General features: G+C 34.8%; 6 protein-coding genes across 8 annotated transcripts; 4 read left to right on the top strand and 2 right to left on the bottom strand.

Annotated features, from left to right (window-relative positions):
- Positions 1-53,785: 53,785 nt before the first annotated feature.
- On the top strand, positions 53,786-62,967 carry LOC123534654 (sodium/glucose cotransporter 4-like). Its single transcript, XM_053518823.1, has 15 exons — positions 53,786-53,952; positions 54,336-54,407; positions 54,828-54,932; positions 55,271-55,330; positions 55,672-55,776; positions 55,967-56,072; positions 56,418-56,498; positions 56,756-56,961; positions 58,095-58,230; positions 58,434-58,541; positions 59,820-59,969; positions 60,159-60,328; positions 60,610-60,825; positions 61,053-61,152; positions 61,404-62,967. Exons 1-15 carry the CDS (start codon positions 53,869-53,871, stop codon positions 61,643-61,645), a joined length of 1,941 nt encoding a protein of 646 aa, XP_053374798.1. The 5' UTR covers positions 53,786-53,868; the 3' UTR covers positions 61,646-62,967.
- A 4,258-nt stretch (positions 62,968-67,225) lies between these two features.
- On the top strand, positions 67,226-88,144 carry LOC123533735 (acidic mammalian chitinase-like). Its single transcript, XM_053520442.1, has 10 exons — positions 67,226-67,530; positions 70,032-70,115; positions 70,657-70,825; positions 71,337-71,589; positions 71,826-71,966; positions 74,537-74,785; positions 75,370-75,489; positions 77,582-77,810; positions 80,414-80,621; positions 85,681-88,144. The coding sequence occupies exons 2-9, from the start codon at positions 70,058-70,060 to the stop codon at positions 80,584-80,586; spliced, it is 1,392 nt and encodes a 463-aa protein (XP_053376417.1). The 5' UTR covers positions 67,226-67,530; positions 70,032-70,057; the 3' UTR covers positions 80,587-80,621; positions 85,681-88,144.
- A 14,083-nt stretch (positions 88,145-102,227) lies between these two features.
- Positions 102,228-102,686, bottom strand: LOC128547500 (zinc finger protein 189-like). The gene has a single exon (XM_053520441.1). The coding sequence runs from the start codon at positions 102,684-102,686 to the stop codon at positions 102,228-102,230; it is 459 nt and encodes a 152-aa protein (XP_053376416.1).
- A 5,829-nt stretch (positions 102,687-108,515) lies between these two features.
- LOC123533539 (uncharacterized) lies at positions 108,516-111,817 on the top strand. The gene is made up of 2 exons (XM_045315196.2): positions 108,516-109,047; positions 109,800-111,817. Exons 1-2 carry the CDS (start codon positions 108,710-108,712, stop codon positions 111,334-111,336), a joined length of 1,875 nt encoding a protein of 624 aa, XP_045171131.2. The 5' UTR covers positions 108,516-108,709; the 3' UTR covers positions 111,337-111,817.
- A 3,744-nt stretch (positions 111,818-115,561) lies between these two features.
- Positions 115,562-141,647, bottom strand: LOC123534012 (uncharacterized). 3 transcript variants are annotated; one of them, XM_053519261.1, is made up of 7 exons: positions 141,248-141,647; positions 140,859-141,052; positions 139,146-139,206; positions 137,869-138,026; positions 136,461-136,698; positions 135,856-135,926; positions 115,562-115,885 (listed from the first exon to the last, which is right to left on the bottom strand). In XM_053519261.1, exons 1-7 carry the CDS (start codon positions 141,264-141,266, stop codon positions 115,658-115,660), a joined length of 969 nt encoding a protein of 322 aa, XP_053375236.1. In that variant the 5' UTR covers positions 141,267-141,647; the 3' UTR covers positions 115,562-115,657. The 3 variants fall into 3 exon arrangements, with proteins under 3 accessions (XP_053375236.1, XP_045171978.1, XP_045171979.1); XM_045316043.2 differs by lacking the exon at positions 115,562-115,885 and adding an exon at positions 134,908-135,530 and having other exon boundaries at positions 141,248-141,641; XM_045316044.2 differs by lacking the exon at positions 115,562-115,885 and adding an exon at positions 134,908-135,530 and having other exon boundaries at positions 141,169-141,639.
- Positions 120,231-132,856, top strand: LOC123534013 (uncharacterized). Its single transcript, XM_045316045.2, has 8 exons — positions 120,231-120,347; positions 122,680-122,726; positions 124,195-124,236; positions 125,308-125,387; positions 126,588-126,650; positions 127,493-127,619; positions 129,530-129,688; positions 130,064-132,856. Exons 2-8 carry the CDS (start codon positions 122,702-122,704, stop codon positions 130,480-130,482), a joined length of 915 nt encoding a protein of 304 aa, XP_045171980.2. The 5' UTR covers positions 120,231-120,347; positions 122,680-122,701; the 3' UTR covers positions 130,483-132,856.
- Positions 141,648-144,179: the final 2,532 nt, after the last annotated feature.

Here is a 144,179-nt window from a genome sequence, read left to right as displayed (position 1 = left end):
TCTTCTAAGTGCATTTTCCAGAAGTCTGCTACCGTTTTGAGACATACAGTTTTCAAAGACGGAATCTATATAGATGCAAGCAAATTTGTAGCTGCTTAGAACTGGCCTATACCTGAACATTCAAAGCAAGTACGAAATTTCTCGGCCTCACGTCATATTATCACAGCGTCCTTTACAAAAGCTTTGTGAGAAAAGGGCAACATATTTGGAAAGGAGAGTGTCAAAATGTATTTGATGCACTTAAACCGGCATCAATTACACCACCGGTATTGGCGTTTCCTAGGCAATGCTAGGGTAGACTCTAAATTCATCCTTGGCACGGACGCAAGCGATAAAGCAGATAGCGCTATCATATCGCAAGTACAAGATGAACGGAGAAGAATGTGCCATTGCATACATGAGCAGCAGTATTGTATCACAAGAAACTTGATGTAGTTGCAGCATTAAAGAATTTTCATCCTTACATGTACAGTCAAGAAGTTATACTTAGAACTGATAATTCAGCTGTAAGTCAACTGTTCAAACCGCGCGTTGGCTGGAAGACCAGAAATATATCATTCATTTCAGTCAAGATATTCCAACATCTGTTCTTCTTGGATTTGCTAATATGTTAGATAAGTTGCGTCAGGTTTTCTATTGGCAAGGTATTGCTGACAGTGTAAAGCAATATTGAAAAGTATGTAACACTTGCACAGCAAGCATTTTTTTTGTCGAGAACACTAAATCTCTAGTAGCCTAAATAATTGCTCTATTTTGCTGTACATATCCGCAAGATTAAGCAAAAATCATTATGGAAACCTTCAAAGCGTGCATTGGAAATCAGATAATCAATTCTAGGGAGACATAAATTTCATTAATGTTAGAAAAGGGATGAATCTGAAAGAAAATAATGGAGTGGTTCAATCATTGGAAGAAAATCATTTGTGTTTTAAAAGTCAGACATTTTAAGGAGCTGTGCAAATTTATCATGAAAAAAATATTATATTTCAAATGTAATTGTGGAATTATCTGTAACAGATAAATGTTATGTATTAAGAGAATATTCTGGAGAAAACAAGTACCAGTTATAGATTCTACATATAGTTCGGTGTTAATTTCATACTGTGAGCAATACAAGTGATATTTTAGAGTGGTATTTTTAAAAATAAATTGAAATACAGATTGTATTTATTAAAGCGGAATTATTACCAAAGAATTATACAAGAGTGCTACTAAAAGTTATTATTTTAATTATGATAGAAACCAGAAAGAAAGACGTTTACAATAGTATGTATAGTACGTGTATTTTAAACAATATCCAACATTGCCTACTGCAATGAGAAATCTTTTTATAAAAGTCGCGGTCTTTTCCCACTGGACTGAGTAATTTTTCATTTATACTGATGAATTAATTGTAGCGGGTATACTATTATGTCCTTATGCTTACATATTTGCCAGCGAAATGATGATATAATCAGACATTAAAATTTTTAAATTAAATAACGGCTGATGATTACGCGTCGTGCTTATAGCTCTAGTCATAGCCTGTTACGTTCGGTCCAATACTAAACTAATTTAGCTTCTATTTTCACTTTCACATTTAAAGGCGTTATATAGCCTTTTTATGTAGATCAGCCGTAAAAAGTATTTATTTATTCATAATAATTATTATTGCAATAAACATTCAATTGACATATCCTCTTTAAACCTCCACATTGCTTCTGTCCTCTTTACGTTTTGAGGGGTTTCTTCTAAATTACCCATAAAATGGATAGTGTTTTTTTTTCAAGTAAATATCATGGTGTGAATTTCAAACATACATTTTTGAAATTATTACTAAATCCTTTAAATTTGTTGACTTCGTCCTTGTTCAATTTTCCCCTTCGGATTCCTCCCCAACCCCGACCCAATTTCGCCCCTTACCATTTCCTTCCTCTTTAATCAATATTTAGCTTATATTAATATGTACTTGTTGGATGTTTGAAGCAATCCGTCTGAAATATTTTTCCATTACAGCTTCTTTTTGTTGTTGGCCTACTATGTAAATGCGTGGCCCTGGGGCTGTGTTTTTGGTGCTCTGTGCTTCCGAGAAATCTACCCTTACCTATTATTATTTAATGTAAGTAAAAAAAATTATTTGAAAAAAAAAAACGCTTTAGATCATGGGCAGTTAACTTACTTATTATTATATTCAATATATTTGAACGGATACAATTATATATGTTACGCGCATATAGCCAATCTGCGCATTTGGTAAATCGCGCAGCGCAAATAACCAATTTGTTATCTGCGCAACGATTTGTAAATCGGGCAACCTTATATAGGCTGAACACCACTAAATCCAGCTGTTCTTTATTTCATATAAAATTCACTCACTTCATAACGGTGTTTCGACATTTTCTAGCATATCAGATTTTCAGAGACTTATATTCCCATAAAGAACTAGATCGCTACTTTAGAAAAAACAAAAAGAAAAGGGGGTGTTAACTTTTATATAAGAAAACTACAGTTCGTTAAATACAACCCGCTGAATTTACTACTTTCCGCTTCTTTCAATTTCTCTTTTCGTGACATTAAATTCTTACGCCGCCATTTTTATCTAGCATGCGATAGGAACATGCCGATTTCATTACAATGCAAAGTGATACATACTGAAACGCGGTAGGGTAAAAGTAAGCACGTTGCTGCCGAGGAAATGCACTAGGAAAGGAAAAAAGATTAGTACTATTTATATTTGGACTACTTGTGACTAGACCTGCGGAGGCTTACATTCTATTTGGTAGTGATCAGCCTATATATTTCTTATATGCGCAGAGTAACTGTCTTGCGCGTTTGGTAAATGAGTCTGCGCTTTTAACATATGGATGATATCTCCCGATAAAAGTAAATAGCATTAGAGGGTTAGACTTGTAGGCCTACATAAAACTGTTTAATTTAAAACTGACGGTGATCAGGCACGCGTAAAGGTGTGAATTGACTGTGCTTAATTTGTAAAGAACAAGAAAAACATTTTTTAAAGTAAATGAGCGTATTTATGCGGTAATTTCAAAAATTTCTGTTGACGACGGTATTAAGTCATTTGTCATAGGTGTTAAAAAACTTTAAAATGATACAAAATATCTAAAGTATATTTAATAACACAAGTTGTTGTTTTTTTTTATAACTTTTAAATGCAGTAGCCTGTGCGGGATGTCGATCCAGCGCTAATATCAGATCCTGAAATGACACCGATATTTCAAATATATATTGATCATTTCTTACAGATCGTATTGATATTTTTAAATGTTTTGTAGTACAAAAGAGTAATTTTCGTCAGAACGTGAACGAAGTTTTGTTGCTGCGCAAGATGTGTCCTGCGCTAATAGAAAATCTGGAAATTACTCTGATAATATGAATAACTGCCATAAACCATGCTAACTTTTACATTGTTTAACAATTACAGACTGATATTGCAAATCTTGGTTTAAAAAATGTGTCATAAATTTATTTCAACATCAGTAAATTCATGAGGTCGGTCACCAGGTTTCAATATCTGCAATATGATACAATATGCAATAAAAGTCAAACATGCGTGAAGATGTGATTTCCTTCTGAAAGCCGCATCGTCCTGTCTATTCTTTTTATAACTAAAGTATTTTTACTTCATTCGATCACACGCAGTTATTTTATACCGGATATAGATCATAAAGGAGACTTACATAAAAGACTGAATTGCCACATACCATAATTCACCATATCGCTTTTTTCATCATATTGAAAAAGCGCAATTCTTTTTTACCAACGTGAGCATATCTCTTGACATGGCCAAGATTAAAAATAAAACAAAAATAAGCAGAATTAAAAGACGATTCTTACAGATCTTTTATACTTATATAATTGTTTAATGTTTTGTAGTGAAACAGATAGAATAACTAATAAGTTTCGTCAAAATGTGAACAAAATTTTACATTTTGTAGGTGCGCAAGATGTGTGTCCTGCGTTAATAGAACTCTAAAAATTACTCCAATAACTTGAATATCTTTTATAATCCATTTTAACTTTTACTTCGTTTTTCGATTACAGTCTAAAAATGTAGCTTTTGAAAATCTGAATATAATGTTTCATCCGTAGCCTGCGCGGGATGTTGTTCCTGCGCTAATAGCAAATTCTGAACTGACGTTCTGAACTGACGCCGATATTTCAAACATATTTCATTTCTAAATGATACTATTTATGTAACTTCATAAAGATTGTTTTCGGAGTAGAAAAAAATAGAAAGAAGCGTGATTTCCGTCATAACGAGAACGAAATATTACATTTGTTATCTGCGCAAGATGTGTTTGCCCTGCGCTAATAAAAAATCTGGAAATAATCCTGATAACTTGGATATCTTTCAAAAACCATGCTAACTTTATCATTGTTTTGTGATTACCGGCTGAAATTGTAGCTTTTGCCAAATGAATATTTTGTTACAACTGTATCCTGCGCGGGATATCGGCCCTGCGCTAATACAAAATCTGGAAATAATCCTGATACTAGTAACTTGGATATCTTTCATAAACCATGCTAACTTTAACATTGTTTTGTGATTACAGGCTGAAATTGTAGCTTTTGCCAAATGAATATTTTGCCACATCTGTATCCTGCGCGGGATGTCGGTCCTGCGCTAATAGCAAATCCTGAAAATTAATGACGTAGATATTTCAAACATATTTCAATTCTAAAATATACTATTTATGTAACTTCTTAAAAAAATGTTTTCAGAGTAGAAAAAAAGGATTATATCACACATGTAAATATCGATTTCGTATTGTGCACATTTCTAAAGTTGTTTGGTAACTTGAATGCAACGCAAATACATTACATTGAATTATTATCGATTATCAATCTGTTATTATAATAACATGGTAGTTAGTATTGAATAAATCGTGCTTTTTATGGAGGTACAAAGTAAAGATGGCAGTTTTATACGGACAGGTTTTTACACGGATGTGTGTTTCGTTGATGATAATCTTTGCATTACATGAAACGTTGGATATTAATTTTGTTATCAATACATGTAAACTATATAATACATCCCTGTTTCTGCTGATCGTTCATATCACTATTTCTTACAAGTTTCTACAACCTGCAGGACATTACACCAGGCGTTGCGTATTATGGATTATACTGTACATTTTCATCATTTTCTGTTCGTTCTTACTAACACGGCTTATAGGAGAAAACACTTCACACGTGTGTGTTGCCTATTTCGCGTTTGTTTATGTATTTTCAAGTTTTTGGAATAATGACTATGACAGCTTCAGTAATAATAGCGAAAACCTTTCTTGGATGAGAACTGGACTGTTTCAGTATATTACCGAAAGAGAATTTAATTTCTTAGATAGTTTTATAAAGTTTTCTTCTCTTTTCCTATTGCTGATAAAAGTATACCTTAGTTTCACGGGTCGTGACATGTATGTCTTTGCAGTAATTCTGAATGTACTTTTGGTGTTATTTGTGTCGAAGTACAACATCCACTACTCTATAATGTTACATAAATTCTACAACGACCTTTTAGAACGTTATGGTAGAAATGTAAATCTGGAGGATATTACACACTATTATAACTTATTAAAAATGTTTCACCGAGCGGAACAAAATGTATACAGAATTCTGACAATGTCCTGTTTGCTGTATATATTTGGTATTTATATGGAAATTCTAAATGAACGGGATACAGGTCGTCGGACTGACAATCTAATCATACAATCACAAGCAAAAGATGAAGGAGAATCAACGTTATACAATATGAATATATGTAGAAATATTATCATTCCACTTTTAAATTACCGAGCGATTTTTCATTGTGCGAAATATCAAACAAAACTGTTTGTTTCCTTAAGTCTGTTACATTATCAACAGATATATAAACGGTTCTATGGATTATATAAATTTGCCATTTATTTAATGATAGTCACGTTTAATAGTCTTGTGTTTCTATATGTTACAATTTCTTTATGTAGTTACTTATTTTATTGCTTGGGGGCACATTTAAGCGCTATAAATGTACACGTTAGTCTAAACGGGTATGATAATGTGACTAAAGAAAATTCTTTCATCTTTGAGAGAAATATTGGCGAAGATGCTGTATTTGTTTGTGAATTTAGAAATCAACGAGAACTTGCTGACTCAGCACTCTATACCAGTTTCGTATGGTATCACAATGATATAAAGATCGACGAAAATAAAGGAGGAATTAAGACTATAACACGCTATGTGATGAAAGGTATGCCTTATACTCAAGTATCTATTCTTAAAATAGCAACGATCGACTCTAGTGACTTTGGCTATTATAAATGTGTAGTTGATATGGTTAAAGAGGAATCATTTTTTCTTAGGGATAATGCAGACTTGTTGCTAGCTAAACGTTCGGTGCATTATATAGCATATACAAAGACATATAGTCTTATTCGCAAGACATTTCGAACTGAAGCATTTTACATACCACGTGGAACTATTCTTATATACAAATCTCTATATTATGTAACTTTTGCCGAAGAAAATGAATTGGCCGTAAAATACACAGTAAACGGAGTAGATATACATGCTTTATGTGTTTGGAAAAGTATGTCATGTAATATGGTAGCTCTTCTTAATTATCAATTTCTTAACATTGATACTAAAACTCGTTTGAAAATAGAATTTATTGAATATGGGCCGCTAAAAAGGTTAATGTTATTGAAAATACAGACATGTATGTGTGGCAATATGTATGGAAAACATGAAATTACCGTTTTTAGAGAGATTTTCAATACGACGTCAAAGAAACAAGAAATGACAGAGATAACATTTCCGAAAAAAATTTACTTTTACCCGACAGAAAATGACACCGCTATAAACGAAGATCTGTTCGGTAGTGATTTGAAATATGATTTACTCTCACTATTATTAAAGGAAACGGACTATTTCAAATTCCCTTCGTTGTTTGGATATCAGATTACAATGAATGCTTTTGTTTTTACTAATTATATTCTAACTCCTGTGCTATTTATAATCATATATGCAGTACTTAAAACAACACACTTCATACTGTATATGTATTGCCGATGTACAATTATCCCATTTAGAAACATGGTTTTATTTGGAACATGGACAACACCAATTCCAAGCATCCAGTCGCCAACATTTGCTGGAATAGAAGCTCGTAATGATATTGTGTATGATGTGTTTATTTCCTACTGTGACAATAATTACGAATTTGTAGAATCCACCATACTGCCTTTCATTGAAACGGAATGTAGGCTGAAAGCCTGTTTCCCAGACAGGGATCTATCCCATGAGGCTGGGTTCTCGATACTTCACTTATATGCAAGGGCCACAGAGCAAAGCCGTAAATATATTGTTATTTTAACACGTGACTATGTTGAAGATTCTGAGTGTAATGACCTTCAGTTAACAAGATGTATTTTGCCATTATTACGTGACTCAAGGCGTAAAAAGAAACATTTGATTGTTTTAAGACTCAACAAATCTGTTGAGATTCCTGTGCAGATAAAGTGGGATCCTGATATCAGCATCGTTGATTGGTTACCAGCAAACGATTCATCTTGTGTAAAGTTAAAATTGAAAAAAATGTTATATTCGGAATGTTAAGTAATAAGTTTTCTATTTGACTGGTGCTAATAGTGTACGAAATATTTTAGTGCTGTAGCATCTGCATAATTTGGAGGGTTTGGTTGGTGCCCGAAGAGACTCTGCAGGTGCTTTAAGACGGAACTTTACATAATATGTGTATGTATAGGGCGGCTTGACACATAAAGTATGTGCTCTTCACCACTGTACCTATGAGTCGTGCAACATCAAGTTGTAATAATGAAATGAATGAACTAGCACGCAGAAAAGTGCCATTCAAATATTCCACATGAAAATGCAAACACAACTAGCCGTGTCCAACTGTATAAGAACATTTTGGTTAATTCCGACTAGATACTGAAATAGTTTAATACAATAATTTAGCACAACCATTCTAAAGCATCAAATACCACCACAATCCGATAATGTTACAATATGCAATTAATTCAGAATTAACAGTTCTATCAATTCAGTATTCAATATAATATTCAAAATTTATAAAATTATAAAGGTGGGGGTTTACCTACAGCGATCTGCATATATTTAAAGTATTGAAATTAATATTTAAAGTAGCAGTCCTAAGGCAGTGAGTTTCATATATTTTTAAAGTATTAATTGAATAGGAAACAAAAATAAAGCAAAATAAGGTGTCATGCATCCTTAGCCAGCACTACAGACCTATCTTTCGGTTCAGCCTGTGCTGGAAAATAGACCCAAGAATATATGACATTATACATTCCTTGTGAAAATGTAGTGGTGCCTTAAACATGTTTTACTCAGCTGAAACACTCGGCACTCTAATGTCACACATTCAAAATGCAGTCAGCACAACAGACATTTCTGACTAAGGAGAAGACACAAACAAAGGATAATGGAATATTTAATAAAGTAAAGATTCTATTTATATTGTTTAGTTTTTTAGTGAAGAATGTGCTCATCTTTAATTTAAATTCCCAGTTGTATGGGCAATAAAAGTTGAAATTATCATCTATATTTTTTAGTTTCTCTTAACAATAAGACAGGGGGGAGTGTTGGTCTATAAAATTTAGTTTCATTAAGTGCAGACTGTGCAGTTTTTTAAAAAAGGTTCCCAGTTGTATGTGCAATAAAGTTGAAATTATTATCTTAATTTTTTAGTTCTCTTGAAATTAAACAGGGTGGAGTATTGGTCTATAAAATTTAGTTTTTCATGAAAATAAAACAGGGGGAGTGTTGTTTTATAAAATTTAGTTTATCTTAGTTCAGACTGTGATATTATTTAATTTTAGTACCAGTTTTATAGGTAATAACAGTTGAAATTAATATCTATATTTTTTAGTTTCTGTAGAAAATAAGACAGGGGGGAGCGTTGTTGATTAAATCGTAACGTATAAAACAATACATAAATAATAGTCCATCTATCTTTTAAAATATTTTAGCCATGTGCACAGACACTATGAAAACTTAAACACCAGTCTGCTGTACTAAACACATGTCCGAGAAACGAATGTAACCCATGTAGCCTGTTGTATTCTTGAATCTTACAATATTTACATAAATATTTCATCCCGGCCCTAATTAAATAGTTAAAAAATGAAATGACACATACCTCTGAACAGTTTCCAAAGACATTTTTACTTCTAAGTTTCTATATCATCACATTCAGTCCATTTCTATAATGTATCCTTTCTTGGCGGATTATATCCGAACATGACTACACTACGGCGCAGTGTTCACAGGGGCATCATGTACATTTCTCAGTCTAAATAGACATTTCTAAAGAAAATTTGACTATAACAATTAGAGCAAATAGCAATGAAATTATAATAATACCATTCAATTCATAATACTTTACATAAACTTGGATCATTTCTATCGTCTGCTACATGACTTGCACGCACACTGTCTTACGGTAATGTCTGGGAGGCATGTGGTTCTAAGACGGTGCCCAACTGTTTTTCAATGCAGTTATAAGTTATCACTTGACTGGCTTCATGGATTGTTTGTTTACACTCCCGTATTTGATAATACCATGTATTTTCACTCTAAATACATTAACTGAAAATATTTGATTAGATACTAACTTCGGATGCTTGTCAGATTGTAGTGGCTTGGTAATCGACGGATTTTTTCTAACGTTCCGGAGTTAATCAGGTGTTTGTAGGTTATGTCTTTATTTCCACGGGATGTCTATGTGTGGTTTTGGTGCGTTTCGATTCCTCTCTGCTTGGTTTCATTCATTTGGAGACAGGGTCGTGGGTGCTTACATCCAGTAATGACGCACACTGTGTATAACTGAGAATGGGAGCATGCGGACATGTTTATATTTTTAGGTATATGGAAGTTTATTACAACGTACGGTTATTTCCGGCAACTGTTCACTGTTGGATTCTGATTAGATGGTACATGTATGCCTTAGTTCTTAATATATTAACAAAATTTTTTGATTAGTTACTGACTTTTGACGTTTGTCTGATTTTTTAGGGGGCCTGCTACGTTTTATGTGTAGTTGTTACGGGTGGTGGCATAGCATTTTGATTGGATGGCTTTTTGGCCGGGGTCTGGGCTAATGGATGATCTAGAGGCGTTTGGTCGGTGAGATTGTTTTAATATTAGAGATTCTGTTCGGGATTCGGTCGAAAATTTGATACGAGCTCAAAATTCGAAATTTAATTTACATGGTTCTATGACGGTGCCCTGGAGGTTTCACTCTGTGTGTTAAGGTAAGTATCTCGCATTGTCACTCTGTGTGTTAAGGTAAGTATCTCGCATTGTCACAGTTTGGTGAGGATTATTGTTGTTGTCTGGGGGTTAGAATATGGCTTGGTGTGACTTCGGATTTCGGGTGTGGTACCGCCGCCTGAGTTTTTTTGTGGGTCCAGTAGGACAGTCGGTTGTTTGGTGAAATTTTGAGCAAAATTACGAGGTAATTTTCCTCGACTATATATAGCGACTTTCAAAGATAATACGTCATATGCGGAACGTGAATCAATCTTAGTTGATTACACAGACTAATGATACCTATTCAAATTTTAATCAAATTTGTCATTAGGCATGGATCGGGTCAAGGACATAACAAGAATGCTTCTTAGTAGTAAGGTGCACCATTCTTATAATCACATGGATATAAGGATGGATAGATTGCTTGTAGACTCAGAAGATGTTTTTTGGATGGCAAACATCAGCCGTTTTGATCTGAAACAAATGCAAGTAACAAATAACACATATAAAATAATTTTGGGAACAGAAGGCAGATTAGATGATCATCACAATTACTACAAATACTTTTGTCTTATCATCTACGATATTCAAAGTGATTGCACGGTTAGGCTGACAGCCACCTTCAATAAGGATCTAGCTAGGTTCTTACACAAAATGAATAATGATTTAAGACAAATGGTTTACAAAAATCTCCATAATCACTTTTTCATGGAAGATATTAACTTTGAAGAAGACATGTGAACAGTTTTGCTTGGGATTTTCTTCGGATTCGGGCCGGATAGGCAAGGAGCGTTGCCCGCGCGTAAAGGCCTTAACTTGCCATTAATTCTTCGCAAGGGAATTTATCTGGTAGTGTTTCCGGGGAGTTCATCGGGCTACTGTTTGTGCATGTCAGGATGTGTTGATACATAACATTCGGAATTAACCAAACTGTTTTTATACAGTTGGGCACGGCTGGTTGTGTTTGCATTGTCATGTGGAATATTTGAATGGCACTTTTCTGCGTGCCAGTTCATTCATTTCATTTTTACAACTTGATGTTGCACGATTCATAGGTACAGTGGTGAAGAGCACATACTTTATGTGTCAAGCCGCCCTATACATAAACATACAATAAGTTTTCTATTTGACTGGTGCTAATAGTGTACGAAATATTTTAGTGCTGTAGCATCTGCATAATTTGGAGGGTTTGGTTGGTGCCCGAAGAGACTCTGCAGGTGCTTTAAGACGGAACTTTACATAATCATAACACGTTTTAAAAGTTAAACATCTCTACCATGTTGATCAAATCCATCAAATGTAGAAATTAAATGCATGGGGTAGGCAACTGTGTCTGATGACGAAAACGGCATTTCTTTCTAAACATTTAATTAATTATGCTTTTTAGGGCCTGAGCCGATCATTTATATGGTGTTTCAGCTTAACACGATAATAATGTTTAGTTGCTGAGCTACTGATGATATGAAATATCATTTGTTCACTTGAAAAAGGCGTACAAGGTGTATACTTCAGCATTATTATATTAAAGAGTTTACATTTGATAAATTGAGAAACAAGATTCCAGTAGTGTTGTTAATGCTAACATTTCCAAAAAGGTGGTTTGTATTTTCTGTTGTATCAGAACAAATTGAACACTCGTTTGACACAGATAGAATGTATTTGTACTTGTCTGTTGATTCAAATAAATATACTTTATTTCGAAAATTCTTTACTGTAAATGAATGCTAAATTACCATTTTTCCAGTTGATAATACTTTGCAAACATAATTCCTATTGGTTCTGATATTTATCCATCTCCGTTTGAACTTTCCAGGCTTTTGATCAATCTGGAATTTTGTTATTATTTTACAAACTGTTTTACCACTTGTATTACTTAATACACCACAGACGTTTAATTTAAATTTCTTAAATTTTCTTGAGTACGATATTATAGAAATTTTGATACTATTTTTAATAGTACAGATATTGTTTATATTGATTTCATACTGATTTGTTAGCTTTGTCAATGTTTTGAATTTCATTTTATGTGTTATAAATCTGACGTTTTTATTTTGTTTATGTTTATCCGTGTTGCTATGTATTATGTATGTACTTTCAACTCAGCTTTTCGCTACATCTGATTGTCTCTTTCGTTTATAGCATGTGGCAATCAAACTGGCCAAATGTTTTAGACAAAGCAGGTTCTTAGAATTTTTTTTGAAAGATAATTATTCATAAAATGAAATAAAATTATAAAACGATATACTGTAGAATTTGGTAAATAAGCGTATACGCTTAAAATAATTTTAGTGACACTTTTGTGCGCCTATTTTTGATATGCGCTTATACTGTACTTAAGCCCAAAACTATGCCCTTATATTTGAATTGCGCTTATAGACAAACCGTATGCCGAATGTGCGGTACTGATTCCAATATCTTTTGTAAAAGCCAACAATTTCTAATTTCTTTTCCCTAAACTGAAACTGAAACCCAGAATAAGGTTTGCGTTTACGAGGTGTTTTATCCATCATTTTTCACAGATTTATACAAGTATGACAAACTGTAATGTCAACGCAAACACTCTGATATTCAAATTCACTGCAAACATGATTTAATATTGTGAACGATAAACGTTTTACCAAACAATATAATAGATGCTAAAATCTTTTAACACCCATCGGCTATTCAGCAGGTAAAAACACATGTCACCTACATTCATAATTAACAACTATTTGTATCTCAGTTTCATACTAGTAACGCTGTTGCATTTGTTGTTTGTTTACGATTAATCGGATATGCGCTTACTTTCGAGACAAAATGACGGTAAGAAAATGGCATGCGCTTATTATTCCATACAAAATAACAGTAAGACCGTATGCGCTTACTTTTCATACGCGCTTATATACAAATATGCGCTTATTTACAAGATTCTGCAGTATCTTACCTTCATCCTAATACCTTCATCCTAACACCAATTTCATGAGCAAATTCGGGGTCCAAAATTTTGTCAAAAACTACTATTTTTACATACTTGCTCCCAGAGAACTGTGACCGTTTCTCATTGATTATGTCGGTATACAACAAAGTCTGTTAGTGCATATTCGTTCGGGGTCAACTGCACCCCCCCCCCCCCCACAAAAAAAAAGAATAACAGAATCCCAAATTTTGATCAAGAAATACTTTTTTATAATGTCATTTTTTACACTCTGTGTAGTGTAATTTTGTTCACAAGTTGAAATTACCTTTCAAACGGCTTAATGGCGTTGAAAAGTGCATGTGAAAAGCCACAATATGATATTTTTCTTTGGCTCATATAATATTTAGTGTGACGCTGTCCAGTAGTTCAGTTTTACCTTTCAAAAGGCCTAGTATTGTTGTAAGAAGCTAAAACATGATATCTCATCTTTGTCTTTTTACTAATGATAAGGAGTGTCGCATGTGCGTTTAAAAATGTAGAACATGAATGATTTTTCATTGAAGAAGTGAGAGGGGACTGGTCAGTAATATAATAAAGAAAGTAAGTGCTTACTAATCTAGGTCCATCGTTTATCAATCTTCTTTTTACACATGCCGAGAAGAATTGTTGCATTATAATCTGAGGGTAGTATCGAACAGCTCTAGCCCTGCGGAAACTATTTTCTCTCGCTGTCGCATCTCATTGATCAACTGTGAAGTGTCCTAGTTCCCTCACTGAACGGTTATTTTTTACCGATAGTAAGTCATTAAAATAGCATATTTTTATCTAATGACTAAACCTTACATCATATCATTGGAGTGAAGGGCAATTCAAAATGTCAGTATAGAAACAACTTGCTGGAGTTACTTCAGAATATGAATACATTGAAATATTGTATGTTTACAACTTATATTTGAGCAGTATATTTCTTTGATATAAATGATTTTCAATTTAATTTCTCTTCGGCAAAATATGACCTTTTTCTATCGATCCGTCGTAAAAATCCCATTCATTCTCGCACGTAATTACTTCGGTACTGAACATTCCGTTGTCAATAGTATTATAACATGCTTGGTTGAAGTGATTTTCAATAAACGGACAAAATTATGTGCACTAAAAATAAACAGTTTATCAAACACGTAGATATCGATATTGTATATACTAGGATCTTAAGTAGTTTAACAACTTGAATACAACGCAAATACACAATAATGAATTGTTTTGGCTATATTCAATCTGTTAGAATAGAATGGTATAGTCTAGTCCAGATTTCAATAAATGTGAGAGGTACAGGCATTTTGTTAGTATTTTGTCCCATATACCTTTTCAGTATAATTTGGGTATGCTGAATTCAGAAATATATGTTGGCCATCTGAGAAATGAGTTTTTATAGGTCAAAATGGCGGAAAACAAAATGGCCGCTAAATTATGATATTTCTAATAGAAACAGGTAACATCATCACAATTATCCAGACATACGTGTTTTTTTTCATCAAAGTGATGTGTAACATAGTAACAAATGAAATAAACAACACTTTTTTCAAAGATAAATACAGTCAAACCTGTCTATAAAGACCACCTTTGGGAGAGCAAAAATGTGGTCTTTATTGGGAGGTAGTCTTTATTCACAGGTTAAAATACAATGTAAATGATAAAATGGGAAATAAAACATGTGGTCTTTAGAGCCAGGTGGTCTCTGTTCAAAGATGGTCTTTAACACAGGTTTGACTGTAACTTTATTCCAAATGTATGCTACGTTAAGAGAAAAAAGCTTTAAAAAACTCTAACTTGACTATTTTTATATTAATTAATTCAAGTTGGTTATATTTGCAAAGCTATTGTTGAATGCAGTGCACTAATTTTATATTTTGAATCAGTTTACAGTTTAACTGTTTATCATATAATTATTTCAAAATTATATGGACGGATATAGTTGAACCTCAAGCTATGCGTTCAAAGTCCTATTTCATAAGTTAATTTACTGCCTCGAGTTCATACAGCTGGTAGTGCTTTTATCGCATTGACATATATCTGTGCATAAAAGCCCAATCTTTTTATATCTACATCTGAGGGTGCTACATCTAGATGTACACTTGCAAGCAATGAACTCCATACAAGCTTGAGGAATCGGATCACGGGTAAGAAGAACTGGCTTAAGTAGACATCTGCCACCTTCCATCCCATGTCAGTAGGTGCAGGCAGATCTGGATTGGGAACAACTGCTTGGTTCCATACCAGAGCTTGATGATGAGCTCTTTTTATGTGAAATAAGCATGTATCACTGGTTGGGGACATGTGTTCAGGACTTGTAAACCTGCCAAACATAACATTTCGAGCACTGTCAGTACTAACAGTATCTTGGCCATACATCTTGCAAATAAAGTATTCTTAGTTTTTCATTACTTCATCAGACAGTTGTCCATATCCGAGACCTTCTATCAGTTTTGCATTGCCTTAGATCTAAAGACCTTAAATGCAGATCTTTTAGAGATTCCACAGAAATACAATGTTATGTCACGGCAAGAGAGTGCATGGAAGGCAAGTAAATTTCTATGCAACTCTTCAGTTATTGATGATGTATCCAACACTGTGTTGACTTGAATGTATTTTCGTTTTTTTTTGCTGTTCCAGCCATTATCCATACTATTGTATTTATTTTCTGCAGATGGCACAGTAAGAGCAAAAAATTATTTGCAGGAAGTGCTAGAAAGTTACAGCAGATTTTTGTTAATGGTACTTTCAATTACTCTCCTCTGTTGATATGCCCTTGTGCCTTGTTTCCTGGTGTTTGATTTTATTGAGTGATGCCTATACTGGTCAAACACTTCATCTACCCTTTAATATTTTTCCTTTGTTTTATTTGGTCACTCATCCTTGACAAGTTCATCCAACAATATGGATTTTTTTGCACATTTTGAGAGTTCCTCTGGTTTCGGAAATGGAAACTGGAACTGGCAACTGTTCATGTTTTAGTATTTCCTCCATATTTACACCTCTGTCTGCCTTATATGCTGTCACTAAATGATGTAGTGTATTTCGATCTGCTCTTAATATTTTACCCTTTTCAATTGTTAACTTCGATGCTTTATCACTAATGTACAAAGAAGCAAATGTAGATGGATTGTACTTTTTGATTGTATCACGTAGCTGAACTTTTGATACATTATCACTGTTTTCAAACTGTAGTCTCTCTCTTACAAAACAATCAAGTTGTTCCTGGCCAAATTGCAAGGCAGACAGTAGAGACTTTTCTATGCTGTCAGTTGCAATGTCTTTAGTTGCTACATTCAACAAACTTTCACCTTGCAGATGATGTGGATCAGCCACATTATATCTTTGTAATACATTTAGAACTGCTTCTTCAGCTTGTTGGTTCACAGCTTGCCTGCTCTTTGATTTTCCTTATACACAAGTATGTCTTCATCATTGACTTTGTACATACACTTGGTAAGAAGGCTTATATGACACCTCAGGTTGTAAGATAAAGACCATCTAGTCAAAGCTGTAGGGGTTCTTGTTATACCAATTATTCCTCAACCTTTCTTCCCAGTTGAATTCAGCCATTCCTGACTTTGATCAGGATCCACTTGATTGAATTTTGAGTTTGACCTCTTAACAACAAAGTTGTCATTTCTGAACTCTTGCAAGACTTCTTGAGACAGAGACAGCTGATGTGCATCTGCCAGATAGACAGTTCTCCAAAGTGCATAATTCGTATGATCATACCTATGAATTTTCACTCACACTCAGTCTAGAATGTCCTTCAAGGCAAGAGAGAGCAAATCAGCCTTTAATTTAAGTGCTACATGTACCAATGACAAGAAGTCGTAACAGGAATTATATTTCGGTATTGTCAGCCGCTCATCACTATCGTCAGTAGTAGCATAATGGGCATCACTAAGCACTGACACAGCACATTCATTTGGAACAAGAAGTGGAAAACTTTCATCAGAAGATCTATGAAGTGGAGTTACAAACTGAAACTGGTTTCTCAACTTATGTTGTAGGGCTTCTTTGAATGATGATCTTCTAGAATTAAATGACACAGGAATTGTTGAAGAAGTATCTTCAATAAGTGTGCAGTATCTGTTCCAAATGTCTGAAAGTTGCAGTATTTGCGATTTCGTTGCAGCATACTCGAGTGCATGTATAAGAAAGATCATGGCAAGATCTATTTGTGCTGTCCGACTTGGTTTTGCGAATTCCGTATCTAAAAGAAATCTCATTGTGATGTCAAGTTTAGCATCCTTTAAAATAATATCACTGACTTGGAAGGTAGTTATGTTAAAGAGTTTTTCATGCTTTTTTGACAGAACATACACATTTCCCAGTTTATTGGTTTAACCTATCTCCTTGTAGGTGTATATAATAAGTTTGATGAGGATCCAGCTTTATCTGATGTTCGTCTGGAGGCTTGTTTTATATCAACACTTAGTTTTGACTGAAGAGTTTGTATTTGTTTTTTTGTGAACAAATTTAGAATAACTAATAATTTCTATGGCAAAGTATTTTGTCATTTCATCTATTTTTTCAATTCTTTTAATGGCTTCATTGTTAGAACAATCTCTGAATTTTTTTCTTGATTCAGCACACTGTTTTAGAGATATTATGCCTTGAGGCTGTTTAATTGCAAAGTCCTGCCCATTCTTACTGTGGAATATTTTAACATCTATGAAAAACAAAATGATATTGTATTACTTATTATTCACAATAAATAATAATATATAAAGCTAGCTTTAACAGATACTTTTAACTAAACGTATCACAGATTTTGAAAGTTAAAATAAATACAATTTCACCAAATATTAGAATTTAACGATGTATATAAAACAAAGCATTTCTAAAATATTATAGAAAAAAAATAGGTATAAATTTTTCCTACCTGCAAAATATCTTGCAAAAAGTCTTGATTCCATGAAGTATTCTTGACACCTCTAAAACCGTAAAGAGTGTGTCCTTGTGTCAGAATTAATGTAGATTAATTAACAGGTAAAGCATTCCAGAGTGTTTAGGTAAGGACTTTACAATAACATGATCAGACTCATACTGTTACTGTAACAGAGACCTGGATAGTTTATACTAATTAAGTTCAAATTAGTCATAATCTTAATCCCTGTCACACTTAATTTTCACCAATTATTATGCTGCTTAGGTATTAAAAAGTTTATTGTTCAATAAAATCTTACCAGGATTACATATGTACATGTTATTCTTTTCTCTTTTATAGACAATGTCATGTTAATTAAGTTTTAATTTCTCCATTATTTTTGTCTTAAATGATTATTTTCAAGACTGCAAAAACCATTTCATCAAAAATATTATTTTCTTTTTGACATCAAAATTCAAGCAGATGTTTTAATCTCATACTTATTCACATTTTTTTTTCTATTCTATGAATGACGTTGAATATTTCTTAAAAAAATAAAATTGTCTTCAAATTCCCCTTTTTGAACCCCTGAAGTACAAATATTTAACTTGTAAAATATTTTACTGATAAATATTAACTCAATTATACTAAAAATATGAAATAATATGTTCAAACATATCTAAAGATAAACATTTGTATCATAAAATAATATTAATGGAAATAAAAATCAAAAAAAGTGGTCATTTTTGCCCCTATTTTTAACCCTTTCAGAGGCATTTGCCAGATGGCCAACACATATTTTTGGATTCAGCATACACAAAATATGTTAAAAAAGTATGTTGGACCAAATACTAACAAAATGCTTGTAACTTCTTAAATAAGCATATATCTGCAAAATCGGACTAGACTAGTAGCTAGTACTGTGCAAATTGGACTTTTTTACGGAGGTATCTATATTCCGAAACAGAACCTGAGCCAGTAAAGATGGTAGTTCCGTACAAACAGGTTTTTACACGGATATGTATACCGCTGATGATAATCTTAGCATTTCAGGAAACGTTGGATATTAGTTTTATTACCAAAACATGCAAACTGTATAATATTTACCTGTTTCTACAGATCATAACTTGCACTGTTTGTCAGAATTTGCTACATCCTTTGGGATTTTACTTCTGTTGATAGCGAATATGGATTATTGTATATATTTTCATGTTCGTTAAAACTAACATTGTTCGTAAGAGTAGACAATGTACTAGTGTGTTTTACCTTTTTCACGTCTGTTTATATCTTTCCACGCTATTGGGGTTATGAATATGACAGCGAAGAGCTCTCGTCGACGAGAAATGGACTGTTGCAACATCATGTTACCGACAGACAATTGATTATATTATTTATTGTGTTTTGTGTTGCAACTGGTTTAATATTGAGGATAGCATTCATGGTTGTTGACTTGTATGCCTTTATACAAGTCTTGTATGCAGTTATATTTTTAAACATAATTGTGTGTCATTTCCTGATCTGCAAGTGTATGACGTTAAACAACGTACTTAATGTCAGATTCACTTATAACGGGTTAAATAACGTGTTAAAGATCTGTCGCACAGTATACAAGTGTCTGACAATGTCTTGCTTGCTTTATATATTTGGTATATATATGATTAATCTCATGCAATTAGGTGCAGATCGTCGGCATGAGAATCTAAGCATACAATCACATGTGAAGAATGAGGACGAATCGACAGTGTATAATATCAGTACATGTAGAATTATTATGAGTCCACTTTTAAATTACAGTGCGATATTTCATTGTGCAAAATATCAAACAGAACAGTTTGCTTCCTTATGTTTGTCAAGGTTTCAACAGATATATAAACGGTTCTATGGAATCTATAAATTTGCCGTTTATTTAATGATATTAACATTTAATAGTCTTTTGTTTCTATATGTTATTTATACTTTATGTAGTAATTTATCTTATAGCTTAGGGGCTCATTTAAGCGCTATAAATGTACATGTAAGTACAAACGGGTATGATAATGTGACAAAAGAAAATTCTTTCATCTTTGAGAGAAATATTGGCGAAGATGCTGTTTTCTTTTGTGAATTTAGTGGTCAACGAGGATATGCTGACCCAACATCCTACGTCAGTTTCGTCTGGTATCATAATGACACAGTAATCAACGAAAAGAAAAGAGGAATTAAATCTATAACAAGCCATGCAGTGAAAGATATGCTTGATACCCACATGTCTGTTCTTAAAATTGCGATGATCGAATTAAGTGATTTTGGTCATTATAAATGTGTTGTCGGTATAGTAAAAGAGGAACGGGTTTATTCTAGACGCACGGTCCTTTATACGTGTAAAGCATGTACTCAAACATTTAGCCTAATTCACAAAACGCTTCAAGCTGAAGTTTTGTACATACCTCGTGGAAAATTTCTCATCTACGGATCTTATCATTACACAACGTTTGCTAAGGAATATGAACTTACGGTGGAGTACACCGTAAACGGAGACGATATACATTCTTTATGTGTTTGGAAAAGTATGTCATGTAACATTGTAGCTCTTCTCAATTATCCTTATTTAATCTTTGATACTAAAACTCGCTTGAAAACAGAGTTTATTAAATATGGGCCGCTAGAAAGGTTAATGTTATTGGAAATACAGACATGTATGTGTGGCAGTATGTATGGGAAACATGAAATTACAGTATTTAGAGAGAGTTTCAATACGACTTCAAAGAAACAGAAAATGGCAGAAATAACAATTCCAAAAAAAGTTTACTTTTATCCAACAGAAAATGATTCTGTTATAAATGAAGACCTGTTCGGTAGTGGTTTGAAATATGATTTACTCTCATTATTATTAAAAGAAACGGATACAATAAAATTCCCTAAGCTGTTTGGATACCAGGTTATACTTAATGCTTTCGGTTTTACTAACTACGTCCTCACCACGGTGATATTTATAATCATGTACACAGTACTTAAAGCATCCAGCTCAATACTAAATGCGTACTGTCGTTGTGCAATCAACCCATTTAGGAACAGGCTTTTATTTGAAACATGGACATCACCAATTCCAAGCATCCAGTCGCCACCATTTGCAGGATTAGAGAATCGCAATGACATTGTGTACGATGTGTTTATTTCCTCCTGTGTCGAAAACTATGAATTTGTAAAATCCACCATACTGCCTTTCATTGAAAAAGAATGTCAGCTGAAAGTCTGTTTCCCAGATAGGGATCTTTCACATGAGACTGGATCGATATTTCACTTGTATGCAAGGGCCACAGAGCAAAGCCATAAATATGTTGTTATTTTAACACATGACTATGTTGAAGATTCTGACTGTAACGACCTTCAGTTAAGAGCATGCATTTTGCCATTACTACGTGACTCAAGGCGTAAAAAGAAACATTTGATTGTTTTAAGACTTAACAAATATATTGAAATTCCAGTACAGATTAAGTGGGACCCTGACATTAGCATCGTTGATTGGTTTCCAGCAAACGATTTGAATTGTGTAAAGTCAAAATTGAAAAAAATGTTACATTCGGAATGTTAAGTAGTAAGTTTTATATTTGACTGGTGCTAATATTTACTGTTATTTATGTTACTCGTACATAAACATCAGTTGTAAAAGTTAGAAAGGTTTTAGTGCTGTAGCATCTGAATAAACTAGGATATGTGGTTGGTGCCCGAGATCCCTTATCCCAAGAAATTCTTCAGGTGTTGTAATACGGAACGTTACAATATCATAAAATGTTATAAAGTGTTCTGTACCATTTTCATCAAATCCATCAAATGCAGAAATTAACTATTTGGGGTAAGCAACGTTGTCTGATGGCGATGGGGTCATTTCTATTTATAAACATTTCTTTAATTATGCGTTCTAGGGCCGTAGTCGATCATTTTTGTATTCATTGTGTGTTTGGTTTAGAGTCACACCGACACAACTTTCCTCATATGGCGACTTTTCCGGCTTTTTACGGTAATGGAAAACCCAAGGTACCCTTCCGAATATTGTAAATGACATTTGAAGCACAACACGGTCAATTGTTCCCCCAGGTACCCTTCCGAATATTGTAACTGACGTGCTTGGCACAACACTGTCACTTGTTCCAGCTTATTGCGATTATATTGCTTCATTGCTAAGCTACTGTCGAAATTTACATGTATACAATGTGTACAGAGTTTATGTTTAGCAAACATGATGATATAAGATATGATTTGTGTACTGGTTACAACGGCGTAATAAGTATGTACTTCTGTCTTAAAATATTATAGAGTTGTTTACCATTGATAAATTGAGAAACTTGGTTCCAGCAGTGTTGTTAATGCTGACGTTTTCAAAAAGGTGGTCTGTATTTGCTGTTAAGGTGTATACTTCTGTCTTATAATATTGCAAAGTTTACTATTTATAAATTGAGACTGGGTTCAAGCAGTAATGTTAGTGTTGCCTTTTCAAAAAAGGTGGTCTATATTTTCTGTTGAACAACACCAAATTGACAAACATTAGACATTTGACAGAATGTATTTGTACTTGTCTACTGATTGATATGGAATCCGATGTAATTTATTTTGAAGTTCTTTACTGTAAATGAATGGTAAATTAGTATTTTTTCCAGTTGACAGTATTTTGCAAACATAATTCCTATTCTGGTATTTATCCATCTCAGTTTCCAGGCGTTTATTAAATTTGGAATTTTGTTAGTATTTTATAAATTTTATTACCATTTGCATTACTTAATACACCACAGACGTTTTATTCTTCATTTCTTAAATTTTCTTAAGTAAGATGTTATGGAAGTTATGCTACTATTTTTAATAGTACATATGTTGTTTTATATTGATTTCATACTGATTTGTTAACTTTGAAAATGTTTTGAATTTCATTTTATGTGTTATAAATCTGACGTCTTTATTTTGCTTATGTTTATCCGTGTTATTATGTATTATGTATGTATTTTCCACTCAGTTTTACGCTACATCTGACTGTCTTTTTTGTTTATAACATGTGCCAATCAGACTGGTTAAATGTTTCAGACGAAACAAGCTCTTAGAATTTTATTTTAAAAGCAATCATTCATAAAATAAAATGATAAAACAAATTGTTTTCATTTAAATATTTATCCAGTCCCATTATAAACTTTTTTAATCAAGGATGTATTTTTACTGGGTTTAAGGACTCATCATACTTGGAATATTTTCTAATTTTTGTACTAAACAAAGGGTAGCAAAATCGTATTACAAATACAGTTAATCGTTAGACAAAACCTCATTTGGCTTTTGTTTGAAACAAAGAAACGTTTGTATGTGACCTGGAAAAAGCAACTGAAAGAATGGTGACATAGCGGTTACCATTTTCTCGTTTCAATGTTTGAGTTCAAGGTTAACTACATTATCTGAGAGCCATTTTATAAAAAGCAAATGAAAGATACAAAGTTTTAAATAGGCATTTGATCATCTTGACTTTTTCATTTTCTTGCTGAACGTACATGAACACAAACAATGCACTAATAAACACACAGGGGTAATAAACAGATACAAAATGACATGTAGAAGTAAAACCACAACAATAATCACCTAAACAAGCATACCTGAAAGAAATTAAACTTTATTTTTATTGAAATTAATAAACGACATTTGTCATTCTGAAGACTAATTTATTCATATATAGTTAAAGTTCCGCGAATGCAGGAGCCAACTTTCACTTATTGAAGTTAGTTCTGTACCTTTGATTAACCGAAAGTAACGGCATTACGTCATTTTTCCAGAAAACCTAGAATAAAACCTGAACTGCATACGGAAATGGAAATCTTCCTATGAAACTAATGGCAATCCACGAGGAATTTTATTAAACGGGCAATGTTATCATTTTTTATAAAATATGATACTAAAACGTTTTATACATTAAAAAAGTCCAGATAATGTCTTGAAAGCACCTTGAAATAATATCTCAAAAACAAGCACACGGACATATGCATTTTATTTCACCATATTATAAACAATGACTATTTACGACTTTACGAGAAGTTTTATTGAAATCTATATTCGCAAAAATGTAATCAAGATCGTGATTTTCCTGTAGTCTTCCATTATGAAAAATTGTATGAGGTTCCATATTTTCTACGGAAGAGCATTAGTGCCCGGTGCGTTTTATTTATTCAACTAAAAATTTCGAGTTAATAACACGAAATTTCGACTTCGTATCATGCCCTTTTATCCGCAAAATTTGAACGTCTGCCCATCTATCAAAGGCCAAAAATGTAATGGACGACTTTTGACCCTTCGGAGTGGAATCATTTATCTACACATCTATACACTGTACTTAACATATACCGACTTTAACATATAAACTATGGTCAAAACATATACTATGGTCAAAACAGTATTCTAAGTTTGAAGACTTCCCGGTCACCTTCTATAAACTCTCCTCAAAATCTAGATCTATCCAGGTACCCAGTCTTGGTCAGACTCATTCTTACACGTTCATGTAGGGTATGTCTATATTCCCTTGCCATATGGGCTCAAACTAGTTGAAAACCTTCCAGACTTAAACATGGTTTAAATAGTGATATTTTTTATGAGCAAACGCTGCCCGGTCATCTAAATCATATGACCCTGTAGGGTTACTAGATGGATACACAAGATACCTTATCTTGGCCAGGACCTACACATCAACGTAAACTATTGTAGTTAGTAACTCGAAATTTCGACTTAATAACTCGAAATTTTGACATAGTAATTCGAAACTTCGAGTTAGTAATTCGAAATTTCAACTTCATAACTCGAAATTTCGAAATACGTAACTCGAAATTTCGGCTTAGTAACTGAAATTTCGAGTTAATAAATAACATACACCTGGCACTAATGCTCTTCCGTAATTTGCAAATCAGTCCCGTAATTTTCAAATCAGTCTAGCAAGCCGAAATGTTCTAAGTATATTCTGTTTAATCAAGTTCAACATTGTAGAAAAAAAACGAAAAAAGAAGAAACGTGCAGAACTATCCCCAAATCATACATTTTCGGTTACTTCTGTGTAAATGATGATTTATTAATAGTTAGATGTATTAAGTATGTCTGACACTGGAAACCAGCAAAATATTGGAAACCTGTCAAACATACGCATATCTTCACTTTATTCATCCTGGGATGAGTTATCCCCTTTGCGAAATAGCGTGACAGTAACGGGTTATATTGCTGAAGGTATGTCATCACAATTGTATTGCACAGCTCCAACTGAATAATAAGTCATACATTTTGTGTACTTATAAAGTATGAGCGAGTTACTTAAATAAATGTTATTTATTTACTTACATTTTTTCGTATTTTGCGACTTTTTTTTCAAATCGGGTTATGGTATTAAGATAAATAAAATGATGTGATTGCATAATTCCATATCTGTATTATATTAACAATCGATTTTCTTTTTAAATGTGTGTAAACTATCAGATGTGTTGCCTTAGTAGTATTTTTAATTCCAATGCAGAGCTTCTGTTGATTGCGTTGAAAGTATGAAACGCAGGCCTAGACTAATTAAATTTGTTGAGCTGCCTGTGGCTACAGAATGCATTTCTTGCAAAGTTTGTTTACATCTGTGCTTGTTTAACAATGCAAGTTTAGTATCTTAATATTCAAGTTCAATTTCCAGACTAAAACGTTGATGAATACAGGCCTAACTACTAGACATGTATCCATCAACGTTTGAGTATCCATCAACGTTTGAGTCTAACTAATCAGTTTCATAAGTTTTAGATGACATGTAATTGATATAAATGACATTGTTTGCTAAGTAAAGTTGCATTTAAGTCGAAGAAAACACTTAATATTAATTACATTCACTAAAAAATGATTAAATCGTTAGATAACTGTTTAGATAAAAAGTATTGCATGTCCTTACGAGACTATGTGTCGTCAGCATATGATTCGAGATCTACAACAATAGCTTCACGCCGTTGTTCATTATTCTTTAAAATATGTGAAAGGACATCAAGGACTGAAATGTGTAAGAAGTATGTCTGTTGAGAGTATGAAAACGTTTGCACCTAAGGCTTAGGGTTTATAACATTATTGTTTTAATGAAAGTATATATGCCAATTTTAGGCATGTAGATGTTATATGGTAAGGTAAGCTAATGCTCTGTCATCTAGGACCATCCTCATGCAGATTGCATGAAAAAAATTGTGTCAAAATATTTCTTCAAAAAAGCACTTTTATATACTTAGATGATAATATATAAGAAACGCTCGTTTTTCGACACTATATTTCTCTGTGTTGTTCACCAGTTCAATGTTACCTATAACAAGGCTTAGTATCGTTTGAATGTTCCTGTAACAAACATGTAACAAGCTACAATATGATATCTTTCATTTGTGTTAATGCAAATAACATGGTCCAGGGATCCGCATGTGCATATACATGTAGAAACATCAAAATGAATGAAATTTCACTGAATAAAACTTTAAGTCAGTTATATCATAAATAAATAAAAGCCTGGTCATATGGGGCTATCCTAACTAGCTAATCCTAACGTCAATTGCAAGAAATAAATTGGGTCTCAAAATTTCGTCAAAAACCGCTATTTTTACATGCTTCCTAGAGAAATATGACTGTTTTGTAGGTGTATGTCGTTATACAGTAAACTCGGTTAGTGCTTGTTCATCGACTACCATCTTGAAGTCAATTTCAAGCAAAAACACAAAACCCCATACTGTTAAAATTTAATTAAGAACTACTATTTTACGTAAGTAATAATGTACACGGTCGTGTTTTTGCCACTATGTTTAGTGAAATGATGTCCACCAATGTTACCTTTCAAACAGCTTAATGGCGTTTGAATGTGTTTGTAACAGGCCACAATATGGTATATTTCTTTTGTGATTTTACCTAAGACAAGCTTCAGCAGACCTGTGTGTGTATTTAGACATGTAGAAACGGATGAACTTTCACTGAAGAGAACAGAGGGGTTCTGTTATTTGGTATCGTAAAGTGAGTAAATGCTTGTTCATGTGAGACAATTCTAGCGTCAGTTGCATGCAGATATTTTCGTTCCCGTAATTTGGACAGAAGCGTTTTTTTTTTCATGAATCCACACTGGTAGAAATGTTGCGATTTCTGTTAGAGTCGTCTCTTACCAGTTCAGTGTTGGTATATATCAAGGTATGATAGTGCTTTGTCATCGGGGACAAAAATATCGTCAAAGACACACAAAAGATCAGGATCCCCATATTTGGTTTAAAACCACTAATTTTACGTATATAATTATGTAAGAAACGGTTTGTTTTGATTTTATATTTATTGTAACTTTGTTTTCCGGTTCAATCCTACCTTCCAAAAAGGTTTAGTGTCGATGGAAAGTGCATATAAGAAGTTACAATATAATATTTCTTCTTAATGATAAGGCACAGGAAAGCCGCGTATGCATATAGAAATATAGAAACATGGATGAAATTTCACTGAAGAAAAAAAGGAGAGATTAAGTGCTTCGTCATATGGGACCATCCTACCGTTGATCAATTAGTCTTTTCTTTACGCACAGCGAGAATAATTCTCATTAGCATTATATTTTGATGGTAGCACCAAACACTTTTAACCCTGCATTATGCTTTGATGGTAGCATCAAATACTTCTAACCCCGCATTATGCATTCATGGTAGCATCAAACACTTATAACAATGCATTATTATTTGATGGTATCATCAAACACTTATAATCCTGCATCATGCTTTGATTGTAGCACCAAATACTTATAACCCTGCATTATGCTTTGATGGTAGCATCAAACACTTCTTACTCCGCATTATGTTTTGATGGTAGCATCAAACACTTCTAACCCCGGATTAATTTTTGATTGTAGAACCAAACATTTCTAACCTTGCATTATTCTTTGACGGTAGCATCAAAATTTCTAACCCCGCATTATGCTTAGATGGTACGCATTATGCTTAGATGGTAGCATCAAAATTTCTAACCCAGCAGTATGCTTTGATGGTAGCATCAAATACTTATAACCCTGCATTATGCGTTGATGGTAGCACCAAGTACTTCTAACCCTGAGGAAGCTCTTTTATCTGGCTGTTGGATAGGCCATACCCGTCTTGACTCATCTTGAAAATTATCCAACCTGGATGTTTACCATGTCAAGAAGCCTAGTTCCTTGGCAGAATGGCTATTTTTCATAAGTCAATTTTTAGGCCTTTAAAAAGACATTTATCTGATGGCCAAACTTTTCTTCCTATGTTCGGAGTCAGGGGCAATACAAAATGTTAATATTGTTAATGACTGATATTTCAGCAGGATATATATATCCTTACTATACCTGGTATTTGGGAACCTGATTCTATTTATTCCGTAAAGTGCCGTTATATATACCTGGTTTCTGGGAACTTTCTTTTGTTAGATATACTTGGGATTTGGGAATGATGATAGATCATCATATAAAAGAATGTTCCAACAACACAAACCAGGTCGTACTAGACTGTATATATATATATAAAATTAAATAAATAAAACTTCACATGTCTTTCCAACCCAACAGCATGTGAAGTCGCTTTAGTCGTTTTATTTACTTAATTTAATATCTTGTGCCGAGTCTTTTCATTACTTCTGTACTGAACGATCTTCTTTAAACATGTAAATATCGATTTCATTTGTGCACCGAGTTGTTCAGTAAAAGGCAAATACATGTACATTATATTGACTTATTGTCGCTAAAATCAATCTGTTATCATAAAATTGTAGTAAGTGCGTGTAATTTGAATTAATCGTACCTTATAAGGAAGTATACAAACAGCAATCGAGTCAATAAAGATGGCAGTTTTATACACACATATTTTTACACGGATATGTGTGACGCTAATGATAATCTTAGCATTTCTGGAAACGTTGGATACTGATTTTATTACCAAAATATGTAAATTATATAATACATACATGTTTCTGCAGATCGTTCATTTTACCATTTCTTATCATTTTCTACAACCTGCGGGACATTACATCAGACGTTGGTTAATATGGATTATACTGTACATTTTCATCATGTTCTGTTCGTTCATACTAACACGGCTTATAGGAGAAAACACTTTACATGTGTGTGTTGCCTATTTCGGGTTTGTTTATGTATTTCCAAGGTGTTGGAATAATGAATATGACAGCTTCAGTAATAAAAGCGAAAATCGGTCGTGGATGAGAACTGGACTATTTCAATATATTACCGAAGGACAATTTGTGTTGTTAGTTATTCTTAGTATTTTTGCATATGTTTTCATATTTGCGATGGAAGTATACTTTCATTTTACGGATCGTGACTCGGGTGTCTTAGAAGTAATGATTGTACTTATATTTTTAATGCTATTTTTGTTGAAGTACATCATCCACTATTGTATACTGTTAGAAACATTCTACAATGAACTCAGCGAACATAAAGGAATAAATGTAAATCTGGAGGACATTACACTCTATCATAACTTATTAAAAATGTTTCACCGAGCGGAACAAAAAGTGCACAAGTTTCTGTCAATGTCGTGTTTGCTTTATATATTTGGTATATATATGGAGAATCTCATGGAATTAGGTTCAGATCGTCGGCATGAGAATCTAGAACGGGATTCAGATTCTCTGCAAGAGAATCTAATCGTGCAATCACAAGTGAATAATGAAGAAAAAATGACAGTGTATAATTTAAATTTATGTAGAATGATTGTGATTCCATTTTTAAATTACAGAGCGATTTTTCATTGTACAAAAATACAAACAAAACTATTTGTTTCCTTATGTCTGTTTCATTATCAACAAGTATATACACGGCTCTATGGATTATATAAATTTGCCATTTATATAATGATATTAACATTTCATAGTCTTCTGTTTTTATATCTTACTTATTCTTTATGTAGTTATTTATTTTATAGCTTGGGTCATTTAAACGCTATAAATGCACATGTAAGTACAAACGGGTATACTAATGTGACTAAAGAAACTTTCTTCGTCTTTGAGAGAAATCTTGGCGAAGATGCTGAATTTGTTTGTGAATTTCGAAGTCAACGAGAGTTTATTGACTCATCACTGTATAACAGTTTCGCGTGGTATCATAATGATACAATAATCAACAAAAAGAAAGGAGGAATTACGACTATATATGTTATGAAAGGTCTGCCTTATATCCACAGATCTGTTCTAACAATTGCGATGATAGAATTTAGTGACTTTGGCTATTATAAATGTGTGCATGTAGAAGAAGAGGAATTGTTTTTTCCTAGGGGTCCAGTGCATTATATTGAAAATGTAAAGACATTTAGCCTTATTCACAAAACACTACAAGCTGAAGCATTTTACGTACCTCGTGGATCTTTTCTTATTTACAGATCTCTATATTATGTAACTTTTGCCGAAGAAAATGAATTGGCCGTGAAATACACAGTAAACGGAGACGATGTACATGCTTTATGTGTGTGGCAAAGTATGTCATGTAACATGGTAGCTCTTCTCAATTCTCGCTTACTTAAAATTGATAATACAACTCGCTTGAAAATAAAATCTATTAAATATGGGCTGCTAACAAGATTAATGTATTTGGAAATACAGGCATGTATGTGTGGCAGTATGTATGGGAAACATGAAATTACAGTATTTAGAGAGATTTTCAATACGACGTCAAAGAAACAAGAAATGACAGAGATAACTTTTCCGAGAAAAGTTTATTTTTACCCGACAGAAAATGACACCGCTATAAACGAAGATCTGTTCGGCAGTGGTTTGAAATATGATTTACTCTCAATAGTTTTAAAGGAAACGGACTTTTTTAAATTCCCTTCGTTATTTGGATATCAGATTACAATGAATGCTTTTGTTTTTACTAATTATATTCTAATCCTTGTGATATTTATAATCATATATGCAGTACTTAAAACAACAAACTGCATACTGTATATGTATTGCCGATGTACAATTCTCCCATTTAGAAACAGGCTTTTATTTGGAACATGGTCAACACCAATTCCAAACATTCTGTCGCCAACATTTGCTGGAATAGAGAATCGTAATGACATTGTGTATGATGTGTTTATTTCCTATTGTGACCAGAATTATGAATTTGTAATATCCACCATACTGCCATTCATTGAAACGGAATGTAAGCTGAAAGCCTATTTCTCAGATAGGGATCTTTCACATGAGGCTGGAATCTCGATACTTCACATATATGCAAAGGCCACGGAGCAAAGCCATAAATATATAGTTATTTTAACACATGACTATGTTGACGATTCTGAGTGTAATGACCTTCAGTTAACAAGATGTATTTTGCCATTATTACGTGACTCAAGGCGTAAAAAGAAACATTTGATTGTTTTAAGACTCAACAAATCTGTTGAGATTCCTGTGCAGATAAAGTGGGATCCTGATATCAGCATCGTTGATTGGTTACCAGCAAACGATTCATCTTGTGTAAAGTTAAAATTGAAAAAAATGTTATATTCGGAATGTTAAGTAATAAGTTTTCTATTTGACTGGTGCTAATATTTACTGTTATTTATGTTACTCGTAGGTAAGAAAACAATTGTAATAGTACGAAATATTTTAGTGCTGTAGCATCTGCATAATTTGGAGGGTTTGGTTGGTGCCCGAAGAGACTCTGCAGGTGCTTTAAGACGAAACTTTACATAATCATAACACGTTTTAAAAGTTAAACATCTCTACCATGTTGATCAAATCCATCAATTGTAGAAATTAAATGCATGGGGTAGGCAACTTTGTCTGATGACGGAAACGGCATTTCTTTCTAAACATTTAATTAATTATGCTTTTTAAGGCCTGAGCCGATCATTTATATAGTGTTTCAGCTTAACACGATAATAATGTTTAGTTGCTGAGCTACTGATGATATAAAATGTCATTTGTTCACTTGAAAAAGGCGTACAAGGTATATACTTCAGCATTATTATATTAAAGAGTTTACATTTGATAAATTGAGAAACAAGATTCCAGTAGTGTTGTTAATGCTAACATTTCCAAAAAGGTGGTTTGTATTTTCTGTTGTATCAGAACAAATTGAACACTCGTTTGACACAGATAGAATGTATCTGTACTTGTCTGTTGATTCATATGAATATACTTTATTTCGAAAATTCTTTACTGTAAATGAATGCTAAATTACCATTTTTCCAATTGATAGTACTTTGCAAACATAATTCCTATTGGTTCTGATATTTATCCATCTCCGTTTCCAGGCTTTTGATCAATCTGGAATTTTGTTATTATTTTACAAACTGTTTTACCACTTATATTACTTAATACAACACAGACGTTTAATTTCTTAAATTTTCTTGAGTACGATATTATCGAAGTTTTGATACTATTTTTAATAGTACAGATATTGTGTATATTGATTTCATAGTGATTTGTTAGCGATGTCAGTGTTTTGAATTTCATTTTATGTGTTATAAATCTGACGTTTTTATTTTGCTTATGTTTATCCGTGTTGCTATGTGTTATGTATGTACTTTCAGCTCAGCTTTTCGCTACATCTGATTGTTTCTTTCGTTTATAGCATGCGGCAATCAAACTGGCCAAATGTTTTAGACGAAACAGGTTCTTAGAATTTTATTTTGAAAAATAATTATTCATGAAATGAAATAAAATGATAAAACGATATACTGTAGAATTTGGTAAATAAGCGTATACGCTTATAATAATTTTAGTGACACTTTTGTGCGCCTATTTTTGATATGCGCTTATACTTAGGCCCAAAACCGTGCTCTCATATTTGAACTGCGCTTATAGACAAACCGTATGCCGTGTTATACTCCTCGCATGTGCGGTACTGATTCCGACATCTTTTGTAAAAGTCAACAATTTCTAATTTCCTTTCCCTAAACTGAAACTGAAACCCAGAATAAGATTTGCGTTTACGAGGTGTTTTATCCATCATTTTTCACAGATTTATACAGGTATCACAAACTGTAATGACAACGCAAACAATTTTTCTAGTATTCAAATTTACTGCAGACATGATTTAATATTGTGAACGATTAACGTTTTATCAAACAATAGACGTTACTAATATAGACGCTAAAATCTTTTAACACCCATAGGCTATTCAGCAGGTAAAAACATGTCACCTGCATTCATAATTAACAACTACTTGTATCTCAGTATAATACTAGACACGCTATTGCATTTGTTGTTTGTTTACGATTAATCGGATATGCGCTTACTGTCGAGACAAAATGACGGTAAGAAAATGACATGCGCTTATTATTCCATACAGAATAACTGTAAGGCCGTATGCGCTTACTTTTCATATGCGCTTATATACTAGTATGCGCTTATTTGCGATTCTACAATATCTTACTTTCATCCTAACATCAATTTCATGAACATATTCGGAGTCCAAAATGTCGTCAAAAACCACTTTTTTTACAAACTTGCTCCTAGAAAAATGTGTCCGTTTATTTATTTACTGTTTCTCTTTGATTATGTCGGTATACAACACAGTCTGTTAGTGCATATTCGTTCGGGGACAACTGCAAGCTAAAAAAAAAAAAAATAACAGAATCCTAAATTTTGATCAAGAAATACTTTTTCTATAATGTCATTTTTTACACTGTGTGTAGTGTAATTTTGTTCACAAGTTGAAAGTTACCTTTCAAACGGCTTTATGGCATTGAAAAGTGCATGTGAAAAGCCACAATACGATATTTTTCTTTTTGGTTTCATCAAAAACAAGGCCCATATAATATTTAGTGTGACGCTGTCCAGTAGTTCAGTTTTACCTTTCAAAAGGCCTAGTATTGTTGTAAGAAGCTAAAACATGATATCTCATCTTTGTCTTTCTACTGATGATAAGGAGTGTCGCATGTGCATTTAAAAATGTAGAAGCATGGATGAATTTTCATTCAAGAAATCAGAGGGGACTGGTCAGTAATATAATAAAGAAAGTAAGCGCTTACTAATCTGGGACCATCGATTATCAATCTTCTTTTTACACATGTCAAGAAGAATTGTTGCATTATAATTTGAGGATGGTATCGAACAGTTCTAGCCATACGAAAACTATTTTCTCTCGCTGTCGCATCTCATTGATCAATTGTGAAGTGTCCTAGTTCCCTCACTGAACGGTTATGTTTTACCGATAGTAATTTATTAAAACAGCATATTTTGATCTTATGACTAAACCTTACATAATATCATCGGAGTCAAGGGCAATTCAAAATGTCAATATAGAAACAACTTGCTGGAGTTACTTCGAAATATGAATACATTGAAATATTGTATGTTTACAACTTATATTTGAGCAGTATATTTCTTTGATATAAATGATTTTCAGTTTAATTTCTCTTCGGCAAAAATGACCTTTTTGTATCGATCCGTCGTAAAAATCCCATTCATTCACGCATATAATTACTTCGGTACTGAACATTGTCAATAGTATTATAACATGCGTAGTTGAAGTGATTTTCAATAAACGGACAAAATAATGTGCACTAAAAATAAACAGTTTATCAAACACGTAAATATCGATATTGTATATACTAGGATCTTAAGTAGTTTAACAACTTGAATACAACGCAAATACACAATAATGAATTGTTTTGGCTATATTCAATATGTTAGAATAAAATGGTAGCTAGTATTGAGCAAATCGTACTTTTTACGGAGGGATCTATACCTGAGTCAGTAAAGATGGCAGTTCGGTACAGAATGATTTTTACACGAATTTGTATGCCGCTGATGATAATCTTAGCATCTCAGGAAACGTTGGATATTAGTTATATTACCAAAGATAATAGGTAAGGGTAGATTTCTTGGAAGCACAGATCACCAAAAGCACAGCCCCAGAGCCACGCATTTACATAGTAGGCCCACAACAAAAGAAGCTGTAATGGAAAAATATTTCAGACGGGTTGCTTCAAACATCCAACAAGTACATATTAAATTATGCTAAATATTGATGGAGGGGAAGGAAACGGCAAGGGGCGAAATGGGGTCGGGGGTGGGGGAGGAATCCGAAGGGGAAAGTTGAACAAGGACGAATTTACAAGGGAATGCCATGTTCTTTAAAAACAGTCGCACTACAACGTAAGCCACAATAGCACAGACACTCATGTATCAAAGAAAAACACACAACTACGATCAACTAAATAACATAGAAAAACGAACAAGCAACACATAAGAAAACAGTAGGGTACCGTTATAGACTCACAAGCATACAAACGCACCCACACACGTAGGAAAAACAATCAAGTACCGTCTTGGGATTCGGCTGCCAAAACAAAGGGGAGCCACGAAAACTTACTAAAGGTAAAGGGGGAGGGGATTCAAAAAGTAGCGTAAATGCAAGGGAAAAGAGAGGGCAATAGGGGGAGTGGGGCGGAGGAAAAACGCTTACAACGAACAAGAAAACATATGCAACAGACAATACAAGACAGACAAAACAACCAGTTGAAAATAACGGCACCGCCTTGGAACGGTCAGTAACTTAAATAAAGGAAACTGGGGGTTTAAACGTGTTTAGGGCATGCCAACCTCGCACTTACCCTATTACCAACAAGTTAAACAACACAATGTAAATAAAATCCCCGCTGAGAAAGGCTCTAATATTAGTGCAAAAGTAACAGATAAATAAAGCAAAACATAAAATTAAGGTAAATTTAAGGTACAATTACACAAATGTACTCAACAACTTGTCTGAAGTCAGAGCAACAAGAGCCTAACTTTTAAGGGCACGACTAAGAAAACTGTAAGACAAAAATCAACTCCCTCCGTCCGTTGTATGTAGAAAATCATCATGGAATCCTACACTTTATTAGTCAACGCACCATCAAATAGGAAAGCGTAGCAATTAACTGTAGAGGGGTCAATCACTAAACATGCACTGTGCTTCACGATTTTCGCATCGTATCCTCTTTTGATAAACTTTTTAACCAATTTTACAAAAATTTGATTAAAATAAGGGGTATGTTTAATTTTCCGAATTTTATAAACTACATCTCCATAGTATTCCGGGTGTGTAAGTCCAAGTTTTAAAAGTGTTTTAAGGGTCGTATTGTATTTTTCTAACAGTTCAGACGATCTGTAGTAAAATTTACTAAAAGCTTTCTGTAGCTTATGATAATGGTAACCCTGTTGTAACAATTTCTTGGTGATATGAAGATTTCTGTCATTAACATCATCTATCTTTGAGCAAGCTCGTGCAAAACGAATAAGCTGTGAAATATACACACCGTATGATGTTGGAGAAGGACATCTCCATCAAGATGGGGAAAGTTGACAATTTCAAAATTAAAATCGTCCTTTTTATCGTATATTTTCTTTTCTAGATTATTATTCACAATTCTTAAATTTGAATCCAGAAATGACGCTTCTAAATCCAAAGTATTAGCCTTGTTAAGCTGTAACTCTTTAGGGTAAATATATTTCACCATTTCTGAAAAATATTGGTTGTCCATATTTAAAATATCATCAAGATACCTTGAGGTTCATTAAAAGCTTCAATAATTTCAAATTGTGTCTCAGTGGATAAACTAAGCATGAAATCTCGTTCATAACAGTATAAGAATAAATCAGCAATGAGGGGGGTGCAGTGGGTTCCCATCGAGATATCAATTACTTGTCTGTAAGTTTTGTTGCCAAATTTGATAAATATATTATCTAGCTTCACAAACCTGATCACAACTCCATAGGTTGTATCTCTTAAATGCACTGTTAGAAAAGAATGCTCTAGTTTCATTGCAAGCCAGATAATTAACGTTTTCTCTTGCAAATGTTTTCTCAGTTAAAGCTACAAGTTTGTCTTTAATAAGATTATTTGGTAAATTAGTATAAAGAGTAGAAAAATCTAAGTACTTATCTTCGAACATTTGAAGTGTTTGTTTTTTTAGCTTTTTGATAACATCTCCAGAGTTCTTGATGGACCAAAACAGATTAACACCCGAGTTCTCATAAACCTTGGAGCAATACTTCTGTACGTGATCTTTAATTGCAGTAAGACAAGAAGTCAAAAGTACAGAAATGTTTTTTTTTTGTAGTGCATAAGGTTGAATTTGCAATGAATCGAGCTTTATATGGAGTTTTGTGAAGTTTAGGGATCCAATAAAGAGCAGGGAGCTTCATTTGACTGTCGTCAATTGCGACATTAAAATTTATACAATGATCTGACTTTTTGCAATAGTTTCCTTATCTAGTTGTGATAACTGGTAAGTTTTTGTATGTTTCAGTTCATGTAAACAATATAATGCATACATAGTTTTTAAACAAACATACCTGTTTCTGCCGATCATTAATTGCACTATTTGTCATAATTTTCTACAATCTGTGGGATTTTTCTTCAGACGATGGCCAATGTTTATTATTAGATATATTTCCATCATTTTATGTTCGTTAATACTAAGATTGATGGAAGGAGGAAACAATGTACTAGTGTGTTTTACCTTTTTCACGTTTGTTTATATCTTTCCATGCTTTTAGGGCAATGAATATGACAGCGAAGAGCTTTCGTCGACGAGAAGTGGACTGTTGCAATATGTTACCGAAAGACAATTTATGTTATTATGTACTGTCTTTTGCGTTGCATCTGGTTTAATATTGATGATAGAATTCATGGTTGGTGACTTGTATGACTTTAAAGTCATGTTTGCGGTTACATTTCCGTCTTTAATTGTGTGGAATTACCTGAACTGCTATTGTATTGCATTCTTCAACGAACTTAAGGAACGTCATGAAATTACTGAAACTGAGAAAGATGACGTGTTAAAGATCCTTAAAAAAACTATATATGTTTCTGTCAATGTCGTGTTTGCTTTATATATTTGGCATGAGAATGTAATCATACAACCACAAGTGAAAAATGAGGGCGAATCGACAGTGTATAATATGAATATATGTAGAATAATTATCAGTCCACTTTTAAACTATAGAGCGACTTTCCATTGTATAAAATATCGAGCGAAACTGTTTCCCTATTTCTGCTACATTATCAACAGCTATTTAAACGGTTCTATGGATTACATAAATTTGCCATTTATCTGTTAATAGTAACATTTAATAGACTTGTGTTTCTATATATTACAGTTTCTTTCTTTCTTTATTTATTTTATAGCTTAGGGGTTCATTTAAGCGCTATAAATGTACATGGGTATGATAATATGACTAAAGAAAATTCATTAATCTTTGAGAGAACTATTGGCGAAGATGCTGTATTTATTTTTGAATTCATAAATCAACGAGAACTTGCCGACTCAGCACTCCATACCAATTTCGTGTGGTATTATAATGCTATAATAATCAACGAAAAGAAAAGAAGAATTAAGCCATAGGGTTTATTCAGATTTTCGGAGAGCTAGACGCCTGGTCTAACATATAGCTTATAATAAGAATTTTAGCCTAATTTACAAAACACTACAAGGTGAAACTTTTTACATACCTCGTGGAAATATTCTTATTTACAGATCTCTATATTACATTGTATGTCACTTTTGCCGAAGAAAATGAAAATGTGAAATACACAGTGAACAGAGGCGACATACATTATTTATATGTGGGGGACAGGTATGTCATGTAACACGATAGCTCTTCTCAATTATCAATTTCTTAACATTGATAATACAACTCCCTTAAAAATAAAATCTATTGAATATGGGTCGCTAACAAGATTAATGATACTGGAAATACAGACATGTATGTGTGACAGTATGTATGGGGTACATGTACATGCAATTACAGTCTTTAAGGAGAGATTCAATACGTCAAAGAAACAGTAAACCTCGGAGATAACATTTTCAAAAAAAACAACTTTTATCCAAATCTGTTCAGCAGAGGTTTGAAAAATGATTTACTCTAACTTTTATCAAATGCAACGGCCACGTTGACATGTCGAATACTACCAGACAGCACCGATTGTCTTTCTGTTTACTGCGTACGTCCTCGCTGCTGCGATATTTATTATCATATATGCATTACTTAAAAACTTGAACTCTATACTATTGTAGTTGTACCATTATTCCATTTAGAAACAGGCTTTTATTTGGAACATGGACAACACCAATTCCGATAAAATTTGCTGGAATAGAGGCTAGTTATGATATTGACTACGATGTGTTTATTTCATACAGTGACCAGAATTATGAATTTGTAATATCCACCATACTGCCTTTTATTGAAACGGAATGTAAGCTGAAAGCGTGTTTCACAGATAGAGATCTATCCCATGAGGCTGGAGTCTCAACACTTCACTGGTATGCAAGGGCCACAGAGCAAATCCATAAATATATTGTTATTTTAACTCATGACTATGTTGAAGATTCGGAGTGTAATGACCTTCAGTTAACAAGATGTATTTTGCCATTATTACGTGACTCAAGGCGTAAAAAGAAGCATTTGATTGTTTTAAGACTTAACAAATCTGTTGAGATTCCTACGCAGATAAAGTGGAACACTGATATTAGCATTGTTGATTGGCTACCAGGAAACGATTCATCTTGTGTAAAGTCAAAATTGAAAAAAAAATGTTATATTTGGAATGTTAAGTAAAAGGTTTTCTATTTGACTCGAGCTAATATTTGCTGTTATTTATGTTACATATAGGTAAGTAAACAATTGTAATAGTACTAAATATTAAGTGCTGTAGCATCTGCATACTTTGGAGGGTGGTTTGGTGGGTGCCCACGTTCCCCTATCCGAAGAGGCTAGAGACAGGTGCTATAAGACGAAACTTTATATAATCATAACACGTTTCATAAGTTAAACATCTCTACCATGTTGATTCAATCCATCAAATGTAGATATTAACTGCGTGAAGTATACATTGTCTGATGACGATAACGGCATTTCTTTCTAAACATTTAATTAATTATGCTTTTCAGGGCCTTAGTCGATCACTTACGTGGTGTTTTTGTATGTTTGGATTCCAGCCTTTAATGGTGGTGGTAAACTTCAAACACGCCTCCTAATTGTTAATGTCACTTGTTTCAGCTTAACAAAATTATGTTGTTTGATTGCTGAGCTGCTGTCTAAATCTATATTGTATAGATTTGATATTATGCAGGTAGGATGTTACAAAATCTCATTTGTTCGCAGGGTTAATGCGTAAAATGTGAATACATTTACCTCTCATGAACAGACGCAATCAAACTGAGTCTGCTTCTTACTGAATTTATTATAATATGAAAGGGTTTACTATTAATCAATTGAGAAACTTGGTTCCAGCAATGTTGTTAATGCTGACATTTCCTAAAGGTGGTAATTATTTTCTGTTGCACAAGAACGAATTGAACATACGTTTGACACTGGCAGAATGTATTTATACTTGTCTGTTGATTCCGCGGAAACACACCGACCGCAATACAATTTCTAGGTTTATAGTACATGATTTTGGGGGAGGTCCTCTCATACAATCGAGCAGCGGTGGCTTAATAGATCCAGCGTTTGCCACGCAGTCGTGATGTTAAAGGTTTGATTCCCACCAGAGGCGGATCTTGTTACCGAAGAATGACCGGAAGGTAAGTCGCCAGCTAGTTAAATATGTATAAATAATAGTCACTCATTTCCTACCTGCTGTGCAAAATTAGAATCGGGAAGTAATGCAGTTTGAACTGCATGTTCTGGTGGTGAACATGGCTGGCCCATTCAGTAGGGGTGTCACTAAAATGAACATTTTAATTAAATACGTAATAGAAAATATTAGCCTTCTGTGTCATATAACTTTTTGTACTTTTCTGACCTCAAAGAGAACAGAAAAATACAACTGTCACAGAATAGCTTGCGTATAATCATAAAAATTCTCTGAAACTGACATGTGACAGAAAACCATACATAAGGCCTAAAAAATTCTTTGTTTCCGGTAACATGCTCAGAAAAATTAGGGTAGGTAGGTCGGATTTTTTTGGGGGGTGGGGGGGGGATTTTTTTTTTATTAGGAGAGACTTTTCGGAAATTATTTTTGTGTCAAAAAATGTATACAAATAAGGGGATTATGCCTTTAGAGCACCAGTAAGTTGACTTCTAACATTACTGGCCATGTTTAAAGCATAAAAAGTGCACTTTTGCAACTTTTTGTCAAGAAGTTGAAACAAATATTTCCCAAGGCCATAAAAACATTTAGGATAGGTCGGGATCTCGGAAACAAATAATTTTTTTACACCTAAGTAACGTATAATTTATCATCAGAATTTACCATCAGCGAGTTTATTGTTATGCAAACCAAGTTGCTGAAATAATATTTCATTTCAAAAATTAAGTGGTCAGCTTCGCAAGCGAAACTTTCTCAGATTAGTCACACGTAACCATAGAATGGATGCAATCCAATTAATTCCCTCATTAAACAAAACGGAGTATTACCCACTTTTAGACGACAATCAGAAACTAGTCTGCCGTTTACTTACAGATAAGATAATGAAAAATACAACTAGCAAATTACCAACGACATTTGCGAAACAGATGGTGGGTATTCGGTATTTATTACTTTAGTTTCTGAATCGGTTCCCGGCTCGAGCTATTGACCGTTTTCTTGTAGGTATCGAAATGGTACGTCTTCCTATTCTATATCTGGATCGAGGTCTAACATTCGAGATTTCCTTAACAGTGCTTTGGATAAAAGCTAAATTAAACTTCACTTGCCACTGCAAAAAGGGTGAAACCGATATTTTAATAATAACGAATGTTTCTTTTTTATGTCCAATTACCAATTGAGTTAAACGTATAAGATTGTCTATGGAACACTGCTGCAAGAGGGTGTGGTCACTTTTCTTTTTATGCATATGGCTGGAGACTTATATCTGCGTTTAAGGATTTGCCGGCGTGATTTTAACATTATAACACATCACTTTCAAGGAGTGACCATCTACCAACTGTGTTCAAATTACTTAGATATGTCAAAAGTTTGACCTTTTGAGTGCATGGTCATTTTCGCTATAGGTTCAAATATTTTCGTTTTAGAAACCAAAATTGTTCAAGCACCAGTGCATAGTGCTCTTTTTCCATGACCATATGCATTTATGGAGAAAAAGAAATATATTATTCTTCTATGAAACTTTATACTCAAGTTTATTACAGAATGGCTGCTAATGAACCATATATGAGTCATAAAAGTATCTATCTTTTTGAACCGTGAACTTTGATGTATGACCAAGGGCCATCATTGCCTTCTTGTTGCATAGAATAACCGCATTTAATGCATTCGTGGGACTAGAATTTCTGGTACCGTATAAAGTAAGAATTCAGCCGAATTAGTTTGATATTTAGTATTGCAATCATTGTGTCACGATTGCAATAATATGCCACGGAAGCAAATGAAAGCGAATATATATATATACTGTATTTTTAAATGTCATATGATTGCTGGAACGATGATTTGCTGAATTCGTCTCTAAAGAATCATCTAATAGCAATGATATTTAATTTCTGGAAAGGTTATAGGACGCTTTATTTTGCTTACAATATTACAATATTTCTCTTGAAGCGTTGATTCCAGTAGTTTTTCAGTAACTGCGTTTACTCAAGTGCACGAAACACCAAACAAGAGAAAAGAATTTTTGCGGCTAGATGATACACCACAAATTAGACGTCAATCCGTCTTGGAGTTTTATGGTGCCGCACCAAGTTCCGTGTTGATATTCAGTAAATTCTAAATTTCAGAGGAATAATATGTATTAATTTTGAAAACAACAGACTTGAAGACAACGCGAATGAGGAGTTCGATCCAAGGAAAAGCGAAACAATAACATTACGCTGAAAGTATGAAATATTTCTTCTTTCTTTCTTATAAATTGTAGGAGGAAAATATCCGCTTCAACGGAAATAAACTAAATTTTGAGTTTTAACAGTACAAATATTTTCCAAGAAGAACTAAAGTTTGTAGACTAGGCGATTTAAGGTCAATGGCATGTCACGCCAATTCTATTTGTACAAACGGTAGATCTATTTAAACTTTTTACCAGTATATGTGCTCATTAGATAGATCCTCAATATATATGTGAAAATAAGGGATCTGTTTTATCTAATTGCAACTGTTACGCTAATTAGTGTCAGTTGATTGAAACAATAGGATAGAGAAAATAAGTTAACAAGCAGTTATTTTATTGTTTTGATTTATGAATTGTAAGCTACAGTACAGAAAGTCTTTTTGAGAAAACTGAAATGGAAGGTAGGAATGAAATAACAGCATGCATTTAACTAGGTCATTAGTCATCCTCCACGTTTTAAATTTTGTCATTAGTTTTCACGTTTATATCTTTCCATTCTGCATATGCATTGTTTTCGTTAGTATCAGGGTAGGGCATTGTAGTGTGCAATTTTATTATACATTCCATATTAAAAGATGTGCTTATGTCGGTAAATAGCTAAAAATAGCTAATGTTTGCCCGACTTCAAAATAAAATTCGTTTTTATTGTTCTATTGTATTGTATTGTATTGTATTGTATTGTTTTGTATTGTATTGTATTGCTTGACATTGTTCTGTTGAGCTCATTGAAGTTCCGTAAGAATTTCTAATGTTTTAGTTTACTGTTGGTGATAAGGGTACAAATACTTGATATTAAGACATATGAAAGGTTCCTTTCTGAAGGGCAAAACAAACATTAAGTTGTATCATAACGTTAATATTTTTGAAAAAAAAAACTATTGCTTTTTTAGTCATTCACTAGAAATCCAAAACTTGGTACCATCTTAAAGAAAGGGCCAATTTTGCCGAATTATGCTTTATTACATATTAAAGGAACAGAAGTGGAACTCACTGACGATGATGGCACTATAGTTTACTAATGCTGAATAATCAATGGACAATATCTCAGTGAAAACCATCTGAAACAAAATACGAAGATAATATGCGCATCTCCTATTAGATGTGAAGTTTCCTATGAAGTTTCAATGAATTCCAGCCAGTCGTTGCTGGGGAATAGTCCGGAAAAGAAATGGTACTATAGTATACTATGTTCAATACTAAAAGGGCAGTAACTCAGTGAAAAATCTTCCGATCAGAACATAAAGACATTATGCGCATCTTCTTTTGTGATTTAAGCTTCCCATGAAGTTTTGATGACTTCCAGAAAGTGGTTGCTGAGGAATACTCTGCACAAGAAATTGATCTATAGTATACTAATGATAGATAATCAAAGGGCAAAAACTCAGCGAAAAATCATCCGATTGAAACACAAAAATAATATGCGCATCTCCTCTTGGTAGATAAGCTTCTTATGAAGTTTTGCTAAATTCTAAACAATGGCTAATGATAAATACTCTGTACGAGAAGTGTACTATAGTATAGAATTGTTGAAACTGTCTAACCAGAACACGTAGACAATATGCGCATTTCATTTGCTAATCGTATATTTACTCGTAACACGTTATGAGGTTAACAATAGACATTTGTACGAGTAACAAAAAAAGTTAGTGAAGGTTCTTTCAAACATGCCAAAATCTTATATCATATAGGATGCCTTAAGATTCTTATTATTGTTCTGGTACCAACACGAGCATATGCTATTTCATTTGTAATAATGACTCTAGTATAGTTACAATACATGTACGATTTACAAAAATATTTAAAATGCACACAATATCATATAGGATGCCTTACGATTTTTTTTCTGAGAGGTTTCATCAACGAGCTTGCTATTTTTTTTAAAGACTTAGTGATAGCTACTAATGTCGCATTTCAAATATTTAAAATGACACGAATATCATATAGGATGCCTAACGATTTTTTTTTCTGAGAGGTTTCATCAACGAGCTTGCTATTTATCTTTAAAGATTTAGTGATAGCTACTAATGTCGCATTTCAAATATTTAAAATGACACGAATACATGCATTTATTTTTCTTAAAAAGTTTTGCAGAAAAAAAAACTAAATAATATATGCCATAAATTTTGTGTGAATTTCGTAAATGTGTTAATATGTCATATCATATCGCGTCAATAAATATTAATGGTTAGAGAGAAATAAACAAACGGCCCCTGATTTTTAATGGTTGTATAAGAAAAAGTTATAATAACAATCAAGGATCGATCCAGTGGGGTAATCAATGGGGTGGGGATTCCTTCTGAAACAATTATAATAATTCGATAAGGGGTGTTGCAATCTTAGTAAAGTCAAAATTATATCTCAAAGTTAACAAAATTCGTGTAGATACAGAAGGTAAATATATTTCAAATACTCTGCAATCCAACGAAAACAAATCCTACCGTCTGACAAATATTTATGCAACAAATGTTGAGGAAATAAGCAATGAAGTAAAGCATAAATTAATAGTATATGACACGCCGAATATTATCGGGAAAACTTTAATTGTGCACTGAATTTCAAAATAGATCGAAAAAGCGTCATTTTCGACGATAGCATCGGTCGAACAGACGATGGTCTAACAAAGATATTAGATTTAATCACGGTGCACAATCACGTGACTTGTGACGTTTCAACTGGGGTATCACGCCAAGCAGAATTCGTAAACAAAACGTTGTTTTTGGAGGTAAAGTTTTTAAAGATATATTTTTTTGAAATGGCACCTAGCTGGTGCAAGTCCTTATATCAATGCGTACCTCCGGTGACATAACATATGTCCGTGTCTGCTTTAGTTTTGCTGGTAACCTGGACAAACCGCAATGCTTCCGCAGCAAGCGTATTTTCAAATGGCTTGAAAACCAAACCCAAGCGACTGTTCCTTGATAAACGATCAATTAGCTATCACCGCTGCGTTCTCTTTGATATCTAAGATCATTTTGGTAGGAGTTTTGCTCAGAAAATGGCGTATTTCTGGATAGATCGCCGAACTCGAAAAATGTCCGTTCTAAAGTACAAAAGCTCTCACAGAAAGCACTATTATAAATCGCGATTTTCTCGTTCCTCTCGTTGAATGCAATGCCGCAATTAACGCAGGTAACGTTTTTCCCTACCAACGCAATACTTTTTAAAGTTTACTGCACGTGGATAGTGATATTTTCAAGAAAATGTGGGTAGCTCAAAAACATGCTCTCAAAGCCAGTTACTTTATACCAATGCTGTCACATCAAGCAAAAATCTTTAGCTGACAGTTTAACCGCTTTCTACTGTTAATCTTGCCAAGAAGATAAAGCAAAATGATTCTTATTTGACATATAGTCCTTTCCCAATTGGATTTCACATGAATTTAGTTGTATCGAGACAACACTTGAATAACCAAAAGATATAACGTAAATACTAAATTTACTGTTAACATGCGGTCAATACTAAAGGAGCATCATGGAAGGCACGTGCTGTTTTCCCGCCAAAATGATCGTCTGCTTTCCGTTCCATCTGGAAATCCTATATGGCGTATAAGATTGTCCGATATTTACGCATAATTGAGTTGTGTTTTCATTCGTTTAGGCTGGCTCTTTACAACTTAAGCCCAGTTCAACCAAATATTCGGAAAATCTGCCGGTCAGTTGACGAAAATGTATAGAAGATCTATATTGATCTAGTACAATTTCTACAGAAATACATTTTTGGAAAAGTCCTGTTGAGCCAACGGCATTATTTTAAAGCATACATGTATCATGTTCCGACGCCGACAAGGCTTGTCATTTCATTGGACATGATTTATCAAAGATTAGTCACCTGCGTTAATTGCGGCATTGCATTCAACGAGAGGAACGAGAAAACCGCGATTTAAAATAGTGATTTCTATGAGAGCTTTTGGACTTTAGAACGGACATTTTTCGAGTTCGGCGATCTATCCAGAAATACGCCATTTTTTAGCGAAAATTATACCAAAATGATCTTAGATATCAAAGAGAACGCATTAATCAAAACATTTTCTATTTTAGACATTCAGTGTGGCGTTTTTTTCTTTTTTTTTGCAGCCCTAAACATCAAATGAGAGCGTTAACAGATACGTACCAACAGGGAAGCAAAGGAAACATTTGTCCATGAGAAGTCAGGATGTTGTGACTGTTTTATTGCCGACGAGTTGAATCTTATATATTTTCATGCGACCCTGTTCCACACATGAAGATAGCCGGAAGACTTTAACCTTAATCGTTAGATGTGCAAATGAACTTAACTGTAAAGGGGTTCTCTATCGGAGCTTGTACATACCCATAGTTCGACTAGAAGAGGGATTAGGCCAGGATTGGTACGATCAACAGTCAAAGATGAACCTCTCTTTATTTATTTTTAAAAAAAAAAAAACTGTTTAAAAGCATAAGAACATCGAACTTTGTCGCGTGGCGGTATATATTAAGAAGAAATCGAAGTTGATTTTTGTACACAAATCAGAATGGATATCGATTCTGTCTCAGCAATAGGGTTTTATATTGTCTGTATTTTTGTCCCCATAGGAGTTCTTGGAAACATTATTTCTTTGGTAGTATGGGCAAAAGGCCGTAAATGTACAACTGCATCTTGCTCAGTTTACTTCCGGCTTTTGGCTTTTTGCGACATAAGTTGCCTTATAATACCCGGTGTAGACTATTTGTTGTACTACAACCCGGTTAATAAAATAAACCTTCTGGCTATAAATGGATTCTTTTGTAAATGTTTATCTTTTATGCTTGGATTTTGTTTTCAGATGTCGGCCTATGTAACAGTTGCTCTAACTGTTGACAGAACAATCATTTTGTTATTTCCACTAAAACGTTACGACTTGCGTGCAAACAAACGGGCTTACATAGTATGTCTTTGCATTGCTTTGGTAACATTCGCTGTAAACTTGCCGCGCGTTTGGGTTTCCGAAATATCGCATAGCGGCTATAATGATGTACAGACCTGTGTTTCTGTGTTTATATCCTCAATGAAGCAACAAAGCTGTATCTACGTTGGCACTTTGTACGTTACAAGTTTGCGATTCCGATAGCCGCAGTCACTAGCTGTAATATCATTATCCTTCTGAAAGTAACATGTAAAAAAGAGCCCAGGAATGATCACTCCGTTCAGAGAGCTCAGGTGCGCAACATCAGTATCGTGCATTGCATTTCAACAATTCCGCGCCTTCTATACACCCTGATAACGTTAGGGACGGATGGAATCAAAGAGACTTATGACACTTTATATAAGTTTCACGTTATTTCGAATGCGTTACTGTACTTGAATCACGCAGTAAACTGTTTTGTGTATTGTTTTGTTGGAAGTCAATTTAGACAAGACTTAAAGGAAATGCTATGTAGATGTAGGCACTAAAGCTACTATTTTCTGCCGTTATTACAGTCGAGAAAGGTTTTATATCAGATACATAGAAATGTAAAGACATTTGTAATAACCAGATTTACAGTCTTGAAATGTGTTATTTCAGAGTTCATGGAGTTATTGTTTTATCAACTGACACAACAGAAGTATTTAAGCGTCACGAGGCGGCCGTAAAATGCCTCCACGTACTTGTTTTAGTGTTGCCTTTGGTATCATGCAGTCCATTAATATAATTCCGCATGAGCCGTTACTAAAGGGCATGACGGATGTTGCAATCTTTTGCATTTGTGCACTTGTCATGAACATACTGGGTCAAATCGAGTTTGCTATTACAATGCTTGGTCTGATTATGTGTTTCCATAGAGCCTTTAAAAGATTTTATTTACTATCAAAACAACAGTCAGTAAGTGCCATATTGAGACCTTAAAAGGTCTGTAACAGAATTCTGCTGAAGCCAATGCTAGTGGGCTTGAGGGGTGTTGCACTTAATAGTTATCTCAAATTCTGATGCTTAGACTGAATCAAAGAGAGTAAGCCATGATTGCATTCTATGTCACCAAAGAATCTTTTAAAGGTTTTATTTTCTCGAACAGCATATATAGATGGTACACCATTTTCTGCTTCACAATAATGTTAGCAAGAATTGACTGTATAATTGGTCATAGTTTTTACAAAGTTTTAAAAGTTTTAGTAGTAGATGTTGTGACATGTTTTAAATCACTGTATGTAAACGTTTGATTGTAATCTTCCATAATTATTTTGTTATTTTATGGTGATTTAATTACCTCTTTGTTACTTTACCACTAGTAACTTGAGTACCTTGTTATGTTATGTTTGTGCTACAAGAAACGTAAAAAGCAGTTATTGCACTATTCATTTGAACTGTCAAAACATGTTGTAGGCTTTCATGTTAATCTTAAATATTTGTGAACAGAAGTGAACAGAATATAATGCAAGCCAGGAACATGTTTTGATGGTTCAAATAAATTGTACAATACCAAATGAATAAGTAAAATAAGAATACATGACTGTCCAAAACAAGAAACGCTATCTATTATTTGAACTTTGCAGATAAATGTTTCTGCTTAAGTTTTGATGTTTATAAAAACTGTTCTAATCTCTGCTGCTGCAGTTTACCATGATGATTATGTTTCAGTGATTTCGGTTGTTTTGGCAAATGTATTGTACATTATTTTACATAGAGTCATGATTTTACTCTTGTAGGTGAATTATCACAAACTTAGTGACCTGGACATGACATTCAATGTAATTTTACTGATATGTTAGTACTAGATTTTAGGCAAGGGTAGATTTCTCGGTAGCACCAAGCACCACAAACACAGCCTCAGAGCCACGCATCTGCAAAGCAGGCCTAAACCAAAAGAAGCTGTAAGCTGTAACGGAAAAATATTACAGGCGGGTTGCTTCAAAAAGCCAACAAGTACATTTTAATTTTAGTAAATTTTTACTACACGTACATACATATAAAACTGTATATTTGTTAACTTGTACATGTTTTGATATACGTTACACAATTTGCACCTCACACATTTGATTATTCAGCTATGCATTCGGGTGGAGGAGAGATTTTGCATTTGCAAATTTATATAAATGCTAGATTTTATTTTGATGATATTGTTGTAATATTATTACAGTTTCTGGTGATATTTTAATTCTAGGTAAAACTCCTGAAAACTTTCAAGATGACATAGATAGTTAATCTGCTTATTGTTACCTCTAGGGTTTTAGAAGGTAATGCCAAGAAAACGACTTAAATGATTTTAGCTGTTTCAATGAAAAATAATTTTACAGTGAACACTTTTGAATCTGTCAATAATTCTTAATATACATATACTGTTTCCATTATTTACATTATTTATCATTTATGACATGTATTAACATTCTTTGAATTACTGTATGAATATGTACAGAAATCAGTGTAGTTAGTTAAATTTCAATCACGTTTTGTTTATACAGTGTAAGATAGTTATTCATTTATATTTTTATGTGCATCTGTTCACAACGAAGCACTGACCCTGAGGACTATGTATGGGAAAATATAAGAGTGAACTAAGTGTTGACTGAAAAAGGGCAATATTTATTTTGCCGAACAATACCTTAACAAATATATATTTTCACATATCTGGGCGAAAGATACCGCCTTTGCCAAACAATACATTAACAAATATATGTGTTCACATATCTAGGCGAAAAATACCGCCGAAAAATACCTTAACAAATTTATATTTTCACATATCTGGGCGAAAAATACCGCCTTTAACAAATAGATATGTTCCCATATCTAAATGAAGTTACAGCCCAATGCCATATTAAATATATATATTCACATATTAGGGCGGATAAAACCGCCGAAAGCATATCAACAAATGTAGATGAATTTGCATATTAAGAGAAATCTTTCAAAATTAGAAAATTGTCACTTGAAAGAGGAGGTGGAATGGGAGGTGGTGGTAAGATAAAACCAGAAATTAGCCAAAATAAAAGTAAAGAAAGAAGCGTGCTATTCACTCTTGAATGCTGACGAAGAAGGAAGATGCCGTTTCCCGATTGGTTCAACGGTATCACGTGATAAAAGGAAATCCCAGATTGGCTTTTACCGTAGTACATAAATTAACATAATTCAGAATGGGACCAATCGCCCCAAATGTACAACAATGACATAAATAATTTTGTCTACCTATAAAACTCATTTGAAACTATGCTGAAAAGACATTGGATTGACTGAATAAGTTTGCAGATGAAGTTGTCAAATCACGTTTATTCAGGAAGAGCCTAAATTGTCCATCTGAAAACTTGTAGTATAGCTATATATTACCTGTATTTTAAGAATGATTTTCATGAAGATTTTGTGGTTGAAAAAGGGAGGTCACTAAGTCGTAGTGGGTTTTTAAGAACATGATATACCGGAGTATGGGGTGAATAAGACAAACGCTCTATATCTATTTCTCAGTATGATAGAGTTATTGAATATTGGTATTTATAAATATTTAATTCAGGTAAAAATACACTGACAATTATTACGAGCATAATGTATCTAACTGCTCAAGAACTTGTAACAACATGCTATCAAATGTCAAACGATTGTTAACGTGTATGGTTTTACTGATCATTTTATGTACAGGAATGAAATAAATTTCCATATATTCTACAGTGTGGTTAAACAAATTATGTCCGATAATTATATTCATGTCTGGCATAGCCTCGTCCTAAATAGAAAGTTGTTACTGCAACAGCTTTTGTGACTTAAGATTGTTCTTCTGTAGATAAAGACCAGCTAAACATTCTCTTAGCATTCAGATTGGTCGGTTTAACGAAAGCAGTCTGCTATGGAATGAGAAACACTGCCAATGTTGTAATACACTTGATATTGAAGATGAGTCTAATTTCTTTCCTATTAGTCCTTGTTATACAGTAACAACTTACGGTAGACACATATGGCATTGCTTAGCTACTTACATGTACGACCATTGATAACAAAATTTATTGAGCTATTGCATACTTTCAACAAATATGTACTATACAACTTATTTTTTTGGTAAAATATGTCGAAGAAGGCTTGGAAGCTAGCATTGTCTGTAGAATTTGCTCACCCGCTATGTAAAATGTTTGCATTAGTAATCATCATCATACTGCTACACAAAATGCAAAACTATATGTAATGTAAATTTTGTAATTGTGATGTTCTATGTACAAATTTAATAAGGTATATGTTTCTGTTCTGTTCTGTTTTATAACATATGATTTTAGTATTTCATTTATATGATCAAATGATACAGACCTCTGCACACACGGATTTTGTGTATATTTATGCAGGAGTAATGATACTTAAATCAATATATATGACATATGAAATATATGTATGTTTTCAGAGATGACATTATTTTTATGCAGCGTGTATAAGATAGATCACGAATTGGTTTGTGTTAGTAAAATAATAATAGTAATAGTAAAATCGTTTCACTCGATGTCAGTTTTGCTTATATGAGCCGATGAGTTAATCTATCCAGCATAGACAATGAAAATACGGACAGACATTATAAATAATTGTATCATAGCTTGGTGTTTTTTCTTAACAAATTTGGTGCAGGTAATTCGTATACACCGAGTACAGAGTGCGGTAACTAAAAGTGTGCAGGTATTTAATACCCGCACTCTAGTTACCGCACTGTTGGATAGGAAAGTATGCCAGCATGTCTGGAACAGTAGACAGCGACGTGTATTTTATTGATTTTCTGCTCTAGCATTGGTTTATTTTACCTGGGCTTTACACATTTGTAAAGCAAGGATTTTAAGTACTCACTGAACTGCTGTATATGGCAATGTGGAACGCCTACAACTACCATATATGGATGGCTATGATACAAAACAGAAAGAACATTAAAACTCTCGGGTAAACGATTTATACTCGGGGGCTACGCCCCCTCGTACAAATCGTTTACCCTCGAGTTTCAATGCTCTTTCTATTACTTATACGCATAGAAAATAGAGATCAATATAATTGCACCTTTAATAAATCTACGTATCCTGTATTACAAAACGTGTTCTATTGTGACATTTGATACGAGCAAAACTGTATTATCTTCTCTATAAAGTACTTGCTGGTATTTCATTTTACTACCGGATTGTTTCAGTTAATTTTTTTTATAAGTAAATTGCCGAAAACATATGAGCAGTTTTTAAAGGGTAAATCAAGCACATATGAATACATCCTAAATGTTTTTGGTGTGCAAAATGGAATGAAATTGTGTCGTGTCTAAAACCGTTTTCATTTTCCACTCAATTGTATGATTGAAATTGTAAGTATTGGCCTAAGGCAAGATTTGTCATTCTTTGCGGATCATAACTTTAGATTAAATAATTGATAAAAAACAAAACTATCATACATTTCAAATTTTGTAAAATCTTTTTTATTATTTGAAGCACAGAAATTAATTTCTAGACTTTAGTTTATGTATTTCTATCTTTGAAAACTTTAGAGTATCTTTACATTATATGAAAAAAAGCGAAAATCTATCTACATTATATGAAAATGCAGAAACGCCGTTCAGAATCAGTTACACTGTATAAATTGACAGGTTGAATACAGTTCGTTCGATATGTAAGTCAAATAAAAAACAAAATATTACGAACCAGACAAAAGTTATAACAACTACGTGAATCACTAACACACTTAGAGCCTGGTTCTATGTTTTATAAAAAAAAAAGGAATTTTAGCCATTATCATGATTTTGAAAGGTTTTATTTAAAAGTCTACAGGTACGCTGGAACTCTTGATATTATTTACTAATCTTATTAAAGTTTTAGAGAGGCTTGAAACTTATCACAGAGCTATTGCCGTCCTCACGTCCATTCTTACGGAACCTTACCGCTTATTGAAATTATGTCTCCTGTAAAAGACCTTTATCACACTGAAATAGCTTTTAACTACGAGCTAATATGACTTAATGATTCAATATACCTTGATAACTGCCAACTGTCCACATGTAGGTCACCTATCTCTTTTACGGAGATAAATGTTGTCACGGCGCATCATACACAGATAGTGTTCAAAGTTGTCGTGTTTTGCATAAATGTTCAGTTATTAAAGTACACAAAGGTCATTCTACTTGTACATGTAGAAATATGTGCTAAAACTAATGGAAAGAAGAGGATTAACGCATTGGGGAGATATTTTTGTCGTTGTCGTGTATATTGTTGCCGTTCTCCTTGTTGGAATATGGGTAACTATACTTTGTTGGAGTTTATTGTATTTATACACACATGCAGACGATACCTTTAAACAATCATACAAAAGAATACAGTCATACAAAACGACTGGTCAAAATGTGATAACAGCATTATGTGGGCCGTCCCAAAAAAGGTAAATTTTTTTCTGGATAAGCGAGTCATTGTTCTAAAGCAGTTTTACAGATTTGAAAATTTTGTCTCAGATTTGCGTATCTTAGATAGATCTTTAGAGAGTGAAATTACAACTACCTTTAAGATGATCCCTTTAACATTTTCGGTACTTTATAGAAAGATAAATTTCCTCCATAAATATTATTTGAATTTGAAAATAAATATACGTTAATCTATAATCTGACTTTTTTTACTTTTGCAACAGAGCACGTGCCGCAGAAAAAGGGGGACAGTACGAACTTTCTTCCTGGCAGGTCGGTCAATGCCCTGGATACCGGTATGTTACGTAGCTTAGGCATGCACTTCATTGTTCTTGTAGTTTGTATGGACTAAACTGTGCTTTTAATATATTTTCTAGCTAATGGAACTATCACGCAAAGCGGGAACTGTCACGCAAAGCAGACATTACACCTATTCCATGACGTAAACATTAACAATTTGCTAAGCTTATTAACAGAGCTGACATGTACCTTAAAATTAGCACTACATTTTTTTTTGTATTCAAACGAATAAACCATGGTATATGGGGACTGAACACTTATTTTAATATAATCGGCACTAATATGACCTGTATTTGTCATGTTTAAGTCAGTTTATTTAAATATAATCGGCACTATTACCTGTTTATTGCACGTTTAGGTCGTCTTTTTTTAAAAATATAATCGACACTAATATTACCTGTTTATTGCACGTTTAGGTCGGGGCCTCGTTATTCTCTAGCAACATAGGCAGTGAACACTTCCTGGGCCTCGCTGGTACTGGTGCGGCCAGTGGAATCGCCATTATCATTTATGAATGGTTGGTAAGAAACTAAAATTATTTGATTATAATCAAACAGAGTAGGGGTCACACGCTGTGTAGCAATAGAAGACTTTAAGTGCCGTGTGACATCTATAAAATGTCGTCAAGCTCTTTAACTCAAGGTGGTCTATGTAAACCGAGGTTAGAGCCGTGAGGAGTGCTGCACATTTCATTACCTCTCATGAACATAATCTGTCCAACCGAGTCTGGTATTTGTTTGCTTGGTTGCCTTCTGTAATACCAAGAAAACTTTATATAGATATGATTACTGTCTCAATGAAAACCGATATCCTTAGTTATTATATTATATATTATATATTATTTACTTTACACATATAGGGAATGCCGCTCGTAATTCTGCTTGCTTGGATATTTGTACCTGTGTACGTTTCGGCTGGGGTAAGTCTGGATGACGGGTAGAGGTTCAATCATTCTAGTAGGATTCGAAGATATTTGGTACTATCGAAAACTCACAATGACCTTAATGTAAAAAGTAATGATATGAAAGCATTGTAGTCATATATTACTTCAAAGAGTAATTTCTAGAGACGTTAAGCACGTATCCGTAGACACTTATTAGATATACTGTATGCAGCAATATTTTGAAAAATGATTTTATTTCTCTAGTATTTTCTTCCATTCTGGTAACGTGTAAAGGTCTGATAAAATTCTTTATTTTTTTAATAGAGTTATTATAATATATGCAATTATATGGTCATCTTTATATGCATTTCTTCTAGGTGTATACGATGCCAGAATACTTACAGAAAAGATTCGGAGGACAGAGAATACGGGTGTATTTAAGTGTATTGTCAATGGTACTCTACATACTGGCTAAACTTTCGGTAAGACCTATACACTACATAATACACAATTTTCATACTACAATTCTATTAGATACTATACTATACTATTAAATCAGTGTTTTCATTATCCATGTTAGATGATTTAAAACATTCACAAAAGTTTGCACATGCAGTATAGCTCATTATAACATTATCTGCATTAAGATGTAATAATCTCTCATTTCCCCAGGTGAGCATATTTGCCGGGGCTTTGTTTATACAGATGGCCATGGGGTGGAATGTTTACGTGTCCATTGCAGTTCTACTTTTCATCACAGCTTTATTTACCATACTAGGTATAAAGATACTCTATCTGTTATGTACTTTTAGATATTCATAAAATATTAAGTATCAACGTTATGCCGACTTCGTACAACCACATTACGAGGTAAAATATAAAAAAGTGTTACAAAAAAATTAACATATATTAGTGTACATATTTCCTATAACAGATAAATATTTCTCATTACTCCTGTAAAAATTCTGTAGGTTCTAACTAAAGCCTATTTTCATCGAGTCGAAATACATGTAATTATCATTGTAGGTGATTCATCTTCAATGCTATTCAATTTATGACGTTACTTCCTTTACCACATGCTGTGATTCGTCAATTAACCTCATTTGCAAATTCATCATTTCAGGTGGACTAACAGCTGTGATATACACAGACACTTTTCAAACAGCTGTTATGTTGATAGGTGCAGTTGTATTGTCTGCAATAAGTAAGAGACGCACAGACCATTAATTAAAGTATAATCCATTAAATGTTTATAATGAAAAAAAAAATACTTTCGACTGTCAGTGTATGGTTATATTTGTTTAACTTGATGAGTCTCACTAAACTGTTTTAGCATATCTTTTTATTTTTTATTATTATTATTATTTTTTTTTTTTTTATTGTTTTTTATGTGTTAGCATATCGTTATACATTATACAGCCCAATGTTTTAGGACTGGCTGTTTTTTTATTTGTCTTGCAGGTTTTAATAAAATTGGAGGTTATGAGAATTTGCGAGACAGGTATATGAATTCAACCCCTTTAATACGGGATATAAACAGTACATGTGGACTTCCGAGGGATGACGCGTTCAATATTTTCCGACATCCTCTGTATGGTGATTTACCATGGCCTGGTCTCATCCTGCATATGCTCATAGCTTGCACTTGGTACTGGTGCAATGATCAGGTATGTTCGGTTTAGTGATTTACCGTAGCCTAGGGTTATACTCCATATGCTCATAGCTTGTACTTCGTACTGGTGCAATGTTCAGGTATGTTCGGTTTAGTGCCATGGCGTGGGGTCATACTTCATAATTATGCTCATAGCTTGTACATGGTACTGGTGAAATGATCAGGTATGTTCGGTTTAGTGATTTACCGTGACCTGGGGTCATACTTCATATGCTCATAGCTTGTACTTGGTACTGGTGAAATAATCAGGTATGTTCGGTTTAGTGCCATGGCCTGGGGTCATACTTCATATGCTTTTAGCTTGTACTTGGTACTGGTGAAATGATCAGGTATGTTCGGTTTAGTGCCACGGCCTGGGGTCATACTTCATATGCTTATAGCTTGTACTTGGTATTGGTGCAATGATCAGGTATGTTCGGTTTAGTACCATAGCCTGGGGTCATACTTCATATGCTTATAGCTTGTACTTGGTATTGGTGCAATGATCAGATATGCTCCAAGCTTATTACAGTTGTGCTCCTTGTATAATCAGTTATTCTTTAACGCGTGCTACTGCAACGACTGTTTGTTATTTATAGAAATAGTTGTGTATAACACTGGTCTCATCATATATCAGATCTATAGGTATTGTACCCTGTTCTGCTTTAAAGCGAGACCTTCATTTTAAACTAGTGTTTCGATTAGACTGACGTGTATCACTTAGATTTTTCTCAGCAATACCTGAAACTTGTGTTGTGATCAGTCAGTGGTCAGTAGGTTTCGGCAAGTGAACTCTGCTTTTCATATTTAATTTGTTAGTTTTGCAAAGTCATTGCATCCATAAAAATGGGACATACTAACTAATGCTTTACGAAATTTCTAAAATATAACGAATATTGGAATACGAAAAATCTATGCTGTGCATTTGAAAACTTATCATCCAATGTCTTCGAAACTTTGAGGAAATTCAACTAAGAGCTTTATAACAGTTGCGTTATTTCATATTACTCGGTATTACTTTCGTCTTTGTTTCCGGTCAATGAAAGTTTAGAAAGAAGTTGCATTGTATATGATTTTGCTGTAACGGGTTTATCTAGGTAGATCCGTCTTTTCTAGCAATGTTGTATACAAAAGTCATTATTTTTATAGGTAATTGTACAACGGTCCTTGGCTTCGAAGACACTGCTTCATGCAAAGGCAGGCTCTCTGCTAGCTGGATACCTGAAAATTTTGCCATTATTTATCATGCTAATGCCAGGCATGATAAGCCGGGTTCTTTATCCAGGTACTGTCGATATCTGCTGTTTTATTTGTCATTATTTTTTATGTATCACCTGCAGTGTCACGAGGCATTCAGTTAAGAATAATATTCTTGGTTTGGGATTTATCAAAACAAGACCGAAATCCAGCTTCGGAAAAACAAACCAAATACAAGAGAAGTATTCGCAAAAGTTTTGCACATATATTTTTTGTGGTTTTAAATTTTAGATGAAGTTGCATGTGTAGACCCGGAAGAATGTGAAAAATATTGTGGCAACCCTACGGGATGTTCGAATCTTGCATACCCATTGCTTGTGTTTGGTCTTTTGCCTACAGGTATATTGAATACCTATTACACTTTTCAGATATTTATACAGTACCGTTATAATAGATATTTTATATCACGTTCCATTCGGTTATAACAAAATGAGAACGCTGTTTAAACTTCCCAGTACTTGTAATCTTAATAGAACTTAACAGAACTATAGCATCTAACAACTATTTATGAACTTAATACTGCTGAATACATTTTTCACTTCATTATTTTGTTAATGATAATGATGTTTAGGTTATGCTTATGTTGATAGCCAACTTGAAGGTTCTGTCTTGATATGAATTACTTACTGTTCATATCAAGCATTTCTTAAATAACTTAAGAGAAGTAATTTTCAAAATCGGCTTAAAAACGAGAAAATAATTGACAAAATTTCAGTATTTGATCAAAATGGCGGCCATTTTGTTTCCAAAGCAACATGAAACAAAATGGCGTTTATTATTGTAAAATAATTTCTCTGATTTTTCCTACTATAATGAAAGAAATTACCATAATTAGCATTCAAAACAAAAGCAACATTAGAAATTAATCTTATTTAAAACTTATTAAATTTTACTGAAGAAAGAATTATGCAGTGTGTAAATGACGTCATAAACACACTAAACTAACTGCCTTCTTGACCAGTCATTTTCTTTAATTTCAAACTGTCATATCTTTTTCAATATTGGTCCAGTTTTAAAAATTCTTTCAGCGTTATGAAAGGCTTGAAGAGGGCTTTTATATGAAACAGGCATTCCTTGTTCTTTAAGTTAATTATAATATTGTTAATTAGCCCTTAACTAGAATAGAAATATTTTCTTCTATTTCTGTTGTAGATGATTTACTCTAACTATAATATTAGTAGCACATGTTGATATGTTAACAAAGAAATAAATAATTGAGCCGTGCCATGAGAAAACCAACATAGTGGGTTTGCGACCAGCATGGATCCAGACCAGCCTGTGCATCCGCGCAGTCTGGTCAGGCTCCATGCTGTTCGCTTTTAAAGCCTATTGGAATTGGAGAAACTGTTAGCGAACAGCGTGGGTCCTGACCAGACTGCGCGGATGCGCAGGCTGCTCTGGATCCATGCTGGTCGCAAACCCACTATGTTGGTTTTCTCATGGCACGGCTCAATTTTCTTTGTAACTAGTAATAAAAGTTTTCATTAGAGGAAAATTAAGTAGCTCTTTTTCTGTGTCCGGATAAACATGGTTTACTGGTCCCTGTAATGTGATCGTCTCTAGAGCTAAAGTATTTAGCAGCGGACATTCGTGTTGAATATTACCTTTTATATCTAGGTCTGCGTGGCTTATTGGTTGCTGTGATGCTATCGGCAATAATGAGTTCCTTGACTTCTATATTCAACAGTGCAAGCACCTTGTTTACCATAGATCTCTGGCCAAGATTTAGACACCAGGCGTCTGAAAGGGAAAAACTAATTGTTGGCAGGTACTTGTTTTCACAAAATAATTATTAGTGTGAAATATATAAGACGATCATTTTAACATGCTTTATAGAAGTATTCGAAATAAAATGATCTGCAAATGATAAAAGAAAAGCTCATTTTGAAATTCATACAGTTTTAAAATCTTAATTGGCAGCACTGCTATAATAACTTGATATCGCTTAATGCATAGGGGTGTTTATCGCCGTTATATGCTCACTAAGTATATTATGGACACCGCTAGTAAGGTCGTCGCAGAGCGGACAATTGTTCATTTACATCAATGCTATTCAGGGATACCTTGCCACATCTATAGGACCGGTGTTCTTTTTTGCTGCTCTTTGGAGCCGTATGACGGAGAAGGTAAAATTACTTTGAATCAATATTACACGTGTTTCTTTTACAGGAATGTAAATCTATAATGAGTATATGTACACAAGATGTGTTAGCGGTTTTTTTTTCCAAAAAATTATAGTAAAATGTAATGTCAATACATCTGCGATATTATTATGAATATAAGAAATGTTGTTAGCAAGTATGTTTTTGGTTTTCAAAACTGTAGTTGATATTATTATTTTTATTCATAGTGCAATCACATGTTTGTTGGCTTATCATATTGTATTATAGAACGAAAACTCTTTCAGGCAGCGTTTTGGTCACTGGTCCTGCCTCAGATCTGTGGAATAGCCAGACTTGTACTAGATTTAACCATGCCTGCTCCTGTCTGTGGTGAACCAGACACCCGTCCAACCATTCTGAGCGCTGTTCACTACACATACTTCGCGCTTATTCAATTAGCAATTACTACGATATTAATTATCATCATCAGCTTGTTCACAAAACCCAAAGAAAACATTGACGTAAGTAAGAACACTGTTTGAATTTAACATTATATATAATGTGACATATTTACCATAATACGTTTAAATGACATCCAGTAGTTATTATACTTATTCGCTGTTTTTATATATTAATTTATGGATATTTCATTGAGAAAATATTGATATCCTGTTATAACATATGCATTGCGTCTAGTCAGAATATCAGTTAATGTTAAATTCTATGTGAGATTGTCTAACCTTGACAGGGTCTGACATTTTGGACAATTAAAAGGTATTCTGGAACAGAGGTGGAGTCTACCTTAGAAACTGAACCATCGCATTTAGGATCTAAGCTCAAGACCCAAGGTATTTTTGCGTGTTACTATAACGACAAATTATTGTTCTAAAAATAATATCTACCTTCAGTAAAAATATTTGAAGTTTGTTTCTTTATAAAACTTACATGAACAAAATGTCGATAAAAGTAGCATTTTTATCGTTCTCGTAGTATCACTTGTAAATATATTTGAATCAGTAACTAAACAGTGTAAATAAGAAGCCACACCATGAACTAATTTTGCTCACATTTTATGATTAAGAACATGGCTCTTTTTTAGTTTCTGAAGAGGATTCTACGCCGGAGGACGATCGTATTGAAAATTTAGGAAAATTTAAAATGTTTATATACCGTCTGTGTGGTATACCCCTGGTTGGTTCGCAAGAACAACTGAGAGAAGAAAAGGAGCTGATTTATAAAGAAATATTTCTCAAAGAAAATCCATTTTGGAAAAATGTCATTGATATTAATGCAGTAATTGGTCTCGTGGTTGTGGCATTTCTAGTTGGATATTTTCACTGATTATTTTTTAAACTTAACAAACAGAATACTTACATTACGTACTGCATTAACCGTCTCGTTCATTAACAGACTGAACACTAAACTTAACGGAATGTATTTGTATTAAGATATACTTTTTGTGGTAAAGAAGATAATAGAATCGGTCATCAGTTTCGCAGATAAAACGTTAGATATTTTACAGGCAAAAAAGAAACAATTTAAAGGAATTTTCTCTATGACTTTTGGCAAATATTTTCTATACCCGTCACCTTTTGACTTATATATCTCAGGGAAGACTGATAAAAAAGTATTTTAAACGCAAAATGTTTCATTATGCATAGTGCATTTTATTTGACCTGGCGGGGTTTCGCAACGGTCCACTACATTATTGTGCAGGGTATGTAGTACATGTAACCAATGTAGCGTTGAATTTTAGTCGTTGGTTACTGAAGATTATGGAATTAAACAGTAATATTGCTCTACCTATTTTGCTCGTTTTTTTTTTTAGATTACCATTATTTGCAAATTCAGAGATTAACTCCGCCCCGCAAGGTCGAACTTTCAAACCTATCGAATTTCAAGCTCGCATTGAATGTTGAACTACTTTGATAATCGAAATTCAAATTTCGAAAAAGCTGAATATCTATTTTACAATGGATTGAATTTTAAGCCTGCTCAATATTTATTGAGCCAATTAGAGTATTGAAATTCAAATTTTCAAAACAAATGAATATTGTGCAGGTGTTGAATGTCGATCTACCTCGAACATCAAATTTTGAAAACCTTTGGATCTAGCGTTAAATTTCAACCTACCTTATTCAAGAAGCTGGATTTCGAGCTCAAATTTAATTATAAGTCATCTTCAAAATCGAAAACAAATTTCGAAAACTTAAAGGCTGAATTTCAACTACATTCAAATTTCGGCCAAATCCGAAGAATGAAATTCAGCGTGCTGAAAAAAAAACAGAATATCGATAAAATTCTATCTAGCTTTTCATATTATGTGAGATGGAATATCTAATTTCAGATTTAAAAGGCTGACATTGATTTTCGAGCCTCTTCAAAGATCGAAATTCAAATTTTCATAACACCAGTCATCGAACTAATACTGACTCGAAATTCACGTTAGGTCGAAAATCAACAATGTACATTACTCGAAGCTATATCAACATCTTTTGAACAGAATTTAATTGATAGTTGAATGTTTATATCTGAGTTTTAATGGAAACGTATATGCTTCACGCTTCCGTGATTTCTCAGTGTTTTTTTTACGTTTTCATCACCCAGACTAGTTTTGTTTAAATGCTTACAGTCTGAATCACTTTGTTGGTTGTTAATAAAGTTGTTTTGTCCATTGATTTCCACTATCGTTATGTCTTTAATCAAACTGTTGTTTAGTTTTATGCTATTTTGAAGTCTGGCACAAGATTAACATCTTCAATTACGTTAATCTTCAATTAAAGCATCTAAATGAGATTTTGTTCATATTTAAACAACATAACATGACATTGTATGATACCACTGACCACGAAAATACATTAACTGAAAGTCAGTTATAAGATCGGTGTGCAAAACTGTACATGTCATCCAAATTACAAGGCATGCAGTGTCTTAAAAACAAGGAAGTAGGTCATTAGGTCAAGGTCATAGTCAATGATCCCTAATCGCTTGGGTTCATCAGGTAATTATAATTAAACAGTGTAGGAAATATGACCTGATGATTTTTGAAGTATGTTTTCAAATATAACTCATAGTTATAACAAGTGACCCCCAGGGCGGGGCCTCTTTTCACCCTAGGGGCATGATTTGAACAAACTTGTTAGAGATCCACCAGGCACCAGGCAATTTTACATACAAAATATCAAAGGCCTAGGCCTTGAACATTCAGACCAGAAGATCTTTATTTTATTCCTACATAAATCTATGTAAAACTTGAGACCCCCGGGACAGGGCCTCTTTTCATCCCAGTGGCATAATTTTAACATATACATACAAAATATCAAAGGCCTAGGTCTTGTGGTTTTAGACAAGAAGATTTTTAAAGTTTTTTACTATAAAAGTCTATGTAAAACTTGTGACCCTTGGGGCGGGGCCTCTTTTCACCTCATGGGCACAATTTGAACAATCTTGATAGAGGACTTTAACATGATGTCACATGCCAAATATCAAGACCCTAGGCCTTGCGGTTTTGGACAAGAAGATTTTAACAGTATTTCTTACGGTTGTTATGGCAACCAGTGTTCGGCATGGAATTAAAAAATTTTGAACAGTTTGAAAGGGGACCACCCATGGATCATTCCTGTGAAGTTTGGTGTAATTCTGCTCCTTTGTTATCAAGAAGAAGATTCTTAAAGAAAATGTTTTTCGACACACGACGGACGACGGACATTGAGCGTTCATAAAAGCTGACCATGAGCCTTTGGCTCAGGTGAGCTAAAAATGATCTTACATATCTGCCTATGTTCGACACTTGTTCTCCCGACCCTCGGGACAACTTAGATAAAAAATTGCTAATGCTCAGTTTTACATTCCACACTGTCCTTCGGGTAAGGAGAAATCCGTTTTACTCAATCTTTATGGTCCTTATCTTCTACTACCGTCAACTTAAAGGTTCAGTCAAACCGAGCATGCAACAATTTCATTAATGTCGTGTTGGCCGACCTATGGTCTTCCACTCAGTTTATTTTATTGCTTTCATTGTAACAATCAAGATATAGGATTGTTAGTGCTACAGTACCTGCATGACATCTTGATTACGGAATCCTGTTTAGGCCATTTATAATGTCGCCGTCGCGTTTGTGGGGTCGACACCCGACAACGCGAAGTGACATAGCGACATTACGAAGTGACACCCGACAATCGCAAACGACGGCGGCAATCCCAAACGACAATGTCGCGATATCCACTTTGAAATGTCGCCTTTCAAAAGCACGATATATCGCGATGTCACTTCGCGTTGTCGAGCGTCGTATCGCACTGTCGCTATGTTACTTCGTAATGTCGCGATGTCACTTCACGTTGTCGTGTGTCGACCCTGCAAACGCGACGGCGACATTATCCAACGACATGCGATAATCACAAACGACGCTCGACAACGCGAAGCGACATTTTCCAAATGTCGTATCGTATGTCGCTATGTCGTATGTGTGAGAAAACATGTAACAGCTCGTTAAAAAAATGAAACAACTATAGTAAGACTATGAATTAATGTTCAGTTTCATACTTTGACAGGGTCTGACGTTTTGGACAATTCAAAAGTGCCCCGGAACGGAGGTCGAGTTAGGTTCCAAGCTGAAGATATCTTTACGAGTTACTATGATTGAAATTGTTTTAAAAGATAACACTAACTTTCAATGAAAATATGTAATTCTGTTTCTTCGTTAACCTTGCATGAACAACAGTCAATACAATAGTATTCGTTCCCTTTAATTGCTTCATGAAATAATTGATAATATACCCGTCTGCATTTTTGAATCAGTAACTGAACAATGTGATTGGAATCCACACCAGGAACTACTTTCGGCGACTTTTAGAATTAAAAATCATTTCTTATTAGTATCACAAAAGGATTCTACTCCGGCAGATGATCATGTTGAAAAGGTTGGAAAATGTAAAACATTTATATACAGATTATGTGGCATCACAGGAAGAAACGGAAGAAATCAAAGAGACAGTTTATAAAGACATGTTTTTCAAAGAAGATCTATTCTGGAAAAATGTCATAGATATTAATGCAGTTTTTTGTCTCGTGATTGTGGCATTTTTAGCTGACTATTTTCACTGATTATTTTCAAAGTAATAGAAAGAGCATGGAAACTCGAGGGTAAACGATTTGTACGAGGGGGCGTAGCCTCCGAGTATAAATTGTTTACCCGAGAGTTTTATTGTTCTTTCTGTTTTGTATCATAGCCATCCATATATGGTAGTTGTAGGCGTTCCACATTGCCATATACAGCAGTTCAGTGGGTACTTAAAATCCTTGCTTTACAAATGTGTAAAGCCCAGGTAAAATAAACCAATGCTAGGGCAGAAAATCAATAAAATACACGTCTACTGTTCCAGACACGCTGGCATACTTTTCTATCCAACAGTGCGGTAACTAGCGTGCGGGTATTAAATACCTGCACACTTTTAGTTACCGTACCCTGTACTCAGTGTATACGAATTACCTGCACCAAATTTGTTAAGAAAACACACCGAGCAATGATACAACTTTATTTGTATCATAGCTCGGTGTTTTTTCTTAACAAATTTGGTGCAGGTAATTCATATACACTGAGTACAGGATGCTGTAACTAAAAGTGTGCAGATATTTAATACCCGCACGCTAGTTACCGCACTGTTGTAAAGGAATTAAACTATGCCAGCTGAACAGTAGACACAGAAGTGTATGTTATTGATTTCCTGCTCTAGCATTGGTTTATTTTACCTGGGCATTACACATTTGTAAAGCAAGGATTTTAAGTACTCACTGAACTGCTGTATATGGCAATGTGGAACGCCTACAACTACCATATATGGATGGCTATGATACAAAACAGAAAGAACATTAAAACTCTCGGGTAGACAATTTATACTCGGGGGCTATGCCCCCTCGTACAAATCGTTTACCCTCGAGTTTCAATGCTCTTTCTATTACATAGAACATTTATTGTATTCACCATCCCGTTGTTAAACAAAGCTCTAAACCTTTCGGGATGTATTTGTTTTAAATAGTTTTTCTTCTTGCTAAAGAAGATAACAATCGGCCTTCTGACAGCAGTTTCACAAACTTACGTGACATCTTTCACAGTGGGTAATTGCGTAAACTTATGTATTGGGCATTCTGTCAAGTCAAATATTGAGAAAAATAAACAACCTAAATGTATTTTCTCTATATTTGCTTTTGTTGGAATAAACGTCACAGTGACATAATGATAGGTCATATGGAGTTTTTTTCAGCTTTTGATGGTTGAGGAAGACCCGGGGTGCCGCTAGTATTATTACAAGTACGGGCATGCACCTAGATAGAACCACTGACCTTCGGTAAGCCGCCTGAATGATATATTACATGAAAGAGTTCTACATTCTAAAGCGGGGTTTCAAAAACGCAGCGATGAGATGCAAGTGAGTTGATGTCAGCGGCTAGGGAGTCCCCCGAATTTTCCCTATAAGTCTTTGGGCAAATGTATAGACTTCCTGTCGTCTTTCAATGTAAACATCATAAGGAAGTTATTGATTTGTTGTTTACGTGAGGTGAATGATAAACAAAGTTTTAAGAATATATGTTATCGCAAATCTGGCGAAAAATAAATGTGATATTTTAAAAAGAAGCTGATGGTTGAGATTAGCGAGAAAAGAAGCTGATGGTTAAGATTAGTGGGAAAATATGCAGAAAGAAAACTGAGATGTCGAGGTTAACAGTAACGAAGTTTTTAAAGAAAGGCAAATATTAGAAAATAATAGTTTTTCTGTATATATTAATTTCCTTAAGATCTCTAAAAATGGAGAATTTAAAAGTAATGATTTATTTCTAAAATAAATATGGTATTTTCAGGGAAAGTTCAATTGGTTCATGTGGCCGGTAAAAATGGAATTTAATATCGTATCTTATCCTTAGTACATTTAGAAAGGAAGGTATTGTGACTCTTAAAGTCATATTTCATGTTTTGAACAAATATGCACGTATGTGTACGCTTCTAATTAATTCGGATTATCAAGAATGCGTAATTAATATGTACCAATTTTCGCACTTTAAAATTATAGCGCTGAAAGAACGTAGGAACCTATTCTAAATGTTGGCCTGTCCTTTGTTTACAAAGTATTTTAAAGCTTAAAACAGCAATACAACTAACAGTATCAGAAGCGGAATCTTTCAACTAGAAGCGGTTTAACTTATATTTGTACTACCAAGGATTACAAAAAAGGTGAGTTTTTCTCATTGATAATTTTTGGGGTTTTGGAATGTAAGCGGATGGAACAATAATTGTAATGCTGATAATTATCTATTGCATTCAACTTGTGTTTTAAAATGTAACTTTGATATTATTGCAATTGCAGAAACTCATCTTTTAAAGGATTCTGTTTTAGAGTTAAAAGGTTTCCAATGATTCGGTTTAAACCGTAAACGAATACATAAGAATGCCGGGGTGGGGGGGGGGGGGGGGGTGTAAAGAATTGTCTTTTTGATTTTTTTTGTTGGATTAAACGTCGCACCGACACATGATAGGTCATATGGCGACTTTGCTGCCTTAATGGTGGAGGAAGACCCTAGGTGCCCCTCCGTGCATTATTTCATTACGAACCACCGACCTTCCGTAAGTCAGCTGGATGGCTTTCTTTTTGATACTTATGATATATCTGTACTAGATGATATAGCTGAAGGTATTTTGTGGTTTTAATTTAAACATAAGGAAGATGGTACCACCTTATAACTGTGTGTTTGTTACCTCCCACCAGAAAATTCATCCAGATATTTTGATGTTAATTTTTTTTGACAAGCTTTTAACAGATATATAAAGTTTTCAGAATGAAGGGTTAGTGTATTTATGTTGTGATTTCTATAGCCGATGTGGTAACTTACAAGACATTATAAGGGGTGTTGATGATGTACTAGAACGTGATATTGTTGATTTTACTACCAATGCTTATGGTGAACGTCTTATTGATTTTCTTGTAAATTCAAATTTTGATATTGTTAGTGGAAAAAATACCAAACAAAATGATTATACCTCTATATCTGCAAAGGGGTCCCCTGTCGTTGATTATTTCGTAACTGGTCAAGAAAGTTTACAGACATTTAAATATTTTTCTGTGATAGTACAACAGAGTTAATTATAACTCTGAGAACATTTCAATTTTTGCAGGAACCAATATTCCAGATCATTCTATGTTAAGTTGGAAAATCATTAACTTTTGTTCCGACAAGGCTTTTAATGAAACTCTGCCTTTTGAACCTTATGATAAGTTTGATGTAACTCTGTACCTGTTGATTTTCTTAAAGGTAATGTACACGCAGATGTAAATGCTGTTATTGATAAGTTAGAGCAAGGCATGAGAACCCAGGATAAAATTGACTCAGTATTTAATGAATGGTGTGTTATTTTAAAACAGAACATGTATAATTAACTCCCATATAAAACTGTTAGTTTGGGTTTAAATAATAAAAATGACGACGACCAGGAAAGCCTTTTAGATCTTAAAGACTAACAGAATTATGGTCTAATGTTTGTAATGCATAACGCTTGTGGTTGAAGAGTAAGCAAAGAGCAGAAAAAGTAAGATGTAAATCCGAGTATGATAATATTCGCAAATTGTTCGACCGTGAAGTGCAAAAAGCTAAACGTTTCTACATGCCTAGTACAATAGATTTTATACATGGAAGATGCAAGTGCTATTCTTCTATAAGATAAAGGATTTCTGAGGTCTGCGGAACCTGACTTGGGAAAAGGGTTGATAATAAACTTTCCCCATACTGTCGGTACAATGCCATTACTAAAACATATACTAAAAAGTGAATGTAAGAATAAAATTACTGTATCATTCTTTAAAACTTCTGAAGGTATGTTATCTGGACTCTGAGCTTTACCATATTTAGCTTTATCAACCGCCTCTATAAGATAAATGATCTCTGGGGTCTTTTAGAATGATGTTTTATTTAACATTCGGATTCTGTGCACACGGAAAACGTTGTGCAAATCGATGCGTTTGTATTATAGGTGGTCAGTCTCACTTTAAACAGTCCAATACATTTCGTGTTCAGTATAGTTATTACATAACCGCACGGTTCTACTATTATAGCGTTAGAATTAATTAATGTTAAGTCATAAATGGAAGATAGACTTTTTTTTATAATATTGAAGTTTGTTTGGGATTTCACGCAGCAAGAGCTGTGACTTCTGACTTATATTAAGGGAAAGTTAAGTCGCACATATCTCTAAAAGTTGCTGTCCATGAATCTTGAAACTTCATAGAAATATTTTCCAGCATGCGAAGTTGTGCATCTGAGGTTTATATGGGATTTATGTAGGAACGAAATGGTATTTCTTATTTATTCTTTTAAAGAATATCCGGAAAAAATATCATTGCAAAGATACTTATATAACTAATGTCGCAAAGTAAAAAAAAAAAAAAGAAAATTTACAAACTGTTTTCTTGAAAATAAAATCTAGGAATTTAGATAGGGGATTTACTTTGTGTTTTATTGCAGTGAAACATATCATCTATAGTTAAAAGTTTTGAAATGTTTAGAAATAATGAAGGTAACAGCGTGATTAAATATTTTCGAAATTTACTAACGTGCCTTATGGAAGGCAGACTTATCTATTTTCTTTGTTTCATAATCTTACGTGAGTATGCATTAATTCACGGAAAAGAAATAGTTCAAGTATTTGTTGACTTTACATTTCTTTTCATAATATCTTTTTAGCAACAACGGCAAGGAAAGTGTGCACAATGGCTGCTCTTGGCGTGGCACTCTTGACGTCGCTCGCTTTAACAACTCTAGCAAATGGTAAGATGTCTTAATTTATTATATTCTTTTTAAAAAATAAGGCCCGTCTCGCATAGTTGACGGACAAAAATGTATTCCTGTGCGAGTACGTTTCAGCTAGATAAATATCTATTTATTTCACAAGAGTATTTGGTAATCGTTTGCTAAACAAATAAACACAAACCTGGAGGGTCATTATAACAGCAGCTTGATCATATTGTATTCGGCTCTCGTGCATTTTGCTTGGTCGGATCACACTCGGCGCACACTGTTATAATTACCACATTATATATGTTAACTAGGTGTAATAATAAAAATAACACATGAAACTTCGATCCATGTTGGGTAGTCAGAAACAAATGCTATATATAGACCTCAGCTCCACTTAGCTGCTGGTGTGTAATCTATGGAAGCGTCCTACTGCCATTATTAAGTTATTCCAGCTTTCAGAGTACTGTCGTTATAATTGCACCACTGGTGATACACGGGAATCAGTAAGTAAAACACGGGTCCTTTCTTAACCAAGATTCTATTGGAAGTACATTGTCTTTGAATCTTTCAGATCGTATACGGGTTTGCTACTACTCAAACTGGTCCCAGTACCGTCCCGGAGCCGGCAAGTTCTTTCCTAGTGACATAGATCCGTTGCTTTGTACCCATTTAATCTACGCGTTTGCAAAACTTGACTTCAAGTCTGAAATGACGTTTTTTGAATGGAATGACGATAAATTGTAAGTACATTACGCTTATTCAAGAACTTTATCCCAACTGTAGCCTTTTCCCGCTCGTTCTGATATACAACCGATCTGACAGGAGAGCAGTAAAGAAAACTAGATTGTAGATGAGCAAAGGACATTGAAAGCGTGAGGTGTGTTGCACATTTCGTTACTTTTCATCGTAATGACTCTGTATGCATTCGGTGCTTCGAAACGATCTTCAGATAGATTTGATTTTATTTGAAATGATCGTTTTCTCTCGTGACTGTTTAGCTGTGGTGGCCTTGGAGAGCAGCCATAGAAACGTTCCTCTCAGATGTATATGGAGTGATGCGTTAGCTTTCAGACAGTGAAGCTTTAACGTCTGGAAGTTTCCGTTGCTGCATGACACACGGTCAGACAGTAAATATGTTTCGTTTTGATAACTATTTTAACCGTGTATGTTACCTCAGTAAACACAATATTTTTTTTAAATAATCAAATGAAAATCCGTACACGTTGAAAAGCGATTTTATTTCATTTACAGATATGTCCAATTCAATGGCTTAAAAACCCAAAATCCAAACCTTAAAACGCTGCTTGCAATTGGAGGATGGAACGCCGGTAGCAAAGTGTATTCGGACATGGTTACAGACGTCACTCTGAGGGAAAAGTTCGCGCAGAAGTCGGTGCAGTTTTTGAGAAAATGGGGCTTTGATGGTCTAGATATGGACTGGGAATATCCAGCATTGAGAGGCGGGCGTCCAGAAGATAAACAGAACTTTATAGAACTGTTGAAGGTGATAAACACTTTACCTATGTGGTTTTATATCAAAATTTGGAATTTGTTTACTAGTCGGTTGTTAAAATATGAATTACTGTTTCTTAGAGTACCCGAAACAGACATATTTATATCATAAATAAATGTATACTGTTCGTAACTAAGATTCATTTAAATAATGTTCGAAGCATACTGTTGGCAACTGTAAAAATACAGTAAAATATATTTCAATTATGTCGCCATTTTTGCATCAAGGATGTGGAGAAAGAGATAGATAAAGACCAAATTCAGAATCCAGGAAAGTCCAGACTTTTGCTAACAGCCGCTGTCGCTGCCGGAAAATCAAACATTGACGCCGCCTACAACATTACCGAAATGACAAAGTATGCTTCCATTGTTTGATTTGGTAGTAAGGAAAATTAGTATGTTATGTATCCCTTTAGCTGTTCTTCCGTCAATACGCCAGGCTGTGTATTATTCTATGTTGTTTCATTTAAAGTATTAGACTCGTAATGGCGCTCGGCAATGTCCGTGCGATTACGTAGTCTCCGTATCATACTTCGGTATTTCTCGGCCGGCCGTTAATGCAGCCGGAAAATTATCAAATGGAACTTGCCGAGCGCTATTTAATACCTTGACAGGAAAAGATACAAATGCGCCCTTTACTTTTGCTCGCCTTCTCGTGAACCAATGCCCAGAAGTATGACGTACCATTCGGGTCAAATGTCTTAAATATGTCGAACGGTACCATAATACACGGTTCCTCCTACATTAAAAGCCATGTGAAGTAATATTCACGCTACATGAACAGTTTTTGGATGATTACACGGTTTCTGTCTTCTGAAAAGGCATTGAGGACATACGTTTTTGGTTCTAAAGGTTTGCTTTTTATATATTTATACGCGAGCATTTTTGTGTTTTACATGCCATGGCTTTTTGTTTCCATTACGTGAGTTAGAGATTCACCTGGAGGGGATTACTTTTATTTACACTGTCCCGTGTCTTTGGAACATGGTGGGGGTAAGAGTGAGGTTGGGTGCGCACCATAAACCGGTTAAAGGTCCCCAGTGGTGTTTTTGCCACTGACCGTTCCAAGGCGGTGCCCCACTGTGTTCCTTTGTTTGTTCGTTTTGTCCTCGTGTGTTGGATTTGTGTGTGTGCGCGTGTATGTGTGTGTGTGTTTGTGGTGTGCACGTCTGCGTGCTGTAGGTTTCGTTTTTGGGAGGCTGCGATTTTGGTACATGGCATTCCCTGTTTGATATTTGTCTTTGTTTTTTATACAGTGCAGTCTTTGTCTTCTTGGCGAAACGTAGTGAGACAATCGGTGAGTTGTAAAGCGTTGTTCCTCGAAGAGATGATCTATTAGAAGATTATATCGGCTCATTTTGTAGGAACCACGTCATTGGATGACAGATCCGCAGGATCACTAGTGTAGCCGGTTGCTGTAGTTTCTCGCATCTGAATCTGGTCGCACACTATGTGTTTATGGCACGGTCATTGAATATGCGTTTGAAAGACATACAGTCTGCAGACTGCGCATCCTGTTGGATCCATGTGTCAAGCACTATTGGTTTTCATGCACGTCAATTGACATATATGACCTGTCTGAGATGTATCGTAAAGATAATTTACTGCATCTTTTAGTCCTGTATTAGATATTGGATTTTATTAACCTCATGAATATGACTTATGGCGGAACTCGGAAATTTATCAGACTTCTGAAAATGGACATCTAATTAACAGCATGATTTCAAATTGAGCGTCTATGAAAACACTATGGCCTATGCGACCCATGGATTCCATGACACCTGCCTACGCAATCCACGTGTTGGTACGGAGTCCATACAGACTTTCGCTAACGGATTTATAATTGCATAGGATTTGAGAGCGTCAACATGGATCTGATACCAAAGCTGCGCTCTGGACCACTATGTGTTTTCCTGCAGAGGCATTTATCTATATTTTTTACTTCCCTTTAAGCTGTTATATCATTGTTATCTGATTATGAATATCTGGATTTTTACTCATGATACCTTCATGGCATGGATAATTAGCAATGTCTTATGCAAGACTTTGAAATGCGCAATAGCATCGTAATGTGTAAGATGTATTTAGTTTTATGTCATGAAATTATTTTTGTTTTCTTTTTTAAAACCTTTGGATTTAATGAGTTTTCTCTGATATATTATATAACTGAACAGGACGGGCCGCAAAATCGGCCAACAAGAACCTGGATTCTGTACCAGTACAAACTGTTCTCCGCAAGTAACTGCCACTTCCCACATGAATCAGAGGTGGAGGACTAATGATTTCAGACACAATGTCGTTTATCAAATAGTCACGGAGAACATACGCCCCGCCCAAGGATCGAACTCGCGACCCCGAGATCTCATGAATTTAATAGACAAGGATTGTAAAAAGTGTTTTTATTCTGTAAATCTATTCTCTTGTCCTATTTCCCATTACCCCGAGATAATACGGTTTGTACCATATAAAGGGACAAACCCCTTTATCTGCACACAGTAGCAGTTTTTTGTTTGGACCGGGTACGTGTTACACGACTTTAGTCTTTAATCGGATCGAGTACGTTCATGCGGTGTTTATACCAAAGCTTGGCTTCTTTTTGGAAAAAACACAGCTGAGATAAAGTCGTTTTCAACTGCAGAGAAGCATTTATCTATATTTTTTACTTCCCTTTAATTGTTGTGCTGATAATAAATTTGTTCAAATCATTGCAGTATGGAATGGAATGCGTCTTGGGACATTTCGATTGTCAAATAGCATTTAATAAACGGCATGTCTGAGTTCGCAATCAGAAAGTATAGTTATTAGCAATTCACAAATATCAAAGAGCATATAAAAAATAACAATTGGGAAATAGCATTTGGTATGTGCCAACCCGCATCCTGTATTCCTGGCTTTTATTCCCGCTATTGATGTTTTGATATTTTACCAATTTTTCCTAGACTCAAAACCTTTGTGAAATCTTAATGAGTTTTCTCTGTATATATAAATATATAACTGAACAGGACTGGGCCGCAAAATACTGGGTACAACAAGGAACCCCGAAGGAAAAGTTAATAATTGGCCTGGCAACATACGGCCGCCATTTCCGGTTATCGAACCCGAGTAATTTCCAAGTCGGAGCCCCAGCAGCAGAAGGCGGCACAGCAGGGCTTTACACCAGGACGAAAGGCTTCCTCGCTTACTATGAGGTAAATGTAGTTTAAAACCCATTAGTGGGAGGAGAAATGAGATGTTCCGCCTTTAATTGATATGCATTAATATGATCATGAATGCGAAAACATTATTTTTCAATTTTATTGTGTGCTTGTATATTTATGTATGTATGTATGTATGTATGCGTGCGTGCGTACGTCTGCGTTCGGGTGAGGGGACAAGCAAGAATGAGCGTGTGTGTGTGCGTGCAATTTCAAAATACTGCCTACTTTATCTACGTATTCGCTTGAATATTGTTGTAGAACAAATATACCACTTTTCTTTTAATATTTGTTCATCTCTAATAAGGATTGTGATGCCCGTGTTTTTATCAGGCTTCATGCTGCCTTCTCAAAGTGCATGAATATTCAGTATATTTCGACATACATACACTATTGCAACAATTTTACTTAACTAATCACTTTTGTATTTAAAACATGAAGTAATGCAATCATTTTAGACACCAGTCAAAACCTGAAACTTGTCATATGTGTAGATTCTAATGCTTGAAAACGTATGTGGTAATATCTCTACGATAATATGTTTCACATCTTTCACATCAAAAATTTTGATGTTTCAGATCTGTGACATGCTTTCTAAAGGCGCCAATCGTTATTGGGAACCAGAACATATGGTTCCTTACCTTGTCAGTGGAGACCAGTGGGTGGGGTATGACGATGAAGAAAGTATAGAAATAAAGGTTATGTTCATTGTGTTACTTCAGCGTTTACTTTTAAAATTTATTAATAGTCTATCATAAATTAAACTTTAGTATCAGACTGTGGTATAATAGTCTAAAGAATCCATTACACCAAATTGTTTTCAGCTTTATTCTTAGGTTCAGTTTTCGGTCAGTGATAAGTCATATTATTAAAAAGTTTCGCATTTCCTTTTACAATTAGATTCAGAATTGAGTCACATATAAAACTGACAGGTAACAACTTTTCATCCTTTGGCCACGTAATGATCGTTTTGTTGTTCAGTTACTAATCGTTTTAACAAGCTGACTAAATAGAAATCATGACCACCCACTAATGTGGTCACGTCGCGTGTTTCATGTTTACTCATCTAATAACCGTTTTCCTTAAATACCGCTAATTCATATCAGTATGGCTTTTGTTAGTACTCAGATAGGTTGCAGATACGTATGACTGATACTCACATACATTATCTAAGTTAGTTTAGGACATGGACAATTAACGTTGAAGTAATTATGTTATAGAATAGAAGTTCTGTTAAATAACTGAGACTATAAAGAAAGACATTGATGTTTATATATTATCGTAGAACTTAGTACAATATCAAATAGTAGTTATTGAAGAGAACAGTTGTTGTTGTAGTTTAGTAAGTGAGAACCCTGACCCTGTTACACCACAAGAACCTCAGGTCCTCATCTATTGCCTATGTTTTACTCATGGTAGTAAACCCGTGGTGAGAAATGGTAAATTCGTTTTGATTCCGTATTCTCCATAGTCAGTTGTAGTTACTGGAGACCGGGATACCGAAGAATTCCGATGAAGGATACGGAGATTACGCAATCACACGGAAATTCCCGATCGACATTAGGGGTCCACTATAAAAATAATTACAAAATCAAGGTCGGTCTATCGGCTATGATGATGTACTATTAAGAAATTCAAAACTTCTATCTTTTGAAAGCAGATGCAAATATCATATTTCATTACTAGTGTACAAATGTAAAAAAGGAGATTGTTCTATTACATTTGAGATTTACTACACTTCGCTCATAATGATCATTACAGTCTGCATTCATCCGAACACAATGATCTTTCTATTGTTAAACCTAAAACGACCTACCTGAAACAAACGTTTAGTTACAAAGCTGCACACATATGGAATTCACTTCCTTCTTACATAAAACTTCATAATAATGTGTCTGCGTTCAAGCGTACTTTAAAGAATTTTCTCTTGCTACAATAGTTTTTAGCAATTACTTGTAATAACAATAATTTTGTTACATTTTTATGCGTGTTATTTGTTTTCAAAACAGCGTGAATGTTGAATGATTCGGTTAACAATAATAATAATAATAATAATTGTATTATCTTATAATCTAAATCTGGAACATGTATATTATTTCATGGGACAGGCTTTCCTTTTTGCACGTCTTAATTGTTGTGAAATATGTCGCAAGGGTTTGAATTTTTAAAGCCCGAATGTTTGTTATCGTTTGGATAACCTTATCCAACTTATGCGGTTACAAATTATGGCAACTTTTCTGTTATATACATGCATGTATTTTTACATATGTATTTTTAATGTAAAATCTGGTGAGCATCAAATTCCCGTATGCGGGGATTGTGACAATCAAATTCTAGACTTCTTTTAAAACATGGTTACTACTGTTATAATGTTTGTATATTATGCTTTTTAAGACTTCTATAATTTGAGACGTGTTTGTCGAAGAAACATTTAAGTAATTCTGATATGTGTATTTTTGTATAAATGTTTGATTATAAATTGACTGTATGAATGTGTAAATGTATGAATGTATATGAAATTTAATTGAAGGCCGTACTGGAAATAAGTTGTATGATATTTGTATTTGTACGCTTAGTATGTAACCTTCAGAAAATAAAGTTGTTATCTTATCTTATCTTATCTTATCTTATCTTATCTTATCTTAACTACCTTAATCAGAACCTAATTGTAACAGGAGCGTATTTCACAAATGCTTAATTTATAACTGTAGAGAGATGCTTTACTGTGCCTTTGTAGACTGACATAAATAAATGAAATTCACCATGAATTTAAAGTATGCTCTATTTTAGTTAAAGTATATAAAGGAGAAGGGATATGGTGGTGCAATGGTGTGGAACATTGACATGGATGATTTCAATCAACAATGTTCCCTTTCCGAACGTCGTTACCCATTAATGAGCCTCATGGCGGAAGTACTTGGAGGGTACATCCCACCATCAACAGAGAGACCAACGAAGGGGTCCACAATTATAACACAGGGACCAACAGAGGGTACTGACCGTACAGAAACTCCGGGAGGTAATGACATAGAATGTATTAATGGTGACTCCGCTTTTTTAGCAGATGGCAATATTGGAACGGTATAATTCTGCAAAATATATCAAATTATTTTTTATTCATTTACAAAATTTATATTAATTTGCATTACCATGCTTAGACATTTATTCACATAACGCCTTCAAAACTTTTGTTGGACCAGTAACACATGCTGCCCTTATTCACATAATGTTTTCAAAACTTATGTTGGACCAGTAACACATGCTGCAACCTTATACACTTTAAACTAGCACACTTTGAAAGAAGTACACCATCGTTTTTTTAAGACAATCTTTTAGAAAATCAGCGTTTCCTTTATGTGACTTAAATGTGACAATGGGCAAATTACATATGTCAGTATTCGCCGGATTTTTACGGAAAGCTATGTGCGTGTTGAGATTTATTCTACCTTAAAAGCTGCTTCTTTTGTCACTTTTCGGGGCTGTTTTAACAGGAGTAAAAACGTGTGTTAACAGAGAGATTCTTGCGCTCACATGCTGTTAAAACACTTTTTTATATATGCGTATTCCGTGGCAAAGTGTAAACGTTGTACGGCCCCAAAACGGATAATTCAAAAGGAAATGAGGTCAACGTAAAAAAAAACTTAGACATTCTTGCGCTTTTTGTTATGTCGGGGTCTTACATTTTGTTATGTAGGGGTTTGTGTATTAACGTCTGTAGAAGCCCGCGGGAATGTTTGTGACCGAGTCCGAAGGTCGACGGGTCACAAACATATCTCAAGGGCTTCTGCAGACGTTAATACTCAAAACAAGCGTGTATTGTCGCTATTCTTGCATAAAAAACCTGACACGACGACTAAATTAATTGTTAGCTCGTCTGATTTTGGAAAAAAATCTACAAGGTATTGTCGTCACTTGATCGTCTGCGTCTGCATCGGCGTCGGCGTTAGTTAAATTTTTTGTTTAGGTCAACCTTTTCTCAAACACTGTAAGAGCTACAGCTTTGAAACTTTGCACACTTGTTTACCATCATTAGGGGACTATGTAGGCAAAGAACCATAACACTGATAAAGCTTTTTGTCAGAATTATGGCCTTTTTGTACTTAGAAAATCTGAGTTTATTGGTTATTTTTTTTTTGTTTAGGTCACCTTTTCTCAAAAACTATAAGAGCTGCAGCTTTGAAACTTTGCACACATGTTTATCATTATTTGAGGACAATGTAGGTCAAGAAGCATAACTCTAACCTGCATTTTGTCAGAATTATGGCTTTTTTTTATACTTAGAAAATCTGAACTATAACGCTTTTCTTACATATTGTCCATCACTTGCAGACGAGCGATAGCGTCCGTAGGCAGTGCTCTTGTTTTTTATATGTGATGACTTTACGAGTCCGTTACAATTTTTAATTACCATTTTGTTGTTCTTGGAAACGGTAAATCTGTTCTAAATATTCAAAACCAGGGCCCAGAAATCAACAACACTACCAAAAGCATGTACTGAAGATTTTAAACGATTATTTTTATATCTCGTTAATACAAATATGACATAACCCATCATTTTGCATATTACATAGAAATTTTATAAACAGGAACACAATTTCAAGAATAATAACTTTACATTCGAGTTATTTTGTGTACGAACACATTTCTAGTAGGGATGATTATGAGCGTAGTGAATAGCTTTCAAGATTTATACGAATTCTGCAAGAAATTAGATAAAGACATACCGACTGATACTTACCAAAACATTAATATGATTCCTAAAAACTAAAAACAGGCAATCGACGGTTATCGACAAAAATTGAAAGACGCCTAATATGTAAACAGAGGGAAAAGCGAGAACGTACATTGTTGGAAGCAGTGCGTTTTGGGTTGGTAACTTACAGCAAAACATACTGTGGATTAGATTACATCTTTTATGCTACGAAAAAGAGGTTATTATGGAAGAAACAAGACGCAGATTCCAGATTTTTGTCTGCGCAAGGATATATGTCCGTCCCTGGAAAAGCATTTCAAAAATTAAAATCACATGAATGGCCTTGTTTGTACACGATTTTTCTCCCGGTAATACATGGGCGGATCGAAAGAAAAAAGTAGTTTTTATGCATGAAGTATCGTTTGTTCCTATTCTTGTCTTTTGCGCATTTCATGAAAATTTAATGACGTTGAGTGACAATTCATTTTATTCATTTATCAGTTTTTACGCGTTTGATGCTAGAATAGCGTTAGCGCATCTTCATTTTGTGTTATAACATCTTCAGAATCCCTCAGGATACGTTGGTACCCTCGCCCTACCGGGCTCGGGCATCAACCAATCCCTTGGGATTCTGCAGATGTTATTACACGAAAAATCATGCGTTATCCCTACATTTACGAATTGCCTAATATAATATTTAAATGTTTACTGACAAATCCGATATTCAATAGCATGCGGTTGACTGAATTGACAAATACTTCTTGTACTGTCTTCCTCGTAATCTTCACTTGAATCACCTATCCTGTAAGAGCACAAAGTTGGTTAAAAGGCTATTGTGTGGTTCTGTGTTTCTTTCTCTCTTTGGACGTTTTGAATTTTTCTTCACAATTAAACAGATCCGGTAACAACAAATTCCAATGTTTTTTTAGAGTTTTGTGCCAACAAGGCCGATGGTATGTACAGCTATCCCGAGGACTGTAGGAAGTACTACCACTGTGGCAGCTCCATGACCTTTGTGAAGAGTTGTAGCGCAGGCTTGTATTGGAACCCCTCTATAAACAACTGTGACTGGGCAGCCAACGTGGACTGTGGAGCTCAATAAATCAACTTTACTTACCAGTTTGAATTTTTCACTAAGTTAGTTTATTACAGTAAACAACTATTGTAGCAAAAAATAAAAATAACTAAGAAACAAACTGAAACAATGCGCTCACGCACGTTAAAGGCAAGATGTCAGATATCTATCAAAATACGCAATTTTATTGTAGTTCTGTATCTTTAACAAAGTTCATTTATAAAACATCGAAATGTATAACCAGTCTCGTTAAGCAAATAGTCGCGAGGTAAATTAGTAAGGTGTTCCCGTTGCAGAGTGGTTAAGACCGCTGACTTCAAATCTCTCACCACCGTGGTTTCGAAACCGCGCATGGGGTGCAGATTACTTTCATGCGAGAAAGCCATCCAGCTGGCTTGCGTAATTTCGGTGATCTGCCCAGCAACCTGCCCGTGCCTAAAATAATGCTCGGAGGGGCTTCTGGGGTCTTCCTCCATCTGACGAAATAAACACTATTTTACATAGCATGGTTTGATGGAGTTGTTTCCCCAGTACTATTTCCTAAAAGGGCTGTTTTATGTGTAACAAATAGGTTATCATTCCTAGTATGCCACAAACAGAATAGGAAACACACAAACATATTTCATTTCATTTGGTTTTTACCTGTTACACAACATATAGACATTCAAGCATGTATTTCTTTAAATTACATGTAATATAAATGAATAGTTTTATAATTAATATTAAGGCATGCGGTCTTTGACACGAAACAGCAAAATAGATACCAAATCCCGTCTCAGATAATGTCCTGGGACACCTATGACCTCTAACTGTGTCTGTGTGGCGTCAAACCCAACGAAATCAAAATCCGTCCCATCAGACCTCTTAAGTCTTTGATTTTCGAAATATCTATGCTAGATCTATGCCAATACAACTTTAAAATATTTGCTTAACATGGACACTAAGAAAATCTTTAGGGAAATATAATTTAAGGCTGAAAATCTGGAACTGAGTTATGCTGAATCCCAAATGTGGATGCATGAAACATTTTCTTTAAATTCTGAATTTCGTTTTTCAATTATTTTTTATTTTCATGTTTCATGTAATGTAGGTTACAGGACTTTACCGGACAGATTTCTGTTTTAGCTGCAGAAAGTGCTCAAAGTGAACTATTGTGATAACTTTATGTCCGACGTCCGTCGTCAAACATTTGACTGTCAACACTCTAGAGGTCACAGTTTTGGCCAAATCTTAGTTACCCTTAATTAATTCTTGGACAAATTTGTTACTGGGCCATCTAGGGTAAAAAAACTAGGTAACTTGGTCAATTAAAAGGAAGTCCTTGTTAACATTCTAGAGGCCACTTTTTCTACCTCATCTTCATAAAACTTTCTTAGAATGTTTGTCTTTATAAAAACTAGGTCAAGTTTGAAACTGGGTTTCCTGAGGTCTTAAACTAGGCCACTAGGTCTAATCATAGAAAACCCTTGTTAATACTCTAGATGCCACATTATCTATTTGATTTCCATAAATCTTTGTCAGAATTTTGTCTCTATAAAATATAGAATAAGGTTGACATAGGATTACCTGAAGTAAAAAATTAGGTCACTAGGTCAAATCATAGAAAAACATTGCTAACACTGTATAGGCCACATTTTCCATTTGATCTTTATTAATAATTATCAGAATGTTTGTCTCTATAAAATAAAGGTCAAGTTCAAAACTCGGTTACCCGAGACATTTAACTAGGTCACTAGGTCAAATATTGGAAAAACCTTATTATCACTCTAGAGGCCACATTTTCGTCTTGATCTTCTTTAAACTTTGTCAGAATGTTTGTCTAATTTAAATTAAGGTTAACTGTAAAACTGGATTATCTGACATCTTAAACTAGGTAACTAGGTAAAATCGTAGAAAAACATTGTTTACACTCTAGAGACAAGATTTTCGACTTGATCGTCATAAAACTTTGTCACAATGTTTGTCTTTTTCGATCTATATTAAGTTCAATGTTTGTCTTTTTCGATCTATATTAAGTTCAAAATTGGTTTACCTGAGATTAAAAACTAGGTCACTAGGTCAAATCATAGGGAAAACCTTGTTTACGCTCAAGAGACTTTTGATATGTTTGTCTCCAAATGTATAGGTCAGGTAAAAAAAGGCGGTGACCTGAGGTCCTAAAGTAGGTCACTTGGTCAGATCCTAGAAAAAAAACCTTGTTAACACTGTAGAGGCTACATTTTCTATTTGATATCTCTGTGAAATCTACGTAAGCTTCGAAGCTGGATTATCTAGGTCAAATACTAGGTCACTGGGCAAAAGCATAGAAAGACATTGTTAACACTCAAAACACAACATTTTCTACCTGATCTTCAGGAGACTTGGTCGGAATACTTGTCTGTTTCAAATATATGATAAATTTTTAACTGGGTCACGTGGGAAAACACTGCGTCATTAGGTCAAATCATAGAAAAATCTTCAACACTTTAGAGACAACTTTTTCAACTTGATCCTCATAAATTTTTGTCAGAATGCTTATCTATTTGAAATCTGGATCATGTTAAACAATGGGGTACATAAGATGAGAAACTAGGTCAAATCATTGAAAAACTTGGATACTGATCTACCTTATTTACATAAAACATGGCCAAAATCTTTGTGTCCATGAAATCTCGTCCACATCAAAAACTAGTTTATCTGGGGGGTAAGAACCAGGTCAGATGAGAGGTACAGGGTCCTCTTGTTCTATTTTCGATTTTTCGATGCAGTGGAAGAAAATAATTAAAAATATTTTAAAAAGGTATCTGAATAGTTTGTAATCTTTTGCATCTTTTTAGTTTACCTGAGCATTGCTCAGGTGAGTTTTTCTGATCACTCAATGTCCGGCGTCTGTCTGTCTGTCGTCTGTCCGTCAACATTTAGCTTGTGTATGCGATAGAGGCTGTATTTTTCCACTGATCTTCATAAAATTTGGTCAGAATGATAACATTGATAAAATCTAGGTCGAATTTGAAAAGGCGTCATCTGAGGTCAAAAACTAGGTCACTAGGTCGAATCAAAGAAAAACCTTGTGTATGCGATAGAGGCTATATTTTTCAATTGATCTTCATGAATTTTGGTCAGAATGATTATCTTGATAAAATCTAGGCCAAGTTTGAAAATGAGTTATCTGGGGTCAAAAACTAGGTCATTAGGTCAAATCAAAGAAAAACCTCGTGTATGCGATAGAGGCTGTATTTTTCAATTAATCTTCATGAATTTTAGTCAGAATGATTGCCTTGATGAATTCTAGGTCAAGTTTAAATATGGGTCATCTGGGATCAAAAAGTAGGTCATTAGGTCAAATCAAAGAAAAACATTGTGTATGCGATAGAGGCTATATTTTTCAATTGATCTTCATGAAATTAAGTCAGAATGATTGCCTTGATGTAATCTATGTTAAGTTTGAATATGGGTCATCTTGGGTCAAAAATTAGGCTACTAGGTCAAATCAAAGAAAAACCTTGTGTATGCAATAGAGGCTGTATTTTTCAATTGATCTTTATGAAATTAGGTCAGAATAATTGCCTTGATAAAATCTAGGTTGAGTTTGATTATTGGTCATCTGGGGTCGAAAAGCAGGTCACTAGGTCAAATCAAAGAAAAACATTGTGTATGCAATAGAGGCTGTATTTTTCAATTGATCTTCATGAAGTTTGGTCAGATTGATTGCCTTGATGAAATCTAAGTCAAATTTGAAAATTGGTCATCTGGAGTCAAAAACTAGGTCACTAGGTCAAATCAAAGGAAAACCTTGTGTATGCGACAGAGGCTGTTTTTTTTTCAATTGATCTTCCAGAAAGTAAGTCAGAATGATTACCTTGATGAAATCTAGGTAGAATTTGAATATGGGTCATCTGTATTCAAAAAGTAGGTCACTAGGTTAAATGAAAGAAAAACCTCGTGTATGTGATAGAGGCTGTATTTTTCAACTGATCTTCATGAAATTTTGTCAGAATGATAGCCTTGATAAAATCTAGGTCAAGTTCGAATATGGGTCATCTGGGTTCAAAAACTAGGTCACTAGGTCAAATAAAAGAAAACCTTGTGTATGCGATAGAGGCTGTATTTTTCAATTGATCTTCATGAAATTTGGTCAGAATGATAGCCTTGATGAAATCTAGGTCAAATTTGAATATGGGTCATCTGGGGTCAAAAACTAGGTCACTAGGTCAAATCAAAGAAAATACTTGTTTTTGCTCCAATTTTAATGATAATTGATCAGAATATTTTTTTCTATGAAATCACTAGGTCAAACATGTTTACACTGTTATGGTGTATTATGGTGTGTTTCTCAGGTGAGCGACCTAGGGCCATCTTGGCCCTCTTGTTTCTCCCGTCTTGTCCATGAACAGGCTCAATCAAACCGAGCCTGCAACATTTTCGTTTTTGTCGTGTTAAGCGACCTGTGAAGTTTCCACATTTCTCTATTTTACACTATCAAAACAATGATTAAAGGCCCATAATGACATTGTTTATAGTGTGGCTCGCCATATATTTTGTTAAGAAAATTAAATATATCTTTGTTGAATCATACTTCGATAAATGCTTTCCCACATATTTGTCAAAAAATCATATATTTGCTTTAATAAATAAGAAGGTTTTTTTTATTCCATTTTTATTATCTCCCTTTATGGCTCTGATCGTCACAAAGATCATGTGCAATACTGAAAATAGTGCTTTTCTAACTATGTCATTATGCATTATAACTATTTGGACAGCTGGTTCAGATGTTCTTAACATAAAATTTATGCCTTTTAGGACTTTAAACATTGTTGTTGAATTAGATGAATTGTACCATGTTAAATATCATTCAAAGGCTAAGTATGAAATTGATATGCAAATAATCTTAAAGGAAAAGTGACTTGGTTTGCGCTTTATAACATAAGTTTTCTCTGCGGTTTTTCAATTGATAAAAATATGTTTTAAATGTTTATTACAGTCAACTCTTCTAATGAATCAGACAGCCATGTTTATGAGATGTCAGAAAAATGCGCAGCGTAAAAAATTACTGGCATATCTTTCGTATCTATTTACCAACAACTGTTACTATATCAGTAAAATTAGAACCCTTTAGCAAAACCCCAGATTTTCCTTTTTCAGCTTCTCTCAGCCTTAGAAACGAATATGCAGACACGGAGGACGGACCTTATCCAGATCAAAGAGATTGTCACGACTTCTTCCGGTGTGAAAATGGCCAGAAACATCCGGGCAGCTGTGGAAAATATCTACAATTTAACCATTCAATATATAACGCATGAACTAGTATTTGAAATCAAACATGAGCTTTAGTGGACAATAATTGTATCTATTCATTTATCTTTATTTAATTTAATGAAATACGCAGTAAAGTAAAAAGACAAATTTTGTTCAAACACTTACCTGCATTTTGCTTGCACCCTCTCTGTGGCAACATTACTGGAAAACGCTCGCTCTTCAAATATGTGATGACCATAATTTTTGTACACGAAGTGTCGACTTGCCTGCTTAGTTATTTGTGAAGGAATGAACCGGGTTTGGGATATAAAATGACCAAAATGACCACACCGCGTGAAATTGATAAATCGAGGCACGTTATATTGTATAGACTGGATTGAAATAACAGAAGCAGACATTTTAGCTCTTGCGTGCCTACTGAAAAATAACATTTTATTTCTCAAGACAACATAAATTGCTTTATTGTTATTATTTTATTCATTTCATGTTCTTCTGCAACCTGGCTATAAGCGAGTATCATTATCATTATTATTTATCATAATCACTTTTATTTTCATTTCTGTCTGTTTTTTTTTCCAAGTTGGGAGCTTCATGCGGAATGAATATACAGTCAGGTGCCAGATTAATGTCCAAAATGGCTGCCAGTATTGGACGTTTTTATCAGATGTGTGGTAATAAATTGTCAATAACATGAAAACTAAGAAAGGAACTTACTTGAAATTTTCAGTACTTGGTGATACATCCACCCTCAATCGTTTTGGTAGTTGCTGATAAAGTGATTTTATGTAAGTTGGACTCAATGACCTCCAGACTTCCAGAACATTATCAATAATGTCCTGTCTAGATTTGATGTCACCTACTCTTTTTTTGTAGTTTCTGTTTCAAAATTTTTCCGGACATTTTCGATTATATTGATATCTGGGGACTGTGGAGGCCAGTTCATGCAAGGAATCTGGTTTTCCTGTTTCCACTGTGTGGTCTCTCGAGATTGTGCACTGATGCATTATCCTCTTGGAAAATGTAGGCCCTATTAGTTGGAAGATAAGCAATGACAGGCCACCAAATGTTCATCAAGCACTTCAATATACTTCTTAGAATTAATGTTACCCTCAACAGGCCCTAAGGTACCTACACCTTCATGTCTCAGACATCCCCAGAACATAACACTCAGCAGGGGCACATACTTTTCCTTGTACACTGCTAAACACCTGGGTCACACTTTCTCCTCATTAGTTCTCCAAACATAAACACGCTTATCTTTGCAAATAACTACTTGGGTTTCATCTGAAAAAAAAATGCTAGACCAGTCTTCCTCTGTTTTCAAGTGAAGATGAGATCTAACAAAGGCCCTCTGTTGCTGCGATGCTGGCTGTCTTCTTTACTACTCTTCTGTAGTATCCATAAAAATGCAGTCTTCTCTGGACAGTTCTTTTTGACAGTGTATATGGTGTACTTTTATTATTTTCACTTGTTAATTCAGTTAAAGTCTTCCTTTTGTTAGTTTTCACCACCTTTAAAAGCACCCTGTCTGTCCTCACATTTGTCTTCTTTTTTCTTCCACTTTTCCCAACCCGCTTGTTTACAGTGATGTTTTCTAAATTTTCAGCCTGTTTCAAACGTTTTAAACATTTATTGACTGTAGAACTATCTATTTTCAATAATTCTGCAATTTTTCTTCCACTATAACCATAATCATGTAATGATAATATGGTATCTTTCACAGATAGAGTCAAATCTTTACCTCTTCTACCCATGCCACTTTAGCAGATGAAATATCAAAATGTAAACAAACCAGTTACTTCCCTTTTAGAAAATCTTTAGGGGCTAATATAGATTGTTACCCTGAAAAATTATCCCACCCTTAATTGGATTCTAATTGAAAGAAAACACACTTTGAATTTGGAGTTCCCCTGTAAATCAATAACTTGGCGGCCATTTTGAGGACATTAATTTGGCACATGAGTGTACATCTCTTTGTATAAGGCTCCCAGGGGTGCGTAATTCAGAGGGAGCGTTATGTGGTCACACAGAGCTATACCTATTCTTCATACCAACGCTGGTAAAAAGGATATCTTGCTGTTTATAAACTTGTGTTCTGACATTAAATTAATAAAATTATTGTTGCTTTTTCTAACATACTCTTATGAATCGCGTTTGTTGTAATTTGAATCTACGTTCTTTTCAGTCTGTGATACTATAATCATAAATGTCTGAGTGAATTATTGTAGTTTCCGTGTTTATATTTGTTTTTGTACATTTTAATTATTTTTGCTTAAAGTATGTCTTTGTTATCCAAGGTCTAACATGTTAAATGGTATCCAAGGTTGTTAAAATTAAATTATCTGTTGTATTTAGGAGTGGTTTTTTTTCTTTTCTATTTCCCTTAAAACAGCTGAGAAATTGACTGTTTTTTTACGTCTGATTAAAACGGCGTGTAAATTGTGATATGGCGTGTCCGTCTTTCTGTATGGGAGACCATCCCTTATTTCTGGTCGCAACTGCTCTTCAAGATATGATAATCATTGTTTTGGGGACTCAACTCAATACAGAATCTGTCAGGCGGAACCTTGTGTCGGTAAGTAAACCAATGAGAAGATACCGTTTTAATATTTCTAGTTCTTGCCTTCAATTAGTCTAGCTACCGACTAGATAATCTTTTCTAATTTTTTTTTCAATAATCATTTCTCTTATGTATTCTGACCGATCTTTCTTGGATCTGATCTCCAGTGTTTTGAGAAGAAAAGGGACATAATTATACATATATATATGTATTTGAATAGCCTCAGGAGTTATCTCCTGTGAACAAAACACAGGGACTGAGCACAGACTAACTTACAATAGAAATTAATGTTACGTTAATCATCTAAAGAAAATTCTTAATCCTTTTGATTGTTTTTCTTAGTATTCGCAGATTGCTGATTATTAATCCTTGCAGATGAGCGATTGAACTTGACTACTGCCTTCCATGCAAATAGGCTAACAAACACTCGTTTAGACCCTGGACTGACCTTGACCTTCGGCCTTGTTCTCGTCAACCAGGGAGGAGCCTACAACAGTTCATCTGGCGTATTTGTCGCTCCATACAGAGGAGCATACACATTCTATGCACATGTGTGTCTTGTTGTCGGTCAGGCAATGAGCTTCAGCATCATGATTAGATCCGTTGAATAAGCCTTCTACATATGGTAGGGGTTACAAAGGCTGCGAGTCTTCATCCATACAAGCTATTGCGATCCTGCAAAAAAAATGATAGGGTTCCTGTCCAGTGGAAAATGTACAAGTACTCCCAGAGTTATGTAATCTGTGGTAGTGTTCCCATGAGTTCCTTTTCAGGTTTATTAACAAACTGATAATGCATTGCTATAAATATTTTTGGATATTCCAAAACAAAGACTCTTCGTTCGGGAAACAATATTGCTTATTTCAATAGCGTCAGAAAAGAAATGACCAGAAAATCGGGATTTTCAAGGTTCTGAGACACAGATGCTACCACCGTGCATTTGAAGGTCTACCACTTAGATTGTTTAAATGGTTTTGATATATTAAGTTGTCATCTGAAGTAAGCACCATTGCCCTTTAGCTGAAAATCTACATTACACAAATCCCCCCCCCCCTCTATCTTTATATTAAAATAAATACAACGCCTACTTTATTGCCGCATTTTTTGTTGCTCTGAACTGACAGATCAGCCTTTAAAATTTTGCCTCTTTTTGTTATTACAAAATTGTTCAAGCCTTGTTGTAACTCCCTAAAACGGTTTGGAAATGAAAATACTTTTCTTTGTTGATATGTAGTTTTTCTACACATGTATAAAAAATTATTTACACTATTTTTGGTTAACCCTTAACCTGCTGAAGGCAAGTGAGTCTGCCTTTGCGACCAGTGCAGACCAAGATCAGCCTTCACAACCGTGCAGTCTGATCATGGTCTCATAGTCTGCACTGTTCGCCGTTCAGTCAGTATCTTTTTTGGTAAGCACCCCTTTTAATAGTTAATGATACTGTCCAAATTGAAAGATGGACAAGTTCATTATAGAAATTTAGCAAGGAAAGGGTTAAGTGGTAAGAAAAATTATGTTCTTGATACACAGGTTGTACAGTAGAGAACTTTATTCGGAGACGGGGTTTAGCACAAGCTTTTCTGCATCTTTTCATCTGTCTTATAGGAGCTTGTTTTGCAGGCATCTATTATAACAGATTTCACACTGATTTTCCAGAGACAAAAACCTGATATTTGTCTATAGTAGAAAGAGCAGCAAATATGGCTTTAAATTGTTGTCCCGAGTGACCTCAGCAATACCTGCAATCATATCTGAGGACAAATCACTAAATGCATGAATTATTGCCATAAACCATAGCTAGACTCTGTCATGTAAGTCATGTTACCTACCGCCTAACATTAATTAAACGTATAAACGTATATAACTATTCAGTGCCCACATTGGCTTTTTTTTCACAGGTCAGAAAACATATATTTAAAAAATATATCCTATTGCATTGAATTAATTCAAAATCTAACAGCTAGTTTCATGGAAAAAGACTATTTAATAAAGACATTTTTTACCTACCAATTTTCTTTGTCTACTACAGCATGTATTTCACTAACGAACACAAAACCCTGTATTCAACTAATATCAGAAAACTATTCAATCTGTAATGACGTTATGATGGCGCCTCGTCTTTTCATGTTTCAAAAAGTTTTCAGTTTTATTTATCTACAATTAGAGACAATTTGATTAAAATTACACTAGAAATAGGTATGTGTATATTAAAAGGGTCATTTTAAACAATACCATGATCTGTAATCAGAGCTGTCTCTCTCTCTTCTCTCCCTCCCTCTCTCTCTCTCTCTCTCTCTCTCTCTCTCTCTCTCTCTTGTATTATTGTAATATTTCTGTTGTTGTTTTTTCTCTCTCAAGTAACTTGCTCACATTTAGTCTGTTTAACAGAATATTATAAGATCTTTTTCTATGGGAAGGGCTGTATGCTGATGCTGAAATAACTCGTAGCCTAACCCTTTTGTTTTTTGTTGTGTGTTAAAAATGTATGTAATATTGTGTGTAATATTGAAACAGAGAGCAATAAAATATGATTAAACTAAATGTTGGTTCATGTCTATTTCAAGTTTCATGAAATTCTACCTGCTAGTTACTGAGAAATTGCTACGGACGGACGGACGGACGGACAACGCCGTTTCAATACCCCTCCTCCCGATTTCATCGGCGGGGGATAACAATTTAAGGATTACCGAGGACACGGTATTCGCCCGATAGTTATCTTGATTATCTTTCCTTTTGTTCCCGCCTTTATGTAACGTTACAATAACTCCTCGCTTTAATGTATCTAGAATAAATGCACGACTGAGCATCCATGTGAAAATGTTGGCTAGCACAGGAGCTAAAGTGTCTTTTGCATAAATTAAATGTTAATATTATATTGTATCGTACCCACTAGATTTCCCTTTCGGGCATTGCTCTATAACAGACTTCACCGTTTCCGGTCATACCGTAACTGAAGTATCCGGTTGCAGGGAATGTGTTGACATATTCAAAGTTTGTGATATGATATTTTCAAAGTTTGTATCATAATCATTGTCTTCATTTGGCGTATATAAATCCTTAAAATAGCCGTACCAACCATCAGTAACTCGACCTTGGTCACTAACAACAGTACCGTTAAAGTTAATTCCAGCAGTAAGGTCACCCTGATTCTTTTTTCTTTTTTGTATTAACCATTTTCCAGAATTTATGCGCATCAACTTCTGCGGTAGAGTCAATTTCATGAAAGAATTTTATTAAATGCTTATTAACATAACGCCTGTGTAAGCGCCTGAAATCACGTTTAGCCGTTTTATATTCACAATAAAACGTGTCACTGACGTTACAGGGCCGCCTCTGTCGACACCATTTCTGTCTTTATCTTATTATGTAGAATAGTAAGTTCATTATTCCAGTACGGTTTTAAATATTCTAGATAACGTTTCTTTGGCAACGAATCATTGGCATAAGTTGTAACACTTTCTACTAGCAGTGCATACGCAGACTCAATTGATGTTGTATCTAATTCACAGTGCGCTAGATGCATTAAATTACAATCGGACATAAACAAGTTATTGTGCAAATCAATTTGCACATTGTTACATTTTACCCCAATTTACAAACGTTACATCGCTATCAAAATTGTCAAACCTAAGAATAGGAAAACTGACTATACAAATGATCTGTCTTTGACATGATACATTTAAACAGTTGTCATCTAAAACTTCACAATGTTGAACACAATCAACCATTTCAACAGGCATAAAATCTATTAATGTCTGATATTTGCCGTCATATAAAACATAAGAGCTCTGTGCTCCTACACAAGACCCTGTGACATTTACAGGAGTGAGTATCTAAGCAGAACCTATACAACAATATATCTCTAGAACATTTGCTAGAAAAGTGATATTTGGCATTTAAATCGCCAAAAAAGAAAACTGTTCCATTATTCGTATATGTGTTTCAAATGTCATAAGTTTTACTTATATAGTCATTATATAAATCAATTGTATGATTAACACATGGTAGATAAACCTAAAATATGTTTACATATTGATTTGGTGCAATCTGAAATGGCACTCCTACTATTCTATCGTCATTTATTGGCAATTAGTCTATTGTGTGTAAACTAACTTGAACACCAGCGAATTCGCATGTATTTTTTTCATTTACAAATGTTCCTAGTAGTTTTGTTTTATTAAAGACAAATTTATTGTTTATTTAGTGTTTATTGTCGTTCTGGAAATACAGCTTTCTGAAAAAAGTGGAATTGCCATGTAGATGCAGAGAAACATTTCAACGGCTTACCAATAGCATATAGGACTGATTACACCAAAGAAGAAGTCCAAAATGTAGTGTCATGCTGTTAGCCTTGCTGTTAATGAAATATGGTATAATGAGTCATATGAGGATGTAGCATTTATATTTTTGGCTTAGATCTTTTTACTTATTGTATTGAGAAAAGATCTAGACAATTTTCATTGTGAATTTCCAGGTATTAGTTTTGTTCTTTGAGAAATTGTCTACATACAGGTAATTGGTAAACAGCTATTTCGTGGGAGGATATTCAGAGGGTGATGTTTTTCAGAGCAGATTAATTTTCTTTTATGTAAAATAGCATGCCAATATTTTTATATTTTTGATAAGAAGACATATCATACTAAATAGTTGACAGAGTTATGTACTCTTGTCTGCAAATTGAGATCATGATGATAAGCAAGTGCCCAAAGTTTCAAAGCCACATGTCAAACAATTTTGACACAACGTTGACTTGTACAAAAACTTCACCATTTCCAAGTCCAAAAAAGGCCATAATTCAGCCAAAATAGTTGACATAGTTACTGTATGTTCTCTTGCCTACAGATGGAAATTATGATGATAAGCAAGTGTTCAAAGTTTCAAAGCAACATGTCATAAGTCTTGACAAAACATGGACTTGTACAAAAACTGAACCAATTTTCAAGTCCAAAAAGACCATAAATCAGCCAAAATACTTGACAGAGTTATGTACTCTTGCCAGGCCTACAGATAAAATAAACAAGTGGTATAAACGTTCCAAAGCCACATATCAAACAGTCTGCACAAAATATGAACTGGTATGAAAACTTAACCAAGATTTGTAAGTTAAAAGGGACCATAATTCAGCCAAAATCCTTGATGGAGTTAAGTATTCTTGCCTAAAACTTGACACGGTGATGGTACACAAGTGTTGAAAGTTTTAAAGCATTACCTCAAAAAGTTTTGTCAGTATGTGAAATGGTACGAAAAAAATAACCAAGGTGTGACGCCAACGCTGACGCCGTGATGAGTAGGATAGCTCTACCTATTCTTCAAATAGTCGAGCTAAACAAAAAATTGACCAAGAAATACAAATTTAAAAAGCCCATATTCTGACAGAATACAAGCAATAGTTATGGTTCATGACCTATTTAGTCAACTAATGATGATAAACAAGCATATAAAGTTTCAAGCTATAGCTCTTAAAGTATGAAACATTTAATTTAACCAAATATTTAACCAAGAAATTCCAATTTTTTAGGTACACAAGGGGTCATAATTCTGCCAAAAAGTGACAGAAGTGGGAATTATGACTCTTGGCTATCTAATGATGATAAACAGGTGAACTAAGTTTCAAAGCTATATTTCTTATAGTTTCGAAGAAAAGAGGAACATAAGCAAAAATGTTAACCAAGACCAAAGCTGACAAAGATCAACAAATGATGACAATACCTTGTAGATTTAAAAATGAATCAGATTTACTAAAAAGAATTCAGAACTATCTTTTTAATTATACTATTAAACTAGGTACAATGTAAATTCTGAAATCTCCTGGACTTTCAACTGAATTCTCCTGTATAGATGCCCTGGAAGTTTGGCATGTAAGCATTGTTATGATACATTTGTATCTGAGTCATTTAGCCCTATGTTTGCAGTAAATCATCCAAAGTCTACTAACAGTTAGTTTGAAGCATTCAGAACTTGATACTTGCTTCATAAGTCTTTTCATTTTTCAAATTTAATGTCTCAATCTCCACTTGCATATATTTCCTAAGGTCTTCTTTCATGTCATGGTTCCAGCTCAAGTATTATTTCAACAGAACAGAAATGCCCGAATGTCATGGTTCCTACATATCTGAGGTACTGTGGTAATGGCAGCTCACTGAAATGAGACAAATTATCAACATTAAGATCAAGTAGGAATATTATAAAATTGAGTTAATTTTAAATACTAAAAGCAGGAATGATGTCATATTGTATGACTTATGCCCCTTCAAAATGCTTATAAAATGAATTAAAAAAGTTCAAAAGGGCATAACTCTGAATTTAATGAAAACTGAAAGTTATGAACTGATATAGCTGTAATAATGTTAAGTCCCAAAAAGGGACTTAACTAAAAATAGGGTCAGACAATAAGCACATGTCCACTTCATACTGATGATGTATTCCAAGTTTCATTTGAATTACATGAAATATGTAGTAGAAGCAGAGGACACAATGTATAGATGTGATATAATAAAAAGGGGCATAACTCAAAAAATAATAATCTGACACTATGCTTATGTTTGCTTCATGATATATACCAATTTTCATTTGAATATGGAAGCTGTTGTACAGATCTATGTAATATTGTCAAGTCAAATGGGGAATAATTAAAAAAATAATTATCTGTTCTGATAATATGCTAATGTTCATTTCATGTTGATGAAGTATACATGATTCATTTTAAACTGGATGGAAATGGTACATCAGAATGTACATCAGAATGTGGGACTGATGGGCAGACAGTTCAAACAGTGTTGACACTATATACCTCATTGACCAATGATAATGGGGTGTACATAAATAAAAGTGACCTCATCAAGATGTATGACATGCAATTAAGGATCAGGCCAAGTCTAAACATGTTTTTTTAACAACAATACACTAAATTGTTGGGTGAGACAGAAGTTTTAATCACATTTTCAACAATACACAGCTTGAAGGTATATGACTTACATGTATATATTAGCTGGACATGTGCAAAATGATAACAGCACATTTTATGTGAAAGAAAACTTCCTCATATACATGATCATAAAATGAAGACTGAAGTCATATATGTCTTTGGCATATCACACCACAAATAACAAAATGAGCCACGCTATGAGAAAACCAACAATGAACATGGTGTGGGTTTGCGACCAGCATGGATCTAGACCAGCCTGCGCATCCGCGCAGTCGGTCAGGATCCGTGCTGTTCGCTAACAGTTTCTCTATTTGCAATAGGCTTTGAAAGCAAACAGGCAGGCTGGTCTGGATCCATGCTGGTCGCAAACCCACTATGTTGGTTTTCTCATGGCGCGGCTCAAATATAAATCACTATGACTCCGGCACTTTACAATTTATCTAAAGTTAATTTTAAACTTAGCAAATTTCTCTCTTCTGTATGAACCTAATAAAGGCAAAATGAGAAATAAAAGCTACCTTTTACGCCTTTCTTCAAGTTTCTGGAACAGTAGCTGAATGGCTGCAGATTACTGACAGTTTGCTTTCAGAGAAAATAGCATCAACACAGACCATTGCAGCAAAAAAAAAATAGGAATGTTTTTAAAATATGTACATTATATAGACATAGTTCGTTATACATATGACAGGACAATTCTCATCTTACATCCAGGGTGTAAGACAAGAGTTTTCCAGCACTAAAGAAAACATCAGAGACTCACGTAACACAATTCAAAGTTTTTTTTGTGAGTCGGTTGGTAGTGATTTTTTTTTGTATATAATCATATAGGGAAAAACATTTCATCCGAATGTCCAGGAAAAAAAGTTGGGTAACAGCGATTTTCACAGGTAGGTCATGTTACCACAAACAAATGATTTTTAATAATAGCCTTATAGATTTTATTTCAGTCATAAATGTAGCAAGCCGTTCAATGGATTTACTAGGATATGTTTGCAGATGTTAAACACTATATGTGTTTACCGTATATTATAATGGTTGGCAGTATGCCTTATTCTGTTCTAGGTCCAGTAAAGGGATGCCTAACCTATCATTTCTTTAAAATGTATAATAAGAATCATCAAGGTTGTAACAGTAGCACAAAAAATATGAAAGTCAATGCAAATGTTATGTGTACATGTTATACTAGAGAATATACCAAGACTGTATGTAATTCACACTTCTGTGTCAAAACTGAAACGAACTTAACAAATCCTCGGTTCAAGAAAACTTGTTCAGATATAAATTATTATAAATTTATTGACATCATAAATTTTCATTGAGTAGCGAAAACATATTACAGAAGCATTCCATCTTTTTCAAAACATAACAAACATTAATATAAACGCAGACATATCATAGCATTGATAAGATGTACCTCAACCTATCAAATTAAACCAATAACAAACCTTTTGAGGTCTAAAATAACTCTTTTCGCAAATACAACTTATTTATTTAACATTGATGCTTACAAATGGCGCACAGATGCCAAAGGGCTATAACCAATGCAGTAACAGCTTTGTACATATAACATGTAACTTGTATTAATTTTCAATATCAACACATAAACAGTACTTGTAACAGTCCCAGCTAGTAGTTTAAATTACATTCAAATTTGAAGAATTATCAATTACTATATTCAACACAATTCATATATTTTATCAAATCCTATTTTAAGATCTTTTTTCATCAAAATAACATGCTTACTACTTCGTGCTGCAGTGCATCTTAAATTTTTGGTTTGGCCTTTGGCGAAAGGAAGTGGCTAGGGATCCGGTAAACGGACCTCAAGACCTGGAGTCTAAAGGTCCAGTATTCAATATACATACACTATTTAATGCTGTATTATCAGTGTCAGGGCTGTTTCCTGTATAAATCTACCTGCGTTAAAAGGAAGTAGTTCCAAAGCAAAAAAGCATGTTTTCCCCCCAATTTGTCCCAATTAGTAGCAGAGCTACCGGCGCCGCAAAGCGGCGCCGACAGCGTCGCATTACGGTTAGACGTGTGAAAAAGAAAATGAATAAAACTGTGTACAGACATTACTATCGAGTTGAAAATTCGTGGTAAGTTTTTGGAATCGGTGTTGTTCGGGTTTCTTCCAGTACGCAATGCTCATAGTAATTAATCAGTAAGACGTCAATAGACGCTTGCTGTTTACAGTTGACAAAAGCGTTTCGCTTACTGCTTTGAACGTTGAATAAAAATGTAAATGAGCGCCTGATAATAAGAATTTAGTGCTAAATACATTTTCTACGAAGAAAAAAAGGTAAAATACAATATTTTCAATGTGAAACGATTTTCGTCACGCTGCCGCAACTGAAGTTTATTATATATACTTATATTTGTGGTGATGACGTCATACTTCCACACTGGTGCAGTGGTTAGGAAGGTCGCGTTGAAATCCAAAGGTCGGGTGTTCGATCCTCACCAGAAGTGTCTTTTTTTTTTTTTAATTTTTTTTTTATTTCAGGTTTTTTTTAATTTTATTTATTATGGGTTTTGAAAGTATTGTAAAAATAATAAAGTCATTCATGTGATATTTAATAAGTGTTTTGTTAGTGATGTCAGGTTCCAATGTAGTACTGCCTGTAGCCTACAGTAGTAGTAGTCAGGGGGGCTCATCCAGTCGATATGCACTCGGTGACCCCTTCTTTATTCTATATAAAACCGCCATCTTGGATCGATTAGAAAATGAGTCGTTTTTTGAACCCACTCGGGCGTGAAATTATCGGAACTTCTGTAGCAGACGATTTTATGCTTATCCCGTAACAGACGACGTTTTTTCTGATACTGCACCATTTTATACCTAAGAACAATGGGCCCTCCATATTAGCGGATCATATTCTCTGTAGCAGACGACAATTTCCGGTAGCATGCCATTTGATGAGTGCGGCCATCTTTGCGTGAGACGAACTATTTTTAATAGTTACTATATGTTTTATTACCAATTTTACTGTGTGTTGGTAAGAAAACTGTCCCTCCGGGTATTGTATCTGTTTGAGATGACGAAATACTTTGTTTCTAACTAAGAAAAATAAGTAAGACAATAAAGATTTTTTTATACAAATTTATTGATAGTTTGTACTATAATACAATTTATTGAACATAATAATAATAGCTAGTGTAATAAAAAACGTTACATCATGTTTTTATAGACAATCACTATCTAAGAACATGTGAAAACCTTTAATAATCAAACTTTGTCTTCTTGTAATGGCAACAATATTTACAACGTTTATACTATTAATATCCATACGGATATGTAGTATATTCTTTACTGATAACTCGTTTATCGAAGACGATTTTGTAGTCCTTCGTTTCGCGTTTGGTAATTACATGTCCAGTTGAGGGATTCCTGACAATTTTATTTTCGTCTACAACAGTAACACACTCGTCAACCTTTCCGGTAACCATATCCTTGACAGTTTGAAAATTAATGTCAAGTGAGTTTTTGAAATTCAGTGTAATACCACGCACTTTACAAATTGACATTTGACCCATTTTATTTGGAATAGCAAGTCCATAAGCATAATTTTTAGGACCCCCTGTGACAAATGATGTGATGCTGTTATTCGGCACTTCGTCTGTAAGATCTCCTAAGTAATCAACCCAATGGCGGTTCCACTGACCCACATCTGTTGTAAACACCACGGAATCTGTTCACAATATAGAACCCTTCTGCTAATGGCTGCAGGTAACTGTAGAGCTTAAGGCGGGCTTGAGCAGTAGTATAGGCCGCAATGATGACATTAGTTTTGCCTGATGTCTCAATGAAGTCGTCATTATACACCCATTCTAACTTGACAGACTCGTTGTTGACGAATTGTATGTTTTTTACATTTTGCTGGTCTGAGGTCATCATGTCGAAAAACTCACAAGGGTCTGTAATGTAGGAAGTTTGAGTCAGGTTTGTTCGTTGCCCAAATTTCCCCCAGAAGCTATTCAGCATCAATTTAGCCAATGATCTTAGACCGGGATTCTTCTCTATTTTGACGTAGTCTAATAAGATATCCTCTGTGTTGTAATAGGCTTGTATGTACTTTTGTTTAGAGTTTTCATCAACACACCAGTCTGGCCAACCGCTCGCCTCTTGTTTAATTTTTAAGAAGGTGTTAACATAATCGGTAAACACGCCCCTGTTTTCGTCTCAGGGTCATACTGGTATTATTGTCAAAATGCCAAACTTCATATATTTGTAACAGTGTATAACCCTGCTTTAATGCCATTTTCAGCTCATCTGTCACCCATGTTCCAACCATTGCCCTCTCGTTGTTGCTATGTTCGCATGGCGTCTGTTGATAGTTTTCCGTACACACGTGACAAAGGCTGAACATCAATTTGTTATTGCACTTCATTGGCAGGACAGGTAAATGTAAACCTTTAGGTGCCAACACTTTACATTTGATCAATCTTCATACTGGCTTATGTCTTTAAAGTTTTCTGTGATAACTTCAGGATGACAATGGGTATTTTTCCCATTTTGTTTACCCAAGGATATAGCGAAGTCACGTCATAATACTTGATTTGACTCGTCTCTGTTCCTTCCTCGTATAACTTAAATGCTTCTGTCCGACCCCCAAAGAAGGCATCACGAGGTTCCAGTGGAGTGACGATTTCCAAGCTTTGAATGTATTGTTTCATAGTTGGATTATTCTCTAGTTCCTGTTTGAAGTCACACTCCCATTTACACACATACTTGTAGCCGTTTGCCTCTATATACTGTTTCTTTTCCATAGTTCTAATGTACAAGTCACCCATTTTCATGTCACTGACCGGGTTAATTGTTGTTTTTGAAAAACATTTTGGACAGCCATGCCAAAAACAGCCATGAAACTCCAACACCACTTTTTCTCCACCAATGTCATAGAAACCATCTACTTTGTATGGTCCGATTTGCTTTTCACCACCATTCCTACCGTGTTGCTAACCACCCATAAGCTATCCTTGACTGTTTTTCTTCAGGATTATAGCCATGAGGAGGTATGATGGCTATGCTCTCAGATTCCAAGAACAGTGTCCTATAAACTAGATTACATGCTGAAGCTATGGTAATACACTTTTCAAACGGGTCTATGCCTTTATTGTCGCCTTTTTTGGTTAAATCCATAAATAAAGATCTGAACTTCAGACAGCACTTTCTAAGGATATCCACATCTGATTGACAGTAACGCAAGATTTCTTTTTGGAAATCAAATGGTGTATTTTTGTTAAGTTGATACCATTTCAGAAACTCTTGTCTTGCCTCTGGCTTCATGCTGTCCGGAGTGTAATACTTGAGGTCCGGTAGGTAGGGTAATACGACCTGTTGGTTTTCCTTTCTGTTAAAGAGGTGAGGAAAATATCCTTTGGCCAGTTCTGTTTCACCAAAAGACTTTGGCATATCTGCTAGCGCCATCGGGATGAAGTTAAGGGAATCGATCATTCTAATGTTGCATAATGGAACATTTATAGTCATATACTTAGAGCCCGTTGTGATAACCTCTGGAAGAACAGCATTTTCATGAAGATAGTGGAGTATAGGATAGCTGTCATAGCCTTTAAAATTCTGACAAATGACAGTTGCCCCAGTATTTTCCTCTGAGAACAGCCACTTGCAAAAGTTGTCCGTCGTCTCAATTCCTTGAAATACTCGTTCATTCTTACCACAGAACCGACAAAAGGACTGCGGTGTGACCGGGCATTGCAAACACGATCCACATACTTTTTGTGCTACACATAGATTGGGTCTGTGCTGGAAAGTACCACACCATGACTTCTTGCAGTTTCCGCATTTTCCATTCTTTCCTTCAGTATATCCCTGTTCACATTGAAGTTTTTCATCCTGTGTACATTCAAAATCGAAAAAGATGTATTGGAAATGTTCCTTATTCTTTGATGTCTTCTTCTTTGGCGAGTTGTCGTCGTTATTTACTGGTTGCATGTAGCATAAGTGTTCTTCTGTGACAAAATCTTTACATGTCTTACAATAGACCTCGTGAAAGACATGTGTCTTCTTGTGTCTATTCATATTAATAGTTTGGTCACAGTCCTTACATTTGAAATAGGTATTGCATGTGTTTTTACCGGCATCACTAGTCTTCAAATGCATTTGAAAACAGATGTCATTCTTGAAGTTTCTTCGACATTTAGCACAAAACCTCCATTTCTCCTCTTCATCGGAATGCAGTTGGTGGCAGTAGACGCACGGGTTGTTACAAATATGTTTTTCCTTGGTGTTGTATCCTTTTCTACAAGTTTGACAAAAATAGCTACGATTGAGAAACCCTGTCATTTTAGTGATCACATCAAAATGCTCATCATGATAGTACAGGAAAATGGGCACTCCACCTTCTAAACCGTCATAGATGATGCCGTTAAAGTGTTCTTTTGACAATACGTGTATCTGGTACTGAGGCAATGCAGCTTGGAACTTCTTCACTTCTTCAATACCACATTTGCCCAAAGGAACACAAGCTTTGGCATGCAATTGTTCAGCCAATACTTTTTGAAGCCCATATCCTCGCCGAATGTTATCCCACTGAGGATGTTTTTCATGACGAGCAATAGCTGTTACAATTGCACGTGCACAACACAGTTCGTCATTGTTTTTTATTTGAATGACACTACCTTTGGTTTTCAATAACCTCGATATGTCTACATACGGTTTCTTTTGATGTCCCTTTCCATGTGGATTTTGAACATGGACAATGTCGATGCGGAAGGTTTCATCAATCACAAACTGCTGGTATGATTGTAATACTCTTTCAATTTCTGATAAAATTCTGTCTACCGTCAATTGGTGACGTGGCATGAATTCCAGCGTAATCGGGAAGTCTAACTCGGGATTGTCAATAGAAACACGCACAAGGTCTGTATCTGGTATCATATCCGTGATATGTTTAAGAATAGACTGGAAAATTTGCTTAAGGGTTTTTAAAATATTGGGCAGCCCATCAACCTCCAAGTCTTTAATATCAACTTTGTAGTAGGTAGCCGTACTTCTGAACTTTTCAATCTTCTTTTCATGAAGTGATCACCAACTTTCTCAATGTTGTAAAAAGACGCTGGATTTTCGGCTAACTTCTGTCGTTTTGCTGCCCCACCTCCCTCCTGGTTATATAGAGCACGTTTAGCCCTGGGCCAACCATGTTCTCGATGTAGATGTTCGTTTAATGCATCCTCTCTCGTAAACACTTTGAGACACTCGGGACAGTGCTGGTTGTTCTCGTTGTTGTGTTTTTGAAGATGCCTTTCAAAATTCTGTTTTCTTGAGAAAGACTTCTTACACGATTCGCACCTATGCTTCCAATGGTTCGTCGTTCTTCTGTGTTGTAAAAGCTGGTTAAGTTTTGGGAAACTAGTTTCGCATTGTTCACATGAGTAAACTGCCATGTTGAACGCCTGAAAGTAGAATGAAATTATAATATTAGTCTCGGGTTTTTTATATGTCAACTACAAAACAAAAATAAACTACTGTTTGGAAAGTTTTGATCTTGTTTACCAACAGATTCATCAAAAAGGCGAGACGAAAAAAAGCCAGGCGAGACTACAAACAAACTCTAAACACTCACCTTTTTTAACAGTTTAATAACTCCAATGTATTTCTATCTGTATTGTATGTCCTCTGCAGACTGCTCTCAAACTGAAAATGAAAGATATAATCACGACGTTCGCTTTTATAACAGATTGTTGGGCATACGCCCTGGTTAAATACATCTGATTGGTTCATTAAAATGCATTTTGATTGGTCGAACGAGTTGTAATGTGATTGGTGAATTCGAAGTTAAAAACACAATATGATTGGTCGAAAATCAGTGGATTTGATTGGTTAACACTATTTGGATATGACTATAAATACAGGAATCAAACGTGTAAGTGTCATTTGTTAGTTCGCTACAAGAGACTCAACATGTTCAAGTGCCCAGATTGTCGTAGTGAGTTTACAAGGAGGGATAATATGTCAAGGCATTGGAGGCAAATGCATGAGAAAATCACTGGAGCGTATCCTCCTCCTCCTCCTACTCCTCCACCGCCGCGGGGAATGTCGCCATCATCATCAGAAGAAAACAAGAATGTTGTGTTCCAACATCCATTCACTATGATGATTTCGGGTCCTACAGGTATTTTTTATTTTTAACCCTTTTCTTGTAGTTGTTATTTCTTTTTATGTAATAAGGTTTCTTTATATACATAACATTATGCTAGTTGTTTGATACTAAATCAAAAACACTGAAATAATTATCTCTTTCAGCTTGTGGGAAGACAACGATGGTTAAGGACATGTTGCAAAATCACACCTCGAAAATTCAGCCCGATATTCACAGGATTGTGTGGATTTACAAACGGTGGCAACCATTATACACCGAAATTTATACATCAGTACAACCTCGAGTGGAATTTATCAAGGGTATTCCCAACGACTTGGAAGACGACGAGTTCTTTGATCCCGAGATAAACAATTTACTGATATTGGATGACCTGTTCTCTGAATCCGGCAAGGATAAACGTATCACAGACCTTTTTACTGAGGGATCGCACCATAGATCTCTATCCGTGATTTCTGTTAATCAGAATTTATTCGGAAACAAGGATCCCACACAAAGAAGAAACTGCCACTATCTGATTTTATACAACAACCCAGTCGACAAACAATCCATCATGACCCTGGCAAGACAGATGTACCCGGGACAAAGTGATACACTTTTGAACATGTTTGCAAAAGCGACAAAACATCCCTACGGATATCTAATGGTGGATTTGAAGCCATTTACACCGGATAATCAGAGGCTAACATGTTATACGCCTCAACAATATGTTGACAATTGGCATCCGATACATCACGTGACTCCTCCAGAAACTATAAATAAGGAACAAGTCCCAACAAATCATCATTCTTCAGTTGGAATTCAAACAGTGCACATCGCAGAAGAAACAGAAAATATGGATAAAGGACAGGCTTGTGACGATTGTGGACAGTTATTCGAGTCTGGCCATGACGTGCAGAGACACGTTAAGAGTGGCTGGTGCCCCGAACGTAGGGAACACAAGAAACGAAATCATGATGAAATCAGTGACAGTGATGGTGAAGATGATTCAGTGGAAGACAATGAGTCTTTTATACAATTGTGGAAAAGAGCGAAAGAGGCCAATGAAGACAAATACGAGAAGATATATAACAGATTTATAGATGATGGGGATCAGAGTGATGATGCCCATGAAATGACTGAAGAGCGTATGCAGCCCCACAACGAGCAGGCATTTTTCAACAAGTACACTACATTGATAGACACTTACATGCTGCCTCTCAGAAACAATAGACTGCACAAGAAAATCATGGCTCGTATAGACACATTAATATCGAAGGGTATGAATAGCACATCGGCAGTAAAGAGGGTATTACGCATGCATAAAAACTCATTCCAAGATTTATTTGATGTGGGAATGAGTGACGAAGAAGGCGAAGAGACGGATTCCGATAATGATAACGAGGAAGAGAGTGACTCAGAAAATGCATAAATTGTCGTAGCTCGAATATGACTGATTATTTGTGTTGTGGACATCGAACAGTAAACATGGCTCCGGTGGAGGATTATTTAAAAACAATATACTATAACCCAAAACACCCCGGTGGATTTGCCGGACCACAGAAACTATATAAAGTGGTGAAAAATGAAGGCAAATTCCATATCGGTATGCATAGAATACGTAAATTCTTGCATGATCAAGAATCGTACAGTCTACATAAACCAGTCAGAAGAAGATTTCAGAGAAATCATGTAGTTAGCGCTGGGAAAGATGACTTATGGATGGCGGACTTGATCGATATGACAAAATTCGCTGACTGGAACGAGGGTTTCAAGTATATTCTGCTGGTGATTGATACATTCTCCAAGTACGTGTGGTTACAGCCACTCAAGTACAAAACTGGTGAAGAGGTGGCTAACGCATTCAGAACAATATTTACAACATCAAGACGATCTCCAGCCAAGCTGATCACTGATAAAGGTATAGTTGATTTCAAGTTTATTTTAATTTCACAATAATTAAGAAAGTTGTCGAAATCGTGATAATAATACTAGTATACTTTGTCAAATACTACATACACTGATTGTATACTTTCAGGCCAAGAATTTAGAGCCAAAAAAGTGCAAGAGCTGATGAAGAAAGAAGACATTCGTTACTTTCCTACCCAAAACGAAACCAAAGCTTCCACGTCAGAGAGGGCTATTTTGACAATCAAGACCAGAATCATGCGTTATTTTTCGTACAAGGAGACGAGTTCATTCCTACCAGTGCTACAAGACATTGCAGAGAACTACAACAAAACCTATCACAGAACAATTGGTATGACACCTGCTGATGTGAAGGACACTAACCAGGAGGAAGTGCGACTAGCCACATATTTTGCGCGAAACCCAAAACGCAGACAAATAAATTCAAAACTCAGGCAGTTCAAGTTTAAAATTGGTGCGTTTGTACGTATCAGTCATCTTAGGAACGTGTTTACTCGAGCGTACGATGAAACGTATTCTGGTGAAGTGTTTAAAGTACAAAAACGTTATCATAGAGGAACAATTCCGATCTATAGACTAGTTGACTTACAGGACGAGGAAATCAAAGGGACATTTTATGAATCTGAACTGCAAAAGGTGAACTATGACCCAGACCAGAGTTTTAAAATCGATAAAATTTTGAAAACAAAAGGGAAAGGACAACATAAACAATACTTTGTGAAATGGAAATATTATCCTAAAAAATTCAATAGCTGGATCAAAGCGAGTTACATTGAGTGAATGTATATATCAATAACATAGTTTGTATTATACTTTTGTCTTAAATATCACTGTACATATGTAAATAAATTTGTAAATAAATCCTCGTAGTTGTTTTCTATTCCGATGTAGACCCTTAACCACCGAGAAATTCTCTTATTTTGATTTATCGCCATTACGCTAACATATCACACGCTCAGTGAATTGTAATAATATCCCCTGTTCAAATTGATACCATTTTATCGTCTGCTTGATAGTAATTGGATGACGGGTTTAAACATGCCCATACTTGTTAAAGTACATACACCGACGCGAGTCTCATGTAAAAAGACCCCAATAACAATTTGCTGAAAAGGTTTAACATCTATAAACTTAAACCCTTCAACACAACCTGATTAAACACTTCTTTCATTGACTTTTTCAATGAAGATGGTTTAAATATCGTAGAGTTTGACGAGATATAAATATAGTTACGAAAAAACTTGCATACAAGAAAGAGAGAATTATTTACATTTCTCCTTTCTTTTGAATTTCGTATTGCTGCATAGCTATACGAGAGATAATGCTATCGTCTGCTTACCTGAATTGGACCGTTTTGTGCGATACTGTTTTGACGTCTATAATTCATAGTACTTATATCTGTACTCTTTGAAGGCTCCGTGTGAAATGATTATTATTGAGCAGAGCGTTTGCTTTTGTACGTTGTGAACAAGTCTATACTTGTCTGGCAGAAATTGATAAAAATAACATGGGTTTTTCGAGTGGTGCTATAAATAAAACTGGTTTTCCAAAAACTGTTGATCGTGTCAAGACCTGTCCCGATGATTCACGCGAATGGTTTACCGTCGTCTGCTAGGGGTTAGGTTTAACTTAGTAAAATAGCGGTAGATAATTTTCAGTCAAAAAATAGACGATCAAGAACACTATTGCTTGAATTTTAGCGTCGTCTGCTAGGTTTACCATATTATCCAATTACGTCTACTGACTGTCGTCTGCTATAGATGTCCCGATAATTTCACGCCCGAGTGGGTTCAAAAAACGACTCATTTTCTAATCGATCCAAGATGGCGGTTTTATATAGAATAAAGAAGGGGTCACCGAGTGCATATCGACTGGATGAGCCCCCCTGACTACTAGTAGTCAGTAGATAAAACTTTTTTAAAAAAAAGGTTTTTGGATCAAAATTTACAGGCACTGAACTGTGAAAAGCACAAGCAGTATTTTGCCTTAAAGTTGGACACATTATTCTTTCTAAAAAGAACTGTAACTTTCTTTAGATTTAATCTTAATGCATTCTAAGACATTCATTCAGAAATCAGGAATTATCATTAATTCATGAAAATTTTAATAGATCTTAAAGAACATAAACTTCCTAAAATGGATCCATACTTCCAGGTCATTCCAGCTGCACTCCTTTAATTTTCAAGGGGCACTGGTGATTTTTCAAGGGAGCTCTGCCTTCTAGGTAGCACCTAAGTTCATATTATGAATACTGAGAACTGTTTGTAAGGAGAATATATTTATCTGATAAATGCTCCGATTATGTACAGCGTACAAATTCCTATTTATAATTTATCGAACTTGCGATCCATTTTTTCAAGGACTAAAGAATTATAAATACTTTTGTTTCCTGTCACTTACAAAGCACTTAAAATGACAAGTAAAATACGAGAGCAAACTTCTGAAATCCTCTTTGTAAATACCATTCTCAGCATTCGTATTGATTATCGGACCTCTAGATTCCAGGTCTAGAAGTCCGGTTACCAGACCCCTAGCAACTGCCTTTGGGAACATTGCCTGTTTTGTGGTACTGTACCATTTGACATGCACTTCGATTATATACCTGTAGAAATGTTTATGAATTTATAAATAATCTCATAAAAATTTCTTCCATTGACTTTTTTACAAGCAAATAATAAAACACGGCCTAAAACACCTACCTAAATCAGGCGTTTTGTGGACAATCGTTGTTTTCGATGCCTACTTTTTCTATATCATCTGATCATTGTACATGTCGAAATGACGTCAACCCGGATGTTTTGGGCTATATTTCGCAGCATATTCAGAGCCGACAGGTCTTGTTAGCACAATAAATGATAATTTTTTGGCGCTCATCGTACCATATGATCACTCGATAGACTGTTAATTCTAATGTGAAACGTTTATCATTGTTTATTTTTTTTAAATCAGCATTCGCAATGTTTTTTCATGGGCGCCGCCATTGCATCTCGTTGTAAGAGAGTAGACGAGAACTCCGTAATTTTTTGATAATAGAAAACTATTGGTAACAATTCTTTATGTATTTGTCTTTTTATTAATGGTTTTATTAAATGATATTCAAAAATGTAAAAAATAAAATAAAACTAAGTTCCTGAATGAAAATTCCGTCCGATAACTGCCGAAGTGATATGCGCTATTTATGGATCGGATATCTGAAATTACTGATAAATTTGTCACAAGACTAGTAGACTGTCACAAATTTTTATCTCAAACTAAAGATAACACCAGCTAATAAAACTGATAATAATTGATAAATTTCACTATTTGATTATAAATTAAATTGGATAAAGTGATGCTTGATGACATACGTGAAATGGAAGTAATCGTATTTCATTAATTGTTTTGTGTAGAACTCTGTTAACAATGGCGTCCGACAGTTGTACACTCGAGGGCGGCCATGACTCTTTATATGAGTATCAGTGTTCGCTGTGTGAAGAAGGCCAGCACGTGGAGGCCACAAAGTTCTGCAAGGAATGTTTTGTTTACATGTGTGATTCATGTGTACATACAAAACATAACAAGTTTCCTTTAAACAAGAGGCACCAAATGCTTGAGCAAACGCAGTTCTCGACCGTTAAAGCGTCCCCACTCAGGTCGTTTCCAACTAAACGATGCGCGAAACATCCCGGTGAACTGATCAACATATACTGCGGTGAACACGATGTCGTCTGCTGCATAGTCTGCAAGACGCTGGAACACAGGTAAATGATACAAATACACTTAAAAGACTGTTACAGATACATGTATATCAGTCCGGTATATACCACATCATATAGAAAATAATATTATTGTCATAATGAAAATGGTTATATTTCTGTTTTTAAAAACTCAGCAGGGGTATTAGTATGTTGTGACGATTTTTATTTGTCTTAATTAAAATATTAAAAATGAGAGTATTTGAAAAAGACAGTTTTCATATGTTATTGTTATTTAAAACATGTTCTGCAATATGTTTCTGGTTTAACTCTGACGGCATTAACTTTATATACCTCAACTTTTCATACATTTTCATTTATGATTATTTACTTGCAATTTGGTCTCTGGTATGTCATCATAAAAAGGCAGATTGCTAACTTTTGCTTAAGACAACCTGTGAAAGAGAGATCATATACTGAAAAGACTAAACAGTTTTTCCTATTCAAATATTTAGCATGTATTTTAACTTACGAATAAAAAATAATCTGATAAAACAAGCTGCTGTTGGTGCTCGCTATAGTGGCCTTTATATTACACTGTAACTGTACAGATAGCTTCTACATTGCTAAAGTACTTCATTGCTATTTATATTTTGGGGATGTAGAACGTGACTTAATTACGATAAATTAATTTTGTGTTGTTTCTTTTTCTTGTTTAGCAACCATTATTCATTAAAACATTATATAATTTTTTAGACACAAGTATTGTTTAAACGCACTCAATGAATAAAGTTAATTTAGATTATATTTCTTTTCAGCAATTGCGCAAATTCAAAACACTTATTTGATGCAGCTAAGGGAATACACACCAAGAGCAAAGAATGTCAGAATATCATACAAGAGACGGAAACTTTCATTTCTATCGTGGAAAAAGTAATTAGCGATGGGAAATCGGAAATGACACGATTCTCTGAAGCTAAAGTGGAAGTTAAAAATAAGATTGCAGATTTCCGTAAACGGGTGGACATGTATTTCGACGACCTAGAAGCGAAATGTCTGGATGAGCTCCAGAACTTAGAAAGCAAGATTATTAGCGACATAGAGCAAAACGTGAAATACCTTGATGTCACAAGAAGAGAGGCGGAAGATATTCTACAACAATTACAATCATTCGAGGGAGACAATGAATGCGAGCTATTTGTTCACGTTAAAGAGGGTAATCGCTTACTGAGTGATGCAAAGGGAAGTCTCCGAAAGGTATCTAGATCAGTTTGCCGAAAAGAATCGCTTCATTACGAGATAGATCCGAAAATTGAAGAATTCCTGAAATCCTTGGAAACGTTTGGATCTTTTACTGACAAGCCTGTGACAATAATTCGACATTCTGCAAAGCATGGAGAGCCTTTGGACACACGAAAAGATATGGTTCAACCTCTGCAGTTTGTGTTCGATTCTTGGTATACTGAAGGTAACATGCGTGTTGCACCACGGCCACTACCCAACAAAGTTAAAATGTGTGTTTTACCATCGGGTACTACTCTTATCCACTTTAACAAATACATAAGGGCATTTAATGCAACAAATCAGCCTATTGGCACTAGAAATATACCAGAAGATATACTCAGTCTCTGTCCGGTTGGAAACAATGAAGCTGCAGTATTATACAGAGAACAAAATTATGAATGTAACCAATATATACAAAATGTTGGTTTTGTTACTGGCAGGACAGTTCTAGTAATGCATAGACAGTTCAGTACTGAAAGTAATGCTTCTGAAATGGTCTATAGTGAAGGATTGTTGTATGTCTGCTGCGAAATGAAAGTTCGTCAATCCAATACAAAGGGCCAAATGTGTGACCGAATAGCCGGTTATCATATAGCAATATATAACAAAGCTGGACAGTTACAACGTTATATTCCACAATTGCCTTTGTGCTTTACTACTATACCAGAATACATGACAGTCAGTGACAACAGTCGGCTTTTCTTTGCTTTCCAGAACAGTGGCGTTTTAATCTTTTCAGATATATTTGGAAATGAAGTAAGTTCATTTGATAAATCTCGAGATTTCTCATTGGGCAATTGCAGCCAGAGACAAGCAATTTGTGCAGATGGTACAGGACAGTTCTTCGTTTTAACAAATAAGAATGAGGTCCTACGGTTGTCGCTCCAATACCAGAAGTCGGAGGTAATCCTGAGTGAAGTAGATGGGATAAAAAATCCGCTGGGAATATGTTTTGGCAAAAATAAGTCTATGCTATTGGTACTGTGTTCAGAATTATCAAGTACAATAGAAGACAAGAGACAAAGGTATACATATACCGCTATTGTACATTCATTTAACTTGGCTACTTAGTAGTGTTTTTAATGCCCTCAGCACTGTGCTGAAAAAAGCACGTCCAATAGCACCTGCGAGTAATAAAATTTAACCAGTATTTAACAATATATGTTTTATATCATATATCGTGTATCATTCTTAAAGATGCACTCGTCCTTAAATAATTCATCAACAATAGTGTAATGTCATTCACAATATGTTTAATGCGCATGCACCTCTTATTTCACTGAAAAAAGAATGAAGTTGTGTATCATTTGTATGTATTTACAAAATATGTTTAGACTTATCGTTGATGAATTGAAATGAAATACTCTAATATGAATATATCATTTTCTGTTACACAATGATACTACATGTATATATAAATTGAATAGATGACTATGATTTTATGTGATGTATGAGACTTTTAATTTTATTTACAGTTCTTTTAAATGTCTTTGTTGTGTGTGTATGTGCAAATTATATATATATATATATGTTATGAAGGTCACTTTTATACATATTAATATTCTTCTGCAATAAAAGCTAATTTTAATTTCATGATTTTTTTTTTTTTTTTTTTGGGCTGGGGGTGGAGGGTCTGTTTTTTGTTGTTGTTTTTTTCGTTTTTTTTTGTATTTGTAAGTAGTCATTTTAAGAAACATAATGAAGATATCTTATAGGCATGATGGTAGTAATAACACCGGTATTCCTCCGTGGTATTCCTCCGTGGTCCACTCGAATGTAGTCCCTGACACTATATAGTCCAATTGTTTTCGGGGGGAGTGGGGGTGGGGGGGTGTGGGAGGAGTAAAAAGGGCATTTTCATGCTAGGTATTGCTTTTATTTTCAATTAAATCAGTAATAATATCCTTCTAGAGTATTTTAGAAGAGGTCAGATACATGGAAGATGGTTATATGTATTTGTGATGTTGCTTAGTGACAGCTGAGGATGTGGGCAAGTTTGCGAAAGAATACATTGTTTACAATAGTGATGTCATTCGAAGTTAGCCGATGCTCTTGCATTATGTTCGACATATTGTTTATTTTCTGTGTTTTCAATAGGATTTGGATTATTTTATACAAGGAACAAGGTCTGGCAACAAGTGAAAGAAAGGAAAAGTAAAATAAAACACTGCAGACTTTGACAATTTAATATGACTCAAAGAAGAAATGTTAATACCGTCATATGCATACCTAAATCTTGCATCTCGGATACATCTACAAATGATTTCTCACAGGTGATGAGGATGTGTGTGTAAGGTCTGACGGTGATGTTGTCACAACCTATTTGCATGCATAATCACCTCTTGCGGCCATCGTGCTAACGTGCGCATGCTCAGTGAATAACACACATACATCACGTCACCTGAGTGGAATGGTGTTTCTGTCATTTATATTCAACAATTGATCTCGAAGTTTAACGTCAGTTTATTTCATTTCTCGGTGAAAACAATGTAAGAAATGTTCCTATTATTTTATAGATTCTAACTAAGTACAATTCTTAAAACCTTTTGTTTTAATTTGTCTGCAAATTCCCTTTTTATACGCCCTAAGGGACGTAATATGTTATGACGCCGATGTCCGTCTGTCCGTCCGTGCGTTCGTCCGTTCGTTAGCAATTCCGTGTCCGCTCTTTACCTCTTTAACCCCTTGAAGGATTTTGAAGAAACGTGATACAAATGTTCATCACATTGCGACGACGTCCAGAGCGCATGATTTGGACGACTCGCTTCAAGGTCAAGGTCACACTTAGGGGGCAAAGGTCATATGACTTTGTTTCGTGTTCGCTTTTTAACTCTTAAACTGTTCGAATGATTTTAAAGAAACTTGGCACAAATGTTCACAACATCGGCACGATGTGCAGAGATTGCTCCGTATAATAACTTTGGAGATAAAGCAAATTTGCCTTTAGTGGATGATGCAACGGCAAAGCTGCATCTCTTTCAATAGAGATAGAACAATTCTCCATTTAAACTATAAGGACATAAAGCACATCGTATACAAAGACATAAAATCACATGATGTTAGTATTAAAATCACTCGATGTTAATTTAGGTGTTTGATTGATCAGTAGACAGTAATATCTCTAGAAGTCCTGGGGATAAAGCAATATATAAATATGGCAGTGTGGAGAATATGCACGTCAGGTTACTACTATCTGCTGGGTCAAAACATGCGGTTGCTATGGCAAGAAGTATGACAAAAAGTGGCCAAATAGGATCCTGCGATGAATTAAAGGTACAAGACATTTTTTCATAACACATTATACATAGAAGAGATTACAATATGGAAAATATACACGTAATTTTATTCTGTTGATGTGGCAGCAAAAGTAGTTGCTATGGCAACAAATAGTCTAAGATATGGCGAATACGTGCTTTAATAATCCTACGTGAACCATATATGATAAATATAAACCATTTTGACAATTTCAGCAGTGAATGGTGAAATTTGTTGATTTTTTTTTTCTGTTCTGTTTTATTTTATTTCGAACTTTTATTTGTAAAAACATCATTTATGAAACATTCTATTTGAAACCATATCCAATGACAAACATATTAAAATACCATAACATATGGAAGATAATATGCATTTTTTCGATAACTTGGCGTCACTGACGTCACATGGGACTATTATGCTTACTATTGAATAAAATATCAAATGTCAACTGTATTATAATATGCCATGATTATCAATTACTGAATGCCCCCCCCCCCCCCCAGTGTGGTGGTAACGAGCAGTACATGTCACTGAAATACAACTTCTTGAATATAAGTTCAAATCCGACGTTTTTCACTTCTATTTGAGTTTAAGATGTCTGTTGAATACTATGTGAAACCGATTTCAGGTAAGAAATTAACAAAACACACTAGGCATTACACTGACGCATATTTCTGGTGCTTTTGAACAGTGGTACGCTATTATTGGTCTACAAGACCTTTGACAAGGCCGTTTTTTCAAATGACTCGAGACTGACATACAGCTGTATTCATGTACACCAACAACTGCAAAACCTGATGACTCTACAAATTGCGCCACTCGCTGGCTGCATGATATTCAAAGTAAGTAAATGAGCCGTGTCATGGGAAAACCAACATAATGGCTTTGCGACCATCATGGATCCAGACCAGCCAGCGCATCCGTGCAGTCTGGTCAGAATCCATCCTGTTCGCGAACTGATTCTCTAATTACAATAGGCTTTAAAAGTGAGCAGTATGCATCCGCGCAGTCTGGTCTGGATCCATGCTGGTCACAAAGCCACTATGTTGGTTTTCTCATGGCGCGGCTCAAAAAATAAATATTCGCCCGATTAACTCAGATCTATCGACCGAAGTGTCGTGAGCTCGATCCCCATGCAAGGCGTATGTTCTTCGTGGCGACTTTTTAAAACACTTTGTGTCTGAAACCAATCGTCCTCCACCTCTGATTCATGTGGTGAAGTTGGCAGTTGCTTGCGGAGAATAGGTCAGAACTGGTACAGAATCTAGGAACACTGGCTAGGTTTACTGCCCGCCGTTACATTACTGAATATTAAACAAAAACAAACAGCCAAACAAACAAAGTAACTCATATATACAAAACTACTGATGATTACATATTGCACCCGATTAACCATTGAAAATAAGTCATACCCGATAAAGCGCATTCAGATTATCATAAAAACGCAGTGCAAAATTGTATAATATATAAATATCATATGGCAGCGAGTGTGACATTGATATTGTCAACCCGAGGGCAGAATGTCACCCGAGGCAAAAGCCGAGTGGTGACATTCTGTTTCGAGGGTTGACAATACCAATGTCACACATGCTGCCATATGATATTTATTTTATTATACCGAACAAAATTTTGTACATAAAAATGTTTTTAATTCATTTAATTTAACAGTTTCATCTTTAGCGCGGTAATCGCCTGTGTACACATTGAATAGTGATGTCACTGTAGACAAAAGAGAGGTATAATAATAATATTTGTTACAATGTGACATTGATTCAGTATCAAACAAACAGAAAATAAACAACAATAAAAATGAGATCATAAACCATTGCGTTTATCACATGTTTCTAACAACTCCGAAACGGACAAAACAAAAGACTGGACCTCATTCAGTTTGCAAACAGACACATAGCCCTGCATCATTCGTCCGTTTGGAAACTGTTTCTGTCTCCAAGATCGTTTGGGAGAGAGATAATACTGAAAAATAATTCGCGGTCCGTCTTGCTGTGCCTTCAGACATTTTGGACGCTATATGCTTCTGCTATTCGCTTTTAATTTCTACAACCATTTCTTGATGTTCTATATATAATAGAAGGAAGACAACTCTTGTAGAATTACAATAGCTCCGCGCATAAATTACTCATAAAACGGATTCCATTTTGTCCGCGGAGCGAAATAGTCCTTGAAATGTGAGACAAAAACACTGAAATTCTTTGTCCGGGTCCGGCCGCTGCCACTGTAACCGGGAATGTTTATCTGTGCGCCTGAACCCAAGTGACTTCATTAGAAACGGGTACTTGTTTCCCATTTCTTCAATTTCACAGCCGTCTGATTCATCTATTCCATATCCTGAACATAGTGCTGCCAGCTCAAATGAAAAAAAATGGGAAAGATGGATTTTGAGGATTCATTGCCTCAACACCTTCACGTCTAGCAATATCCGTGTTGGTAAAAATATGTTTATATTAATACAAAGCGTGTTAGTATAATTGCAGCCACTTCCAAGAAGATCCTTTCATGATAGATATAATATTCTTATGTGTTCCATTGCTTTGTATTTGTTTCAAATATGCAGTGGCGACAGCTGATCCGGACTAGACGCCTTGTTAGGATTTATATCCTGGAGCATTTTCAAAAAGATTTAATTCACAAAGTTGTTTAAGACTGACTGGTTTAAGTTTTCAGAAGACAGATTCAAATTGTATGTTTAGAATTGTTGCTTTATCATATGGTTTGATATGGATTTTACCTTCAGATTTTAAGGGTGCTGCACCATGATTGTCTGTTTCACAAAAGAATAGAAGTTTTTGTTTTTACCACTCTGTGTCATTAGAAAAGATTTCTGATTCTAAATACTCCCAGTATGATTTGCGTATTTCTCTTTGGTAGCTTTAAGAATAGTAAGTCGCTGTCTCATTATGCTATAATTAAGAAGTGCTCAAGGTGAGGTCCGTCCGTCCGTCGTCGTCAACAATTTGACTGTTAACACTCTAGTGGTCAAATTTTTGGCCCAATCTTAATGAAACTTGGTCAGAATATTACCCTTAATAAAATCTTGGACGAGTTTGATATTGAGTTATCTGGAGTCAAAAACTAGGTCACCAGGTCAAATCAAAGGAAAAGCTTGTTAACACTCTAGAGGTCACAATTTTGGTCCAATCATAATTAAACTTGGTCACAATGTAACACTTAATAAAGTCTTGGACGAATTCGATATTGAGTTATCTGGGTTCAAAAACTAGGTCACCAGGTCAAATCTAAGGAAAAGCTTGTTAAAACTCTAGAGGCCACATTTATGACTTATCTTCATGAAACTTGGTCAGAATGTTAATCTTCTGATCTTTAGGTCAAGTTCGAACCTGGGTCATGTGGGATCAAAAACTAGGTCACCAGGTCAAATCTAAGGAAAAGCTTGTTAACACTCTGGAGGCCACATTAATGATAATATCTCTATGAAACTTAGTCAGAATATTAATCATGATGATTTTTAGGTCAAGTTCAAATGTAGGTTAAATGGAGTCAGAAACTAGGTCACCAGGTCAAATCAAAGGTAAAGCTTGCTAACACTTTAAAGGCCACATTTATGACTATATCTTAATGAAACTTGGTCACAATGTTAAACGTAATGATCTTTAGATTAAATTTAAATCTGGGTCAGGTGGGGGCAAAAACTAGGTAACCATGTCAAATCAAGTGTAAAGCCTGTTAACACTCTAGAGGCCACATTTAAGATACTATCTCTATGAAACTTGGTCAGAATGTTAACCTTATTGATCTTTAGGTCAAATTTAAATCTAGGTCAAGTGGAGTCAGAAACTAGGTCACCAGGTCAAATCAAAGGAAAAGCTTGTTAACACACTAGAGGCCACATTTTAGACTATATCTCTAATGTAACTTAGTCAGAATGTTAACCTTGATAATTTTAAGGTCATGTTCAAATATAGGTCAGGTGGGATAAAAAACTAGGTCACCAGGTCAAATAAAAGGAAAAACTAGTTATAACTCTAGAGGCCACATTTATGACATATCGTAATGAAACTTGGTCAGAATGTTAATCTTGATGATCTTTAGGTCAAGTTCGAATCTTGGTCATGTGGGATGTGACCTACTGACCTATTTTATTCTTTTATGATGCAGCCTTGAAATTTGGATGACATGTACAGTTTTGCACACCGATCTTAAAACTGACTTCAGTGACCTTGAATGTGACCTTCTGACCTACTTTCTTCAGGTGAGCGATACATGGCCTTCAGGGCCCTCTTGTTTACATTTAGTGTGTAATTTATTTCTTTTATGTATCTTTTTGATGATCTTTTTTGTTACTCAGGGAATATCACTTCTGGGTCTAGTCATTTTGGTGGGTATGTATTTACTTGATAGCTCATTGACTTTATTTTTAAATTTTTCCCACAGTATGTTTGGGTCATAATTTTCAATGGAAAAATAGGGCGAATGTAAATATTTTGTATTAAACGAATACAATGAACATGCTCTGTCATATAGTTTTGGTAGCGAATGTTTACTGTATGTGTTACAATTTTTTTCTGTTAAGACTGCTTAAATTACCTACCCTTGCCAACTGGTGTAGACCCTGATCATCTGAATAAAATGATGCCAGCTGATCAGTCTATTTTGTTCAATTCTCAAACAATAAAACATTGCCTGCTGACTTAGGAGGGAACAGTGTAGACTCTGATCTGCCATCCAGGTTGGATGCTATTTCCCATTATAAATAAAGTGGGTGGGGTATGTTTGAAATGCAATAATACAGGAAACTTAGACTCTTCAACTAGCAAAGGGTATCACTGGAAAGGCACATACTGAACATTGCACAGTATTCTGTTCATGGTAATAGTAATAGAAAATGTATATGTGTTTGTTTACGCTTGTATTATAACTGAAGTGAACTTAAAACAGTATGTGAAGCTGAAATAGTATATGAAAAGGTTTGATAAAATCATCTGAATTATTAAAGCGAGTCACCTTTGTCATCTGATTGCAGTTTTAGCTTCTGTTGCACTTGTTACTACATTTTCAATTATACTTTGTGCAGTTAATTATGATAAAAGTCAAATACTGTATTTACGTTTAAATTCATACTTATTTAAACTTTTTCTGCAAATGTCAGCCACCTTAGCCGCCATCTTGTATTTCTCCATGGTAATAAAAATATAGAGATGAATGGTTTCAAGAGTGAAAACACATAAAATTTGTATATAGCAATGAGCATTGATATTGTTTTTCTCGTAAAGTGTTGATTTTATACCCAACGTTAATACTCGAATAGCAAAAAAAAAAAATCAATAAATTTGACGTTTTGACCTTGAATGTGACCTTGACCTTGAGGTTGTAGATATCTGTAAACACATTTTCTGAGGACTTGTACACTGTAAATGCAATTTAAATTGTTTTCAATACCATATTTTGATTTAATTCGAAATGCTGCTGACATTACAATATTTTGTCAATTTTCTTTAATTAATCTTGAATTTCTCCTATTTGCAAGCGAGGACAGATGACCAACCTCACATTTCATAAGAAGTGGACCTTCCCCTATAACATGGTATAGAAATATTTTATATAACATACCGGACACTTTTTTTTTCAAAATTTTGGACCTTGGCTCCCAGACTATATTGTATTTACCATCTCGTTAATAAACAAAGAACTAAACTAAACTGTATTTGTTTTAGATAAATTTTCTTTTTTTGTAAAGAAGATAAAAATGGTCTTTAGACTACAGGTTTGCAAACTTACATGACATCTTTCACAGTGGGTAATTTCGTAAACTCATGTATTGTGCATTCTCTCATGTCAAATATTGAGAAAAGAAAACAACCTAAATGTATTTTCTCTATATTTGCTTTTGCTGGATTAAACGTCACAGTGACATAGTTATAGGTCATATGGAGCTTTTTCAGCTTTTGATGGTGGAGGAAGACCCAACGTGCCGCTCATAGTATTATTACATTACAAGTACGGGCATGCACCTAGATGGAACCATTGACCTTCTGTAAGCCGCCTGTATGAGTATGTTACATGAAAAGAGAGCGGGTTTCGAAAACGCAGTGATGAGATGCAAGTAAGTTGATGCCACGGCCTTTACCTCTAGACTAGGGAGTCCCCCTATTTCCTATAAGTCTTTGGCAATTATGACTTCCTTGTCTTCAATGTAAATATAAAGAGTTATTGGTGTTGTTTCTGAAGGAATGTAAACAAGTATTAAAAATTGGACCGTGCCTGAAACCACTAGTGAGTTTCGACAGATGGATCCAACACCCTCCATCGCAGTGGTCAGATACATCGTCGCTTTCAAAGCCTATTGGATGAGAACGTAGGACAGCTGGATCTGACGATTTGCGCGGTTGTCAGCTGTCTGGATCCATGCTGGATCGCTAAACCACTATGTTGGTATCTCATGCAGGTATGTTATCATAAATCTAGCGAATAACAAAGGTGATGTTTTAAAAGAAGCTGATGGTTAAGATTAGCGAGAATAGAAGTTTGAGGTTAAGATTGGTGAGAAAGATAATAGAAAATACGCAGAAAGAAAACTGAGGTGTCGATGTAAACAATAATGAAAATTTAAAAAAGGCAAATATCAAAAAAGTTTCCTCCTTTATTGGTAATATTCCTGAAGATCCTTAAAGGTGGAGCACTTAAAAGTTATGATTCATGTCTAAAATAAACAATCTAATTTTGGCCTATCCTTTGTTAACAAATCCTTTAAAAGCTTAAGAAAACAAAACAACTTACATTATGAAAAGAAGCGGAATCCTTCAACTTGAAGCGGTTTAACTTATATTTGTACTACCAAGGATTAGAAAAAAGTGAGTTTTTTTTCTTATTCAATTTGGTCACAATAATATAACAAACAAGATTTATATATTTATATAATTTTGAACAGATAAATTGTAAATTACATAGCTTAAGAACATTTGACTGCAGTGATATATTCAATTGAAACTATTAATGAGTTAATTATACTTTCTGTAAGATACTGCTCCATACTACATTAGTTTATTTTGTCAACTTTTGAAAGTTCACACATAAAGTTCTAAACTTTAGTGAAGAGAACTTACCGCACATCAGAACAAAAGAAACCTTACGCCGACCGGCCGGATAACTGTTGTAAAATCTCTTCTTTTACCACTGCTGACAGATCTTTTTATGTCTCTACCAAATTCCGAAATACAGACCTTACAGGAAATAAATAAACTGTTTTTGGACTTTGTTTGGAAAAATTAAAAATTCAGTAGCAGTAAAGGAATATGCAGAAGGCGGATTAAAAATGGCTGACGTGTACGCATATATGAAAAGTTTAACTAACTTTAATGTAAGGGTACAAATAACAAATGTTACAGTCTTACTGATAATTTATTGAATTTGCAAAAATATAAAAAAAATATGCAATTGTGGAAAGGGATACATAGACATAATGGTAAACAATGTTAAAAATTGCTTTTGGAAAGATGTATTGCGTGCATGTTCTGAACTAATTGAAAAATCTGAGATAGCTACGGTGGACAATTTTCTTGAAATGCCATTATTCTATAATCACTATATTCTCATTGATAGAAAACTTTTTTTTTTTGAAGTTATTGTATGATAAAGGTATTAGATATGTAAAAGATATTATGAACAAGATGGGATTTTTTATTGACCAACAAGACCTAGAGAGAACTTCGGATTTGAAAATAAAATTTCTTACATATGCAGAAATTAAAAGAGCAATCTTACAAGCTTTTAAATCTGTTCGTTTAATGGATAAAACGTCGGATTTGAACTATGTTTTCCCAGTTATACCTTTTTTTATGAAGCCTATTTTAAGTACAGAAAAAGGAATAAAACAAATGTACAGAATTTGTATAAAAAAACTCCGACAATCCAACGTCTCAAGAAAAATGGTGTAATATCTTTGATATTGCTAACGCTGAATGGAAATATATGACGTGTAATGATACATATTTACAATGGTTACAAACTAGAAGTGCTCATAGACTATTAGGTACCAATGTTTTGTTATTCAAAATGAACAAGACTATAACCGAATATTGTACATTTTGTAATCATGAAAAAGAAACTCTAGTTTATTTATTTTGGGAATGTAGTCATGTAAAACATTTGATCACAGAAATTGAAAACCTTGCCAAGACTTATGATGATAAGTTTTTTACTAATTGTAAATCCTTTATCTTGGGATATCCAGGAAAAACTGTATGTAATTATAACGCGCTGTGTTCACAAAATAAAAAATACATATTTCTCTGTAAAAGAAGAGATGTTATACCATCTTTACATGGACTTAAAGCAAGCTTTAAACTTGCTACCGCAATAATTAATAAAACATGTAGAGTAGATAAACAAAAGGGATGGACTCTTGTAGAACTTCTAAGCCATTAAAAGAAGTATACTGATGCTTTATTCGATATTTAATTTGAATTCCTACTTAAACATGAATTTATTAGTGTGGAGAAGAAACCTCTTATATGAATAATTATATATCTTGTTGATAAGTTTGTCATGTTGTTCTCTCGTAGTAAATGTTTTTTTTTGCAAGATATTTTAAACAATGTTGGAATTCATATTGTAAATGTTTATATTATATGTAACATTCGGAATTATATAGACTTGACTTAGAAATAAAAAAAAATAAAGCAAAAAAAAGCTTACCGCACATCATTTCTAACTGATAACGTCAGCCTTCTGCAAAACTTGCATTTAAGTGGTATGGTGAAGAATCTTTAAGTATATAAATTTTCACTTGAATTTTTCACAGAGGCACAATTTATTTAGACTGTTTGAATGATATTGGTTATGAAATATAGGACTGTAATTTGAATAAACCTGAAGAAAACAGGAACAAAAGTTGTTGTAGACCAAATTGGTAAAAGCTGTAAGGAGTATGCAACGCAACTTAACACTATAATATAGATTTGATTGAAGTAGTCAAATGCACATTCCTCACACCCCTTTGCACATGCTTTCGTGAAATTCTATTATTATAGTAAAACTGAATGGACTCCATGACCTCAAAGAACCAGAAAATATAGAAAAAAAGTAACACACCGAAGAGGTTAAGATCCAAATAAAGTAACTTGATAGTGCAACAATCAAGCAAATATGTATCCTATAAAACTATGTTTTAATGATTTATTACAGCAAGTACAGCTATCCGTAAAAGATGACTTCTAGAGCTATACTCTTTTGTGAGTAAATTTTTATATCTTTACTTTGTTATTAGAAAAATGTCTCGATTATCTTCTTGTCTAAATCAGCAACTCGGGTATTAATGATTTTAATTTGTACACCCTTTTGGCTAGATTAAAATCAAATGCTAACTTATCGTTGGGTTTAAGTTGGATTATTTTCGCTAACATGATCGAATAGACCGGTGAATCCTCAAAACAAACTGCAGATCTCCTTTGAGTAATGATACTATCTATGATAGTTAAGTTCTCACAATTTTTTACATTGCAGATTCCAAAACGCCATCTAATTTCTGTCAAACACTTTAGGACTCGGTTCTTGACGGCATCGCTCCAATTAATTATGACTCATTTTTGTTTCCGATGCAATAAATCATTTGTATAAGACCAGTTCTCCCAATTATGGGGATAGTTTTATTGTTAATAAATATATAAACCAAACATTCATACGTTGAATGTGTACGTATTATGTACAGTTACTTTGCCATGGCAGCCATAAATACAACTGTCAAGTAATATTAATAACTAGAATTTAATTTCAACGTTTTTATGCCCCCAAAGGTGGCATATTAAAATCGCACTGTCCGTCCGTCCATGCGTGTGTCAGTGCGTCCGTGCGTCCGGTTAATTCTTGTCCGGGCTGTAACTCTTTCATCAATCAAGGGATTTTGAAATTACTTGGCACAAATGTTCACCATAATGGGACGACCTGTCATGCGTAAGATCCAGACCCCTACCTCCAAGGTCAAGTTCACACTTAAAAGTCAAAGGTTAACAGGGTCTGTTTCATGCCCGGTCCATAACTCTGCAATTCATCAAGGGATTTTAAAATTACTTGGCAAAAATGTTCCCCATAATGAGACGACGTGTCGTGTGCAAGATCCAGACCCATAGCTCTAAGGTCAAGGTCACACTTAGAGGTTAAAGGTTAACAGGGTCTGTTGCTTGTACGGTCCACAACTCTGCCATCGATGAAGGGTTTTGAAATTACTTGGCATAAATGTTCCCGATAATGACATGAGGTGTCATGCACAAGACCCAGACCCCTAGCTCCAAGGTCAAGGTCACACTGAGAAGTCAAAGGTTTTTCTTGTCTGGTTCATAACTCTGCCATTTATAAGGGGATTTGAAAAAAAATTAAACAAATGTTAACCATATTGAGAATGTATGTCACGCTTATGACCCGGGTCCCTTAGGTCAAGGTCAAGGTCATGAAATGATGTGTGATTTTTTACGCATACAGCTGTATCATTCTTGGGCATGCTTGGGGGCATTTGTCACCAATAGTGACAGCTCTTGTTTATGCAAAAACAGATCTACGTTGCCAACCGAAATGCATTTTTCGAGAGTTTCTCAGTGATTGTAAGAAACAAGAAGTCTGTATACGATGTGGAATTATGAACATATCAACTTATTTCACCTACCGGTTGGTTGGAATTATAACACTTCATTTGCCTTTTTTTTTCAGACATACCGCTGTTTGTATTTCTTACAGTACAAAAAGAAGCAGGTACGCTTTTTAAATTTTTATGTTTGGTTTAACGTCGCCCCAACACAATTATAGGTAATATGGCGACTTTCCAGCTTTGATGATAGAGAAAGACCCAATGTGCCCCTCCGTGAATTATTTCATCACGAGGGAACAACCGACCTTCTGTAAGCCAGCTGGATTGGATTTTTTTTTTTTTTTTTTTTTTGCTTTAAGTAGATTTTTGTGACAGCAAATTCACTTTATCATTTGAGTGATAAGGTATTTTTGCGATGATTTATATGCGATAACAATTATGGCGCCCTTTGCCATGCCGCTTATGCCAAGGACCATAAGGGAAAGAAGAGAAAAACATCCTTTTTGTGTTATACTTGATATTTGTTTGTATGTCATGATGTATTATACCTGTCTATTTATGTATTTATGCTTTATGTAGTTACAGCTATGTTGTGAGCACCTCTTTAACCTTTAGCCTGCTGGCGGCAAGTGATTCTGCCTTTGCGACCAGTGCAGACTAAAATAATGCGACCAAAACAGACCAAGATTAGCCTGCACATCCGTGCAGTCTAATCATGGTCTGCACTGTTCGCTAATCAGTCAGTACATTTTCAGTGAACGCCCTTTTAAATAATTAGTGGTACTGCCCAAATTAAATGATGGACCAGTCCATTCTGGAACTTTAGCAGGGTAAGGGTTAATAGAATCTACTGAATCTCCTCGTCTATATACTAGTATCCTCTATCTATCAATGCATACATTCTTCTATCTTCAGCATCGTACACACGTACAAATTTCGTATATACTCTATTTGAGCCGCGCCATGAGAAAACCAACATAGTGGCTTTGCGACCAGCATGGATCCAGACCAGCCTGCGCATCCTCGCAGTCTGGTCAGGATCCATGCTGTTCGCTTTCAAAGCCTATTGCAATTAGAGAAACTGTTAGCGAACAGCATGGATCCTGACCAGACTGCGCGGATGCGCAGGCTGGTCTGGATGCATGCTGGTCGCAAAGCCACTATGTTGGTTTCTCATGGCGCGGCTCATTTACTCTTTGATTTGTAATTCTTTTTAATTGTCTAATTTCCTACAGTATCTCTGGATTGCTACATGTGCACAGATATTGGCATTTATGACAACTGCAGCAATGTTATCCAGTGTGGTAACGGACAGGTATGTTTAAATGTGTAATGCCTTAAATTATGCTCTTTAGACAGAGCAAGAGAAAGCCGCCCAGAATTGAGAGGGACAGCCACACACAGGAGAAATGTTTTAGATACACACATGTACGACTAAGTTTGCCTAGTTCTTGATTGAATCGAGCGTGTTACAAGTGGACCGCCGGGCCACTAAGACTTGTCACGCATTCATATTTGAAACGTTCATTTTAGGACATATACCACCATTTCATTTGCGAACCAGTTCACCAGAAGAAAACATCCTAGAAATAAAATCCATGAGAGGATATTTAGTCTAAGAATAAAACCTAAAACAATATCCTTTTTAAGCTTAGAATGCCACCTAGTGAAATAATAGAAAACATGGTTTGTTTGAGTCTTTTTTTTTTAATTAATTAATTTATTTATTTGGGTTTTACGGCGCACCAACACCGTATAGGTTATATGGCGCCAAACAGGACTACAAATTTTGGTTTCACATCTCATTTACATCGAAATAAAAACATGAGGTATGGAATCAAAATTTGCACACCTGCTGGAATCACAGAGTTCCACAAAACCAAATGTTAAGACCCTATTAGTCGCCTCTAACGATCATGCAAGGGTAAGGCAGTGGATCCAATTCTTTTCATACATGGATCGTCCCAGAACCACATGGGGCTTCTTTTTTTTTTTTTTTTTTTTTGGCAATGAAATGTCCAACACCCTCATGCCCTATAGCACCGGCTTAACCTAACCTCTTAGGTGGTCGGTTATCTTAAACTCATTAGTAAAAGAACCCTCAACATTTGATATTACCTCATTGTATAGTAGCACAGAGTATCCCATTTTAACAAAATGTGTATTGAATGCAGTACAAGGTTCTTCTAAATAATTGCAGGCGTGTTATGCATGCGTCAATTACAAAGAAAATGTGATAGCCGTGCAAAAACAGGTTTCGGCTTTGGATAATCTGTACATGTCATTGCAAAATGTTATAGAGATCATTGACCTACGTCGGATGTTAGAACGTTATAACACATAGCTGTAATGAATGGTGGCTGTAGTAAGTTGCATTTGCAGGCTTCTCCAGATTGTTTCAAAAATACACACATACACTGTACTTGTAATACCAAAATAATGCAAAACTACACCGTCAAGTCATGTCGTAAATATCATCGGTATTTAATGTCCCAAACTTTCTTTTCGATTTCAGTCATGCTTTACAGCGTCTGAAACAGTCGGCGGAAATACAAAATTTACACTGGGCTGTACTGAGGTATATAATGTCAACATTTCATAAAAATAATATCTATAATTTAATGACAGTGGCTTAGAATCTTAAATAGCTGTTTGTTTTAAACGGCGGCCACTTTTTCATGGTTAACGGCTATAACTCTAAACAATAAAGCACTGTTTGAAATCTTGTAAATTAAGAACAGTAAAAATAAAGTGTTTTCTTGATGGACCGTGGGATGTATTAGTAGTTGTTGATAACGTCGTAGTTCAGTTCAATACAAGGGAAAGTAAACAAACATATCTTATTTGTCTAAATTTAACTTACATGTGTTTGCCTTTTCAATATTCATCCTTCAGCAAACAGCGAATAAGAATATTTTTTTACAAAAAAAAAAAAAAATGGTTCCAATTTATCTCTAAATCATAAAAGAAACAAGTCAGTTTATTTACGGAGCCAATAAAGGGACATTCGGCAATTTTTAAACGTTATATACAGTATTTTTCTTTTATTTCGTAAAACGCAACATTTCGAAAATACAAAATGTTATTAATGTGTTTTTAGTAACTTTTTACGAAACATTCTTTTATTGCTTTTATTTTAGATGTTATATTATTTTTTTCCTACAAATTTCGTGTTTCCGAAATATTATCACGAAACAAAGTTTTTTTATTTTAGATTATTATTAATATTTCATTTTATTTCTTATTTTGTAATATTTCGCAAAAATATTTCGAAGTTACGAAATATTAATTCGAATGAAAATGTAATACCTGAATTAATAGTGTCGGATGTCACATTGGGGCTCCGTATGTATACACATGTATGTTATTGAATCTTTTTTAAATCCAGTTTTTAAAGCACATACTTATGACATGTTTCAGAAATGTGGTTATATACCTATGTACCCTGGGAGGGTACAGAAACGTGACACAGAGAGCCCGAGGGAGTCGTGTTATGAGTGTTGTAGTAGTGATGTATGTAACAGCAGACTGTGCAACAGTGTAAACCGTGAGTCTTTTATCACTTCATCAAAAGCGGGGTTTTCTAAATTTTCATGGGGAAAACAATATCTTCTTTGACAGGATTTTTTACTTTAAAAAACTGCTGTCTCTTACTAGAGTGGGTGGAAATGATGTATAACTTGTAGCCGGTTCCTGGAAAATAAGCGGAAAATGATAGAACCAAACAGTGAATTATAAATACAAGTTTTACGACAAATAAACACTGTTTTAAAATGCATAACATATTTTCTATAGTTCAACACAAATAGACTCCTGATTGATACATTTCTGTTTGCATCATTTAAAAAATCGAATAAATGGCAGTAACCTAAAATAAAGAACTTTTCTGAAATCAAAAGCTTATTACTAAATCAAGAATAAAGATTCAAAATATTCAACAGGAAAAGCCACATTCCAAGAACGCAGATCCCGCCCCCGCCCTGCCCCTAACCCTTCCTGCCAACTCCTCCCCGCCGACACACACCCTTCCAACTGCTATCCACAGCTGTGTATATATGGATGTGTACATATTATTTGAACAAAGTTAAATATAAAGACAAGAATGAATGGCAAAAATACTTCTGGCAGTTGCCTGCTGCGTCAAGTGATTCTGCCTTTGCGGCCAGTGCACACTAAGATCAGTCTCTTGGTCTGCGCTGTTCGCTGTTCAGTCTGTAAATTTTCAGTAAACACCCCTTTGATAAACAAGTGGTTCTGCCCGAATTGAATGACGAACAGGCACAGTTTAGAAATTTATCAGGCTTAAAGTTGAAAAAACGGTTATTAGTACACCAAACCTCACGCTTAACTACCACCGGGTTTCTCAGTGACACGAGTGTAAACAAAAGTTATCCCCGCGAGGTTAATCCCTAACAAACGCCATGGTATCAGGAATGGCATGCAAACACAAAAGTGCTTCTGTAAATTGACATAAAAAGAGCTCCGCCAAGCGGGGCAATATACGCCCGAAGGCTTATATCAGAGCAGGATGGGAGTTAAATTTAAAGAACTTAACTGTTGAAGTCCAACGGACAGGAAGAACAAAGGAAAGAAATTTAAAAAAAAAATCTAAGTCAACAGAAAAAAACTATAAGTCCACAAAACATCCTTACCAGGTATAGATATGTCAAAATACACCTAAAAAATGGAGGTACCATCCAAGTTTACCACAGAAAAGTGGTCTCTGTTTTTCCCTATGACTTATGATAAAAAAGTTACAAAATAAGCTATTTATAGTAACATAAAAGGGAAGTAATTCAATAAAAAATATTGTAATGAACAAAAAGTGTTCTGCCAAATAAAAACAAGAGTTCAATATACACACGAAAAAAAGTCATATGACCTTTGACCCCTAAGTTGACCCTGAAGCGAACCATCTGAAACATGCGCTCTGCACATCGTCTCAATGTGGTTAACATTTTTGCCAAGTTTCTTTAAAATCCTTCAAGCGGTTCAAGAGTTACAGAACGGACACGAAACAAAGTCATATGACCTTTGACCCCTAAGTGTGACCTTGACATTGAAGCAAGCCATCCGGAACGTGCTCTGCTCGTCGTCTCGATGTGGTGAACATTTAAGCAAAGTGTCTTTGAAATCCTTCAAGGGGTTCAAGAGTTATAAAGCGGACACAAAATTGCTAACGGACTGACGGACGGACAGACGGACACAAGCGTCGTTACATGATACGTCCCTTCGGGCGTATAAAAACAAGTCCAAAGAATCATATCCAAAGATACATAAACGCATATACTTAAGCCTTTACAGAAGAGATAGAACATCTAGATAAATACCACTAAAAGTCCAACGAAATACTAGTAGACAAGAAGACGGAAAGCAACTCAGTTCAAACTGAGAAGTAAGTTATGTTTTGGTTTTCATCTTCTTTGTAAATGCTTATCACAGTTTTGCTATTTTAAGAACATGATGGATGGGCTGACTGGTCTAATTGGGGCACTTGCTCTGTGTCCTGTGGTACGGGATTACAGATAAGAAATCGCAACTGCTCTTCAAGATACAACAATCATTGTTTTGGGGACTCATCTCAATACAGAATCTGTCAGACGGAACCTTGTGTCAGTAAGTAAACCAGTCGGAACATACCGGCTAAGTACTTGTAGTTCTTGCTTACAATTAGTCTGACTACCGACTAGATACTCTTTTTATATTTTTTCAATAATCATTTCTCTTATAATATTCTGAACGATATTTCTTGGATCTGGCCTCCAGTGTTTTGAGAAGATAAGGGAAATAATTATATATATTTTTAATAGCCTCAGGAGTTATCTCCTGAGTTATCTCATGTGAACAAAACACAGGGTCTGATCACAGACTAGCTTACATTAGAAGTTAATGTTACGATAGTCACCTAAATTAAATTCTTCATCCTTTTAATTGTTTTTCTCATACTATTTCAAATGGTATTCGCAGATTGCTGATTATTTATTTTTTCAGTTGAGCGATCGACCTTGACTATTGCCTTCCAGGCAAATAGGTTGACAAACACTCGTTTAGACCCTGGACTGACCTTGACCTTCGGCCATGTTCTCGTCAACCAGGGAGAAGCCTACAACAGTTCATCTGGCGTATTTGTCGCTCCGTATAGAGGAACATACACATTCAATGCACATGTGTGTCTTGTTTCCGGTAAGGCAATGGGTTTCAGTATCATGGTTGGATCTGTAGCCTACGCTTCTACATATGGTAGGGGTTACAACGGTTGCGAGTGTTCGTCCATACAAGCTATTGCGATCCTGCAAAAGAATGCTAGGGTCTCTGTCCAGTGGAAAACGTACACGCACACACAGAGTAATGTAATCTGTGATAGTATTCCAGTGAGTTCCTTTTCAGGTTTATTAATAAACAGTAACTGATAAATGCATTGTTATAATTATTTTTGGATATATTTCATTACAAAGACTCTTCGTTCTTGAAACAATAGTGCTTATTTCAACAGCATCAGAAAAACTGAGCAGAATATCAGGATTTTCAAGGTTATGAAACAGTGATGCTAATATCGTGCATTTGAAGTTCCACCATTCAGATTCTTTAAATGGTTTTGATACATAAAGCTGTCATCTGAAATAAGCACCATTGCCCTTTAGTTGAAAATCTACATTACTTAATTTCCACACATCTTTATTTAAATTATTATTTCATAGAAGCTTTTTTGTTGCTCTGAACTGACTGGTCAGCCATTAAAACCAGTAACTTGAATGTTTGTCTCCTTTTGTTTTTTTAGCCGTTCAATTAATTGTTGTTAATTGTTTAAGCTCTGCTGTAACCACCTAAAACGGTGTGGAAATGAAAACAATTTTTTTGTTGTATTTTTTCTACACATGTATATATGTCTTTTTACACTGTTTTTGGTTGACCATTAGCCAGCAGACAGCAAGTGATTCTGCCTTTGCGACTAGCGCAGACCAAGATCAGCCTGCACATCCTTGCAGTCTGATCATGGTCTGCACTGTTCGCTATTTAGTCAGTATCTTTTTTGGCAAGCACCCCTTTTAACAAATGATGGTACTGTCCAAATTGAAAGATGGACAGGTTCATTAGAGAAATTTAGCAGGGAAAAGGATTAAGGTATTGGACCCCTAATAGTAATGTTTTAGAAATGGCATTTGCTTGGTATATTCTTAAAGTTGACCATGTTTCACACTGTGTTGCAAATTTTAAACAACTTTTACCGTGCGGTTTTTTGTAAACTTTGTATAATCTATGGTATTTCCTCACGCTCAGGAAGAGACAAAATTCAATGTGATGGCCAATATCTAAAACGTTTGCAGAGAATTCATGACAACATTAATTTTGATAAAAGAAACATCAAACTATTGTTAAACAATTATAAAACACAAAAAAAACTTTAAAAATCATTTTTGTCTAGGGTGCCTCAAGTAAACAGATTTAATGAGACAGAATTCTAACTCCAACATTGAAAAATTAAGGTCGAATCCGGTGGGTCTGTTTTGAACTTTGCTCAATTCATTCAAAAATAACCTTGGGGCAGTAGTAAAACCTACCTGCATTTCTTCCACAATATGTAATCTACAGAATGAAGGCAAAATAGAGAACTTTTACCGCACGTAACTCAGTATTTTTAAAGATTTCTAACTCTACCCCTCCTGATTCAGAGGTAAATTCACATTGAACAGCAACAACTCGCTTATAAAATGAAAATTTTCCACTTTTGTACAATTCATCCATAATTAGTCTTGAAAGAAGTAAAAACCTACTAGAAAAAAAGGAAAACATGGAAAAAAATTTTGGTCCCAGTGGGGTTTGAACCTACGCCCCCCTCCCCCCCTGAAAATTGTAGTCAAAGTAGGTTTATGGTAGGAATTGAATACTCTTCAAAAAGGAGATACTCTATTACGGGTCCAATACCTTAAGTGAGAAAAGAAAATGCTGCTTTTGATACACAGGTTGTACAGTAGAGTAGAGACCTTTATTCGGAGATGGGTTATGGCACAAGCTTTACTGCATATTTTCGTCTTGATTTGGGTATCTACATCAGATTTTGATCTTATTTTCCAAAGACAAAAAGCCTGATGTTTGTCTATAGCAGAAAGAGCTGCACAAGCACGAAGCAAATATGGCTTCAAATCGCTCACCCGAGTAACCTCGGCAGTAAACCCTGCAATCATATCTGAAGTCAAACCACTTAATGCATAATGCATGAATTATTGCCATAAATCATAGCTAGACTGTCATGAAAGCCATGTAACCTATTGGCTAACATTAAGTAAACGTATAAAATATTCAATGCCTCCGTTGGCTTCTGGTTTTTTTGCACAGGTCATAAAATATATTTGAAAATGATATCCTTTTGCATTAATATATCCTATTGCATTGAATTAATTCAGAATCTAACTGCTAGTTTCATGGAAAAAGACAATTTCATAAAGACATTTTTTACCAGCCAATATTCTTTGACTACTATAGTATGTATTTCACTAATGAAAACAAAACCCTGTACTCAACTCATATAGGATACGGAAATATTTTCAATCAGAAATGATGTTAATTTTATGACTTAATAATGATCGAAAAGTCTGCAGTGGATATGTAACAAACCATCATGATACTATATATCAATTGTATATTTGACTGTGATTGCATGTGATGTGTGAGACTTTTAATTTTGTTTACACTTCTTTTATTTTTTTTTTATTGCGTGTGTATGTGCAAATGTTATGAAGGTCACTTTTGTACAGATTTATATTCTTCAATAAAAGCTTATTTTGATTTCATGTGTGGTTGTTTGTATTCTCCCCTTATGTAACCTTCGGATGTATATTGCTCCGTATTGTGGTGCTCTTGTTAACTTTGGAGATAAAGGACAAAATAATGTTAAAAATGTACTGCCTTTATTGGAATGCAACAGCAAAGCTGCATCTCTTTCAATGGAGTTAGAACGATTCTCCATTTAAACTATAAGGACATAGATCAAGTCGTATACAAAGACATAATCAAAGCCTTGAGATGTCTGGTGGTTGCGGGTTTTGCTAGAGTTTTTTTCATTTTATATACCAATCTATAAGTATACATGTATAAGAAACAAATACTAATGTGCCGCATATCTAAGATAAACTCTGCCTGACCTTACATGAACAGCTGGAAGTCAGTGATGTAACCATGGGCTGGAATACCTGATAATTGACAGATCTTATATAATCTAAACGGCCAGTGTGAATAGATAGAGGATGAATAAGAACTGCTTGATCATTGATAATTCATCCACATTGTTCATGAATGGGACTACTTTGTGTAGCACATGAACATCCTTTGGATGTGATTTGGAATCAAATAAAGATGCTACATGAGTGTCAGAAATACACTTAACTTTGGTAGCATGATAAACCCGCAACCAAAGTCACATGATGTTAGTATAAAAATCACTCGATGTTAATTTAGGTGTTTGAATGTGTCTAGAAGTCCTGGATATAAAGCAATTATAGATATGGCAATATGGAGAATATGCACGTCAGGTTACTACTATTTGCTGGGTCAAAACATGCGGTTGCTATGGCAACATATATTCCAGAAGTGTGACAAAAAGCGGCAAAGTGGGATTAAAGTGGCGATGAGTTAAAGGTACAAGACATTTTTCATAACACTTAATACATGAATAGATGACAATATGGAAAATATACACGTATTTCTATTTTGTTGATGTGGCAGCAAAAGTAGTTGCTATGGCAACAAATAGTCTAAGATATGGTCGAGTTCTGCCATTTCTCTAGCGTAAATGTTTTAACAGTGGCGAATACGTGCTTTAATAATCCTACGTGAACCATGTATGATAAATATAAACCATTTTGACAATTTCAGCAGTGAATGGTGAAATTTGTTGGGTTTTTTTTCTGTTCTGTTTTATTTTATTTCGAACTTTTATTTGTAAAAACATTATTTATAAAATATTCTATTTGAAACCATATCAAATGACAAACATATTAAAATACCATAACATACGGAAGATAATATACATTTTGGGCCTATTATGCTTACTATTAAACAAATATCAAATGTCAGCTGTGTTATAGTATTTGATAATTATCAAATTATTGAATGTCCCGCTGTGTGGGCACGTCACTGAAATACAGCTTTTTGGATATAGATTCGAACCCGACGTTTTTCACTTCTGTTTGAGTTTAACATGTCTATTGAATACGATGTGAAACTGATTTAAGGTAAGAAATTAACAAAACACTCGAGGCATTATACTGACGCATATTTCTGCTGCTTTTGAACAGTGGTATGCTATAATTGGTCTGCAAGACCTTTGACCAGGACGTATTTCAAATGACTCGAGACTGACATACTGCTGTATTCATGCACACCATCAAATGCAAAACCTGATGACTCTACAAATTGCGCGACGCTTTGGCTGCATAATATTCAAAGTAAGTAAATAGAAAATAAATATCCGCCCGATTAACACCGACCTATCGACCGCAAGGTCGTGAGCTCGATCCCCATACAATGCGTATGTTCTCCGTGGCGAGTTTTTAAACTAATTTTGTGTCTGAAATCAATGACCTCCACTTCTGATTCATGTGGTGAAGCTGGCATGCCGTTGCTTGCGGAGAATAGGAACACTGGCTAGGTTTACTGCAAACCGTTACATTACTGAATATTAACCCAAAACAAACAGCCAAACAAACAAAGTAATTCATATAGTATATTACACAAATATGCAAAATTACTGATGATTACATATTGCACCCGATTTACCTTTGAAAATATGTCGTAACCGACGAAGCGCATTCAAGTTATCATAAAAAGGCAGTACAAAATTGTTTGGTAGTAAATGTATTTGTTACAATATGACATTGATTCGATATCAAACAAACAGAAAATAAATAATGATAAAAATGAGATCATAAACCATTGCGTTTATTCAATGTTTCTAAAGTCCGAAACGAAGAAAACTAAAGACTGGACCTAATTCAGTTTGCAAATAGCCACATCACCCTGCATTATGTCTGTTCGTCTGTTTGGAAACTCTCTTTTCCGTCTCCAAGAGCCTTTTGGGAGATTATACTGAGAAATAATTCGCGGTCCGTCTTGCTGTGCCTTCAGACATTTTGGACGCTATATGCTTCTGCTATCCGCTTTAAATTTCCACAACCAAACATAGTAGAAGGAAGACAACTCTTGTAGAATTACAATATCTCCGCGCATAAATAACTCATAAAACGGATTCTATTTTGTCCGCGGAGCGAAATAGTCCATGAAATGTGAGACACAAACACTGAAATTCTTTGTCCGGGTCCGGCCGCTGCCACTGCAACCGAGAATGTTTATCTGTGCGCCTAAACCCAAGTGACTTCATAAGAAAGGGGTACTTGTTTCCCATTTCTTCAATTTCACAGCGATCTGATTCTTCTATTCCATACCCTGAACATAGTGCTGCCAGCTGAAATGAGAAAACGGGACACCTTCACGTGCTGGATATGATATGTTAATATTAATACAAAGCGTGTTAGTGTAATCGCAGCAACTTCCAAGAAGATCCTTAATGTTTTCTGTTAGGTAATATTCTCATAAATTATGTTCCATTGTACTTGTTTCAGATACGAACCAGTATATCGGTAAAAGCAATACATGAAATATAGGGATAATGATCTGGACACTTTTCAGTCATTTTTCTAGTATAGACAAAAATACATCAGTTGTAAATGCGTCATTTCTCTAAGAACAACGATGGTTAGCGCCATTTTTTAAAAATACCAAGCACTCACCGTATCATGCAAACACTGTCCTTCTATATTTTCAAAACAAGGAATTGACCGTAAGTTCGTCCAAGTCATATCTAAAATGGAAAGAAATAAGATTATTTCAAAATGTGAATATTTCAAAGCTAATTCAAAATTATTCTTAATTTCAAGCACGTAGAAAAACATACCTTATATTCAATTATCTTAGTCAACAAAAAACAGCGATGTTGTATGGCATATGTTATATACACTGTGTAGAACATTAAATAGTAGTAAGCTGGTGCATTTTAAAAACGATTTGATGTACGTTATTTCAATTTTTTCAACATTTATGATGCCTGCTTTTGAATCTGGCTGTCTCTGACATTTTGGTCGCTATCTGTTTCTGCTATCCGCTTTAAATTTCTACAACCATTTCCGATGTTTTATATAGATGGTAGAAGATAGACAACTCTTGTAGAACTGCAATATCTCCGCACAAAACGGATTCCATTTTGTCCGCGGAGCAAAATAGTCCGTGAAAAGTAAGACATGAACGTTCGATCAGACCAGATATATTTTGAAAACTTATTTTCAAAGCCTTTTCCAATATATACACAAAATACATTTTTCGTTTAAGACTTATGTACCTAGCATGGCTTTCATCAGATGACAAAATCCTGTCAAGACCTTTGTGTCCGTTTTCTTCCCTACGGTAACGTCTACGTGTGCTATGTCACGTACAGCCCCTGGTGACGTCAGGTCAAAATTCAAACCTTCCATCACCATCATCCAATCAGGACACGTGAGACATTTAGGGGCGGGGTTATTTTCAATATGGACGCTTTCTCCATGTCCTTTCTCCAAAGCTTTTATACCATTGAGGGCCTGTAAACGATACATAACATAATGGCATTAGAATAAAGCCAAGAGATACTCTGAAACACGCTCTGATTCATGTATTCTGTGTGATTATTCTAGTTCGCATATCATGTCCAAACGCCCGGTATGAATTTGTCTTCTATTATACTAGTTATTCAAGACAAACCATATTTTAGCCATTCCTTGGCTCCTTCGAAATCGCTATATTGTTAATGATATTATTACGTCTTTGCCTGAAAAGTTTTAATTCGATCGACATTACATATACATCTTCCTTTTTAAAAGCTCTAGGATAATTAAATCGATAAATAAAATATATGTATACACTTATGCGAAGGTGTGGGCGGGGAATGGGGGAGACTTTAACATCATATTTGCGCTGGATTTACGTGTAGTGTAATCGAAGTAACTTCAAACAAGAGGGTCATGATGAACCTGGATCGCTCACATGAGTAATATGAGCTAAATGATTCAAATATCAAACAGATGCTAAAATATTAAGAAAGTAGGTTAGTAGGTCACATTCTTGGTCACTGAAAGTCAGTTTTAAGATAGGTGTGCAGGGCCTCTTTTCACCCCAGGGGCAGAATTTGAACAACCTTCATAGAGGACCATTAGATGATGTCACATGCCAAATATCAAGGCTCTACGCTTTGCGGTTATGGACAAGAAGATTTTTAAAGATATTTCCTTTCGGTTGCCATGGAAACCGGATTTCTGCAAGGAATTCAATTCTTTGAACAATTTTGAAAGGGAGCCACCTAAAGATCATTCTTGTGAAGTTTGGTGTAATTCTGTCCAGTGGTTTTCAAGAAGAACATTTTTTAGAAAACGTTGACGGACACACGACGGACGACGGACATTGAGCGGTCACAAAAGCTCACCATGAGCCTTTGGTTCAGGTAAGCTAAAAAGATGCTTTCATGTTAGGGAAAATTCTCATATGTTCTCTTGCTTTATACTTGTTTAAGACACGAACCAGTAAAACGTTACGAGAATTCCTTAAAACAATAGTGATAATGGAATGTTTAGGATCTCAAGCAGTCATTACAGAAGGCCTAAAATTTTGGAATTTACAGAACATTTAATGCTATGACTGAATTTCGCAGTCTGAGAGATCGCTCTAGTAACAGAGTATAGTGGATTTTTAACATTAACATTAAATCTCGTTCGTACATTTGAATGAAGAAACGCCAAACATTTGCGGGTTGACGCCTCGGACTTGTTTTCTTTCAGCATATAGAAAAGCCCTTCTCGCCACCGAACCCCTGGGGTCGTGTTCTTTAATAGCTGATATATGGCATCGTGTTGGTCTTCCTGTTCAATTCTATGATCTGAAATGAGAAGATACCGCAGTGTTGGCAAGGGCGTCTATACATAATAAATCAAAAGGAGCCAGGCGGATAACAATTATGCCACGCATTTGAACGATTCAAGTACAAGTGAATCAAGTACAAATATATCAGACGTCCTTCATAAAATGAAATGAAACTGTATGAACTATTCACAAGTTCTTCACTACAAGGCAGTATTCTTTGTAGTTTTAGCCGGCCTCTCATAGTACACGAACACAGATTAATAATATCTGTCATGTGTTATAGGTTAAAAGTCAGTAATTCAAATCCTTCTTTGTTTCATATAAAAAACGACAACTTCAGATCGTCTTTACGTATCTTTAGAGAACATCACTTTTTCCTACACCTATTTTTCATGAAAGTTCTATCACAAACTAACGAAAAAATGAAAAGAAATTAGGGGGTTTTGTAGTTCCTAGTGAAATGCCAGTCAGTTGTGGTCTGCTACCCTAAAAATGGCGCATATTTGCTCTCGTCCGCGCAATAAACACCTACTTCCGGTTTCGATCTGCAAAACATGTCAGGTGGGGTATATGAACATGAAAACCATCTCCTTTCATGCAGAATGTATTCTAGTAGTGAAAAATGGTGATTAAAGCACTCGTTCTACACGAATTTGCGCGAAAAATGGGAAAATTAGGATCTATTTATTATGGACTTCTTTCGACTACACCACGGAAGCACATTTTCGACCGAGTTACTGACCTTATTCCTATAACGAATCGGATAGAAATATCCGTCCCGAGGGCACCTGCGCATTGGGCGGTAATGAGGCTTGAGATTTGTAAACACATGACTGATATTTTTTTCTTGCATATTGTATACATGTTAGCATTTTATTCTGGCAGATTATTTTTCTTGTATATCGTATTTTACAAATAACGGGTAGAAATACTTTCTTTATAGCACTCATTCTTGTGAATTACCGTATGATTTACCACAACTTGGATATGTGACAACCCGGGTCAACACCCTCGTAGTTTAATTCCTGCTCGTCGGAGCTATGAACCATTGTAAATCCGCCAATTAACAACGCAAAAGAATTATTAGTTGATACAAGAGAAATAATAGTTAGAATATTTGTGTTGTATTACCTACCTACGTCAGATCCCCATGACTCTTTTTCGTGTTCTCTTGGGCTGTAGGTCCCTTTAGGGCTCTGGAAGGACAAAAAAATGCAATTTTATCATAATAAGTTTTAGACTTTCTTTAGCTTTTCCAGAAATTAGTTTTTTCTGATGTACATAACCGGACAATTTAAAGTAAGTACTAAATCCTGAAACAAAACTTGGTTTAGAAACAATACGAAAAATTAAAAACGAGAATAAAAGAGACAGGGAGTGACAGAGAGAAAGAGAGAGACAGTTGAACAAAATGAACAATTCATTCAAAACCGTGAATGGCCAGGACTAGTAAAGTAACAGTAAATTATATACTGATATGATACAAACTGTTGACACACAAAAAATTATACAATGGAACAAGGGGAACCAGGATTCAGTAAAAGAAACTGCTATTTTGATTTCGACCTTGCTGTTGGTTCGATGATACAGTAGTTCAGTTGTATTACATTACTTATATCAATGGAAACATGACTCAGTTACCATATTAATGCGACAATCTGTTTATTTTTTTTACAATAAGATATTATCAAGTTTCGGTAAAATGATAGCTTCCTTTTTTCACACAGACAAAGGACTTCAGATACAATTATTAATTTCAAAAGGCTCATTCAATTTTTCTTACGAAATCGTATGAGACTACAATGTGCGAGAGAGACCCTATTGTACCCGTATTATACTGACAGATGGACTGATATGACAACACGAACAAATATATATTTATAGGTAGAAAACATAAGAAATAGTAACTGCTGATTTCACTAATGAGACATTAGAAAAACAACAGATTCAGGGGCCTCTGTGGCCGAGTGTTTAAAGTCGCTGACTAAGAATCACTTGGCCTTCACAGATGTTGGTTCGAAACCACGCCTGTGAGTAGAATACTTTCATGTGAAGTTGCTATCTGGCTGGGTTAAGGAAAGTTGTCGTTGTTCTACCATGGTGTCCGTCGATGCCTGAAATAATCCCTGGAGGGGAACCTGGGTCCTTTCTCCACCATGAAAAGCTAGAAAGTCGCCTAATAACCTATATTTGTGTTGGTGTCACGTTACACACAAACAGATTTTTGTAAACTGGCCTCCTTTTTAAGGTCGAAATCAGGAACATATTTGTACAACGCAGTTGTGACCTCGTTATAATCTCAATTATCAAAACGACTTAGGTATTTTAGATAAAATCAATGAATACTCGATAACCCCTTTGTTTTGAAATAGCACGTCAATCATTTATGACATAATGAACATATTTAGATTGAAAAAAAAGCGTTTGCGAATGACAATAATACCATGTTACATGCATTTACCATTATGTACAACTAAACAATGCAAACAGTCATGTTAGATTCAAAACTACAGCATATTGGACCTACATAATTATTGTTTACCAAATTTTAAAACCCTCTTATTATGGTAAGCATCGTCAAAACAAATGGTCTCATAGAATCAAGAAAAAAATTTATTCTACTTCCTAAATTCTAACACATATGGTCCATCCCATTTTAAGAATTAACGTAAAGTATTGTGCTGATCATACCGTGCCTTTAATCTAATCAAAACAAATAGCAAGTCATCAAACGAATCAGAATCATTTCTTAATTCAAATATAAAACAAAAATAAGTTTAAAAAGAATAAGAATCATTTACTTCGACTTACGATATTCGTATACGAGATATGAAGTACCAAGACTCACCAATATATACTGCGTTATAAACCCATCAGCAATGTCCTCGCATTCCAGATCGCAATCATCACATTGGTTTATTCCATTTCCTGTTGTTTCCGTAACACCATTCTCTCCAGTTTGTGCTTTCTCAGGCTGCCTTAATTCAGAACAGTTTTCTTCGCCGTTGGCTGATATCGCCTCAGCCATAATAAATAGCGAAACTGTTTAGAGTGATAAAAGAGTGATTTTTAATGAATTATTATTTAGACTTACACAAAATTACAGACGCGAATAAGATAAAAAGAGACAATCAAAATTTTAGTGTTTTTTTTTTTACCTAGTTCACAAATGATTTAAAATCCAGCGTGTTTAACTCCAAAACAAGAAAGTTTTACACATTGAGTTCATACACATACAGAATTTCAGTGCCTTCATGTTAAATTATTTATCATTTTCTCTTCTTGCATGCTATGTTTATCTTCTATATATGTTAAACCGAGCTTTATATATACATCTCCCTGTCAAAGACAAAATTCCAATTTGTCACAGATAAGTAACGTGTGTTAGTCACATAAGTAATTCGTAGAATCTCCTGGCATTTAATGAAGGTTTACACCAAAATTAGCTGTCTACAGGAATATATTTCGTTTACTACTCGCTCTACGTTCGAAAAAAATACATGTAAGGCCAATATTCGTATTTGGTTTCAAATCTCCAAATGAAGCGCGGTATTTATACAAAAGGTTAAAATTTGTTTAACAAAAGTTTACTAAAGAGTTTAGATCAGACATACTAGTGCATTATGAATATTGAATATTTTTATTAATCGTTGACATAGGTTATTCCACCCACCCTGTCAATAAGCTATATATAGTAACAGCGGGAAATCCCGGGTAGCCGGAACAACTGACCACGGACGGTTTTTATTTTTAGTTAAGTTTAATAATTATACTACCCTATGAAAATATGTGTCCATAACATCGACTATTTTGGCTTATTGTGTTTGAAAACATAACATACTATATTATCATTCAACAAACTTCAGGCCAGAACGTTTAACTTTAGATTTAGTCTAACACGCCAGCCTTTAAAGATATATTTAACATTTTTGTTATTATCTAAAAATGTAATGGTTAATATGGAATTTAAATCCTTCATAAATCCCCATTTACAGTCTGACTATTATGCATCAAGAAACTTGCTCATGCTAGCAAGCGGGTCCCGGGTCAACGTTTTCTCTGAAAAAAAATAATTAAGAAAAATCAAACAACAAGTAATAGATACTAAGAGGTCTAATGAGCAGAAATATTTTTCTGATTTTTCTTTTAAATATTTTTTTCTGAAAAAAAGTTTCTTTGTTTCGCTTAGTTGATACTATCAACACGTTGATTCAGAAATAAGCAAATTATCGCCAGTTTACGAAAATTACTGCTGTCTATAAAGATAGGGTACGTCTCGGTTAAACCAATCAAATTACCAAGTTAATTAATAGATATTCAATAATCTTGAAATTATGATCGTCGTCCTTTCTCGTATTTAGTAATGTTATTTCTTTTTTCTCGTTTTTGATAGTTTTATCCTATTTTATTGATTTTTTCATGCGCTGTATTTAAGTTTATCAGTTTTCAAAATTTATCTTGATATCGCCACGTTGTAGTTGACAAACATTTTTTATGCTTGACTACTGTATCATATGCGTAGGTAGGTAATGATATGTGTACTTTGATACCCGATACGATGACTGATTACAACAATATGATTATATATCGGGATGAAAAGAAACTATATCATGTGAAAATGAATCGACGGAATTCCGAAATTTATATTGTAGATAAAATTAAATTTCATGATTCATTTTCCATCAGATTTTTTTTTCCAAAACGAAATCATGTGATATCAAAATGTGCAGGTAGATTATAGAGTAAATGCTTTTCTGCGATTTCGTGCGTTAGGTCAAACACATGGGATAAAAAAGGTTTTTCATTTCGCTTAGTTTATACTAATTTATTTTAGCTCTTGTGATGAAAGATTGGAGCTTATTTTAATCACTATTGAATCTGCTTCCTGGGAAAAAAACAGTATTGGTGTCATATGAGAAGGCATGGCCGCGACCCCAGTGGGCTCGGACCCACGACCTTCCGTCTGAGCGGTCGACACCTTGACCACTTAATTAACCAACGCTCCCCTTCATTTTGCTTGGTAAAAGTGTTCAGTTCAGTAAAACAAACGTAGATCGAATTACTTGCTTTTCATTATGTCACTTGGACTGTAGAAATCTTTGATGTGCTGGCTAACGGAAGGCCGGTGGTTCTGCCCAAATGCCCGCCCGTGCTGAAATACTGTCATTTTCAATGTTAATGTAAACATGTTTTAACGGGTTCCACTAAAATACATACTACCTTTCTCCGAGTAAACCTGTCCAGAAATACCAAATCCCATTCACAGTTACTTAGATTAAGCAACATAAAATATCGGAAGTAAAGCGACTTCTAAAAAAAGTACTACAGCCTTTACCTATTTTACCGCTATGCTACTTGTACTGCTGTACTGTTCCCTATACCTATATTTGTACTGGGTTTTGTATCACTTCTATGGAAAGCCGTAGTTCACCCCCCGGAGTACTAGTCAGTTTTCTCTATATAACCCTATTTTGCTGTTCTTCTACTTCCCTAGAGAAGGAGACAGAGAAGTATCGCGTCTAAAAGTTGTTCTTCGTCTCAATTTTTAAAACCGACGGAGAAGAACACAGCATAGTTCAAAGTATCGAGAAAAAAATCGAGGGAGTTGTATAACATGCGGTTGTTTGTTCTTCATTTCCTTAACTTACAAAACCCGACAGAGCACACAGAAGAGTTTAAATGCTTCGTCGAAAATGTACAATACCGGTGTTGGTTGTTCTTCATCTTTATTTTACAATCGGTAGAGAAGAACTTCTTCCACTATAAATTTTCAACGAAGTAGATCTAGTATCTTTACTTGTGATCTCAGTCTATTTTCATAAAGCAACCCTCAATCGGAGATTTTTAATTTTCCAAAATATGTTGTATTCTTCTAGACCTGTCTCTTACTTCGGCCTTTTCTTACTTCGGCCTTTTCCCCCGGTACGAAGTACATTACTGCGCTAGTATCGTTAGCAACGTTATTTCGGGGGATTTTACGATAAGGGATCAATTTGACGTGACATTTTTACCTTGCACCGCTAGCTAAGCGCGCGATCTGGATAACAACAACAATAACAACATTGGTAAATACGGACGGGTAAATACATGATTAACGGATTGAATCTTTTATTTCTGGCAGTATTTGGTTTAATGGTATGTTATAATTTGTCATAGTGGTCATGCTTAT

This window comes from Mercenaria mercenaria, chromosome 12 (assembly GCF_021730395.1).
Source record: "Mercenaria mercenaria strain notata chromosome 12, MADL_Memer_1, whole genome shotgun sequence".
Taxonomy (NCBI): Eukaryota; Metazoa; Mollusca; class Bivalvia; order Venerida; family Veneridae; genus Mercenaria; species Mercenaria mercenaria.
The sequence above is the reverse complement of the archived record's forward strand: the minus strand, read 5'-3'. Positions and strand labels throughout refer to the sequence as shown.

Bases quoted from the DNA above. Each gene is read 5' to 3' on its own strand.
- LOC123534013 (XM_045316045.2), top strand. From the start codon at position 122,702: ATGACTTCTAGAGCTATACTCTTTT. The intron at 126,651-127,492 runs GTATATAATGTC...GACATGTTTCAG, and splicing joins TTACACTGGGCTGTACTGAG to AAATGTGGTTATATACCTAT. The intron at 127,620-129,529 runs GTGAGTCTTTTA...TGCTATTTTAAG, and splicing joins ACTGTGCAACAGTGTAAACC to AACATGATGGATGGGCTGAC.
- LOC123533735 (XM_053520442.1), top strand. From the start codon at position 70,058: ATGGCTGCTCTTGGCGTGGCACTCTTGACGTCGCTCGCTTTAACAACT. The intron at 70,116-70,656 runs GTAAGATGTCTT...TGAATCTTTCAG, and splicing joins TTTAACAACTCTAGCAAATG to ATCGTATACGGGTTTGCTAC. The intron at 77,811-80,413 runs GTAATGACATAG...ATGTTTTTTTAG, and splicing joins CCGTACAGAAACTCCGGGAG to AGTTTTGTGCCAACAAGGCC.
- LOC123533539 (XM_045315196.2), top strand. From the start codon at position 108,710: ATGGCGTCCGACAGTTGTACACTCGAGGGCGGCCATGACTCTTTATAT. The intron at 109,048-109,799 runs GTAAATGATACA...ATTTCTTTTCAG, and splicing joins TGCAAGACGCTGGAACACAG to CAATTGCGCAAATTCAAAAC.
- LOC123534654 (XM_053518823.1), top strand. From the start codon at position 53,869: ATGGAAAGAAGAGGATTAACGCATTGGGGAGATATTTTTGTCGTTGTC. The intron at 55,777-55,966 runs GTAAGACCTATA...TCATTTCCCCAG, and splicing joins ACATACTGGCTAAACTTTCG to GTGAGCATATTTGCCGGGGC. The intron at 60,329-60,609 runs GTAAAATTACTT...AAACTCTTTCAG, and splicing joins GGAGCCGTATGACGGAGAAG to GCAGCGTTTTGGTCACTGGT.
- LOC123534012 (XM_053519261.1), bottom strand. The intron at 138,027-139,145 runs GTAGGTAATACA...TTCTCATTTCAG, and splicing joins GTCATGGGGATCTGACGTAG to ATCATAGAATTGAACAGGAA. The intron at 115,886-135,855 runs GTGAGTGCTTGG...TTTTCATTTGAG, and splicing joins GACAGTGTTTGCATGATACG to CTGGCAGCACTATGTTCAGG.
- LOC128547500 (XM_053520441.1), bottom strand. From the start codon at position 102,686: ATGGCAGTTTACTCATGTGAACAATGCGAAACTAGTTTCCCAAAACTT.